Genomic DNA, 144,179 nt, shown 5'->3' with positions numbered 1-144,179 from the left:
TGCTTTATATACTTAATCTTATTATGTCTTCCCAGTCTGCAAGGAAGGTGGTGGATGCTTATTTTACGAGTAAGGAAATTTGCTCAGAAAGGCTAATGACATGCCCAAGGTCATTCTGATAGGAACTGACTGAAGTAGGATTTGAACCCAAATCTATGATTCCAAACACACACTGCTATATTTAAAATGGATAACCAACAAGGACCTACTGGATAGCACAGGGAACTCTGCTCAATATTATGTAACCGTCTAAATGGGAAAAGAATTTGAAAAAGAATACATACATGTATATGTATAACTGAATCGTTTTGCTGTACACCTGAAACTATCACAACATTGTTAATCAACTATCCTCCAATATAAAATGAAAAAGTTTTTTAAAAATGTCCTTTTTTTAAAAAAAAAAAAGTCCTTTACTATTATTAAAAGCAACAGCAGAGACTTGCTGCTCTGCTGCCCGGCCCTTGTATTCTGGCGACCAGCACTCTTTTCACAAGGAGTTAGAGAGAAATTATTGAAAAGAGAGCCTAAAACTCTACTTTTCAAAGTCCGGAGACCTATTTTCAGCACTCGGATTGTATTAATAGATACTGGTTTCCAGCTAAGCTCATTTAAGATGGAGGAGATTCTGTGATTTTCCTTCCACCCCAGTTGTCAACAGACTGTGCTGTTCCACAGGGTTCTGCTGAAGGAGCCCTGCAGTGACCCGGGCCCCTCCCACGAGGGCACGTTCCCCCACCCCACCCCAGACACGCCCCCTCGGCCTGAGTGATGTCAGCTGCTGCTCCAGCCAGAGCCCCAAAGCCCGGAAACCGACCATCCCCTTAGGAAGCGCCAGCCCCGAATATGGGGGACACGGGGCCCAAGACTCAATTTAAGAAGCTCTGAGGTCCCCAAAGTCGACTGCAAGGAAAGGAAATCAGAGCAGGAAAGTGCAAATAAGAGGAAGTTGGCAGCAAGGTAAAACCGATGCCTCACGGCTACTAAATTCGTTATGACTTTAAGGGAAAAAAAAGAAGGAAGGGCTTAAATTGGAAGGGTGGTGCCACGTGGACCCAAGACAAATACTGCTAAAGAAGGGAAGCCTCTGTTTTCATTTTGCCAGAGGTTCCAAATGTGATTATATGTAAACGAATGCAAACCCTTCCCACCTTCAGCAAGGGTGAGGGGTGGATTTCTACGAGAAATGCCTTTGTTGCCTTTGTTGGGTCAGGGAGGAGCCTGAGGGGGAGGGAGGCTCAGGTTCGCAGGGTCGATGTATTGCAGGAAAGAGAGCGGAGCGGAGCGCGAAAGGATGGTCACATCCCATGTCTCAGGTGAGTCCCTGGGACAGCTGCCGAGTGTGGGTTCTTGGCTTCACGCAGGAAAGAATTCAAGAGCGAGCCATAGTAAAGTGAAAGAAGGTTTATGCAGGGAGATACACACTCCATAGACAGAGTGTGGGCCACCTCAGAAGGCGAGAGGCCCGGGGATAATGGGGTTGTCAGTTTTTATAGGGGTGGGTAATTTCATAGGCTAATGAGCGGGAGAATTATTCCAACTATTTTGGGGAAGGGGTGGGGATTTCCAGGAATTGGGCCAACACCCACTTTTTGACCTTTATGGTCAGCCTTGGAACTGTCATGGCACCCGTGGTGTGTCATTTAGCATGTTAATGTGCTACAGTGAAGCGTATACTGAGGCTCAAGGTCTAGTGGAAGTCAGCTCGTCCGCCATCTTGGACCTAGTTGGGTCTAACTAGTTTATGTCATGTCCTCAATGGCTGTCATTCTTTTAAAGTTTGTGCTCTGCCCCCTCTTGTCTCATATTGACCCCCTCCTCTCCTCCAGGGAAGATGAGGGAATTCTACCCCGAGCATCCCGGGGCATTCAGAGCTTATGGCTTCGTCCCCAGATGGCTATCGTCCTGGATGAGAGGCACTGAAAACCCAGGCCTGGGGGTGAACACAAGGGCTCCTTAGGGGGACACAGAACCAGAAAAGAGAAATGTTTCTCCTTGAAGCGTGAGTCTGACCCACTCAGTCCTTTCATCTGTTAGTTTATCTGTTGGTCTTCTCAGCTTCCTTTTTAATCCTAGGCCACCCTTATGACCATGAAATCAAGCAACTTAGGTATACGTCATCCTCAAGAACCAGCTTTCCGTGTCTGCCGGAAGTGTGCGTAAAGCAGCTTGGCCTGGGAAAGGCCCAGGCTGGGGGACGGAGCCGGCTCCATGAGTCCTGGCCCGTGGCCCCTGGGTGGTCCCAGGTAGAATGCTAACCTTTGGGGCCTGTCTCCTCATCTGTAGCACAAGATTTGTAGACCAGTCTATTTCTCTTACAGAACTTTTATAGTGAAAACAGAATGAGGGCAATGAATATCTGCAAGCTTTGAAGAGGACTAACAGCACAGCGTGAACTGACAACAGTCTCACCTGGTTATGGAGATTCCGCTGGGTGGCGGGCACTCCCCTAGACTCAGGAGGAGATGAGGAAACACAAGTTTGTCCTCCAGAAACTTGGGGAGACGGCTCAGTCCTCACGGAGCTCGTCTGCATTTCTTCAGTAGTAGAGTAGTTCCTGGTAGGTGTTTATAAACCATGTCAGGCTTAAACAGGATGAAGCGTGCTGTGTTCTTAAATCTTTTTAAAGGTTTTACTAAAAATTATTGTATGACATTTTTAGCGTAGCACAGGTGAAATGGACTCTGTGTTCAGTGGCTCATGGAGCAAATCTCTCAGGTTTACTTTTGTGTTATATGTGTCTTTCTGCACCCGCATGATGCACCATCTGTATTTTAGCATTTCTTCAATAATCTTCCAAAGGGACGCCTGGCAGATGCACTCGATGGCGCCCAGGCCCCTTAAGATGCAAAGCAAGATGGACGAGCCTCCTTTTCTTATATCCTTAGGAGCCCTGTCCACACTGCAGGTGTCATGACTCAGCATAATGAGAATGAAGGTAATGACATATAATAAAATGTACAGCCGACTCAGACCAGGATTTTTAATAAGGCGGGAGCTTGGTTTCACACGTTTCTTCTTTTGCTCTAGTATCTGGCCCAGAGCCTACAAAATAATCTCTCCTCACAAAGTGCCATGTGGTAATTAGTGACTTAGCATGCTGTCTTTTCCTTTACTAAAAATGCCCAAAACTCTTTTGTTTTCTCTCTTGCCTGGGTATTCTTAATGATCGTTCCTATGTGTGCCTCCGTTTCTCATCTGTTATGTCTCCCCAAGTGTCCCAAGGAAGTGGGCTTAACAATAGGCATGTTAGAGCTTCCCTGGTGGCGCAGTGGTTGAGAGTCCGCCTGCCGATGCAGGGGACACGGGTTCGTGCCCCGGTCCGGGAAGATCCCACGTGCTGCGGAGCGGCTGGGCCCGTGGGTCATGGCCGCTGAGCCTGCGCGTCCGGAGCCCGTGCTCCGCAACGGGAGAGGCCACAGCAGTGAGAAGCCTGCGTACCGCAAAAAAAAAAAAAAAAAAAGAAAAAAAAAGAAGCATGTTAGGATGAGCCCGAGGAGGTTAGTACTGTTTCCACAGCTCTGCAGCCACTGTATTGTCCTTATAAAGCATCAAGGTGGAGTAGAACGACTCACCTGGAAGACCTGAGTTGGGCCAGCTGTACCACTATCTCATGCAACTCGAATTATATTTATAGGATAGATACACACACACACATATGGGGAATTGAATTAATTTCCATGGTTTTTTACATTCACCTATTTTTTATCTAATGGATTATTTTTTTTAAGTCTTTATTGGATTTGTTACAATGTTGCTTCTGTTTTGGGGTTTTTGGTTTTTTTTTTTTTTTGGTTTTTTGGGCATGAGGCACGTGGGATCTTAGCTCCCCGACCAGAAATTGAACCCATACCCTTTGCATTGGAAGGCGAAGTCTTAACCACTGGACCGCTAGGGAAGTCCCTCAAATGGGCTATTAATATGGTATCTTCCCTCTTCTATCAGCTTAAAAGTTTGTTTTCATAAGTACTGTTTTAGAAGGAGGAAGCGGTTCCCTTTTTTTCTTTCGTAAACTGCTTACTCTTTAGAGGAGAGCATGATAGCAAGAAGAAGGTGAGGCCACGGATACGTAAGGCATGTCTGTCTCTATTTCTTTGGTGTTGACATTTCACCAAGGGACGTGGCTCTGAAGGATGGCTGTCTCTTCTCATGACCAGGACTTTGCAGCTGCAGCAGCCAGGAGCATAAAGACGTGTAAAGAGGATTTTTCGCTACCTCGAACACTGAATGTCTCGCTGTGCAGCTTCTTTGATTGATATTCTGTGGGCTGCTTCCCAACCGCGTCCCTTAAAGGGTGGTCGGGAATAGTAATTTCCAGAAAGACTCTGTGTGAGGGTCTGTTGCTGGGTGGTGGGTGTGAGCTGGGAGGATCTCGCTGTCAGTGGCTAAGCGTCTCCATTTAGATGCCAACATTTTCCCCCAGATGGTTTTCCTTAGGATGACCGGGCCGTTCCAGGACATGTGGACCTGGTGGGGGTCGGGAGGGGTGGGTGGCAGCCAGCAGCTGCCTCCTGTGCCACGGGTACAAGGTTTACTTAGCAGCTGCTTGTAGGAGGGGTGGAGGGGTAGAGATGAGAAGATTTCTTCTGGCTGCTCACAATGTCTAGTCCAAAGGGAGTTTGCTTGGCACCGTTAATGTGTTCCTGAGAAAGTCATCATAAATCAGTTTCCCCAATCAAATGTTCATTTCTTCCTGACATAATTTCAGAGTTTATTCACACTTGTTTTCCCACTGAGGCTCCATTGATGGCAGTCACTTTCTGCTTCTCCTCCTCACATCCTGTTCACCTCTGAAAACTGTAAATGATCGGTGAGCAACCCTGGGACACCACGCTTCCTAAAATCGGCCACAGCTGTTAGAGGAAAAGGGGCTACTTGGCTGTGAGCTGCGTGCCGAGTTGAGTGCTGTGGGAATTAGAAACGCGTCCCCGCTGATCCTTGCATCTCTGCCGGCGAAATTAAAAAACGGTGTTCATCTCTGCCAAATCCAGGCGTGCCGTATCATCAAGAGGCTTCTTGTCAGGTCCAATTTGGGATCATCAAATTAACTGTTACATGTGACAAGCTGACATGTAAAGAAAGTGATAAATGCCTTGGTGCAGCCTACCTGTGAAAATTCCACGGTGAGGTTTCATGGCCCCGGGGCCCAGATGATGGATGAGGCAGGAGAGCTCCCCTTGCTCCAGTGGCTACTCACCCCTCTCCACGGCATCAGGAAAATGCCCCCGTGGGCCTAAAAACCCTCATTAACCCACTCCTTTCCCAAACTGTGTTAATTCTTTGCCTTCGTCTTATGCTTCCTCCCCAGATAAACCCTTGTGAATCCCTTTGCTGGGGGGCTCTTCACTCCCTAGAAGTGACCCAGCAACTATTTTATGAGACCCCTAGCGGGGTCCTCAGGAACTGCCTGTTAAGTGGCCCAAAGGACAGGCAGATGACTGCCACTCGCCTGGGTTTCTCCAGGTTGGAGGATGCTGCTGTGAGAACCCTCAGGGGCAGGCTGCTACTGAAGTCCCTCGGGGAGGGGGCGGGGCACAGCCCTTAGACTCAGCTGCCTGAGTGACACCTGCAGGTGGGCGGGAGCATCAGCAGCCTGTGGGCTGGGAAGTTACTCCCCAAGTTCTTTAGAGCGATTCCCATCATGTCGCGAATAATCTATAGTATCAGATGCAGCAACACCCCTCCAAGGAGCAAACCCAGGACATCAGGCTACAATATCTAAAGCTTTGCAGCATTCCACCCGTGGGTGGGTCCTCCCTTCTCTTGCCTCTAAAAGTAGCAGCTCAGCAACTGTACTTCCCTCCACGGTGGGTGCTGGGAAGTTTACAGCCACATTTGAGGCTCAAACTATAGGAAGGACCTACATAGGGAATCCCTTCTCTCCTAACAGGAGAGCCTACACTCTGCCCATCTGTGTTTCCTCGTTCTTCAAATGCTTTTGAATTTTTTCCTGTATATTTTTCCTGATTTTGTTTTTGTTTACTCCTTGTAACACAGGTTTTCTCACCATAAGAGGTATGAAATGCAGTTATCAAAAGAGTACTTTAAACTATGCTATACTTATTTAGAGATTTCATCACAAGATTTCATGATCACTGCTATCACTTTGTAGTGGTGATGAATGTAAACAGTACTCTGAGGTATCTGCAACAGCAGGAGCGTGACATAAGAGTTACAGGTTCCGCTGATACTACCGCAGCTTGTTGCCTGAGTTCATAACAAAAGAGAATGAAAATAAAGATACAGGGTTTGGGTTTTGATTTCCCCTAGCCCTAGTTCATGGGGGCCCTGATTTTTAGTTCTGGGCCCCTTGGGTTAAGAGCCCTTGTCCTCTTCGAGCCATATTGTATCAAAACATATATATTTAGGGCTTCCCTGGTGGCACAGTGGTTGAGAGTCCGCCTGCCGATGCAGGGGACACGGGTTCGTGCCCCGGTCTGGGAGGATCCCACATGCCGCGGAGCAGCTGGGCCCGTGAGCCATGGCCGCTGAGCCTGCGCGTCCGGAGCCTGTGCTTCGCAACAGGAGAGGCCACAACAGTGAGAGGCCCACATACTGAAAAAAAAAAAATATATATATATATATATATATATATATATATATATATATATGTCTAAACTTGTATGACAGGTTTCCTCTAATTTTCCATCACATCAGACAGCTTTTCAAAGGTCTAGATTCCGGCATGATTTTCAGGATTCTACACCCCACATGTACCTTCATTCAGTGTGGGAAGGGCCCCCAGCTTAGTGTAAGTGACTGGACAGCAAGTCTGCATCCCTGCCGGCCCTAAGCACCTTCTCCATTTTCAAATATCACAAAAACACCCCCAGGCAGACTGTCGAGACTTCCTCTCACACCGTGCCTGTTCCCTCAGCTCAGCCCTCAGACGCCTCTGTGCTGTTTGCCCTTCAGCGTCCAATCCAGAGCCTGCGTGTCTTCCTGCTCTTAGTCCTCACCTCGGGTGTGCGGTGGGTGCCAACTGCTTGCCCAGCTCTGTGGTTCCTCAGGGCACAACAAGCTTGCCCGCGGTTGCAGGGATAGCATCCTGGGGTGGGGGGGTCTGGCCTCCTCTCGACCTCTGCAGTGGAAAGGAGTTAGGGGCAGAAAACTTGGGTGTCAGTCTCAGCTTTGTGACCTGCTGCCTGTGTGTTGGTAGGAATATATCGTAATTCTTAGAGCCTGGGCTTTGGGGGGTATAAAATGGGGGTAAAATAATAACCCCTCAGAGTGAAAAGACACCAGCTTTGTACAAGATACTGCTCATTGGGAAGCCAAGGACTTGCTCAGCCAGGGCTTCAGGGCTTCTTTACAGACCGCACACTCGCCCGGCGCTGGACCACAATTTCCCACTGTGCCACGTCGGTCTCTGGAGCCCCTGCTCTTTGTAACCTGTCATTGAAGGCCCTACCCAGCGTCACTCCATCCAACCTTTGCTGCAGACCTGAGGTCCCACGCTTTTCCACGAATCCAGGCCTGAGCAGAGAGCACGCAGCGCCCAGCCCTCCTCAACACGTGCGCACTGCCTCTCCTCCCATCTGGAAGGTTCTCTCAGCTCACCTCAGGGCCCCCCATAAGCTGCTCCCGTACTCCTGCAGCCCCCGGGGACTTCTCCCCTCTGAATTCCTTCTACACGTGCAGCTGCACGTGCCCCTGTATCACTTTGCTGGGGCTGCTGGAGCAAAGTGCCACGGACTGGGCGGCGTAGACCATGGAAATGTGTTTTCTCACAATTCTGGGAGCCGGAAGTCCAAGGTCAAGGTGTCGTCAGGGTGGATTTCTGAGGCCTCTTTCCTGGCCTTGTAGACGGCCATCTTCTCCTGTGTCTTCACATGATCTTCCCTCTGTGTGCATCTGTGTTCGAATTCTCTCTCCTTGTGGACACACCAGCCATATTGGATTAGGGCCCACCCTAATCACCTCATTTTAATGTAATGACTTCTTTAGGACCCTGTCTCCAAATAAGGTCACATTCTGAGGTGCTGGGGGTTAGGACTTCAACATAGGAACTTGGAGGACACCATTCAGCCCGTAACAGCCCCTCACTTAGCACAGGGTCACCACCTGCTGGAGTCCTTCCCGGGCTGCCCGTGAGCTGTGTTTGCACCGAGATTGTCTCCGTTTGGGGGGAAGCACCGTCTGCTGTCCCTCCGAACCCCTGCGGTGCTTGAGGACTCACTCGGAGGGCAGTGTGATTTAAGGACCTCTGCCTGAATCAGCTGGTCATGGTCTAGTCAGGGACACAGGGTGAATACACCTGTGCACAGGACAGTGAGAAACACCAACTGAGTGAAACAAGAGACAAAGCACTGTAGGAGCTCAGAGGATTTTAAAGCCACAAGAGTGACACTCAAGGGGCCCGTGTGTCCCCAGAGCACCAGTGGGGAGGATCCCAGGAGGATGCTTTTCTCAAACCATGGTAATCATGTCCCCAGCCCCACCCCGTCTGGGGCTGGCCCTCGCTAGAGCTTTGGCTTGTCAGGTGAAACGCTAATGGTTTCTGATGAAGGGAAAGGGTCAGGCCCACACCCGTGGAGGCCGGCCGTGCAGCCAGCTGGGAGCTGCCAGTCTCTGCTGGCCATGCTGATCCCCCGGTCCTGCTTGCCCTTACCTTCCCCTTGCGCTGTCTCCCCTGGCACCCAAACCGGGAAGCAGGTGCCCCAGGGCAGGATTTGTGTCACGTTTGACAATTTCAAATATTTCAGGAGCTCAGGTTTTACATTCACTCGGGTTTCAGATAAAGCCCTCAGCTGTCATTGTTTAGCTACATTACGGGTTTTCTCCATCCCTTCTTCTCCCACTGAGTGTCCTCCCGGGGTAATCTCAGTTCCACTACAGTTTTCACACCATGCACGTGCAGATAGCCCCTTAGCCATGGTCTGCGGGTGTAGATAACCCCAGGGCCATGTCGCCAGCCCTCACCACTTCTCCAGTTCAGGCTGGAACGGCTGACCGCCTGCCAGGCCTCTCCGTCTGCGTGTCCAAGGCGAGCTGAGTCCCACTTGCCCCGCCCTTTGTGCCCGCATCTCTTTCACCCCACCCCCTCATACCTTACAGCCCTAACAGGAACATCTATAGCCCCACCATCACCACAGACACACACACACCACCCTCCAGGCCCGGGCCCCAGGACTCTGCCGGGCTGGACTCTGACTCTCAGGGCGGGACTCTGGGCCGTTCGCGCTCCGCTTCCAGAGATGACTGCCCATCTCAACTCCTCTCTACCCTGCACTCTCTCTCTGAGGCCCAGGAGGGTGAGGGCTCCCTGAGGACGTCCAGGCCTTGCTCGCCTGTGCGTTCTCCCATCCTGGGCCCTGTGGCTCTGTGGACCAGATGATAGAGGCCAGGAGCCGCCCCTTCACCTGGCTGACTCCTACTCATCCTCAGGCTCCACCTGGGGCTCAGCTGGCCCATCTGGGCTCCGTGGAACTCTGCTTAAATGCCGTAAGGGCACCGTGGGTTAAAGTTGTATTTTAAAAAACTTTCTCCTGCCTCCTTGGAACTCTCGCCGCATGCCGGGCTCTGGAGTAGGCATGGCATGACACCTTGGGCACAGGCCAGCCCGAGAGCACTGGAGCCACCTTGTAGGCAGCCCATCAGCAGCCCCGAGTGCCAGCCCCCGGGAGGGACAGGTTGAGCGGCTGTACAGAGGCGGCCCGAGGGAGGCCCATGGGAGGGCACAGTCGCCCGGCTCTCACCAGCCAGGCGCAGAGCTCTCAGCTGCCGGGGCTGGAGGACATTCCCAGGGAGATTTCTCCCCATCACCTACAGGAGGCACCTAGCAGTGCACCTTCCTCAGCCCAGGTGTGCCTCCTCCGCCCACATCCCTACATGATGCCCTTTCCACTGCGCCCACCGCTGGGTCTGGTCCTTGCTTCCCTTTCCCCTTCCGAGCATCCCCGCCCCTCCTAGGCTTCAAGACCCGTTGCACCTGACTTCCCCTCTGACCGCTTTGCGGACCTCCGTGACTCTCCGTGCTGTGTCTGTGCTGTGGCGACGTTTCCTGCAGGCATCTTGGTGCCATGGGCGCAGGATGGGAGGGTGCTAGTTAAACCCGGTTCTGCCGCAGCTGCTGTGTGCTTTGGCCACGTGCCTGCCTGCAGTGCCCTGAGCCTCAGTTTACTCCTTCACCTAAGGCCTGAGGATGGAATTACTCTGGATGGGCAAGGGGGGGGATAGTTTTTACATTTTGTTTGTGTGTTTGTTGTGTGCGTGTGCGTGTGTGTGTGTGTGTGTGTTAATACAGATTAAAAGCTGTTCCTGGTCTGTATCATTGCTGGGACACGCGGTAGCGAAGTTTACCCTAGTTGTTTGTGAAGGTGGAGGTAACTGGACCTCCAGGACCTCCCCTCTCCCCGCGAGCACGGTGACCTTGGGGACAGCTTGGTTCTCAGCCTGAGTCATGGCAGCATCTCCTAGGAGTGGATGAAGCACAGATCGCCAGCCCAGCCCCCAAGTTTCTGGTTGAGCATGTCTCGGGGGGCCGGGGCCAAGGATGTGCTCTTCCAACCGGTTCCCGATGAATTGATGCTGCCGTGCGGGGACCACATTTTGAGCCACTGCCCTGAAGAACATGAGAGAAAGGTGATAAATCTGGTTGAGTACTAACAACCATCCTTTCCTTTTGAGGACCTGCCCTGGGACATGTTACAAGGAGCTAAATGTCAGCTAATTGTACAATAGTCACATTTTTCGATGACATCGTGAGATGTGGGTGCCTTCCTTCTGTAGCATTTTTCAAAGCCTGCTTCCCAGCAGTTCAGCCCTGTAAAATACCCTGATAAAAAAGAGTCCTGTGGCCCCAATTCCCCACCCCCTTTGTCTTGCTGTGGCCTCGGGGTTCCTGTGCGGCCCCTCCCAAGAGGCCGCCGGCTGGGAACCAGGTAGCCGCTGTGTGGCCTCAGGTTCCACATCCACGGATCGCCCACCAGCCAGTGGGCACCGCACAGGGCAAGGCAGGCCCGGGAAATGACCTTCAGGCAGCACAACTCAGGGCCTACAATCAGGACAGCATTTTTTTTAAGTATTTTTAAAATATTAAAAAAATATATTTGTTAAAGCTCCGAGTATTCTTTTACTGCTTCAAACAAACCAAGGGAAAAAGGATTTAATTTTCAGTCAACGAGGAAAATTGAACACATGATTAATTATGTGATATTTTTTAAAATGACTGTTAATTGTACTGGGTGTGCTAAAATGGTATTATTTTGTTCTGTCAAAGGTCCTTATCTGTTAGAGATACCTGCTCACATGTTTATGGATGAAATGATGTGACATCAGGAATTTGCTTTAAAAGCCACCAACAAAACAAAGTAGAGGTGGGAGGAACAGATGAAAGAGGAATGTCAGTATGTTAGTTGCTGGAGCTGGGTGCCAGCATACACTACGCTTTCTACTCTTGCTTGTGTTTGCAAATTTTAAATAAAAAGTTAAAATTTAAAAGAAAAATGTTAAGAGTCCCATAGTTGGAGAAGTCTCGCCAACATCTCTGGTGATCCCCTCTTGGGAATTCCCAGCACACCTGAGCCTATGACCTAGCTGGGGAGGCCCAGCCACAGAGAAACCCACAAATCCCATGCAACCCAGCATTTGCCAGACCCGTCTGCAGCCCTCCGCAAAGCGCAGCGGGGAGTTCACAGTGAGGTGGGATAGGAAACCTTCTCCGACGGTGGAATGTCTTTAGCATTGGACCTGTTGAGCTCATTCCTCTCGGGCCCGTTCTGTTTGGCTCTGGTACCCTGGGCAACAGCTACGCTGCCTCAAGTAGACTGATGGGGGATCGCATGGAATTAATTGGACTTTCATTTGTTATCCGCCATCCCGAGTAATTTGCCCGACTCTTTATATATGTGTGTATATATTCTGAATAGCAAACTTGACAGCTCTTGTAAAGTATAACCTCATGCGGTAGAACTTTACTAATTCGTGTTAATTCTCCTCAATAACAGTGTGATGTACTTTCTGGAATTCCAAGTTAGAAAATATAAAGAAATGTGGTATTGTCGCTTTTGTGATCCTACCGTAACTCAGACTTGTCTAATTAGAATGTTGCCAGTAAAATTCCTCACAGAGGAGATGTGATTTCATGCATGAGTAAGAATTCTTTGTAATAAACATATCAACTATTTGTGTCTACAGATAATACACAAATAATATTTTCACCATAGGGTTTTGGGGTTTCTTCCCCAAACCTTATTTTCTTAAGGGGTTTTAATATTCTTCCTGTTCTTCTATTTATGTTGCCTACTTGTCCAACCTTTCTCCTGAGGGATATAAACTTCATAGTAAAATCTGACTAAATGAGGTTTTACTCTAATGGAAAAATCATTCACCTGATAACACACTCAAGCCGCCCGCCAGTGCCTTGCCATCTGGGCCAAGGACGTTGTGTCTTGATCAGAGCCTTAGCTGTTAGTCTCCACATCCGTTCCTGTAATCGCCCTGTGGTGCAGGAGTTTACCTGCAAAACCCTACAGTAACTTTCATGCATTATTATCATTACGGAGAAAAATGGAGGCTCAGGAAAGTTTATCATTTTATGCGTTTCCTCAGAGTAGACCGTAGGCTGTGGTCCGTTGGTAGATCCTGAAGTCCGTTCAGCTGGAGACAGACCAGCATTTTTTTTTTTTCTTAAATGGAATAAGATCAAGCAGAAAATATGAGAGTGTATCCCAGGCTGTAAGAGTCAGAATTGCTTGTTTTAGGTGTGTCCGTGTGCGCACACTGGGTCACAAGTGTTAATGACCCAAGTTTTTATTGTGGGTCATGATCAGAGCCATCTGATAGAGAATCGTTAAAGCAGTTCCAGACTAGAGAAGAAGTAACTGAAGATTAAACTTTTTCTCCTTACAGTTATAATTTGGTCGTATGTGCCCCCAAGTCATTTCCGTGCTCTGGCAGCCTACACCTTCTAGAAGCTGCCTGCTAAATGGAGTTGCAGCGAAGCGCAAGTTTGTATCGCTGGTGGGTCCTTTGCGTTGTTGAAGGACGATTCAGCTCCTTGGGGTACCGTCCAGCTCTTAGCGCTGACTAAGGGTTGGAGCCCCTCGGAAGAAGGGATGACACCACGGTGAGGCACCAAACTGGTGTGATCATGGAGAATTAAAGCGAGAACGGGACTGTTAGCAGCCCTCGTGCCACCACTGTCCCCCACCCCTGGATCAGTGCCGGCTGCTATGTTGTGAAGGACGGTGAATATGAAACTTTATTCAGGGATAACCAGCGTCCTGCGGTTGAGAAACTATGGGAACCGCCCCTGGTCCTTTCTCCCCGGTCCCCCGCCCCATCGCGGGGCAGGCGCTTGTCTGTTTCAGAGCCTCTGCTGGACAGGTGTCATCCGTGCTCAGCACCGCTCACCTTCAGGGCGCAGCTGAAACCTCACGGGTCCTGCAAACCAAATCCCCTGCTGCATGCGCTCCCATCACGCCTTGGCTCCTCCATAACCGCTCTTTGCCTAAATATACACCCTCGATGAATTTCTCATTACTCATTTTACCGGCCTCAGACTCGTGCAGCCTGGCCGACTGCCTCGGAGGCAGATCACCGGCTTCCCTTTAAAGCCGCTCCCCTCTGACTTCTCCGTGTGGGTTTTGGAACTAGCTGTCCACCTGGTGTCTCACAGTCGTGGGAATCCAGATCCAGAAAGGAGAACTCACTTGCCCGAGGTTAGGGAGAGACAGGCGTGGTTTGCGTTGTTCCTGAAGCAGGAACAGAATAGTCCACGTGCACCGGGCATGCTGACCTCTGAGCAGTCAGAGCCTTACCTGCTTTCTCCACGGCCATTCTCTGACCTACAGTGTAGGTTTACATAAACCCGTCGGACGACCTAAGTGTAATTTAATGTATTAAATTTGGATAAGCATCTTCTGACCTCAGGTCCTGTTTTGAAGTTAGGAAAATGTGCATCCTTGATCAAATCCCATGATAATTTTTCTCTCAGAAACTGTTGCAAGAAATTCCTCCTATTAAAATATTTGTCAGCTGCCTGGTCATTGATTAGTAAAGTGAGTTAGTCTTAACTAGTCTGTCACTGTCTGATTTTCTTGTAAAATAAGGGACATTTGGGTAAATTCACAAAATTGCGCCGCAGCTACAGAAGACCTTAAAGTATTTTGAGGTTTGGACTTTGAAAAGCACTGGCTACCGTTAGGGACTCAGGCTTGTGGGTTTGGATCCTGGCTCCTCCTCTTACTAGCTGTGTAGCCTTGGGCAGCTTACTAAACCTCTCTGTGCCTCAATGTCCTCGTCTGTAAATAAGTTGTGGTTGATGACAGATCTTACCTGATCAGGCCCTTGTGAAGATTACATGAGTTAATGCATCTCCAGCACCTGGATTAGTTCCTGGCACAGAGCAAGAGAAATATTAGCTCTTATTAGCAGTATGTCCATAACGGACTCTTCACCGCCATCATTTTACAGTCAAAATCCTAATGAGCTGAAAGCAACCCTCATACTCTAAGTGGATCACTCACTCTGGTTGTTCTTGACCATTGAAGCCACAGGGCACTCAGGAGGCCACCTGCCTCTCAGGTTTGGGGGCATCTTTTCAGTGTCCCACTGTTTGATACAAGTGTCGATGCTGAGTGAAGCTCAAATTTCCCCGTCCAGAGTTTGGACCTGGACCTAATAACACATGTTTGAAAAATGCTTTGTTTCTAGGGATCTCACATGATTTCGAGGGCAATTTTACTATTACCCAAAGGAAGGCAAAATTCTTATTGCCCAAATGAATGTCACTTTGTTATGGCCCCAGGAACAAATGTTCCACCAACGATACTTGGTCCAGCTTTCCCACCTGACTGCATAATTTCTAAAATTTCCCAACATGTGGATATATCGAATAAGTTCCAAGGGAGAAATCAAAGCTCAAAGGTATGACTTCACTTTACTTTTAAATCTGCTGCCGTCCCCTCGTCACCTTGCTCAGGAAAGGGTATGCTGGCATGGAAAGGAAGACCGGAGGAGGGCAGAGTCTTAGACCGAAGATGGTTTCCCCTTCCTCCATTAAAAATGCCCATTGTCCACCAGGTTTTGCACGGACGGCATGTGCCGGTGAGGGCATTCAGCCCTCGATGGGGGCGCTTTGTTTCACCACAGGTGACAAGGTGCCCCTGCGTCTGTGAGCCACGTTCACAGCCTTGCTCACCGTCAGCAGTGCGACGGGCCAGGCTTGTCCATCCAGCGACCCCAGCAGCACATGACTGGAGGTAACTGGCCATGGGGAGGAAAAGGCAGAGGATGGAAAAATGGATGCCCTAGACTTGGGTCTCCAGGTAAATCGCTGTAGTTTCTCTTCCAGCCTTGGAGGTAAAAGACTTTCCAAGTGGATCAGCCACTTTCAACTCTATGCACAGTCAGGAACACAACTGAAACTGCCTTTAATCAGAGTCTGAGCGTGTCAGTGCTCACAGGAGTTCTGCCCCAAAGGGTTCCACGTTCAAATGCACGTAGGAAACATGGGTTAAATGAAGTTTACCTGGTTTCCTTAGGACGTCTCAGGGCCCTCATGTGCCAGGGGCATTTAAATCTCTGAGAGGAGGAGACAGTCAGCGGTGTTTCCGAAAATGAGTCGAGCAAGGTTACTCAAATCACGCCGCAGGACTGCAGTTGGTTGGAACGTATTTGGGGCCACAGTCCTGAGGGCTATGCATGTGACCGGTATAAGGGGGACAGTTTGCCAGAGAATCTGAGGACCCAGGTTCTTGTCGGGGCTCCACTCCCTCCCAGATCAGTGACCACAGGCGACATGGCCTCCTCTGTCACAAGTGGCTTCCTCATCTGTACAAAAGGAGGCCGAGCTCCCCGTGTGCCAGCCGCCCTGCACACCTCACAGTGAGGTGACTGGAACGTGAGAAAGTGGGCTCAGAGCACAGCTGCACATGTGAGACAGGGTTATGAGTACAAGTTCTCTGAACCCAGAAAAGGCTGAAGCAGGCTGCCGATTTGGGAGGAATTCCCTGGTTGCAGTCGTTTTATCCTGCCTTGCCAGAGGTTTTACTTAAATGCATGAATCCAATTTTACTCTCTATAGATATATGTACAGAACTGACCGCAGCTTCTCTGTGTAATCCCAGACTAATACCAACGATTCTTTTTACCCCTTGACAGCTATACTGTCTTCTTTATTCCAAATCCATTTCTCTTGCTCGGTGGTGGAGGGAGTGATGTAGCCAGGGCCTCGTAGGAGGTAGTGAGCAGAAAGTGCTGCAGCATCCCCAGAGCAAGCAAAACGCACAGTCCGGAGGGTTCAGAAAACTGCAAAGGTTTTCGTATTTTCACACTAAAACTCATATGGTGGCAGAAACTGAACCGATGTGCAGCTATTTATACACTTTATTTATCCTACTTAGTGTAATCTCTATACGTTTTGCTGTAGAAAATAGTAATGGTTTTGACTGTGGGGTGCTGCCCTGGACCCCTTCAGGAATATTCATTGTATGTGATTTATGCAACGTGGCGCCTTTATAATATTTGCAAAAAATATGAATTCTGAAACCTATCTGGCCCCAAGGATTTGGGGTACGAGATCAGGGACCATAATGGAAACTGAGGCACAGAGGCACACGTGGAGATGAATATCATCCACGTGGCTCCAGGGCGGGCGGAGCAGGCTGCCCAGGTACGGGTTCAGGAGAGAGGTTGCCGCCCCCTTGTGGCTGCTCTTCACCGTCATGCACCTGGGCACCTGGCGGGGAGAAGCCTCATCAGTGCTTTGGAAGCCCCTCCCTCTCTCCTTCCTCCCTTCCCCCCTCTGAAAGCCACAGAAGGGGAGGCACACCACGCCGAAGGCCCCTGCTCTCTGCTCCACCAGGGCGCCTTGGGAGACCAGCCAAGGAGGAGGCTCCCGGGTACCCCCGCACCCGGGCGGCCAGGTAAAGAAGCAGTTAACATGCACCCCAGGTGCCAGCTACCGCCACAAGCCAGCAGTACTTTATGAGCCTTGGAAATCTTGTTGTACCAGTCCGTTCTGAATTATCAAATGAACACTGCCTATTTATAGCAACTTCTTAATAGTTTAATGATTTACTCATCCCTTATGGGTCCTTTGGTATATTTGTTGTAGTTGTTAGAGGAAGGAGTCCTTTTAGAGCTACTTTATGGGGTGACTCCCTTGCTGATGCTTCCAGAATTCCAAAATAGAAGCCCGGTCAACTCTTCCTGACACACATATTGAGAATCCAGCTGAAGAGGCAAAGCGAGCTTAAAAACTGTCCATGTCGAGGGTCGGAATAGCAGCTGCCCGTTTTTATCTTCTCCAAGCTCCGGAGAAAATGCGTTGGATATTCTGGTCCCTCTTGCATTAAGTGAAGTCACACTTTATAAAAAAGACTCCGGTTTCTTTATAAGGTTGGCTGCCTTTAAGCCTGGGCCTTAGTCTGGTCACCTGTATTTTTTGAGACTTTTAGGGAAATATGGCAAGAGTCCTGCAAAGAAACCCAGCCCTTGTTGGCATCTGCCAGGAATTGCCATATAGAAAGCTGATGGACTTTTCTCCTGTTAAATTTAATTCAGACTCTTGAAAGTGGTCTCAGTAAGGCACTCCCCCTTCTCTCTCTTCCATCTGCCCCTGTTCTTATCATCCAGGACTCGACGCATGGTTCCATCAGCACTCTCTCGGTTTGACTTGAGATGATTCAAAAACGTACCTCTTAGCCTGAGCCCTCTCTTAATAGGGAGAGAGACTCTTTACTATTCTTCAAGATCATTCTGGCAAAAGCTGGAGGAAGAGCCCATTTGCTTGGGAACACACTCCAGGTTAGGCCCCCATCGCCAGCGGATCTGGCCCAGCCAGACTGGTAGGTAACAAAAACATCCACATTTTGAATCGCTCCTTTGCAAGCCTTTGAGGCTCTGGTGCAAGAGGAGTTTCATGTGTTCCTAAGACGTGAGCCACAAACAGCCCCCAGGGAGTCACCCTGGTTCATTCTCTCCCTGCAGCTGCTACAGGACCTGCCGCTCATTTGGTGCTGACGGCATACGGCATACGTTGAGCCTCTGTGTGCACCAAGCACTGTCAGGTGCTGGGGACACAATAAATGGAACCGTTGACCTTGACCTTGAAGCAGTGTTAGGCGTGCAAGAGCCTCCACTACATCGTGATATATGGGAAGTCCTCGTGGGAACACAGCTGGGCAAGGGTCAGCTCAGGGAAAGCAATGGAAAGATAACATGTGAGCCGCCTTTGAAGCTGGCTCAGGTTTCCAGGTCATACAGTCAGGAGTTCCAGCATTTCTTTTTTTTTTTTTTTGTGGTACTCGGGCCTCTCACTGTTGTGGCCTCTCCCACTGCGGAGCACAGGCTCCGGACGCGCAGACTCAGCGGCCATGGCTCACGGGCCCAGCCGCTCCGCGGCATGTGGGATCTTCCCGGACCGGGGCACGAACCCATGTCCCCTGCATCGGCAGGCGGACTCTCAACCACTGCGCCACCAGGGAAGCCCAGGAGTTCCAGCATTTCTAACACGCGTGATGAAACTCCTAAGAGCCCCAGATCTTTTTAGAATTCTCTGTCTCGGCTTGGAGTGGCTGTGCAACATGTTTAGACTGGTATGTTTTGGGGAGTGAAAAGAGGCACGATGAGTAATGACACCGTGACCGAGGCCTAAAGCCGCCGGACTGTCCCAGAGAGTCAGGGACACCTGGGCCAATTCCGTCTTACCTCTATCGGGCAGGAGGGGGTTGGCTGCTTTTTTTTTTCTTCCAGAAAAGGATAGGAAGACAAATATAATGCCATCTGCCCTTACGATCGTTTTTGAAGACTGCAATGCAGAAAATGTTTGTACTTATGTCACCAATAATTGTTTTAGGATCTCACAGCCCTGTTACTGAACCATAAAGATGTTGCTTTTTTCTCTATATTCAGAGCAGCACCTTTTTGAAGCAAATGCTGAGGAAAAGCAACACATGGCATCTTGAGCTTCAGAATTCTACTTTGACTGGGGTTCTCTGAAGGGGATAGAAATTACTTCTTTTAAAACAGTGTTTCAAGTTGGTACTCCCATTCCATCCTCACCTGCCTGCATGAAACAAGCAGCACAGATAGATGCAGGTGATTTTCATCCGGGTGCTTGGTCACGTGTCTCACGTGGAACACTGCCCTCTGATTCCCCGGGCAAGCCTCCGGGCCAGTCTCAGGCAGGCACCCACTGCCCAGCAGACTCCGCGCTCCACGCCTTTCCAGGTTGTCTCTTGGGTGTCACCGTTCCTTAGGGTCCTCCCCTCTGGTTTCCAAGGTGACAGCTCCGCCATCGGATGTATCAACCGAGGCTGTGCAAACCCAGGCGACTTATACCCTCTACTCCAGAGACCACGTGGCCCAGATTCCCTGGAAGGGCTCTTGTTTCAAATACCATCTTCCATTGTCCACATAAGGGCTTCTACTTGTCAGGCAGTGTGTTCTAATTTGTGATAACAAAATGCAAAACAATGGGGTTCTATTACCTGTGGCATGTGACCCAGAGAAACCCAGAGGAAGCAGGGCCCTGGGTCCACTTGCACGTAGTCTGTCTTGAGCCCCAGTCCATCCTGAGGGGCTCAGAGCCTGGCACAGTTAGGCTGTGCTGGTGCCACTGGGTCTCCAGCACCCAGCCCTGTGGCTGCACGGGCAGTTGCTCAGTGTTTACTTAGCGCACGGGCCCAGGCACAGGTGGTGGTGAACAGACACATCCGTGGACCCGCCGTGCCTTGGGCATCCGTGCCGCCCTGGATCCCAGCAGTGCCGGGTGGAGCTCCCCAGCCAGAACCTGCTCTTCGGCGGAAACATCCTCCTCTCCCGGCCCTAATAAAACGCCCCTTCTTGCAGGGCCCGTGGGTGTTAGAAAGGAGAAAAGTGAAAAAGGCTGCCAGCTCTTCCTCTCCCCCCACCTTAGTTTGCATCTCAAATCCTTTACCTTCGTGGCAGTGATCCATCACTCCTTGACTGAGGGTGTCCTTAGGCACCTCTGAAATGTGGCCCTGCTGTTATCACGCTTTCCCTCACTCCCTCGGAATAGGTGGGCCTTCGGTGTGGATTTACTTGCCCAACGATGATGGCAGGCGGGCTGTGGGGTAGGGTGTGTTCATGCCGCCATCTCAGTGTAACATACAGGTTCTCCTCTGATCTCTTATTAAACACTGAGTTTACATTTAGCCCTAATACCCTTAGGAGCTCATCATGACCGGCCTCCTAAGAGGTTAGCCCGGGGTGCCTCATCCCAGCTGCCCTCGTTGTGGCCGTGGGACCGACTCTCCAGGTGTGACTGGGCTCTCTAGGAAACTCCAGATTACGGCTTGTTCAGTTCTTCCCCCAAAGCCCCGGCACGATCCACGTTGTGGTCCCCGAGTGTTGCCTCGGGTTTCGGATTGGCGCTGTCCTCCAGACACGAGGGTGTGCTTCTCTGCTTTAATTTTTCCAAGCACGATGACCATCCTCCAGTCCCCCCTCCCCACTGTAACGTGGGGATAAACCTGCTTCTGTTTACATGCTAAGCTCACGACAGCTCTCTCCTGGAGTCACGCCTTGCGTGCAACGTGCCTAACGCATGGTGCTCCCCTGAGCTTCCCCAAACCCCCGTGACATCCAGGGGTAATTAGCCCCTCACCTCGGATGAGGAAGCTGAGGCTCAGGTGCCCCTGGCCACCTGGCCATCACTGAGAATGTTTTCTGTCTGCCGGCCCATCTCTCCCAGCCCCACGCATCCGCCTGGATTGTTAATGCTTCATTTGGCAGGGAGGGTGCTGATGAGAGGTTCGGGGTGGGGCGCCGCGCAGCACGCCTGCTTCTGCCCTTCATCTCCACTTGGAGCCCGTATTTGCCGAGTTCGGAGAGAGTCTCTGCTTCCCCACACGTACTCGGGAGCGGCCCTGGGGAATGCGCCTCCACCCCCATCCGAGGGAGGATCCGCCATGCAAGTTCTTCCTGTCGATAAGCACAAGCTTGGTTTTCTTGTGGTTGTCATGGAGACTGGCCACACTGAGATAAGGAAAACCCATTTCTGGAAAATCACGACGACCTGTTTTCCAGTGTAGCATCTGGTAAACCTCACAGGTGTGCTGCGTCGGCCTCCTGATGGCATTCGGGGGGCCTCTAGGACCAGCTCTCTGAGGACTTCCGCCTTCACCTGGCCCCTAACTCAGAGCCCCGCCATGCAGCAGGAAGAGGAGGGCCGCCACGAGAGCAGGGGCAGGTCCTCCAGCTACTACACAGGCAGGAGGCGGGAGGCAGGCCTGAAGCAGCGTCCGCGCCTCCTAATTCTGAGGCACGTTGGGTACTCAGCGTGTATACGTATGTATATTTCTGTTGAGTGGATAAATAAATGACACCGATGAATCAACAAATAACCCAACAAATGAAACGGATGGATCAAAAACAAACCTTAGGGCCCTGAGCAGTGATTTCCCAGGGGGGAACCTGGGCAGGGGAGGCGATCAGAGCTTCCCAGACTATTCGCCGTCAGGCAGAGAAGGAAGACCGATCAGCGCCCCGCGTGCGCGCCCCACACATTTAGTGACCTTGACAAGGTCTGTCCGGCTGCGCTCTGGGCTGTTAGAATATTCTCACGCACTTGCTCTAAACCCGGGGGCGAGGGTGGGAGCTACTGGATTGAATGGAAGTTGTCCTCACTCACTAGCTGGCTTTTTTTAAAGTAAGCAGAATTGGCGGTGGGTTTACTTTTCTGCGTACCTGCTCTTTTTCTGTTAGTTGTGGATAAAGGCACGAGGGCGTGGTATGATCTGAAGAGGGTCCACAGAGGCAGCATTTTCATCAGGCCGCAGCTGAATGTGCGAAGCCAGAGACCACTGAGGACCGCAGCTTGTCACTTACCAGGTGTACCCGGATGCCCAGGGAGGGAGTGACGGCCGCTAGCAGCTCACCAAATCCCTCCGCGCCATGAGTTTGGAGGGTGGATTAAGGATGTAATTACTGGTGAATCCAGCAGCCGAGAAATCTAAATGCTCTTGTCCATCATTCCAGGTACTTGCCTTTAACCTGAGCTGTGTTCCGTCCGCCCAGGCCATGTCTTGACTTTTGCAAGAGGCGAAGCTCCCACGGCCAAGAGGGACCTGCTTGGCAGTCTCCTGAGAGCAAGTTAATCTGGGTCTCCTCTTTCCTTGCTAGGGTCTTCCAGAACCAGCCTAGTGAGAGCTGGTCCCACGTAAAGCCAGCCCCCTTCACCTCCCAAGATGGGAGTAGACCCAGACCAGACGAGTCTCTCGGTGTCTGTATTTTATTTAATATCAGCGTGTACTTCTTTCTAACAGGAATTCTATTAACAGTCATTTTACTGTTACACATCTTACTTACATGATCATTTTCCTTTTTAAAGCCATAATAGCTGTCCTCTAGAAAATACATGCTTTGTACTTTGAACCATGGATACTGTCCTCCCCCAAATCGTACCATTATAAAACATGACCTTGACCCTGAAGACAGCCGACAAGATCTCATTTTAAGCTATAGACAATAAATACCCTGGTTCTTAGCACCTGTCTAGTCAGCATTAACTATTCACTGGTACTTCCCTATATTGGAATTCAGAAGAATGACACTGAAACAGATGTATTCAGAATCAAAGATGGGATGGTTTTAAGTGTAAGTGCTACTTACTGAAATGACATCACATTAGAACATTTAATACATATGTGTGATAGTTACACAGATTATCTGATAGTTATACAAAGTATTCTCCGGTTATGCCCAGAGCATGTCCCTGTTGTAATGAGCTGATTTTGCCAGTGGAGGCAGTATGCTATTCTAAGCACAGTTTATCTACATTATTTCATTTGAATTCACAACTGTTCCATAACATAGGGATTGTTCCCATTTCACAGATGGACATTGAGGCCCAAGGAGCCTACTCATCTGTAGTAAGATATGAACCGGGAGCCATCTGTCTCCAAAGCCCAGTCCTCAAACGCTGCATATCACAGCTTTCCTCTGTGATGCTGAGTCCCCTCTGAGCTCTGTAGAGACAGGGGCAGCATGCGGTGAATTTCCAAGCAGATGCTCAGCTTACCCCCGCACTGTCGGGAGGCCTGGCCGGGTTTCTCTCATCAGATATGGTGACCACTCTGTATTGTGATGAATGCAGACACACCTACTGGTCCAGAAAGGCCCCCCTGTATGAAATCCATAAGATGCAAGCTAACGATGAGAATCATGACTGTATTTACCTTATCTTCTTTGCATCCAGCACAGGAGAGAGAATAAGGTAAGAGCAGAGGGAAGACAGAGGAGGGAAAGCCATAGGTCACACGATGAGACGGTCTTGTGTGTAAAGGGCATTGGTACGAAACTGAGAGTGCCTTTCTGGAAATACGTGTCTAGAGGGAAGGTGGGGCTTCCCAGGCCCTGGTAAGGTAGCTGTCACTGTACCCTTGTGTCTGTGGGACACAGCGTTCACACGTAGGCCATCCTCGCCCTACACACTCAGTACTTGGGGTGGCAGCCTTCTTGAAACAAGCAGGTGGTGAAGTGTTGGCATCTGGATTGACAATCAGCCAAGCATCTGTGGGTGGAGTGTCATGTGCAGAGCAGTCTTTGTAGAATCCCAAGGAAGAGCATCCTCCAGCCTGGAGACCGGACCCCATGCATCTCTAGGACAGACTCAGAGGCACAGGCTGGGTTGGGCTTTGTCCCAGAGTCATGGCATCCTGGGATCAGCAGGCCTGAGTCAGGGAACTAGAGGCACCGCAGCCAAGGCTGAACCTTGGCCTTCTCGTTGAAACAAAGATCAAACACGAGCTCAGACATTGTCCCCCAGAAGAGCACCTTTGCTCATGCGCTTTAAAAAGATATTACAAACTCTGCATGCCAAATCCTACAAGGAATTGGGTCCTTGATTATTTTCTCTAGATTTAGAATTTCGCCTAAAGCCCTTGAGTCGTGTTTCATTTCCCTTTAGTGAGGCTTCCTGGACAGTGACCTAACCCATAGGGAGAAGGGAACACACTTGTCCTAAGGTGCCCGTAGCCCCTGCCCACCGCGGTCCCCCGGCTCCCTGTTACCCTGGTCCTGGCTGAGCCGGCCAAGGCCTTGCTGGCCCAAGAGCCACCAGCTCAGAGGACCAGCAGTGCCATCTTGTGGCAGTTCTCGAAGCTCCTAAAATCAGGTGGAAGGCGGGAGACGACCTTGACTGTCACGCTTTGAAGAATGACACACGAAGAAATGTATGGGTGCAGTCAAGTGAGATGGTCCCCTCTGGTCACCAGCCATGCTAATTATTATTTTGGTGTCCATAAAATTAATAACCCAAATAAATGAACACCAAGGCAGAAAGATATTTCAAGAACTACAGTGGCTAGGAAGGATTTTGTTTTCCTTCTATTTACTAGGAAATGTATTTAAAATCACCCCTGGTGGGAATATATTTTTCCGTAAACTCTATGAAAACACAAAGCCATAGGTATTAAAGTCCAAATATAGCCGCGGAATCTGCTTCTAGATCACCTCAAGGCTCTGTCCTTTCATGAGGAGGGTCACCAAGGAGGTGCCTTTTCCCAGGAATCTGTCATGGGAGCAGGACCCAGACCAGCCCACCTCCACCACTAAGAGGGGCCTTAGACCCCATTCGCTCTGCTGACAGCAGCAGATTAAACTGTGCCCCTTCCTTCAGCTCACTGTGCTGTGGCATCGTGTCCTTCCCGTTACACATGCGCATGCACACTCACACACACGGATCTCAGCCTAAACTCCGCCTTTTCAGGCTCCGCCCAGACTCCCCTCTCCGACGTACCTCCCCCGCCCCGCCCCACCCCGCCCCCAGTGTGTTAGCTGCTTGTCAGAAAATGAAATTGAAGCCCTGACGCAGTTTTCTGGGCTTGAGTGTTCATGAGAACAGTGCTTCTGACTCACCAGGGGGCTTTGACTTTTAGGGAGATTCTCAGGGGAAAATCCCTTTCTGAGCGCCCATGTGCTTTCTCACCAGGAAGGGAGGGAGCGTCACGTGATGACCGCTCCCAGGTCCTGATGTAGCCTGGATGGCGCGGTGCTCCCACCACCACTGACAGTGTCCCCGCCAGCTTCCTTCCGTGCTTGCTTCCTGTGCTGAGACCAGGAGCTGTGGGTGGAGGAGGACTAGTGGTCTGGATGGAGCCTGTCGCCGCAGGGCAGCAGCCTCGCTGTGAGCTCGAGTGGCCTCATCACTTTAAGTCTTTCTTCCTGTCTTCAGTGGGCTGGGAAACTAACAACCAAGCCCAGGGCGTTCCCATCAGGTCAAAATAGGACTCAAATAGATCGAGGGCCCGGAGAGTTTTTCTTCCAGTCCATGGTTTGGTGACATCTGTTTTGGGTATCCCAGACCCTCCTTTTGCTTACTTGGGAGTTTTTCTGTCCCAGACAAGCAGGGTTATTCTGCGCAGAGCTGATCCAGTGGTGAATTAGCAGCGGAGACATAAGCAGGGGCTGGAGGTGTGTCATCCTCATCCCAACACCTACCATTTGCTGAGTGCTTGCGACGTGCCTAGGAGCATGTGTACATAGAGTCACCTGGCGAGGGAGGGTCCCTGCCTCCCGTTTCACAGATGAGGAGACTGAGCCTCAGAAGGTCAAATGCCAGCCTACCAGCCAATCACTGGCAGAGCCAGGATGGTCTGACATCAGAACCCACACTCAGCTGACGTCCACCTGCCACCTTTCCTCTGGGCCTCCTTCTTAGACTGTGTTGACTGCATCTTGACTTGGATAGTTTGAAGCCTTCACTGGGCTTTGGTCCTGAAGCTCGGGAGCTGAGATGTGGGTGATGGTGGGACCCATGACGCAACAAAGAACACGAAGCTGAGAGCTCCAGACCCGCTTCCTCCAGGCTGTGCCTCTGGGACCACGAACAAGGTTCAGCCTCCTCCAGCCACCCATAAAATTGGGAGAACACCTGCTGAAGAGAATCAGTTGCATTAATAATTTATGTGGAAGCAGTCTGTACCCTAGTTAAGTGCTACAGGCATAAATGATAGTGTTCAAGAAAAAAAATCCATTATCAAGTCAGAAAGTAAATGCTTAGGCAGATTTGAATACCTTGTACTGTCTGGTTGAATAAGGGATCCTCTGATTGCATTTAGATTACTTACTTTAAAAATCTGCATCTCTAAATCATGTATAGAAGCCAGAACCTAAAAAGAGAGGCTGCTCCATGACCCAGTTCTCAGCCCTAAAATGAGGGCATCAGGCTAATGCCCTGGGCTGCCCTTGCTCCAAGTCTGGCCTGGAGCACTTATCTACTGTGCAGCTGTCCGGCAAGTTACTGGATCTCTCTGATTTACTGTTCCCTCACCTGTAAAACGCAGATCATAGTTTCTACTTTGTACGGTTGAAAGGTTAGATATCACAATTCTGTGTAAAGCCCTTAACTCAGTGCCTGGCCCACGGTAAGTAATCAATAAGTAGTAGCTGTTACCAGCTAAGATCATTCCCATCCTGTAGAGAAAATAGAGAACAAACAACTCTTTCAAAGCTATGTGTCCCCGGGCTTCCCTGGTGGCGCAGTGGTTGAGAGTCTCCCTGCCGATGCAGGGGACACGGGTTCGTGACCCGGTCCGGGAAGATCCCACATGCCGTGGAGCAAGCTGGGCCCGTGAGCCATGGCCGCTGAGCCTGCGCGTCCGGAGCCTGTGCTCCGCAACGGGAGAGGCCACGACAGTGAGAGGCCTGCGTACCGCAAAAAAAAAAAAAAAAAAAAAAGCTATGTGTCCCCATCTCCTGTAAACAATGCCCACTGATTCTTTCAGAGCGTATTTACATGAAGAGGCGAAAGCATTTGCAGAGGATGACTTGGTGGACTGCCTTGAACCCAGATCAAAACTGCTAACATGAAAAGGATTCTGTGAAATAGAACTCTTGGCAATGCTTTTGCTGCCCTTTTGACTATTTGCAATGGGATTAGTGACTTGCCTGGGTTCTCAGTCTTACTGATTACTCTGTGTGTGTGTGTGTGTGTGTGTGTGCACGTCCCCATCCCAAAACACTCCTGCATGGCAACTCGGTGACCCCAGTCTTTGTCAGGATGCTTGGGAAGACATAGGCTGACCAGCCAGGCAGGAATCCTACCCACACCCGACCGTCCCACTTCATGGAAGCCTATTTTTAGATGAAGAAGAGGGCCTGCACTTTTCTGAGGGTGGAATCCCCCTGTAAAAAGGATTTCTAAGGGCTTAACCCCCTGGGGTTCCAGGGAGGAAGGGAAATGACTCCATATCACTAGCTGGGAAAGTGGGCCCGTGGAGGGGAGTGGGCACTAGTCACTCTGACCACATTGCTTATCAACAGCAATCCAGGGAAGACGGTCAGCATTGTGATTCTCATCAGGTGCCCAGAATTGCTTCCCCAGGCTGAACTCCTCTCCGTCATCCCCGAGAAGGGTAGCCTCAATGTGCCTGGACCAGGCACACGGGTGTCCTGCAGAAGGCTGGGCTGCCAGAGGAGCTTATCTTCAGTGTCCGCTGCAGTCTCGGGCAAAACCCTAGAAGCCGCAGCAGAATGGAGGTGGGGAGGGGCCTGAGGTTGTGAAGGAGTTTGCAGTCATGCCTGTGAGTCTGGGAAAGAGCCCTGCTAACCTTCCTCAAACATGCAGGGCCTGTCCCACGGAGGAGGTCATGGACTTGGTTGGGGCCACTAGGCGAAGGGCAGGGAGCCAGAGACCGTGTCCCCATGAGGCCACCCCGAGGGCCACAAGTTCCTCATCTGCAGAGGCATGAAGGCCTCAGCTGTGGCCGCGCTCCTCTTGGGCGGGAAGCTGGACAAGGTCACCATTAGGCCCCTTCCAGCCCCACCTCACCAGCCAGTGGATTCACACCTCTCAGGGCTGTACAGAAAACGTCCACATCGCCCGGGTCTGCGCTGACAGTCCAGGTTGTGAAGTCTTAGGACAGAAAAAAGAATGTGATCTCAATTATTTTTCTACGTGGTGTTTTGGATATGAGTGAAATAAAATATATTGAAATTTATTTCTGTATTCTCTCTTTCAGAGTTCAGCAGAGTTTTTAAGATATGAACTCAGGTTTCTGAGCCCTGGGGACTTTCATTTAAAGATGAGACCATGAAAACTCAGTCCTGAAGGCGTCTGCTTTCCACAGGGTCATGAATTCACTAAACATTTCTGGCATTTTTGTCCTGCCTTCTGCCTTTTCTGAGAATGTCAATAAGGCATAAACCTTATTCATCAAGGAAATTTATAAAATAAAGAATAGGAAACTTTTGTTAAGGACAAACGACCCCGTTAAGAATTTGATGTGGTCCTTGACAGGTGAATACTGGAAACCTACGTGCATCAAACATTTGTAGTGTGCACAGGCCAGGTGTGGTGAAGTTGCAGTTTCTGTTGATGTGTAGGAGGGTTACCGGCGCTCTAATCCCCGCTAATTGCGTCAGGTTCGCAGTTTCTCTAAATTTAAATAAATATGGGTTTCAAAAAGTGGAAAAGCCTGAGGATGTGGGGAGGACAGGACTGATATTTTTCACTGTCTCTGTTTCCTGGGAGAAAGTACTGTTGCTGCTTCAAAACAACATCTGTCAGAATGATTTTCATCAGATTAAATAAATCCTCAAAGCCGCTATCACAGTTTATAGAATCTTGGAAGCGTAGGTTATGCTTTGCGTGGAAGCCTAATGGAATTTAAAATATGTGTGTTTTTGCAAACACAGCTTCGAGAGCAGACTCTTTACTGGGGTTTGTGAATTTAAGCTACCATGTCTCAAAGAGTTTAGAAAGTGTTTTTACTGCATAAATGTAATAGACAATCATTTACCAATTTGAGATGCTATTAATTGTAGATGGAAAAAGCATTGAGGTTGGGGCTCTTTGGCCAAGCCTGATGAAAACCAGCATTGCACACTCTGACAAAGAGCTGTGTGAAAACAGATACCGCTCTTAAGTATGGCACGAGAGGCCAGGCTTCTGTCATCTTTTCACAGGCAGCTGCCATATGTCCTTATGGTCAATTATGGCCTTTTCAGTTTTTTAGTGGAGAGAGAACTTTGTTGCCGCGGGGTGGTGGTGGTGGGGGTTATGTCCTAAAGACCTTGAATGATCAATACAGATTGATATTTATTATTCCTTGCTGCAAAAAGCTTACCCTTAAAATTAGTTGCTAAATTTAATCCCAGTGAGATACCACTTCACACCCATTAGGATGGCTACTATCCCCCGGCCAAAAAAAAACCCAGAAAATAATAAGTGGTGAGGATGTGGAGAAATTGAACCCTTATGCATTGCTGGTGGGAATATAAATTGGTGGAAATGCTATGGAATGCCGTTTCTTGGTTCCTTTACAATATTAGAATCTAGAGCATGGTTCTCAAGCTTCAGATGCAAAACCCTTGGTCGTGAAATCCCTGGAGACAGAGCCTGTGGGTGATTTGGACCAGTCAAAGCAGGATTCCTTGGATTCCAAACAAATCCAAACATACTACATCAGGGACTTAACACTTGAGCCAAACTTACTCATCCCTGGCTTACTATTGATCCCATAGCCAAATCATATTTGTAATAAGAGAAAAAAAAACCCAACCCAGTTAACCACACAACGAAAGCTAAATAAAACAAAACCAACGTCATATAGGGAACATTTCTGTGCTGCTTAGTAAGACTTGAAGTTTCTTAGTCTCATGGAGTAACAGAAATTACTTGGGGGAATTTAGGGTATTTTTGTTAAACTCTTTGGGATGTAAACAGTGAACTTTCTGAATCCTGAGACTTTTGCCTGCAGCAAAAGAAAGCTAAAACAAGGACCCCTGTGGCAGGGTGGAACAACAGAGCTGGTGGAAGGCGAGCTGGGCACATCAGGGATGGATTCCGCTCTGCCTGCCCACAAGACCAGCCTTAAGCAAAACGGGCCACTTCTGGGAGCATCTCACTTTCCCCACTGGCTGGCCTTGCATTCATCTGCGGCTCCCGGGTCCCCTTACCTCTGACTGAGGCATTTCAGAGGTGTGCACACCTATGTACTACCTGGAACTGTGTTCTGATGCTTTTAAACTACGACACATGCAGTTATTTTTTTAAAGGCATAGAAGAGTCTATAATACCATAGAAGTAAGCTCGCCAGATACTAAGTGCAGAAAGCAGACTACAAAACAAGGTGATTCTTTTGGTAAGAAAAATGGAAATTTAAGAAGAAAACAAGTGCATCTGACTATCCGTGGAAAGAAAGGCTGGAAGCACATCCCACGTGTTAACAGTGGTTATCTCCAGGTGGTCGAACTACAAGTGGTTTTAACGTGCTTGGCTTGTTGCTTTTCAATGATAAACATGTACTGCTTTGGTCCTATGTTCCGTCCCCTGAGTATTGGTGACAGGGTGGGCCAGCTTAGTACCATGAAAGAGGTTAAGAAATGGCAAGAGAGCTTCACAAGGACCTTACTTTTTTAAAAATTTATATTGGATTATAGTTGATTTACAATGTTGTGTTTGTTTCAGGTACACAGCAAGGTGAATCAATTTTACAAATACATATACCCACTCTTTTTTAGATTCTTTTCCCATGTAGGTCATTACAGAGTATTGAGTAGAGTTCCCTGTGCTCTACAGTAGGTCCTTATTAGTTATCTATTTTATATTTTATATATAGTAGTGTGTATATGTCAATCCCAGTCTCCCAATTTATCCCTAGCTCCCCTTACCTGCTTCTAACCATAAGTTTGTTTTCTACATCTGTGACTCTATTTCTATTTTGTAGATAAGTTCATTTGTACCCTTTTTTTAGATTCCACATATAAGTGATATCACATGATATTTGTCTTTCTCTGACTTCACTCAGGATGACAATCTCCAAGTCCCTCTATGCTGCTGCAAATGGCATTATTTCATTCTTTTTTATGGCTGAGTAATATTCCATTGTATATATACCTGGAGAAAACCATAATTCAAAAAGACACATGCACCGCAATGTTCACTGCAGTACTATTTACAATAGCCAGGACATAGAGGCAACCTAAATGTCCATCAGTGGAGGATTGGATAAAGAAAATGTGGTACATATATACAAAGGACCAAATGTTTTTAACACTTGGGGTCCTGTAGGGGCCAGGAGCTTTGCATCGGCTCTGTGATCTCACCCGTTAGAAGCTTCCGGAAGCCGTGGACTCTGCGAGGACTCTGAAAGGGTAGCCCCTCAGCCCATAGGACAGGAAGCTCCGTGGTTGGAGTCTCCCATTTATCCAGCATGACCCTGCTCCTGCCCTGCTCCGGGGAGCGCCCAGGTCCATATCTCCTGAGACCAAAACTACTGCACTTGCCCACGGTTACAGTTTAAGGATTAACCAAAACCCGAAAGAGGGCTCTTTGGTGAGGTGCCCGCTGTCTGCTACGATCGTTCTCTGCTCTCTGCCTGAGCTCAGCCTCCGGAGGGGGAGGACCCGCAAGTGTCCTGAGTACAGCAGCCAGCGGGTCCATGTGGTGAAATAACAGGAAGAGGTGTGCCTCCCGCTTCCCGCGCCCTCCCGAGGGTCCTTGTTTGTCCCACGGCCCTGAAACCAGTCTCCACATTCGCATCACCTGAGTGTCCCTCTTTTGTGAGTCGTGATGGTCCATGTGTTTTCCTTCTTGTCTTCCAGTCCACCCAAACCGACCGTGTTCATCTCCGGTGTTATCGCCCGGGTAAGAGCCCTTTTTTCATCAGATCAGGGCCTCGGCCCGCGATGTCCTGATTCCTCCTGTCCTTACTCAACCCCGCTTGTCCACCCAGGTCCGGAGGTCACTTAATCCATCGCCCCCTGTCCATGGAGCGTGCTTCTGTGCACCCGCCCGTCAGGGGCGGATGGGACGGTGGTGACGCGGAGCCCACAGCCTGAGCGGGTGCAGCTGCCCCTCCTCTATCCTCGCCCGTCTCCCTTCTCTTTAGACTCAACCAGGGTCGGCAAAGGGTTTCAGGGTGATCTGTGAGCTGAGACTGTTTTTACATTTTAAATGGTTGAAAATTTGAAATAAGAACTATATGGCGTGATGTGAAAGTTACATGGGCTTTAAATTTCTGTGTCCATGGATAAAGTTTTAGTGGCACACAGCCTTGCTGTTCATGGATGTATATCATCTACGGCCTTTTCATGCTGCACTGGAAGAGTTCAGAGAGTATGACCTGAAAAGCCTAAAATATTTACTATCTGGCCCATTACAGAAGATAGTTGCTGCCCTCTGAACCAAGCTGATGGGTTTTGGTCACTTGCTTTGCCTTTCAAGAGCCCCCTCTTCTCGTGAGGCCTAACGTTTTTGTAACTGCAGACCTCCCCCCAGCAAAACCCCATTTGGGGGACAGTGCACCAATTCCATCCATCGATCTGCGGCTCACAGCCCATTCGAGCCCTTAGCGTAAGATGTGTAAAGAAAATGCCACTGTTGGGGACAGCTCAGCACAGCCCTCCACGGACCCTGGGACAGACGGATGGCACATCTACTACATGCGAGGAAATTAAATGCCCACACAAATCTGAGGTCACCCCACAGCTCAGCCAAGAGCTCACTATGGCTCTATCCTGCCCGGGGTGGGCTGGACCCCAGCCCCTGTCACAAATGCACAAGAAGGGAATTCCTCCCTGAAAAACAGCCGGGTACCTTCTCTGAGACCCGGCTGGTTGAATCTGACTTATCCCACAGCTTCCAGCCCTGCCCTATGTGTTTCCTTCCCAACAAGTGCTCCGGGCCCAGCTCGCAGCTGTGGCAGCAAATCTGAACGTAAGACCCTGGATTTGGTTCTGTCTTGCCTCTCAATTCAAAAAAATCACAAGAACTGTTCCAGCAGAAGAAAGCCATCCAACACCCAGCTTAGTTCTGAGTGGGTCATATGGTACCCGATCCCATGGTGTGGCGGCAGAGACAGCGAGCTTTCTCACCTTCTGGAAGGGACACGGGCCTTGGTGCCTGCTTGGGCTCTCCAGAGAGCTTCAGGACCCCCAGCAGTCCCAGGAGACAGGCTTCTACCTGCCGACAGGTTCCCCACTCCATCACCCACCCGCCCCGTCCCCAGAGGGAAGCCAGAAGATGCTGGGTTTGGGTCTTGCTCACGTACTCACTCAGCTATTCACAGTTGATGAGCCAGTGCTTTCCGTGTCTCCCGCCAGGGTGACAAGGACTTCCCCCCGGCAGCCGCCCAGGTGGCCCACCAGAAGCCCCACGCCTCCATGGACAAGCACTCTTCCCCGAGGACACAGCACATCCAGCAGCCTCGCAAGTGACTGGCGAGGACCCGGCGCCCTCACCAGCTGTGCCGCAGTTCCCCGACACTTGGTATTTCCCCAGAAAGAGAACTGGCATTTTCTTCAAGACACTGCTCCATTGGGAAATTTAAGACAGAGCAAAGTGCCCCTTCCTTTGCCTTGAATTTCCATATCGAAAGCTAGAATCAGACCCCAAAACTTGTTTCCAGAGTGTCCTGGCAGGTGCTGTCTGCGAATCACTGTGGCACTACAAGTGCCATTAGCAGAACTTGCTAAGACTTGAGGGAAGTGGAATTGTTCAGAGTTTCGCTTCAGTTCCGGTTCCTTAATTGCCCTGGTCTTAAAAACAAGTGGGCACAAATTTGGGAGGGTTAGATCAGGTCAGGGGAAAACTCAATCATTTCATGCTTTTCCGTAAGAGGACAATAAAGTCTTAATACCTAGTGGGGAGAGAAATAGATGAGAGCGTTAATTACAGAAACACTGAGCAGGGGAGACTTGTGAAACAGGCAACAGCATCACTGCATTGCTCTCCTTTGTGTGATGGGGGATCCCAGCACAGGGCGACACCAAGCACTCCCAGGAAAACCAGGGAAAAGCTTACAGCTTTGAAATGGCTGTTTCATTCCAGGAGTCATCTTGCCGAAAAACTTGCCCAAAGGGAATACTTCCAGAATGAGGTTTCTCAGTGTGGGTCCCAAGTCCTGCATTGCCCCACCATCCAGACAGGCTTGCCACGAAATCAAGGCAAACCTTCAATTTTTCAGTCATCACCTCTAGAGCTGCTCTTGAGTTCTGGGAGTGATCACTGACCAGGTGGAGGAATAGATGCATAGCTATTTCTGGAACATGAGCAAAAGCATTGACCACGTGGGAAGACCAGATGAGAACCTGCCCTTTGTCTCCCTAGGGAAAAGTAGAACTACCACGTGCCATTTGAGCTAGAAAAGCCTGTTTGTCCAACAGTCGAAGTGTCAGGAACTCCCTCTGCCCAAGGGCACATGTACCTGGGCCCATGTTCACTTGGGCCTCCCAAATTATCCTACGCTTTCTGCCCGGGTTTCCTACCCAGAGCTGCCTTAGACTGCTCGCTGGCTGATGGCTATTGGGTGCCCTGCTTTTCTGAAAAGCCAATGGGCTCGTTTACTCAGATGTTCAAATCTCCCGGAGCAGATGCTTTGGGAGAGGGTGCAGCCCAACTGGCACGCTTGCCAGCATGGTGTTTGCCATGGGGTCGGCAGTGGGCACACCACAGCCTTTCTGATGCCCTTTTCAGCTCCACATCCACGACTGGTAAAGGTGACACAGACCGAGCAGACCCAGCTCTCACCCTTCCCTAAGGAAAAAGCCAGCCCTGCTTCACATCCTAAAGGCAACATTTGGTTTCCCATCTCACTGACTTGCGGCAGCCGGGGTCTCACCCTCAAGGCACCGTGTAGTCACCTCTCATATTCCTTAATCGCTGAGATGTTGCTAAAAACTGAGGCTGGCTTTTAGAGATGCAGGTGAGCAGCCTCCTTCCGGCCGTCTCCTGGAGCCGGCATCTCAGAAGGCTGCTGAGAGCAGGCAGCACTAGGTCAGTCTGTGGACCACTGCACCCCCCGCTGCAGAAATGCAGACACATCCTTGATACTTTTTAGTGTGGCAGCCAGGACTGCCGTGCTGTTTCCCAAGGTGCATTTTTCTTGTCTTTTTAGCTACATCTGGCATGTATCTGTAGATCACTGAAAACAAAATGTTCTTCTGAGTGAGTTTATCAATGGTTAACCTCAAGAATAATAATGATTACAATAAAGCTCCTGCATTTCTTCTCATGGTTTGTTTTTTCTTACATCTCAGAGACTTTTCATTTTACTGGAGTTGCAAGATGGTTTCAATAGAAATACGAACATGCAAAAATGAGGGGTATTTTCACAAATTGTTTCCCAGACACAAAGCCAAACTATTGGACAGTAGGCACCTTGAGTCTAATCATCTACTTTGAAATGTCATAAAATGGAAAAGCTTAACGCAGTTGATTAAAACGCATTCCTCGGGTTCAGCAGCTGGCCCGGTGCTGGGAAGGCCCTTTGGGAACAGACTTAGAAGGAATGATTAGTACTAAGCCTGGGGATGGCTGTGAGCAGCTTTTGATAAATAAGCTAATTTATCCAAAGGCCTTCTGGAACCTTTATGAGCAGGATGAGAAAATAATCACAATCACTAAACCTCAAGATCCAGAATTAGACTACAGATTTGAGTTGGGAGAGACTTTGAGGTGTTTTTCACCTGATGAGGACCTGGGGTTGGGGGCAGCCTGGCAACCCTGAGCCTGGGGATGGCAGGTATGGCCAGAGTCCGCATCTCCCAACAACGCTCACCTCTCCTTAGCCCTTAGGGTCACCCCTGGGCCCTGCAGTTTGTATTCACGTGTCCATCTCCCTTACTGTTGGCTTGGCCAAGAAGTTCGTTCAGGTTTTGTCCTGTAACATCTTACAGGCGAACCCGAACGAACTTTTTGGCCAATCCACTAACTTGAGGATGGAATACAAGGGTCTTACGCATTTAGTGCCACTGGGTACAGAGTGGTTCTCGGTACATACATATGAATAGAAATTCCAAACACACACTCACCGTGGAGCAGAATCCCCCCTCCACCCCAGGGCTTTTGCACATTGTTACTAACGCCATTGTCACCTGTGTTAGTTCCCCATTGCCGCCATAACAAGGTACCACACACTGGGTGGCTTAAAACAATGGAAATGTGTTACTTCACAGCTCTGGATGCTAGAAGTTTGCAATCAAGGTGTGGGCGGGGCCATATTCCCCCAGATCTCGGCCCTTTCCGCTTCTGGCAGCTGCTGGCGATGCTTGGCGATCATCGACTTGTCGGAGCATAAATCCAATCTCTGCTTCTGTTGTCACATGGACGTCTTCTTGTGTATCTGTCTCCAAATTTCCTTCCTCTTCTAAGGACAACGGTCACTGGACCAGTGCCCACCCTGATCCAGTGTGACCTCATCTTAACAAATTAGATCTGCAAGGACCCTGTTTCCAAATAAGGCCGTATTCACAGACACTGGGGATTAAGACCCGAAATGTCTTCTGGGAGAGACACTGTTCAACTCAGGATGCCAACCATATGCTGAAAAGCCAGAAACCTAGCTCGCAGCTCACACCATTTGAACAGCTGTTCATTTGGTAAATTGCTTTCCTGAATGAGCTTTACCATGAGAAGGCTTCACCCGCCACAGATTTTGTTACAGTGTTGCTGGCCACGGAGCAGTCAAAGCCTGTGTGCAGGGGTAAGGGGAGGAGAGCAGGGCACAGGTGCCAAGGGATGGGTGCCCCCAGGTTACGGGGGGCTGTCTAACCCCGGTTTCAGTAGCTCCTGAGACTGCAGCTCTCAACTGCACGTGTCCTCAGATCAGAGTCACAGTGTTTCTACAGCCTACATCTTGTCTTTTGTAACAGTGCTGCATGGGCATTGGTCATCCCATTTTACAGATGGGAAGACTGAAGCTCGGTGCCCAGGGTCCAGAGTCATTGTTAGCCAACATTTGTCCAGGGAAGATACACAGATGGCCAATAAATACCTGAAAGATGCTCGATATCATGAGTCACCAGCGAGATGCAAATCGAAATCACAGTGAGATACCACTTCACACCCACGAAGATAGCTAGGATCAAAAATCCAAATAGTAACAAGCGTTGATGAAGGTGTGAAGAAATCAGAACCCTCATACCGTGCCTCATACAGAGAATGTAAAATGGTGCAGCCCTTGGGAAAACAGTCTGGCAGTTCTGCAAACGATTAAACATAGAGTTACCATGTGACCCAGAATATCTATTCCTAGGTATATAGCTGAAAGAAATGAAAACAAATGTCTACGCAGAAACTTGTACACAGATGTTTAGGACAGCATTATATATAACAGCCAAAAGGTAGAAACAACCCAAATAGGTCCATCAACTGAGAAATGAATAAACAAAATGCTATATATATACATACATACATACATACACACACACACACACAAATGGAATATTATTCCACTGTAAAATATTATTCCATTATTTGGCCATACAAAGGAATGCAGTACTGATATACAGTGCAATACGAGTGAACCTTGAAAACATTATGCTCGGTGAAAGAAGCCAGCCGCAGAAGACCACGTATTATGTGATTCCATTTATGTGAAATGTCCAGAATAGGGAAATATCTAGAGACAGCGGCTGCTCAGACCTGGTGAGGGGACAGGGAGGATACAGGGGGTGAGAGCTAAAGGAAACAGGGTTTCTTTTCCAGGTCATGGAAATGTTCTAAAATCAGCTGAGAGGATGCTCGCACACATCTGTTAATATGCTAGACCCGTGGAATCGTACACCTCCTTATGCGAGCCGTAAGGAAGGCACCGGTAACTGTAAAGTGATGAGAGAGGGCTTGAGGAAGGGTGTGGGGTGGTGGGCTTTGCACTGCGGCAGCCTCACACCTGCCTGGTTCACACCTGGCCCCTGCTGGAGCGAGAAGTTCCTCAGTGAGCATCTCTGGACCTCAGTTCTCTGCCTGTCCAAATGGGCCATTTTGTACGCAGCGTCTTGTAAACATGAAAATAAAATTGGGGACATTAACCTCCTGGTTGACATGGAAACCAGTATCAGTAGAACAGGGCTTCCAACATGGACAACATGCTGGGATGGTGCAGAGACTGTGGGTTAGCATAGAGAGAAGATTCCAGAAGGGGATGGTTGGATCAGTGCCAGTCTAGACTGTGTGCAGGAACAGCAGCAAGGGAGCACAGAGGAGGCCAGAGGCCCAGTTAGTGGTCAGTGGAGCGGGGACGGGCATCCTGAGGACCAAAGGACCCTCTGCGGACCCCGTGTGACCCAGAGGTCGACAAGGCTGGATTTTGCCCCGGCTCCTACATGCTGTGACCCTCATATCTGGGCTCATGTCACCCCGGTACAAAGCTCAGTCCTTGAATGGTTTCAGCAAGAAGTCCCCTCACGGCTTACAAGCGTTACCGGATCAAGTCCAGCCTTGAGAAGTTATTGAGCAGAGCACGTCGTCTTCCCCGTGCCACCGCCTCACCTGGCCGCCACCCCTGGGTCCCAGAGCCCCGTGCCCACCCACGGTCACCCGGGAAGCAGACACCCCCTTGCCAAGCCCCCGGTGGGCTGTGTGTGAGGCCCACTGCTCCCTTCTTGGCATGTGCCCTGCTGGGGGCCTGAGAAGCCCTGGGACATTTCCTCCCCGGGTCCAGGGAGAAGGAACATGTGCTGGTCTTCAGGTCCACGCCTGTGGCATTGATGCCTGCTGGCTACAGAGGACCCCTCAGCTGCATCCTCAAACTGGAGTCAGCCCCTGATGGAGCTGCGCTAGCCGGCGGCACAGCCTGGGAGCAAGCATGCGCCCTCAGAGTCCATGTCCCACGTCCCCACTCGGTACCTGCAGGACCTGGGCAGCTGGGTGTCTTCTCGACACTCAGCTTCGTCACCAGCAAGAGGAACCCTCCAGAGCCTCCCTGATGGGGCTGCACGAGCATTCAGTTGATGTTAACTTACCATCATTATTGTGGTTGTTGTTCGTTTATGATGTAGCACCAGAGACACCATGAGACTCCACCCGATTAAAGCACACGCCAGGAGGCTGAGGGGCAGGTGCAAAGGAAACGTGGCCCTGAGATGAGCGTTTTGCACACACCAACAGGTTATGCTGACTCAAGCATGCACCAGCGCATGCCAGCCGAAACGAGCCTGCTCCCGGACCTGGTCCTGGCTCTTCCACAAGCCGGGTGTGGATACAGTGAGCCCGTGTGTGCTCAGGAGCAAGGCTGCAGGTGTGACAGGCCCACGTGACGTAGAGGGACTGCCCGACCCCAATGGGCAGAGGGCTTGGGCGCCCCGAGAAAGGGCAGGGCAGTGGGGAGGGCCTGGGGTTGGGGGGGGAGATACTGCCAGACCCAGAGGGTTTTTAATCAATGAATTCTTTTGAAACTGCCTGTTGCCTCTGCGGTCTGTGGGGTTCTTCTGTGGTCCTGCAGCTTTTTCTAACTTCACAGCTGCCATGCTGGTTAAATGCTTCCCTCTACAAACCCCAAAGTAAACTTTTCTTCCCCAAGACTTGGCATCCTGCTGCCTCTGCGGTATAAAAACAAAAACAAAACAAAAAACCAAGCATTTCATAACCCTCCCAGGAGGCGTCTACAGCCTTATGCTCCTGAAGAACAGAGAGAAGGTGAGGGGATGGTGGCGGTTAACAGGAAATGCTTGGCACTGGAAATAGCCTCAGCAGTTGTATTAGCCGGGGTTCTCCAGAGAGACAGAGCAACAGGGGATGGGTGATAGATGGATGGATAGATGGATAGATGGATAGATGATAGGTAGATAGGTGAAGGATGGATAGATGGATGGATAGATAGATAGATGGATAGATGGATGGATGGATAGATGGATAGACAGATGGATAGATGATAGGTAGATAGATAGATGGATAGATGATAGATGGATAGATGGATGGATAGATGATAGGTAGATAGGTGAAGGATGGATAGATAGATGGATAGATGATAGATGGACAGATAGATAGATGATAGGTAGATAGATGGATAGATGATAGGTAGATAGAGAGGTGATAGATGGATAGATAGATGGATAGATGATAGGTAGATAGGTGAAGGATGGATAGATAGATGGATAGATGATAGATGGACAGATAGATAGATAGATGGATAGATAGATGGATAGACAGATGGATAGATGATAGGTAGATAGATAGATGGATAGATGATAGGTAGATAGGTGATAGATGGATAGATAGATGGATAGATGATAGATGGATAATAGATAGATGGATAGATAAATGGATAGATGGATAGATAGATGATAGATAGAGAGGTGATAGATGAGAGATAGATACATAGATAGATGATAGATAGATATAGATAGATGATAGATGGATAGATGGACAGATGATAGATGATAGATATAGATAGATATAAAATACTAGGTAGATGATAGATAGATGGATAGATAGAATAGATATAAAGAAACAGGTAGATGATAGATGGATAGATAGAATAGATATAAAGAAACAGGTAGATAATAGATAGATGGATAGATAGATAAAGAGATTAAAGAATTGGTTCATGTGATTATGGAGGCTCACAAGTCCAAAATCTTCAGGGTGGACCAGCGGGGAGAAGAGCCAGTGCAGCTCAAATCCAAAGACATTCTGCTGGCAGCATTCACTCTTCTCTGAGGAAGACAGTCTTGTGTTCTCTTCAGGCCTTCAAGTGATTGGATGAGGCCCACCTACATTATGGAAGGTAAACTGCTTCACTCAGAGTTCACTGATTTAAATGTGAATCTCAACCAAAAACACCCTCACAGAAACATCCAGAATAGTGTTTGACCAAATATCTAGGCATCATGGCCCAGCCAAGTTGACACATAAAATGAACCATCACAGGAGTTCACTGTAGCTCATTTTTCTTGGGATCCTTGAGCATCTTGGATCTGTTTTTACTTTGACCATGTGGAAGCATCTGCACATGTTCACTACACTCTTTTTTAATTTTTTTTTAAATCTTTTTAAATTTTTGGCTGTGTTGGGTCTTCGTTGCTGCAAGTGGGCTTTCTCTAGTTGTGGTGAGCGGGGGCTACTCTTCATTGCAGTGCACAGGCTTCTCATTGTGGTGGCTTCTCTTGTTGTGAAGCACGGGCTCTAGGTGCACGGGCTTCAGTAGTTGTGGCGCACAGGCTCTAGAGTGCAGGCTCAGTAGTTGTGGCGCACAGGCTTGGTTGCTCTGCGGCATGTGGAATCTTCCCAGACCAGGGCTCAAACCCATGTCCCCAGCATTGGCAGGTGGGTTCTTAACCACTGCACCACTGGGGAAGTCCTCATCTTTACTACATTCTGTCTGAGCAACATTTAACTTGCTCTTCCAAACAGACATTCTAAAATTCGATTAAGGGCATTCATGACAAGAGAAAATAATTTTTCCCTCATCCTCCCTTTTAATCCTAAATATTATTATAAGTCCAACTGCCATGCTTTAAAAAAAATCCAATTTGACCACTAGAAAAGACCCAACATGATCTAATATAATGAACTCATATAATCTGGAGGATTTGGGACTCTACACAGGAGCCTTGAACGAGCTTTTTGATTACATTTCAGCTTTGTCATTCTGTGCTGCTGAGGATCACCTAAAAAAGAGAGTTCAACATTTTATAACACAAGGGCTCAGCTTCTGTGCAAATTAACCAGAAACCCATTTGTGTCATTCTTTAAATAGAGATGCATTGAGAGCATATGATGTGCTTGTAGTAATAGTAAGAATCTTCATTATCTCGAGGGCAGTGATTTCCACCAGAAGGGTGGGGTGCGTGGGCAATGTTAGCCCCAGAGAACACTGGGTGATGTCTGAAGACATCTTTGATTGTCACAACTGGGGATTAGAGAGGAAGGGGATGCTAGCAGGTAGCATCTAGTGAGTGGAGGCCAGGGATGCTCATAAAAATCCTACCATGTGCATGTTGCCCCCGCAACAAAGAAGTGTCCAGACCAAAACGTCAGCAGTACCGAAGTTGAGGAACTCTATTGGTCCTGTTCTTATAGTAATGCAATTAAACAATTAAGCACAAATTCCCCTCATCCTTGAATCTTGAAAAAAGTTTTACATGTGTGTCAGTGACAAGGGCACATTTCGTGGAAGCAGCTAAAGTAGCTCAAGCTTGTGTATGATTTTCAGTCCCTGGAGCAGAAAACAACAAATTGCTATGATGCAGGTTTGCTCCTGGATGCAATGGAAAATTCTAGATAAAGCAAGCCTTTTCCTCCAGGGAGAGCGTGCAACAGCTCTACAGCATAATGATTGTTTTCTCAGACACCGATACAAAGAGGAGCAGAGATGAGTTTCCCTGGGTGGCTTCACTCACCCAGGACAGGCGGGACAGACACTCAGCCTTTTGGCTCAGCTACTTTAATGTTCTCCAGAGAAGATTTATATAGAAACTCCACTCCAAACAATTGCAGCCTATTTTCCAAAATGGACCGAGTGTGTCTCAAGCTGATTAACCTCAGAGCTATCAGTAAGCGTGGCAGAGCAGGAAGCAGAAGAGGAAAATGAGTCTCTGCAGAGCGAGCAGCTAAGCCTGACTGGGAGGAGGGGAACCTTGCGTGGGTGAAGCTTGCCTTCAGCCCGGGTCTGTGTCCTCATCCTGTATCCCTGTCTCCTAGCATAGCTCCCACTCCCACCCCTCCGCTGCCCCTCCTCAAATCCTTGTTTCTATCTCAGAAGGACTGAGGCTAGCTGTGAACTCTTGGGAATGTGGCCATTTCTTACCCCTGGAACTTACCCATAACTCCACACTATCTAGATTGTAGACCTGGGAGGCTGACATCCCTCGGTACTGAAAATGTTCAATGACTTGGTTCTACTTTTAGCTGCACCATGTACCACTAGATTACATCACAAGGCATATAAAAAACAAATTTCATGGAACAAAAGTTTGCAAAAGTCACATGCTTTGTCACAAAATTCTCTACCTTGGGTGCCAAGGATGCTGACGCCTCTGTACATCAGTTGGCTAGCAACTGTCAGGTTCAGTCACTTCCCAAAAGCATGATTTGTCAGGGTGCCATTACTAGTGGGGGAAGCCGTGTGGAACTACCCAAGTCATTTAGTGTAAATGAGCAGGACTGTCAGTTAGGGGAAGACTCATCTCAATCCCGGTCACCAAAGTTAACAAGTATCAGATGTATCATTTCAGAACCAGAAAGGCTATTAAAGTGTTTGTGGTTCCCGGACCTTCTCAGTCTATCTGAAAACTGGAAACCAGAGTGCTGTGGGTGAACATCCATCCTCACCTAATGGAACCAGTGTGAGAAACCCACATCCTGACAAGTGCCACCTCTCAGCCAAATACACACTAGACCTAAGAAGGGAGAGTTTAAGAGTAGAAAGGATCTCTGAACAAAAACAACAATAACCAAAAAAAAACCCTCCAAAACCATAAACAAAACCTAAGAAACAGTGTTTGGGGTAACCATAGTGAGGTTTCCATACAGCATAATAAGGAAACCCCCTCAAATGACATATAGTGTCACATCATGTGTACTTAACAGCCCTTAGCCCACCATGCCAGTTAAAATAAGTAATAAAGTCCCTCATATATTTATTGTTTGGGTTTCACAGCTAAAGCTTTTTCTGACTTAATACTAATTTTTTTCAACTTAATAGGGTAAGTCATTTAACTATCCTCATAAAGGCTCTTCACATATCAAAAGGATCTCCCAAAAAGTGTTTTCCTATGAAACAATAACAAAACCAAAGATTATTAATTTGCAGGCATAAAACTGCAACATCTAAGAATGAGAACTGGCATTAGTTTGATAAACAGGTAGCTTTCAAGGACAATTAAATAACCTGAACATAAGAAGACATGATAAATGGGCATTTACTAATTAACACTTTGTTTAAACTATATAAACTTAACCAGAGTGACTATTTTCATGAATCACAGAAGCATCCAAGTAGACAGATTACCCACAGGAAGAGATTCTGAGCCTAAATCACCATCATCACCACCACCATCACCATCATCCTCATCCTCATCACCTTCACTACCCCCCCCCACCATCATCATGACCACCGTCATCATCACTATCACCACCATCATCATCATCATCACCGTCATCATCATAATCCTCATCGCTTTCACCACCTCCACCGTCATCACCACCACCACTATCACCATCATCATGACCACCAACATCATCATATCACCACCATCATCATCATCACCACCACTGCCATCCTTCTCACCTTATTGAGCATTTACTAGGTACCAGGAACTCATAGCAACTCTACTTAGTAGACATTGTTATTATCGCTATTATACAGATGAGGAAACTAAGGCCTAGTGTGGTAAAAATAATTTATATAAGTAGTAGATGGCAAAGCTAAGATCAATCTGACACCAACTCCTATGCTTTCCACCACCAGTCTTTAAAGACCAGAACACTCCACTGTCATTTCCACACTTAATCCACCCCCCACCCATCTGATTTCCATCGCCACCCTCTGGCCACCAGGCCATCTCTGGTGTTCCCTGTCTCCTTACAGAAGAGTTCAGATGTCCCTCTGCTTACACAGTTCCCATCGACCAGCAAATGTCACCCCAGGTGACTGTAGGGCCCCCGAGTTGGAGGAACAGTAAGGCGCTCTGGTTGTCAAGCCCTGATTGGCACCTCAGAGACGTCTAGGGGTTGCTCTCAGGATGGGTAACCCTAGGAGAAATGTGAAACCCATTCCTTTTGAAGGTCTTCACTGGGCCAGATTAGGAAAGGGTAAATAGCTTGCAAGACTAGCTTTCACTTTCACTGCATGGAAATCCAGCTCTAAGTTCTCCTGCTGAGGATGGACCTCTTAGCCAGGCTTCACTTATGCTCTGGGGAGAAATCCACTATATATCCTTGGGGCTACCCTTCATCCTTCTCACCGTGGTTGGAAAGATCTTGACCCAGACAGTCTGGGACACTGTTCTGGGCACTGAGGACACCACAGCACCAAAGTCAAGCACAAGCCATAGCGTCCACTAGACCACGATTGCAGTCTGAGCTGAGATCACCTCTCCACCTGCTTGGAGACCATGTGTGGTCTGAGGCACCTCAGCAGGACTGGGGCTTACACAGGGCCTGGGGCTGAGGGGCTCTGGCCTGATTCTCCCTGGGGAGGATACTAGCGCTCAGAAGGCCTTTCAAACAGGCATCTCACCTCATCCCCACTGCAGGCCATATTATGCAGATCTACCTTCCATAGGGAGTCACTGGGGTTCTTGAGAGACATTCCTGATCACCTGCTGGGCATGGAGACAGAGAAGAGATGGAGAACCCTTGAGCACTGTCAATCAAGGTCGTGAGCACAGAGTCTGTGCTCAGAATGGCCCCCAGCATCCCTCTGCCCAGGATGGGCACCAGGCAGGGTGTGTAGCATTCACATAGAGAACCATTCTTCTGTAAGGAAATGACTACCCTGCCAGGATCGCAAAGAAAACATGTAGCAAAGCCAGGACCAGACCTTTGTCTGTCTGTCTCCAGAGACACTTCCCCACACTGCTTTGAATATGCCTCCTGTCATTTGGTTTAATTAAGCAAGCCGAGCATCTTCTTCCCCGTATGCTTTTCTGGCAGGAGAGACAGGCTGAGTCTGATAAAGCAGAGTATTTTCCACATTGCTGCTTCTACCGAGCCGAGTTAGCTTGTTTCCGCTGTCATTTAACGTTCTCCTAGTTAAACACCAGTGCCCTCATCAACAGGATCTAAGCAGCAATGTCCCAAGAGGCATCTGGTAGCAGAACAGCCACCATCGCCCCCCGCAGCCAGTGGGAAGCAGCTGATGGCCGGTCAGTTCCGTGACTCCCCGGCAGATGAAGTGAGGGCCGGACAGATGCCCCAGGTGTGTTTCAAGCTTCCTCCAGCCCCTGCTCATCTCCCAGGAACAGAGCTCGGGCCTGGGAATGACCTCCAGAGACACACAGAGAGCAGCTCAGAAGGCAGCACAGCCCCAATGGGGAGGCCCTTGATACCCTGGATGACCCATGGATGGAGGCTCATCTTCAGCCCTCAAGGCTGTTCCGGGGCAGAAACGGAGAGTGAAGGGAGGCTCTTCTCTCTCTGGTCCTGCCTCCATGGGGTGTAGGAGCTTTGGTCTGGAGGACACTAAGTACAGTTGGTGCAGGAACCAGCTGTAACCATACTTTCAGTCTCAGGATGAAAAGGTCTGGCAGGTCATGAGTGTGGCCTCTGTAAAGTTAAGGAGATTTCAGAGCTGACGGGAAGCAACTGGGTGGGTGCGGAGATGGGGCGGGGAAAGGGGCAGTGTTCAGAGCTCCACTCGCTTACTTGGGAATTCCACCCATTACGCTAAATGAAGTAAGTCAGAGAAAAACCAATACTGTATCATCTCACTTGTATGAGGAATCTAAGAAAACCAATGAAGAGCAAAAAACCCAGCTCACAGGTACAGAGAACAGCCTGGTGGTTACCAGAGGCAAGACGTGGAGCGGGCTGTGAAACAGGTGAAGGGGTCCAAAGCCACAAACTTCCCGTTATAAAATAATAAGTCATGGGGTGTAATGGACAGCATGGGGACTTAATAATCCTGTGCTGCGTATTTGAAAGTTGCTAAGGAGAGTAGATCTTAAAAATTCTCATCACAAGAGAAAACATTATAACTATGTGTAGTGATGGATGTGAACTAGACATTGTGGACATTGTTTTGCAATACCTACAAACAGCAAATCATTATGTTGTACACCTGAAACCAATATAATGTTTTATGTCTATTATATCTCAATTATTAAAAAAGAAAAAAAAAAGAGCTGTCTGGGCACATTAGGTCTTCAGTGCCTATTCCACACCAGATTGAAACATCCACCACCTGTGGGACTGTCTGGACAGGTGTCAGTAAGCTTTCTCTGTAAAGGTTCAGACAGTCAGTACTTGAGGCTTTGTGAGCATACAGCCTCTGTTACAGCTACTCCACTGTGCCCTGGAGAGTGAAAACCACCATAGACAGTATGTCATTGAGTGAGCAGGGCTGTGTTTCAATACAATTGCATTGACAGAAAGAGGCAGTGGCTGGATTTGAACTGTGGGCTGTGGGCCCCTGGTCTAGAGGTGGTGGTCAAGGGCACAGCTGAAGGTCGGCAGCCTCTAGCTGGCATTTAAAGCCGTGAGCTGTAGAGATGGCCCAGGCAGGGGGGCAGAGAAGGGTCCCCAGGATGGAACCAGCTTCTGGCCTTCAGGGGTAGGGTGGGGCCTGGGTGAGGGGGAGGGATGGTCATGACATGACCCCCATGGTCAGCAAGGTGGGAGCCCGGCGGGCATGCAGAGTTAGGGAGGGCGCACTCCCAGACTCGCAGCGTCTCTGGCTCAGTAGCTTGGCGTGGTGTTGTAGGTGGAATTGTGTCCCCCAAAAGGTTTTACTCTAAGTCCCTGTGAATGTGACCTGATTTGGAAACAGGGTCTTTGCAGATGTAATTAAGTTAAAACAAGGCCAGACTCGGTTAGGGTGGGCGGGTGCTGATCCAGTGACGGGTGGGCACTAATCCAATGACCGGTGGCCTTTTAAAAAGTGGGAAGTGTGGACACAGACACACAGAAGGAAGCCGGCCATGTGGTGACAGAGGCAGACGGAGGGAGGCTGCCACAAGCCAAGGAACGCCAAGGATTGCTGGCAACCACCAGGAGCTGGGAGAGGTGAGGAAGCACCCTCCCCTGGAGGCTTCAGAGGGGGCGTGGCCCTGCACCCTCCCCCGGAGGCTTCGGAGGGGGCGTGGCCTTGCTGACACAGCGATTTCAAAGGTCTGGCCACCGGAACTGCCAGGGAATACATGTCAGTTGCTTGAAGCCATCCGGGCAATTTGTTACAGCAGTCACACGAAACTAATACAGGTTCGGCCTGAGAAGGTGTATTTCTGAAAATGTTCCAAGTGCTGCTGATGCTGCCTGTCCCGGGAACCCAGGCCCTTCAAGCACCATTGCTTTATGCAACCGCAGAGGGCCATCTGCCAGCTCAGGGAGGACACGAGGGTTGCCCAAATCTCTCTCGAGTCACCTGGCCGGAGTCCAGGACTAGGAATGTATAGAGTTAGAGAACCACGGGCTGGGGCTCAGGACGGGCCCAGCGCCTGCACAGCAGTGGGAGGGAAGGCAGGCAGGGGTGGCTTTTTCGACCCCCAACCTATGACCTTTCACCCTACAGAGGGCATCAGGCACTTCAACCAGAGGAGGCCCATTCCAATGGAGTTTGGTCAGGAAGGACATCGAGTCTGCACCTTTCAATGATCACTCAGGTTAGAAGGTAAAAACTGGTGCCCCAACCCCCAGGGGCAGGGCGTGAAAGGGCCATGGGATGGCTAAGGGACTCTTTTGCTGGGGAACGGGGACATTCTGCAACCTTTCTCACTGTAGGGTGACAGCTTCCCCATCACAACCCATGTGCCCGAACCCTCTTGTCTCTGATGGCCCAGAGAGGGGCCTTCCTGGTCCAGCTTCTCCACTCAGCTCTTGGCCCTAATAAAGCTTCTAAGAGCTCATGAAAAATTGATGTCATGCCCTTGCAGCTACCTGACTTCTTGATTTTGTGTCATGCTTTTGAAATAGCAAGGTGGATTTGAGTTTCATTTATATACTTACAATTTCTTTTATCCAGGAAAATGTATTAACATCTTGTTAGGTTTGGGGGTTGAGAGAGAGCAGTAATGAGCTTGGGCAGGATGACCAGGCAGATGACGTCGAGTGGGCAGGGGGGCTGCCCCACACTTGTGATCGGCTGCCCCTGGCACTGGGAGCTGCGGTTGAGCTAACAATTTACCTGAGCGATCTGCACATCAAAGTTGGTTTTGCCGGCAGACTGGGGGTTTTCGGACCACCTTTCACGTCCCTGGCTGGAAACCAGCTAGGTTATCATCAAGGGAGACAGCCGGAGTGACCTGTTGCGAGCCAGTGACCACGTGAAGGGCTGCTTGCAGAAGCCCTCGAGGTCCTCAAGGGCAACGCTCTTGACCACACGACTGCCCAGTGCAGATGCACTGCTCTTGGGGCTGGGCCGCCGGACGGGAAGAGCATCCATCCATCTGCGCTCCTCAGAGTCTCAGGGCTCTCCATGCAGGTCCAGTCGGGGGAATAAAGACCACCTCCCTCACTTTTCATGTCAATGCTCAGATTTTCTTTCTTTTTTTTTGGCCGTGCCTCTTGGACTGCAGGATCTTAGCTCCCCAACCAGGGATCGAACCTGGGCCTACTGCTGTGGAAGCGCAGAGTCCTAACCACTGGACCGACAGGGACGTCCCTAGTTCTCCGATTTTCTAATAAGGACAGTTCCTTGTATATTACCTTCACATCATTTGTCTTTCACAACAATAAATACAAATAATCTCCAATCTTGGCCTAGAACAAAACTTTATTTAAAATTTGACATCCTATGTAGGTCCTTAATAATTATGATTCTAGATGAGTAGAGTTTAATGACTAAAATTATGGTTTTTAACGTGTCAGACTTCAGATTTTTCAAATGCTGAACAAAACTTCCCAAATAAATAGGAGCTGTTTGTCTTCAGTCCCATCAAAAATTACTGAAAAGATGAATTGTGTATGAATGTCTTTTTAAAAAGTAGCTACAAATCATTACATAAAACTATAGAAGAAAAACGTTGATTTGGGGTAGGAAAGGCCTTCTTAAATAAGAAATGCAAATATAAACTAAAGTTTGGCAAGTTTGACTAAATCAAAATTTAAGACTTTTACACATGATACCTTAAAGATAAGTGATAAAATGGGAGAAAAAAATGCAGTATGTGTCAAAGAACTGACTCAAAATTTATAGCAAACTCCTGTAAATCAGCAAAAATGACACCAAAGGGTAATTTTTTAAAATGAGAAACAGATATATATAGCAAATTTTTAAAACAGGAAATAAAAATGGTCACTTCACCAGTAACTCAGGCAATTAAAACGAGATACAATTTCTTAACCATCAGACTGGCAAACAGCAAGTGCTGCTGCAGGCGGAAAGGGGCCTCTTTTGTCCATTGCCGACAGGTGAATATTCAGCAGGTTTGAAAAGGGCAACACAGCAGTGACTACTGAAATAAAATTCGTCTTCCCTTCTAGCGGCAAGTCCCACTTCTACACGCTTGTCTTAGAGAAACATTCACTTGTGTATACAAATAGGTAAGTCAGATGAAGGCTCTTCATTACGTACAAGTGGTGAGAACTGAAAATACTGTCATAGTCCGTCATGAGGTCATGGTTAAATGTACCACAGTGCAGCTCTCCTGAGGAACACTACACAGCAATCAACAAGAACACTGGGTGAGACTGTATATACCACACTGTACCTCACACGAAGAGGAGAGAACATTAACAATATATTTCATCACACAAAGGGAGAAAACATTAACAATATATTTCTATGTCAAACAGAGAAAAGACAAATATCATGATATCACTTATATATGGAGCCTAAAATAAATGATACAAATGAACTTATTTACAGAACAGAAATGGACCCACAGACATGGAAGACAAACGTATGGTTACTAAAGGGGAAGGAGGCAGAGGGAGAAGTTAGGAGCTTGGGATTAACGGATACAAACTGCTACATATAAAACAGATGAACAACCAGGACCTACTGTAGAGCCCAGGGAACTGTACTCAGTTATCTTGTAATAACCTATAAGGGAAAAGAATCTGAAAAAGTATATGTATACATATATATACTTTATACTGAAAAAGTATATCTATATCTGAATCACTTTGCTGTACACCTGAAACTAATACAACATTGTAAATCAACTAATAAAAGATAAACTAAATGAACAAAAAAATTATATTATATTATATAATGTATATTATATTATAGATTATATAACATTATATATTATATAGCATATTATATAATATATATAATAATAATAAATAAATAACAAAACTAAATTTGTTTCTATGTACACACGTAAATAAATCCACAAAAACACAGCTGAAGGATGCCTCCCTACCAGTGGGTACTTCTGAGAAGAGGCCGAATGTAAAGAGATTATTTTAACACGTGCAGAGGTATTCACAGATAGCTCATGAGTTTAAAAGTCTTACTTCTGAAATGTGAAAAATAAAAGTGTGTCAGACGAAGGAAGTGCACACCTATTTTGATCAAAATAAGTAACATTAAAAACACTGGTATCATTGTATCATTTTCTAATTTACACACACTTAGGTTTATCCAAGTATCACACCGTTGTACCATAAGACTTTATTGCACAAGTGATTTTAAATTCCGTAGCCACAACTTCCCCACATTTTTACATGACCCACATCCTTTTTGCTATGTTTTAAACTTTAGATACAGAGTTTGTTAAAAGAGAAGCTAAGAGGGAAAGACACATTCTTTCTGCTGAATAATAAATCCTATTCAACTTAAAGATGATTATTAGCCTTTTGGATATCAAGAATTGAAACTTCTGGGGTCACATTTATTTGTAGGTCCCCAAATAGCCCTGAGGTCTAAATAGAAAAATATCTTTTATAAACTGTAACAAAACTCTCACCTCAAAATAAAACACTATGAAATTTACACAACTATATCCTTATTCAATATTTTTGCAATATCCGGAAATCTATGGGATTTTTAGAAATGACAGTGAAAATAGTTTTACATTCAGAAAACAAAGCTTATACCAACATGACATAACCTAAAACCTGGCACCTGTGCAGAGTCCATACAGTTCTTAAGTCACCCTTGTTAAAAACACACATTCGCAGACACCCAATACATGTGAGTCAGAACAAGGATTTGAATGAAGAGAATTCCAATGAGATTAGCTTTGCCTGTTTGTCTGAATGGGGTCTATTATGCAAATTCCTTAGGATGGCGGAGAGGCTCACAGGGCTGCTGGTTACATGGCCAGGTTTATAGCATCCTTTTCTGGTTTTCATCCCGTTTGACAGAGCTGTAAGGTTCCAAACCAGCTTCTAGAACTTCTGCTCAAAAACTGGTGTTAAAGTGCTTCAATGCGACCTCCCAACATTTCACAAAGCATCAAATCTACACAGGCCACTGCCGTGCCTGCAACCGCTGGCTTCATTTTGTTTCTCGTCTTCATTTTCTTCAAAAACAATATAAAGGTGTCCCATTATGATGAAATGATTCTCTCAAAAACCAAACCATGTTAGCGTTGATTAATTAGAGCACTGATGCTTGGGCAGACTTGGGAACATCTCAGTGCCTCCGCAGGGTAAGATGCTGATTCTGTGGTTAGCCTGGTGCCATGGGGTGAATGCCTGGTGGAGCTCCCCAAGCATCCCCTCTGGATTCTGCCCTTCCATGCCAAGGATGCAGCCAACAGCAGAGCGACGGCCCAGGCCCAGCTACACAGCCTCGCCCAGGAGCTCCTATATGAGCCGCCCAGGCCAACACCACCTTTCGACAAGAAGACCTGCTTTATGACACACTGGCTGTGTTCTGTGCCACAGTGGACACACTGGAGTGCTCCCAGTGAGGGTCTTGGGCTGTCCCATCCTCCGCTACATGCCATCAAATCAGGTCACACCAGACATTACCTGGGAGCCACAAGGGCAGTCCCCTTTGTGAACACAAAACCCGGACCCTTCCTGTGTGTGTGTGCGCGCACTCACATCACATCACATCACATCACACACCTCCACTTGCAGCTGAGGGCCATCAGAGCACTGCAGGGCTGTGCCTTTCACATGAGCCTTATATCAGGCTGGGTCAGGGCTAAAGAGAGATTTTGCACGCAGCCCTGGCATTCAACTGAGTCCCTAAAAAATGAGCTAAGTCAAACCAGGCAGCAGTGGTTTTTTGTTTTTTTCTATTTCTTTAAAAGAAAACAAAAAAAAACCTCCAGAGGAATTGTTTTAGCCGCTTATTTTAAATGTTAATGAAGTAACATGTGAATTCAAGGGCACAGCATGAGTAGCTGATTCAAGAGTTACACGGACGTTTGAAACAAAGTCTAAATGCATGGAGAGGACAAAAACCAGCGTTTTCAGGAAGGGCTGTTTTGTTGTAAGTTCTCCATGGCAACAGCCCTCCCTCCCGCTGCCATGATTATGTACCCAATGCCAGTTGTTGTCGCAAAAGGGACTTTGTTTTATAAGGATCAGTCGTGATGGGTCTTCTGCCATTCCTTCCCTAGAAGACCACTGTCCACCAGGCCCAGCTAAAAGGGACCCCACGTGAGCCTGCTGCCAAGGAGACCGAGGACCAGACACAGACCAGGGCCCTGAGGGATCCTGCAAGCCGGGCACCCACAGCCAAATGCAGAATCCAAACAGTTACCCACGTGGAACGAAAAGGCTCACAAGGGAATACTTGGGTAGTGCGTTAGGATTTCGCCAAATACTGTGAAAAAGAAAAAGTGTCAGCACTTCATCCTATAAAAAAGATGGATTGTGACTAGCAGCTTACAATAGTTCCTGATAAATCTTAGCACTGCAGGGAATCCCTGCATTGTATCAGGATGGGAAATGACTGAGCACAGGTCTCCAAGTGAACCTGGGGGTAAGCACTGCACCTGACATCCGTTAGGGCTAGAACTCATTTCGCGGAGCAAGCTCAAGTGAATGATGAAAAGACAGTCTTCCGCCTTAATGCAGCATGGATAAGGGGGGAATACAGTGGTCCTGCCAGAGGCTGCAAGAGCCAAATCGTCCCTACTTCTTAGCCTTAGCTCATTTATTGACCCCTCAGGGGTGCTTTTCTTCATAATAACTCGGTACCCATGATTCTTCCCTGGACACAGCAGGCTTTGCATCCACTTCAGGACTGGGGTGTGGCCCACCTCACGGGATTGTTTCCCAGCCTCATCTCCACTCAGTGGACTTCCAGAGACCTGGTCGCCCACAGCACGGAAGGAAGCAGGCAGAAGCAGCCTGGACTGGCCACCCTGCATCCACGAATCCCACTTTCCAACTGACATCACGAACTCTATCCTCCAGTGCAGGATGAGTGAGTAGCAGTGGTGCCCGAAGTTGAGATGCAATTTCCGATCCTATTTCTGAGGCATCTAGTGCCACCAGGAGCTCGTGGGGAGGTGCTGCAGAAAAAGTCACGAAGGTCCATAATGTCACGTGTTGCAGTTCTCAAAGGTAGCCAAAGACATGCAAAGTCTCTGAACGCCGTGGTCATTCCAGCTTTTCCCTCCCCACTCCCAGCGATGAGCCTGGCGCTCGGCTGACTGTAGAACACGAATTCACATAAGCAGAGAGAAAACACTGTCACTGTCACATCACACACCCCTGGGTCAGATGGGGAGGAAACAGTTGTAGAGGTAAAAGCGATGAATGGTCCATCTGTGTTGTTACAGCCATCTCTGCGTACATAAAGGCTGATTTTTTTTTTTTTTTTTTTTTTTTTTTTTTTTTTTTTTTTGCTGTACGCGGGCCTCTCACTGCTGTGGCCTCTCCCGTTGCGGAGCACAGGCTCCGGACACACAGGCCCCGCGGCCATGGCTCGCGGGCCCAGCCGCTCCGCGGCATGTGGGATCCTCCGGGATCGGGGCACGAACCCGTGTCCCCTGCATCGGCAGGCGGACTCTCAACCACTGCGCCACCAGGGAGGCCCTGATTTTTTTTTTTAATACAAGGGTTCACATCCACAAGAGGCACGTGAGAGGCACTGAAGTGACCTCACATCCACTCCAAAGCCATTTCAGCTGCCAGAGTCCCGAGTTTCTAATAATCAAGAAATCTCAACACGAGGGGTGATTCCCAGGCATCTCCCCAGAAAACAGCAGCACTGACATTGTCTTAGGAATATTTCTTCTACTAGTTTAATCATAACTCACTCAAATATTAAAAAGTATTAAAATATACTTCAACTTTTCCCCTAACTGTATTTATATATAAATCCCTGAGAGGGTACCTGTCAACTTGAAATTCACTATTTACAGTTAATAGACATGAGGAGTGCGAGCAGACAGCGGACCTACGGCAGGGCGGTGCTATCACCTGCCAGGAGAGCAAACCAAGTCTCTCTCCTTAAAGAAAAAAAAAAGGGGGAAGGTGCGGGGTGGAGGTGGGAGAATTGTGCCAACATTCTGCACAGAAGCAGCTGGCGGAATGTGCCGTTCATTCACACTCGGGTGTTTGGAGGGCACGACATGATAATTCCACAGGGACACTGTTGATCTCTCAGCATTGCCTTGCTTTTCCGCCCTTTTTAGATCTCAGAGTAGTGGTGCCAGGGATGATCAAGGCATTTAGCTAAATCTGGAGCAGAAAACAGGCAAAACAAAGAAAAAGGAAAAAAGGAGGCAAAGGGGTCAGCAGGGAATGTATGTGGTGACAGAGCTGGGGGGGGGACACTGCTCATCAGTGCCCCATCCCTGACCGACACTGGAAGGGAGGGAGGAGGGCTGACCCCTTGGTGAGAAAAATGCAGCCAACCATTCAAAGCAACAAAAATACGTAAACACGAAAATGATCTCAAAGGATATGGACTGGACTGTCAGGGAAACGGGTGTTTCTCTCCACGTCGGGGACCAGCCTCCATCTCATCCAAGGGGACTTGGCCAACCTCAGCTCTTAGGTACAAAAGTGACCCAACAGCCAACTATATCAGTGATGCTCAAAGTGGGTCCAGACCTCTGTGCCATTCTTCTTGTGCCCTTCTGGGATGAGGGAGGAACTCACTAAAATCTGACTTTAAGAGCTGGATTATCATCACGCCTGTCTCCCACCAGTCTGGGTGCAGCCTGATGGTCTGTTTATTGAGATTTTGGGGAAGGTGAGTGTGAGATGCTCAACTCTGAAGGATGGGGGAGAAGAGGGGGAGCTGGCGCTACCCCACCCGCATAATGAGACAGACAGGTGCTCATTACCGCACAGCCAGGGAGCACGATTTCCCCTGCGAATCTAGAGTTATAATAAAGAGCTTCCAAACTGGTCTGTAATAGTTTAAATCTATGGCTTCTGAGCAGAATAATATGTAAATAAAGTGCTGTTGGTCGTGCATATGTGACAGAGACTCTGCAACCCAGATGGCCAGAGATTCATTAGAATTTCTCAGTGCTTTGGAGATAACTCCCTCGGAGAGCTCAGGGCCCGGGGCAAATCACATACATGCTCTGCCAAAGTCCCAACATCTTGGAAATTCTACAAAGTCGGCATAAGGGTAAACTGAAGATCAGGCGCAGTCATCAAAGAAAAAATGAAAGTAATTCCACACCAGGGATTCCTTGGGATTGAGTCAGGAGGAGGAAGCAACCCAGCTCACTCCAGGCAAATTTGCCTAAAACACGTTTGCCTAAGTATTCAATTGTAATCCCTATTTCTCTAAAAATTTACGCCTGCCCCCATTTCAGCAGTCTGCAGAACTCTGGGTGCCTTAGGCTTTTTGCATCTTTTTTACATTTTAAGGAGAACTGAATTCAATGTATCTAAGAGCACATAACTTACTTTTGTATTTCTAGTAATAATTTATTAGATTTGCCCCTATTTTCTTAAATACTTTTTTTCTTATGTCAATATCTATTTTTGAATATGTTCAAGACCTTGTATACATTTTATCTAAAATTCCTTGCTTAAAATGAGTTTAGTTCTAGCAATAAATACGTGCTTCTCTACGCAGTCTCATACTTTGACAACTGGGTTTTCATCATTTTTTAGCACTGGATGGACAAGAGAGCTTAAAAAGTACGATACAAGGAAATCTGATTCCTCTGTCTTACTTGATCATTTTGCTGTAAAGTAAATGCCTCCATCAAATGGAAAGAAATATTCTGCATCACTTAATCCAATTAAGAACATGCAGTGCTCATGGGCACCCACATGAGATGGAAAGGCAAAGACCCAAACAAACAGCAAAAGGGGGGAGAATGCCATAAATTCTGTGTGGAATCATAGAGATATCACAAGTAATCATTGCTAGAAACGGTACTTTAAACAAAGGGTCTTCAGACAAATGCATTAAAAACATTCTAACTACAAAGAGCCCCATCTTTGTATGGGGCTGGTAAAGTGCTGCACATTTGATTGTGATTAAAAAGACAGAATTATACAGAAAACGCCCTTCTGATAAATTGGTCTTAAAAATTTCCTAACTGAGGTTCTAAAGATAAACTTTTAGGTAAAACTCCCACTAATCGATTAGTGCTATGCCCAGTTCACTCTTGGGTGCAGCCTGAACAAACACAAACGTTTTCTAGGGCCAAGGAGCCTGCGGGCACGGGGACGTGTGGTGCGTAAAAGGCAAGGGCCAGGCGGAGGCGCCTCCTTCCCAGGGAGGAGCCGCCCCCCGACCAAGCCTCCCCGCCACGCCCCCTCACGTCCTTTTCCTCCAGGACGGCGCCCGCTTCTCCTTGCGCGCCCGAGCCAGCCGCTGCTTCTCCGCCTCTTCCGCCTTCCTTCTTTCCTCCTTGGCCTCCTTGTACCGCCACTTGGGGAGCTGCAGGTGGGTGCTGTCCTTGGTGCTACCCTTCGCCACCCGCTCGGGCTGGAAGGTGGGCGCGGGCGCCTTGCTGATGCGCACCTTGGGGATGACCACGCCCGGCCGCACGCTGCTCCGCCGCAGCAGCTGCAGGGACAGGAGGCTGGCCTTCCGCGGGGCGGCTGGCAGCTGGGAAGAAGACGTGCAGTTGGCTCTGGGGGCCCCCTCTCTGGAGACCCCCGCGGCCTGGCAGGTCCAGAATCGCCGCTCGGTGCCCTCCGCTTTGTCCCTCTCTTGGGCTTGCGTGTCCGGGTGCCCCCGTGCCGCCAGGATTTCCTGCACCGCTAGCCGCCTCTTCCCCACACAGGGGGGGTTCTCGGGGCACATGGTCTGGCAGACGACGGCCACGGCAGGGCTGTAGAGGCTCGTGGTCATCCTGACCATGTGGTCCAGGACGCCCCCATCCTCCAGGCCTTGGCGCAAGCGGGAGGCCAGCATGGACCGCACAAACTCGGTGAGCCTCTGCAAGCAGTTCTTGGAGCCCGCAGTCTTCGGACCCCCCTCGGGGGCCAGCGGCAACTCTGGCTTGTACTTTTCCCCAAACTGCTCTGGGCAGGGTCGCTCCAGCAGCCTCTGGATGGCGTGGACCGCTTCAAACCGTCCCGTGTAAGTAGCCCACTCCTGAGACGACATCCCGCGGTGAGGGTCCCTGGCGTGGACATCTGCCCCTGAAAACCGCAAAGTAGAAACAGGAATGGGTGGATGCCATAAGACCTCCCTTCCACAGGCAGAAAACGGAAAGACAGTGAAATGGATCAAAGGCGAAACTTCCAAAACCTTCTAACAGACTCTACCCTGGAGCTGGGCCACCGGGATGAACCCACACCTGACCGTCACCTCTTGCGTTTACTATTGTAACACAACCGACCTTTAAGTGCTCCACTTAATGGTTTATCTTTCCTAAATAAAACCCCCTAAACTCAGCACCTAAATCGTGGAATTTTTTTATAGAAATAAGATTTCATGGCTTTCCAGCAATGGACACACAATCAGACCACAAAGGTGCTTTGTAACACTTGGCAGATGATACTAGAATGTTCTAAAAATACTAACAGTAACTCACGGGCAAAGCATTCAGTGTCCTATTTATTTATCATCTCCCTTTTTCCTCCAAGATCTTTTGTGGGGACGATTATGGTTCTTATCTTACAGGAAACGTGTGGTCCTTCACTTTTTGTGCCGGTGGTTAGCTGGTTGTGGGTCGTGGGCTTCTCCAGGACAGAGGCAGTTTAAGCAAAAGCGTAGTCATTTTTGCTTCCTTAACACATATAGTTCTGGCTGGTAGGAGGCATGCATTTAATAAACGTTTCTTACAGAATGGATGGTGGTCCCAGTGGCTGAGGGCACTGCTGGTGACCTCGAAGCTGGTAAGAGAGAAGTGCTCAGACCTGGGTCCTGACCCTCAGCTGCCTGCACTTCCCACCACCCTGCTGGGGGGCTCTTCCTCGGTGACACTTTTCTGTGTCAACAGGGCCAGGGTCTAGTACTCAGGGACTTAATCCAACACTAATCTAGGTGCGCTGTGAAGGTGTTTTGTAGGTGCGGTTAGCATCCACAACTGGTTGACTTTAAGTCCAGATTACCACCCAAAATGTGGGTGAGCCTCGTCCAAGGTCTTAGGAGCAAAAGCTGAAGTTTCCTGGAGAAGAAAGAATTCAGCCTGAAGACTGCAGCATCCACTCCTGCCCAAGTCTCCAGCCCGCTGGCCTGTCCTACAGATTCCAGGCTTACCAACCCCCCAGATCGCGTGAGCCAATTCCCTGAAATAAATCTCTTAATATATATCTCCCATCGGTTCTGTCTTTCTGCAGGACAGAGGCTGCATCTCCTACATCCTCACGGTCTCCCTCACACTGGTCACTTCCTTAATAAGTCTCCTCCATACCAGCCACTGCCCCCTCAATATTGCAAAGTTAAACTTCAGCTCAACTTGATAAAATGTTCATAAGTTTCAGCTTGGTAGTAAAATAGAAATTAATCAGGGATTGCTGTTCAATTAATCTTGGTCCAATCTCAGCCAAACATACAGTTAAAAATCATTCAGGATTTCAAGTCCCATTAGTCATATTTCCACTGGCAAAGCAATGTGGGAATAGGGCAATTATCTAGTCTACCCAGGGACCAGGCCCGGCAGAGCCTTCTGCATTTACATCCCACAGAGACCGGGGTGTCCGACATGCGATGGCTGGTGAATACGAACGAGAGCAGCAGGGGGTCTCAGCGACTTCCCCGCCCCCGTAGCCCTCAGTGGCCCCATGGCTGAGGCAGACCCAACTCACCTGAGCTCGCCCGGTAATGCTCTTAATTCTGTGACACGTTAAAGAACATATCAGAAGAGTGGTAATTACTGGGAACTGGAAATCAGGATGGAACTCATTAGCTACAGTACAATTTATAAACGGACTCAAATGAAAAGAGGGCAGTAAAAATGTCATTGCAAAAAACAGATGACATATTAAACCTTAATTCGTTGCACGTTACTTAAAAAAGGAGCAAACTGAAAAATTAAAATCTTAATGAACGCTGCTTGAAAGAGACATTTTTCAAATGCTAATGGAAAACGAAAGGAACAGCTGTCAAAAGTTGAGTGCACCTCTTCCTTTTCAAAATCATCTTGGAAAATACAAACACTGTAAAGAACAGAGGCCATTCTGACTGTAATGCAGCTCAAGAATCTGCGTCATGCTATAAATGAGGGATTCACTTCCTTAAGAAAGTACTATTAAGGGTAATATTAAAGGCCTGGGCATAGTCATTAAATCATGAAAGGCAAGTACTGACGATTAGCACGTTATATCTTTCAGAGAATACAGAGCACCTCTGAAAGGCCTAAGTACCCATCGCCTGCCCAAGAGGCGATCGGCATCCTCATCCCCCACCCCATGTTGTTTCGCCCAGGGCTCCAGCCGTGCAAAGGCTGGCCTCCTGCCAATGAGTCCATTTGCTGCCACGTTGAGTGCTGTGAGCTGTCTATACAGAATCCTCTATTTCATTAAAGGCAGCAACTACTCAGTTCTAGACAATGCATCATGACTGGTCTATCTCTGAGTTCCAAAATTTGGCAATACTGACATTTGGGGCCAGATGACTATTTGTTTTGGGGACTGTAGGGCTTTTAACAGCATCCCTGTTCTCTGTGCACTAGATGCCAGTAGCACTCCACCAGTTGTGACAACCAAAAATGTCCCCTGGGGGATCACACACATCCCCACCCCACTGAGGATTATAGTTCTAACCTCGATGACCTGCCATCTTGTTCCCCATTCTCCCAGTCTCCCTTACAGCTGGTCAGTGAGCCCCAAAGAGAAGGCTGTTGCACCCTGATCGAAGGGACCGATGAATCTGAGGCCTGGAGCTCTGGTGACCCTCGTGCAATCATGAGGTGACCAGTCGACACACTGGCAGGTGGCTGGGGGGCCGTGTGGAGCTGAGTGGACAAGAGGAAGAAACCTGGGTCTGTGATGCCCTCACGAAGTCCAGGGCCATGCTCTGCATGGTGACTTCCAGTAGGTGAGACAGACAGACACTTGCTTTCTTTAAGCCACTGTCAAGTCAGGATTTCTGTTACTGGAAGCAGAAAGCATTGTAAAAGGGACTAAAGGAAAACAATCTACCTTCCGTTGCTCATTCTTAGGATGCTTTCCCCCAACAGTCAAGGCCAGGTACATGGGACCAGCAGGAGGCAGGCAGAGCCCAGGGTGCGTCACTTCCTTTCCTATTTATCTATAAGCCCCCATCCCCATGTTTTCTTATCTATAAGCCCCTATCCCCATGTTTTCTTATCTATAAGCCCCCATCCCCATGTTTTCTTATCTATAAGCCCCCATCCCCATGTTATCTACCCTTCAGAGCCCCAATCTGGTCCCCCTCCTGCAGAGAGACCCTTCTGGTCATGTTAGATAGTTAGAGGTGAGCAGGTCCCTGCCCCATCCTGGACAGGGTCATCTTTCCCTCCCCCACCTGGACACCGGTGATTAGAACATGCCCAGAGAGCCTCCCTTTTGTGGTCAAGGACCGTTAAAGTCTCCAGCCTTATCAAGACCAAACAAGATAAAACCGCCAGCACAGGTTGGTGCAGGCATACCAAGACCTACAAGGTGACTCAGAGTACCCCGGGGTTCATTACGCTGTGTTTGTAATAAATTAGCATTGCTGTTTCTGCACCCGTCACCCTTCTGTGGGTTTTGCTCGGGTGCCTGTGGGTAAGCACCTGCGCAGAAGGAAGAAGTTATATTACCTAAAGCTGTCAATCAGCTCAGCGGTCAAATGATCCAGGACCTGAGGGGCTTTCCACCGCTCTGAAAAACCAACCCCAGCCCTACCACGGGGCTGCTTCCAGTTTCCAAACAACCCCGCGTCCCTTCTCTCTCTCCGGAGTGTACTTTTGCTTTGCTTAATAAAAAACTCTTGCTACTTAAAACTGCTCTATGTCTCTGGACTGAATTCTTTCTCTTCGAGAGGACGAGGACCGACGGAATCGCCATTTTCCGCCGGTGACAGCCACACAAGACCACTGTGGACCGGTCCTTACAGGCCTCCTCCTGTGCTATCTGTGGCCTGTATCTTGGGCACTTGGGGTATACTCAGGATGCAGGGTCACAGGGAAGAGCCCTTGAAGGGGGTGGGGCGGGTGATCCCACCCTACCCTCCGGCATTTCAGTCTTTCAGAGGGTCTCAGCAGGGCTCAAGCCCACAGCCTGCAGGGTAGCCAGCTAACGAGCTCACACTGGTACGTTTTCCAGTCTTCCCAATCTGGCTTCCGTAAGCCTGACCGGCTTCCAGAACAACCACTTGCCCCCTTGTCTCACGGTTGGCTCTCGTGGGTGCCCAGGCTAAGACAGCGCCCTTGGTGACATGAAATGCCCGATTTTTAGCCCTGTCTCTGCCTAAGAACTTGACACTACTCCAACTTAGTCACAGAAAATGCATGTTTTCCTCTATAAACAGAAAGACACCTCTCTGGTGATGTCATATCCTTCGGCTTTCCAGACACACATCGTCAGGTCTTGCCTCAGACAAGGGTGAGCACACGAGGTACAGCGGGAGTGCCTCTGCTCTCTGTTCATTAAACGAGCCTCCTCCACCTTCCTTTCCGTCTGCTTTGCTGCCCGGAATCCCAGGGAGATCCAAGGCTTCTGTTTGCTTGTTTTTGCTACCCAAGTGCTGCATCAATGACACCAACACCTCAGGTATGAAAGCCAGCTCTCTTAAGCCAGTCTGGAACCTGCCCACCCCCACCGGCTTCTGCTTCTCTTCAGAGACAATCAGGGCTTCCCTCATATGGCTTCTAAGAGCCATTTATTCAATACACCTGTCTCTTGGGGGCATTAATATTCCACTGAATTAACAAGGTTCTGCAGCCCTATCCCCAACCCCTGGGATCTCAGCAGCAGAGCTGATGTTACTCCTTGGGACGCCAAAAACCAAAGAGCCAATATATCAGCTGTTCAGAACTTGGTTATATATATATTTTTTAATTTATTTATTTTATTTATTTATTCTTGGCTGCATTGGGTCTTCATTGCTGCGCGCGGGCTTTCTCTAGTTGCGGCTAGTGGGGGCTACTCTTCCTTGCGGTGTGCGGGCTGCTCGTTGCAATGGCTTCTCTTGTTGAGGAGCACGGGCTCTAGGCGCGTGGTCTTCAGTAGTTGTGGCACGTGGGCTCAGTAGTTGTGGCTCGTGGGCTCTAGAGCACAGGCTCAGTAGTTGTGGCCCACAGGCTTAGTTGCTCCGCAGCATGTGGGATCCTCCAGGACCAGGGCTCGAACCCGGGTCCCCTGCATTGGCAGGTGGATTCTTAACCACTGCGCCACCAGGGAAGCCCGAGAACTTGGTTATATTTTTATCAAAAGCCTGAGTTCTGGTAATTCTGACACTATTTCGTTCGGCCCAACGAGGTAAGATAAGAGCTGATATGCACCTATAGTTTATGAACTATTGGAAAATCTAAACAGTCTAGGGGGGCACTCAATTCAATAATTCATTATTTCCAAAAGGAAATAGTTCTTATTGAATATTATGAAACTGCAACTCGGAAATTCAACCCAGGTGCAGAAAGACACTCAGGTTCAGAAGAACACGGCACTTGAAAAAATGAGAATGAGATACACAGTTTTATCCTAACTATTAACATGTAGTAATGCTCATGGCCTTTCGCTTTTAAAATGATCACAGGATGACCTGATTCTGTAAACATCAATCCAAAAGAAATACCCAGATTTTAGGATCTTTACAGGCTTAGTTTTTCTTAGTATTGATGAATTCAAACGGAAGTAAGAAGACTTTAAAATACTGTTGCAAAGTGTTTAAACATTTCAACAAGTATTCTATCGCTATGTACCAAACCCAGGAAAGGCATTCAATCACGTATTGTTTTTTCTTTTAAAACATACACACTCATCTGTAAGAAGAAAATGTGACCCACTTTCCTGGGAAAAAGTATAAGGTAACTTAGTGGCAATAGTAAAAAATGAAAATATTCTGTAAGTTAAACAATAAAAGCCTTAGAGGGCAGCTCAAAAGCTCCCTGAAAAAGGTGTCAGATTTTCTTTTCACTTTTCCCTTCATTTCCCATTTACATTAGTTATATCAGTGGTTTTCAACAAGAGGCCACTTTCCCACTAGGGGACGTTTGGCAATGTCTAGAGATATTTTTGGTCATCAAAACTGGGGGGTGCTACAGTCACCTAGTGGGCACAGGCCAGGGATGCTGCTAAACATCCTACAACCCACAGGACAGCCCGACCACGAAGAATTATCTGGCCCCAAACATCAACAGTGCCAAGATTAAGAAACCTGAGTTACCCTCCATAAGAAAGTTTAAGTGTCTGATCACAAGGATATTTTCAAAGGGAAAAATATACCATAGTTTTTCATTCATTTAACACATAATAGTGAACACATAAAGTCACCAATAACCATGACAGCCAACAATAACGGACAGCTTCCTCCATGCCAGGTGAGCCCCCGAGAGCTGTCAAGTGTGAACTCACTCAATCCACACCATGACCTCCTGCAGTAACTACTGACATTCACTGAAATTTATAGACGAAACAGGCCCATAGCAGGAGGTGACTGGCCCTGGGTATAGAGGGGCTGAATGGTGGGGCTGGAATTTGAAACCAGGGGTCCTGATTTCCAAGTTGGTTCTATTGGCCCTTCTGCTCTGACCAGGTACAGTTCAGGAACAGAGGCACTAGAGGTCTGCACTCGTGTGGATTATTCTAGACTTTGATGGGGTTGTGCTCACGTTGACAGGAACAGAAAAGGTAGGGTATATAAAACTCAATGCCAAATGTATTATCCAAATAACTAAGGGAAAAGAAAAAAACACATTAGCATTGAACACACTGCCCTTAAGCAGGCCCATCTCTCGCGAGATCTGAAAGGTTCTGTGATCTGTAAATGCCTGAAACCTCTACCAGACTCAGGGGAAAAAATGACAGCAAATTCCATGCACGGTCCAGACTGATTAGAAGGCAATTAATCTGAAAACAAGAGGGTTTGTAATTCAAATTAATTCATTGGGGAAAATGCCTGGATTGACATCGAAAGTTTTTGGTTGTAAAAGTGAATTGCTAATTTACACTCAATTATAACTAGATCCAGAAGCAGTAAAAGCAGATGAAGCTCCCCCCAAAACACAAAAGTATCCTAATCACCATTAAATTAGGAGGAACCATCCCTCCCTGATGTCATTGATAAACCCTGTGGAAACGGCTATCTCACTTTAAAAAAATGAAACTGTCACTGAGTCAAAAGCACAACCAATGAGATTAATTTTAATTAGGATATTTTTTAATTCCAAGAAGGTTTTCATCTTCGAAGCCTCTGTCTTTGCTTACTGAATTTATTTTTCTTACAGCATCCCCTAAAACACTTCAGTCAAAGCAGGAGAAAAAAACAATCCAAAGTAGGTTTGTAACAAATCCTGTAACCCCAATCTAATCACAAGGAAAAAGACAGATGGGCTCAGGTTGGGGGACCAGTGTTCATTGGCCAGTGTCAAGACCAAGTCATGGACAAGGCATGAAGACTGAGCAACTTCCGGGGACCAGAACAGACTGGGGACATGTGACAACTCAGTGTGGGAGCCTGGCTGGGATGCTGGAACAGACAGGGGCCATCTGTGGAAGAACTGGTGACATCTGGATAAAGTCTGCACTTTAGTGACTTGTATTGTGCAGTTTCTGCCTCTCGGGAAGAGGCTAACATGGTCGGGGGGGGGCGGTGCTGAGTCGAGGCTCTGTGGGTGCTCTCTCTACTATCTCTGTCGCTTTTCCATACACCTAAAATTATCCCCAAATGAAGGTTTATTTACAAAAAGAAGCAAGTTGTCTAAACAGAGCTACTAGCCCAGGCTGATGCCTGGAAGAATTTTAACGTGGTCCTCAAGATACTGAGACTGGAGGGGATGCCACCTCTCTGGGAGCTCGTAGGGCCAAGCAAGACCGGCTGAACCCAGTGCCAAGAACAAAAACAAAATAAACTAAGATAATGAAATTAAATAACGGTGACAACAGCATCTTCCACTGTTTGAGATGCTCCCTCTGCGCCTGACCCTGGGTGTGTGCTTCACATACATTTTCTCATTTTATTGTCAGAATAACCCAATGAGGTTGTGCCCTAACAATGATCATTAATTCCATTTTAGAGTGAGGGGGAAAACAACTAGAGATTAGTCACAAGGAACTCAGCTCAGTAGTTCCTTAAATATGTATAGCCCCAGAGAATTTACAAAGTGATGTATTTCATCCTCAGGGAGGTGGGGAAGAAGTCATTACTCCCATTTCACAGATGAGGACAGAGAGGCTCAGAGGAGGGGCTTCCCTCAAGATGATGAGGCCAAAAGGGCAAAGGGGGGCCTGCCGTGCTGGCCCAGCCTGAGAACATTCCAGTGTGATGCCAGGTAGAAAGAAACTGCCCCACACGGAGACCAAGACCCCTAAAACCAACTCCCACTCCCGCAATGTATGATGAACCTCTCTACCCAAAACTTTAATCCCTTTCTTGTCCCACTCCTATTCTTCTCAGGATCGATGCACATCAAAGAAAAGGGGGGATTGAAACCGAGCAGGACCCTGTGAGGCCTTCCCGGGTGCAAAAGCCCATCCATGTCCCCTGTTTCTTGTTTGTAGAAAAAAAGCTTTAGTCTCCTAGGCCTTCCTCAAGTTCCAGAGAGCAGACTTAAGCAGTTAATGACCAGGACAACAGAGTCACAGGACTCCTAGTTCCTCCTGAAGGGATATAGGTGACAATCTGGTGCATATCTTTGAGTTGTTCTGCAGAAACTAAGACCCCCTCCCAGCGGAGGACAGTGACTCTATGCTGACCACAAGCACTAGATCCCAGACCGGCTGGAACCCTAAGGTTGATGATTGAGACTCCTGAAGCGTCACCCTGTTACCTCACCACCAGCTGATCAGAAGGTCAACAAGCTGGTCAGGCAACCTACAACCCTCTCCCCTAACACTGTCTTTAAAAACCATTGCCTAAAAGCCATCAGGAGGTTCAGGTCTTCTGAGCATAAGCTGCCAGTACTCCTTGCTTGGTGCCCTGCAAATAAACCCTAACTTTGCTGTGAACACCCACCATCAGAGTATGGCTTTCTGCACTGCAGGAACACAAGCCCTTGCTCAGTTACAACATCATATGACCACGTGACTCCACCCACCAGCAAGCAGACACCCGGGAAGGCTGCTGGGTAGACCCTGCCATCCCTTTGCCCACCTTCAATAGGACCATCTTGCCGGTGTCAAGACCAGAGCACACATTTGTGAAGAAAAATGCAGGCAGGAGGAGGCTAGGGGGTGAGGAAACAGGAGGGCTGGCCTACGGGGTGACCAGTGCTGTGACCTCCCACCCACCCTGAAAGCAGGAGCTTATTTTTTTTCTTTCTTTTAAAAATTAAGACTGGGGTGATTTATTAATCTTGTTAGGAACTCTGATACAAAGCACAGTAAAAGGCCACAGACCAGTAAATAAACAATGTGGCTTTTGGCTACTTTACAACTGCTTCTACAGCACTAAGAGGAAAACACGCTTTTTCATCACTTAGAATGAAGGAATACAAATGGGAAATAAATGTTTTAATCACATCTCTGATTAAAAAGTTTAATAAAGCTTTAAGTGTCTGCTGGTTTAAATATTACCAACCTAAAAAAATACTTTAAAAATTTTTAGTTAACATGAGATTTATAGAGAAAGTTACTTGGTTTTGAAGGCAATGCAGTTGGTTCCTATGTCATAAGAAACGTATCCTCTGGCTTTATGAATTAGTAAAGTAGCAGACTGTACTACAGGCCTTGAGTCACATAAATTTATATAGGTTATTAGCATTATCTTTAAATGTACAATATAAACAAAACTGTACATGTTTGGCATATCAACTTTGTTTTCCAAAACAATAGGCAACTCATTAGCTAAAGACACCATAGTCTGCAAAAACAAAAAGGCACGTGTGTATAAGATATATGCCCTTTTTTCCTCTATGATTGGGTTAGGTAGTCTGTTTACACTTCGACAAAACAATAAACATAGTGCATTCTATTATTTTCGTTCTATTTTTCACTTTTTTCTTCAGCAGCAAATTCTGGCTTTTAAGACATGGCATTAAGGAGTTTAAGAACAGTGGGTGTTATTCACGATCTTCCTAAATGTAAAAACTAGACGTAAAAACTAGAAGATAGTCAAAGAGGCTTAAAAATCAGTATCACCACACACCCCCTATATGTGTATAAATTCACTGCCTTAAAAAGTCATGTTACTCAAATTTGAAAAATTCCACAAATGCACTATCCACTTTCAATGCAATCAATGTCACTTTAAACCATATTTTAGCAGAGTCTACAGTGCAATATAAATTCTTTATACTGGCCTTTGGGCAGCACTGAGGATCCAAGACAAGGCAATGTTACTGATCACCTGAGGATAAAGGACTTCTGTATTTTTATTTTTCCAATTTTTAAAAGCTTATTTGATCAGTAGCATTTTTGTAAGAACATTATTTTTAAAAAGTACTAAAATACTATGACTTTTTTGAATAAAATTTAAAAAAACTGTACAAATACCATTCCAGTGTCAATGACTACTACATATGGCTAGGGTCACTGAGGAGTTTCTGCATTTTCTAGCAAAGGTCTCTACAATGGGGGGTACGAAAGCTCCCGTTTGTAAGTGTTTGGTGGCAGTTTTGGTAGGTGAGGGCTTGAATTCTGCCTTGGTGGAACAGGGGGAGCTTGAGGATGAGCAAGATTATTTTGACTAGAACTGAGCACGTAGCATCGACGTGGTACCCTTGGAGGTGGTGTGCTAGGAGGAGTGTTTGGAGAATTTGGACACGTACTAACGTCTCTGAACCAGTCTGGATCTCTGTGAAGATGTCCCAGTGGAGGTGGCTGAAGAATAAATGGACAGCTTATAAAGTGTTCTGGAGGCCAAAGGGGAACTGGTAGAGGGGTATCGGGAAGAGGAGCTCTCAGCGGCGGCGGCGGTGGACTATGCAGAGGCCTGTCAAATGCACCAGTAGGAGCAGGAACTCTGGGTTTTACCTTTGGAGGAGGAGGCTGTCTTGGCCGAATAGCAGGGGGTCATCATCAGATTTCATAGTTCCCTTGGAATTTGAAGCACCATGATCAAATTTTTTTCGAGGAGGAATCAGTGGCTCTTCACTTAGCTTATGTAAACTACCACACGAACTAAAGAAAGACTTAGAAGGAGGCAAGAAGACTGGAGCAAAGATGCTATTGCTTCCACAGGCACCGTTGAGATCCACATCTAAAAACACACTAAGGTCTGAAGAAGCAGATACTGGTGGAGTAGATGCTGTATTTGGAGAGGTTAGTGCTGACACTGTTGATTCAAGCTCTGTTTCAGCAACCCGACTAAAGCTTGTTTTACATGGTTCTCTTTCTAACGGTGCTGGATGACCTCATAAAGTCCCTGAGGTAGAGCCATGTCGGCCTGTATTAGGCCTTATTCCAGGAGAATTTAAAGAGAAAGTTGATTTCCTAGGAAATCGAGGTGGCTGTTTGCAGTTTCAGGGTTCAATTTCTAGTGACCTGTTGAACAAATAATCTGTGAACTCTTTTTCAGAAGCATTTCCCGTGGGGTTAAGGTTTTCAAAGAACCTCCTCATTTCCGGTTCTATCCATAAACAGTAAGGTTGATTCTGATATTGCTGAATTTCTCCAGTAATTTCAGCTATTTTCCTCCTCTTACTGAAATTGATTAAATCTTTCCCTTTCTTTTTTAAAACATTATTCCCTTCTTCAGTCTTCAGAATATTTGTTAAATATATTCCCAAAAAAGGCACACAAGGTGGATTGATTGACTTAAGTTTCACTAGATATGTTTTTAATGATCTTGACTTAATTCCGTAGCTTCATCCAAAATTTTCCTTTTTCTTTCCTCAAAGGTATGATCTAGTCTATAGACTGATACTGAATTTACTGCACTGACGATCTCTAATACACCACTGAAATTAATCAAATCTTGAAAAACTTGCAGAATTTCTATAATTCTACTTAGTACTGCCACCCGTTCCTCAAAATTTTCTGCTCCCACAATGCACTTTTCAAACCAGAGAGTGAGATTTGTGGTGTGGCGAATCATTTTTAATAAATTTGGAGAATTTATTTCTTTATCTTCTTTGGTCCATACACTCCCTACAAGTTCAGAAGGTTGAACTTTCCTGTAGAGATCAGATTCCAAAAGTGTCAGCTGATGTGCAGTTTCTATTGGATGAAGGGTCATGAGATCAAACGTTTCAAACTGTCCTGGTCTGCTGACATGCCATTCAATTGGTGGAGGTGGACTTTCAAAGGTAATATTATGGCTTATTCCATTTGCCTGAGCTTGTTTCTTCCTCTTGATTATCTTAGCAATTGACTCTACCCATTTCTTCATAGCTTTCCCTCTTACGCTAGAAATGAAGGATTCTAGTCTTTCAAGCAACTCCAAGTCTCTTTCAAAGTCATAAAAATGGTGTTCAACCCAGTGCCGAAACACATTTAAGATCCTAAATTGTACTGGCTAGACGTATTCCTTGCGAAACATTTTAAGGTCTGCACTGATTGGCTGCTTGCCTTTCTCTACTGCCAATTTATCTGCTTCAGTAGGTTCTGGCTCTGGAATTTCAAATCGTTCAATCAGTAAGCTTAGCAATTCTTGTGGTTTACAAAATGAATGATATGTAGTAAGAAAGTGTGAACAAAACTGGGATCTGCATACATGTGACATGTTAACCTTTCAATTAATTTCACCACAGCTCCTCCTTTAATAATGGGGATTCCACTTCTACTTTGCAAGTTGTCTTCAAAAACAATGTTTTCCTCAGAGTCTTTTACCACAAAACGATACACTTCAGGACTCGGTAATCTAAGTGGTTGCTCATTTTCTTCCTTCAATAATACTGAATCTAGCATTCGATCTAGAGTACTATGATAATGAAGAGAAATAAGTGCTGCCGCCCAATTATTTTTCTCTTCATCAGACTTAGCAGCAAATATTATGCTGTTTTCATCTTTGGATACTAATTCAAAAGCATGTTTGCACTCACAAGTATCTTCTTTATCACAGATTTGTATTTTCCTCATGACAAATTTTTCTTTTAATCTGTATTCTGTACTACTGTATCCAGGAAGGTGTGACTGGCTATGATTGGGTTTGCAGCTAATCACTAAGCCATCAAAGAGAAAAATATGCCATTCGTGTTTAGCACCAATTCTTGTCAATGGGCCCTCCATAATAAATTCATTACAACACTGTCCAATATTTTTGCCTTCCCATTCATCTATGTTTTTCTGAATTTCATTCATTTTTTTTAATAGCCAGGTGCTTGCTTCTTAATTGACGATTATAAAAAGGGCAAACAGGATCCCCAGGTCAGCATCTAGGTGAATACTGCTTGTAAATTCAGTCCACACTACCTTGGAGATTCATGAGAGCAGTAATAGCTTGGTTCAAACATTCTCTGTCTTCATGCTCTTCACTACATGCTTTCAATTGCTTTAATAATTCAAATTAGTGCCAACAATGATATACTGGCACCAGCATAAGGCGTGGAAGGACATAACAAACTGCCTCTTTAAAACCATCAGCAATGGACTGAAAGTGTAGAGCCACTGCAGGTCTGGCCATCAACTTACTGAAACGTTCATTAAATTTTGGTGAAAGAATATCCTGTGATAATGTTTCATAAGGATCAAATGCTTGTTCCTCTGCCAAATCTTCAAAACAGCTTCCAGCTAACGGATGAGGGCTGCTTTCATCAGTCATTTCAATTGTGTCTTCAATTAAACCTAAAAGTTTCACGGTCAATTCATGTACATTTAAAATGTTACTGAAAATCTTTTCAATATCAGAAGGTTTAAACAGCTTTCTGTCAGAAAGAAAAGCTTCTCAAAACACTTTTATGATCATATTTAGTTCCTGTAGATACTGGTCTTTCTTCTGCAATTTCAGTTCTGACAAGGTCATAGTAGTTTAATTCACCTGAAGAACTAGGTTCATCTTCACAAAGAGAAACCAAGCCTATAGCATCCTGATCAAACATGTCCATCAAAACCTTATCTGCAGGGCTTCCCTGGTGGCGCAGTGGTTGAGAGTCCGCCTGCCGATGCAGGGGACACGGGTTCGTGCCCCAGTCCGGGAAGATCCCACATGCCGCGGAGCAGCTGGGCCCGTGAGCCATGTCCTCTGAGCCTGCGCGTCCGGAGCCTGTGCTCCGCAACGGGAGAGGCCACAACAGTGAGAGGCCCGTGTACCGCAAAAAACAACAACAACAACAAAAAAACCTTATCTGCATACATTGACACTTTAATGTCCTGTTGGGATATTTCATAATGTCGGATATTAAATACATAATTACCAGCCAATTTCAAAATATCAGCTGAGATATACTCTAGTACAGCCACAATATATAGGGACACATGGTAGTCCACTTTGTACCCTAAAACTTCCTTCAATGAAGGATGGATTTTGTCCACAGGCAGTAAGAGAGGATTTCTTCGTTTTCGTTTCTCTACGGCAGACTGTGCATCAGCAACAGCCCATTTATCCATTGGATGAGGAAAGGTCTTTTGAACTCGTTCCTCCACATCTTGAACAGCCCTTGGTTGGGCCATGCATAATTTATTAAGCAGCTGAAAAATCAGCTCTTCAGCATAATAGACTCTTCATTGGCTGAGAGATTGGGATGTACTTGCTCCTGAACCTTCCGCACAGCCGAGACCAACAGTCCCCGCCATTTCGGACTGTTCTCTTCGCTGACGAACTCGTAGGGCTGCGGCGCCTGCGGCATGGCCCCGGCGGCAGCGCCTCCGCATCGGGGGCGGCCCGCGGGCCGAAAAGGGCCGGGCCGGTGGCCTGACAGGCAGGGCGCGGGCCGCCTCGCCTCGCCGGCCGCCGCCGCCTCCTGCCCGGGCCGCGGCTACGGCCGAGGCGGCTCGGAGGCGGCGCCGGCGGGCGGGGGCTCCGGGGGCGGCTTCCTCGGCCCCGCGGCCTCGCCTAGTGCAGCGTCCGCAGAGGAAGCGCGGCGGCCCGTGAACCCGGACGGCCCCCGGCTGCGACCGAAGCTGCGGCCTCCTTTCCCCGCGGCGCTGGCCTGCTTCTCGGGCGGCTCCTCCTCCTCTGTCTGGGTTCGCAACCCGGCGGGGGTACAGCTGGCCTCTCCCCTGCTCGGACTCCCGCTACGGCCGGGGCAGGAAGGGAGCGGAGGCGGCGGCGGCGGCGGCCTGTCTCCTCATCGCCTCATCTCCGCCCTCCCAACCGGCAACGCCGCCCTGCCCGGCCCACCCGAGTCACCTCCAGAGGGCCCTGGAGACAGGCCGGGAGCGCGCGTCGGGCGAGAGAGCCACACTGGCGTGCACAGTGCTCGCCGCCGCCGCCGCCGCCCCTTCAGCAGCCGCGCACAGCGCCCCCGGGCCGCCGCCAAGCGCCGGGCCCCAGCCAGCGCGGCTCGCCCAGCCCCCCCGCCCCGCGCTCATATCCCGTGTAGCTGGAGCAGCCCCGCACGGAGCATGCGCGCCGCGGAGCGGGCCGGAGCTTTTGTTTTTGTTTCAACTCGGATGATGACAGCCATACCTCTCAACAAAGAAACGTTACTTTGCTGCATCCACTAGGCTTGGTTTCTATGGGGAGGGGGGAATTCATCCCTTCAACACATATTCTTTAAAGGAGCCAACTCAGCATTTCCCGGGACCCTGGGACTGCATGGGCACAGGTGGGGACGTACCTGCTAGCATCAGGGCTCGGATGCACTCCGTTCGGCCCTGCATGGCGGCTTTCATCAGGGCCGTGAACCCAAACACGTTCCTCCTTTCAAGGTCAAGACCAGGGAAATAGTTCAACAAGTAGTTGGTGATGGTGACGTGTCCTGCAAAGAGAAATGCACACATGTATGGACCACAATCCACAAAGAGCGGGCATTCCAGCGGCCTTCCTACACAGACAGAGGGAAACGTGGAATGGTCCACCGCTCTGGGTGTGTGTGTGTGTGGGTGTGTGTGTGTTTGTGTGTGGGTGGGTGTGTTTGCTTCTCAGGCCGCAAAAAGTAATTCTCAGGAGTCCAGGAAACGAGAAGACAGTGGGCCCTGCCCTGGCCATGCCGTTGCTGCTCTGGTTCATTACGCCCTCCTGCCACGCCACTTGGAAGCCCAGCTGTCCCATCAACCTATTGAGGAGGGAATGTGGGGAGCAGGGACACTGCGGGGGTGGCGTGGGCAAACCCGAGCTGGCCTGACGCAGACGCCGGCTGGTCAGCGGGGAGGCCCTGCACGCTGTCGGCGCCCGGCAGGAGACGCCGAGGTAAAACAGAAGATGAACCTCGGAGCCATTTCCCAGAACTCCAGAGCCTCAGGGAGGAGAAAGTCTTCATCTCATCATCAGAACAACAGGATATGCCAGTGCACACTGCCACCCTATCACCGCTCAGGGGGCTGTCTCTCTCTCTCTCTCTCTCTCTCACACACACACACACTCTCTCTCTCTCACACACACACATACACACAGAGGCAGGGAACCCAGGGAGTATTGCTAACCAGACCCTTATCCATAAACCCAAGCAGGTAAAAATATTCATTTCAGAATATAGATTTCTCCCCTTTATCGTCTCGCACTTCCAAAAAAGGGCCTGATTTTCTGCTCACTCCCAGAGGGTTTTCAAAAAGCCCACGCACTCTTGGATAGCGGTGAATAAGGAGAACATCACGTAACAAGCAGTGTTCCCAGGATGCTCCTGGCTCACCCAGAGAAAGATCCTCAAACGACTCTTGTGCCACATAAAGAGGCTCTGGAGTCAAATGCCCATGCTGCCCGAAGCCCACTGACCACATTTATTAAGTCCTCGAGTGAAATGACACGCCACTCTCCCCCCCGGAAGACTCTTTAGTCCCTTAGAGCAGGGTGTCAACCTTGGCACTATTGACCCCTGGGGCCGGATTATTCTTTGTTGTAAGGCTGTTCTGTGCAGTGTGGGATGGGTAGCAGCATCCCTGGGCTCCACCCACTAGACGCCAGTAGCTACCATACCCCTCCTCCCTCCCAGGTAGGACAACCAAAAATGTGTCCAGACGTTGTCAGATATCCCCTATGGGGGCAAAATCACCCCTGTTGAGGGCCACTGTCCTAGAGGCTCAGATTTCAGGACCAAGGTGAGAGATGGCTTCCTCTCCTGTTCACCTTCTCCCTGACCCCTGACCCGCCAGCCTGCCCCTTGGTTGCCATTTCCATCCTGGCCCTAATCGTGACGGCTAACACACCTCGGGAGGGTGGGCAGTCTGCAGAAGCTCTCACCTGAGCCTGGATGGAGGGCCTGGGGACCCAGCCTCCATCCTTACACGCCGAGGACTGGCTCAGAAATCCCGCCATCATCCCCACCCCACACATGCCCCCCGGAAGCCCCACTGTCGGGGCTGCAGGTGTGACGCCTGGTGGACACTGCACTGCGACTTCTGCTGCTAACTGGGCACCACTAGCTCCTCGCAGGGAGGCCTCTGCACCACGGAGAAGCCAGGACCCCTGAGGCTCCGCCCCGGGCTGCTATCAGGAAGCGCAACGGGTGAGACTGGACACATGGCAGAGGAGGTGAGGCCTCCTCCGGAGGGCGGGCAGCCATGGGACACAAGGTGCTCCTGAGATGCAGCCCCCCTTGCCCTGCAGACTGGGAGGCCGAGGGAGCGGAGGAGGCCCCCAGCACAGCAGCATGGAGACCCCACCCCTCGCCTGCCACAGCGACTGTCTCCTGTGTCTCCTGGGCCTCCATCCGGGTCCTGCCAGTGCTGTGCACGCCCACCAGTAACTCCTCCCACGGCGGGAGCTCCGTCACCCCATCGCACGCCGACTGAGACAGACAGAGTGCGGGCGGGGACCCAGTTACCCTCCTTGAATGGCACCCAGACACTGCAGGCTGCTGGCCAAGCAACAGTACATCCTTCTCCTCAACTTCCAAGTTAAAAACGAAACAAGCAACAGAAACTAGAGTGTGGGCTCCTCCAGAAGTAGTGTTGTCCCCTCACCATGGACCTCAGCCCACCTCCTGAACTCATCGCAAAAATCATGTAGCTTTCTGACTTTCTGAGATAAGCACTGACTAATATGATCGCGTCAGGGGGTTAACAAGCCAGAAGCAAATGGGTGGGACCTTCCCGCTCTGTGATTCACAGGTTCCAACCAGCAGCTGACACTTTTTGAGTCATTCACACCACTTTGCTTTCTGCTCTCCTTCACAGAGCACACCCCCGCCAGGGGACGATGCTGGCTGTCAGGTGCCCAGAGCAGCTTAACTGCTCTCAACTGTTGGAGCAGGGGCGGGGGAGGGGAGTCCTTTGATCTCAGTTGGGTTTGTCGTCCAGCTAAACACTTTGCAGCACCTGTCAGTTAGATTTAGCCAGGGTCATAGCGAAACGAATTGCAATTCGTTTGGAAACGTTTCTTTAAAAACGTGAAAGAGCGTGGCCACCGTATTTTCAGCACGATGTCCTTTGCACCGATATATCCTAAACACTCTGAACAGGTGGGGAGAGAAAAAACTGACAATCCACAAAACAAACGACCCATTATACAGGTCTGTTCTGCATGTTATGTAGAGATCAGAAAAACCAACGTGCAGTCCACTCGTTCTGACTACTGACTACAGGCTCGAGCTGTCAGTGAAATCACTCTCAGCTCCCCACTGGCTTTCCCAGGATGCCAGAACAATACCTGTTATCACGAGACAACCTCGCTCAACTGAAATCAAGGATGGACCCAGTGCTGCTAAGAATGAATAGATATTAACCTGAATAGATATTAACCTTTCTTCTTTAAATCATGACAATTAACCAAAAGGAGCTTTTTTCTTTGTCTTCAGTAAGATAGATAGATAGATGATAGATAGATAGATGATAGGAAGAACACAGCCTTCCTTGCATAACAGAATGTGCCCCATATGGAAATCTAGTTTGAGCCTAGTCCAACTTTGACCGTATGGAATAGGATTTGGTTCCTGAAGTCCTCAGAGTGGACTTAACGAGTGGGCTGACCACACAGAGCTAAAGAACATCCTCCACTGACCCCATGAGCCTTACCCTGCCTAAGAGAAGGGCTTAAGCGGCCCAGGGAATAAATTAATTCTTGATGACATAGCTTCAGTGGAGTAACTAAATGGCCATGCAGACAGAGAACGGAGTACTTAAGAGAGCTGGCTCTGAGAACATTCCAATTCAAGCTCCCAGCCTGCCACTTAAAATCTGGGTGAGTGAGCCTGAGGAGGTAGGTCAACTTCACTGAGTCTCTGTTTCCACATCTGGAAAATGCGAGATAATATCAACCTCACAATTGTGAAAATGACAGGAGATAAGGTGTTGTATAAGAAGGGCCTAACAGACAAATTTCTGGGCAGAAAACTCCAAAAAACTTATGCATTTGCTCCACTCCCAAGGAGGTGATACATAAGCACCCACTCGTTCTCTTGTGGGCTGTGCACAGAGACTCCCCTCCAAAGAGTAGACTATGTTGGGGATGGCGGTGGAGCGGTAATCTCACAAGAGAGAAGTGTGGCCAACATGACCTCAGCCCGGTGATCAGGGTCAACGGTCACGTCCAGAGCCTGTGCCGACAAAGATTCTTTGCCAGATCAAACTTCACTCAGGCCCCTGAAACTTCTCCCCAGGCCCATCTGTGCCCTTCCTTGTAAAATCTCATTTTAGCAATAACCCTGCTAATAAGTCAGTTTAACGAGAACCACCCTCATCCCCACCATGCTATCTGGTCATTCCTCATCCTCCACCAGCCCCCAGGTGATATCCGATCACCCTGGCCTGTCTTCAGCAAGGATCTTGTTAGGTAGGTTTGGCCGGAATCTCCCTGATGTTTCCTGTTAGTCATTTCCCGTCCCCAAACCCCGACCCCTGCTCCTTGGCTATAAACACCCACATATCCATGCTGCAATCGGAGTTGAGCCTACCCTCTCCCCTGGTGCAAAATGCCATTGTGATGGTCCTCATACCTATTGAGATGATTTTTGAATAAAGTCTGCCTGACCATCTCTAACAGGTGTCATTGAACATTTCTTTTTCTTTAACAAACCCCTTCATATGATGTCATGCAAATGGCACTTTCCTCTGTAGTCCTCCTTTGAAAAACCCGCAACTCCACTCTAATCACGCAGAAAACACCAGACACTTGGGGCTTCCCTGGTGGAGCAGTGGTTGAGAGTCCGCCTGCCGATGCAGGGGACACGGGTTCGTGCCCTGGTCTGGGAGGATCCCACATGCCGCAGAGCAGCTAGGCCCATGAGCCGTGGCTGCTGGGCCTGCGCATCTGGAGCCTGTGCTCCGCAACGGGAGAGGCCACAACAGTGAGAGGCCTGCCTACCGCAAAACAAACAAACAAACAAACAAAAAAACACTAGACACATACAAACTGAGGGACACTCTACCTGACAAGTACCTGACAAGCACTCCCCAGACTGTCAAAGTCATAAAGTCTGAGAAACTGTCACAACCAAAAGGAGCACGAGGGGACATGACAAAAAAATGTCACATGCGATCCTAGCTGGGATCTTGGAACAGAAAAAGGACATTAGGGGGAAACTGAGGAAGTCTGAATAAAAAAATGGACTTGAGTTAATAACAAAAATGCATTGAGGAGATTGGTTCAAGATGGCAGAGTACAAGGACATGCACTCACTCCCTCTTGCGAGAGCACTGGAGTCACAACTGCTCAACAATCATCGACAGGGAGACACTGGAACTCACCAAAAAAGATAACCCACATCCAAAGACAAAGGAGAAGCCACAATGAGATGGCAGGAGGGGCACAATCACAATAAAATCAAATCCCATAACCACTGGGTGGGTGACTCACAGACCGGAGAACACTTATACCACAGAAGCCCACCCACTGGAGTGAAGGTTCTGAGCCCCACAGCAGGCTTCCCAACCTGGGGGTCCAGCAACGGGAGGAGGAATACCTAGAGAATCAGACTTTGAAGACTAGTGGGATTTGATTGCAGGACTTCGACAGGACTGGGGGAAACAGAGACTCCACTCTTGGAGGGCACACACAAAGTAGTGTGCGCATCACGATGCAGGGGAAGGAGAGTGACCCCATAGGAGACTGAACCAGACCTACCTGCTAGTGTTGGAGGGTCTCCTGAAGAGGCAAGGGGTGGCTGTGGCTCACCATGGGGACAAGGACACTGGCAGCAGAAGTTCTGGGAATTACTCCTTGGTGTGAGCTCTCCCAAAGTCCACGATTAGCCCCACCAAAGAGCCAGGTAGGCTCCAGTGCTGGATCACCTCAGGCCAAACAACCAACAGGGAGGGAACTCAGCCCCACGAATCAGCAGACAAGCAGATTAAAGTTTTACTGAGCCCTGCCCACCAGAGCAACACTCAGCTCTACCCACCACCAGTCCCTCCCATCAGGAAGCTTGCACAAGCCTCTTAGATAGCCTCATCCACCAGAGGGCAGACAGCAGAAGCAAGAAGAACTACAATCCTGCAGCCTGTGGAATGAAAACCACATTCACAGAAAGACAGACAAAATAAAAAGGCAGAGGGCTATGTACCAGATGAAGGAACAAGATAAAACCCCAGAAAAACAACTAAATGAAGTGGAGATAGGCAACCTTCCAGAAAAAGAAGTCAGAATAATGATAGTGAAAATGATCCAGGACCTCAGAAAAAAAATGGAGACAAAGATTGAGAAGATGCAAGAAATGTTGAACAAAGACTTACAAGAATTAAAGGACAAACACCTAGAAGAATTAAAGGACAAACAAACACAGATGAACAATACAGTAACTGAAATCAAAAATACACTAGAAGGAATCAATAGCAGAATAACTGAGGCAGAAGAACGGATAAGTGACCTGGAAGACAGAATGGTGGAATTCACTGCCACAAAACAGAATAAAGAAAAAAGAAAGAAAAGAAATGAAGACAGCCTAAGAGACCTCTAGGATAACATTAAACACAGCGACATTCGCATTATAGGGGTCCCAGAAGGAGAAGAGACAGAGAAAGGCCCCAAGAAAATATTTAGAGATTATAGTCGAAAATTTCCCTAGCATGGGAAAAGACATAGCCACTCAAGTACAGGAAGCACAGAGTCACAGGCAGGATAAACCCAAGGAGAAACATGCCAAGACACATAGTAGCCAAATTGACAAAAATTAAAGACAAAGAAAAATTATTAAAAGCAACAAGGGAAAAACAACAAATAACATGCAAGGGAACTCCCATAAGGTTAACAGCTGATTGATTTCTCAACAGAAACTCTACAAGCCAGAAGGGACTGGCACAATATATTTAAAGTAATGAAAGGGAAGAACCTACAACCAAGATCACTCTACCCAGCAAGGATCTCATTCAGATTTGACGGAGAAATCAAAAGCTTTACAGATGAGCAAAAGCTAATAGAATTCAGCACCACCAAACCAGCTCTACAACAAATGCTAAAGGAACTTCTCTAGGCAGGAAACACAAGAAAAGAAGAAGACCTACAAAAACAAACCCAAAATAATTAAGAAAATGGTAATAGGAACATACATATCGATAATTACCTTAAACGTGAACAGATTAAATGCTTCAGCCAAAAGACACAGGCTTGCTGAATGGATACAAAAACAAGACCCATATATATGCTGTCTACAAGACACCCACTTCAAACCTAGGTACACATACAGACTGAAAGTGAGGGGATGGAAAAACATATTCCATGCAAATGGAAATCAAAAGAAAGCTGGAGTAGCAATTCGCATATCAGATAAAATAGACATTAAAATAAAGAATGTTACAAGAGACAAGGAAGGACACTACGTCATGATCAAGGGATCAGTCCAAGAAGAAGATATAACAGTAATAAATACATATGCACCCAACATAGGAGCACCTCAGTACATAAGGCAAATGCTAACAGCTATGAAGGAGGAAATGGACAGTAACACAATAGTGGGGAACTTTAATACCTCACTTGCACCAATGCACAGATCATCCAGACAGAAAATTAATAAGGAAACACAGGCTTTAAATGACACAATAGACCAGACAGATTTTATTGATATTTATAGGACATTCCATCCGAAAACAACAGATTACATTTTCTTCTCAAGTGCACATGGAACATTCTCCAGAATAGATCACATCTTGGGTCACAAATCAAGCCTCAGTAAATTTAAGAAAATTGAAATCATATCAAGCATCTTTTCCGACCACAACGCTATGAGATTAGAAATCAATTACAGGGGGGAAAAAAGTAAAAAAAAAAAAAAAAAAAAAAAACACGAACACATGGAGGCTAAACAACACATTACTAAATAACCAAGAGATCACTGAAGAAATCAAAGAGGAAATCAAAAAATACCTAGAGACAAATGACAATGAAAACACGACAATCCAAAACCTATGGGATGCATCAAAAGCCGTTCTAAGAAGGAAGTTTATAGCAATACAATCCTATCTCAAGAAACAAGAAAAATTTCAAATAAACAATCTAACATTACACCTAATGGAACTAGAGAAGGTAGAACAAACAAAACCCAAAGTTAGTAGAAGGAAAGAAATCATAAAGGGCCTCCCTGGTGGCGCAAGTGGTTGAGAGTCCGCCTGCCGATGCAGGGGATACAGGTTCGTGCCCCGGTCTGGGAGGATCCCATATGCCGCGGAGCGGCTGGGCCCGTGAGCCATGGCCGCTGAGCCTGCGCATCCGGAGCCTGTGCGTCCGGAGCCTGTGCTCCGCAATGGGGGAGGCCACAACAGTGAGAGGCCCGCATACCGCAAAAAAAAAAAAAAAAAAAAAAAAGAAATCATAAAGATCAGAGAAGAAATAAATGAAATAGAAACAAAGAAAATAGCAAAGATCAATAAAACTAAAACCTGGTTCCTTGAGAAGATAAACAAAATTGATAAACCATTAGCCACACTCATCAAGAAAAAGAGGGAGAAGACTCAAGTCAATAAAATTAGAAATGAAACAGGAGAAGTTACAACACACACCGCACAAATACAAAGCATCCTAAGAGACTACTAAAAGCAACTCTATGCCAATAAAGTGGACAACCTGGAAGAAATGGACAAATTCTTAGAAAGCTATAACCTGCCAAGACTGAACCGGGATGAAATAGAAAACATGAACAGACCAATCACAACTAATAAGATTGAACCTGTGGTTAAAAACCTTCCAGCAAACAAAAGTCCAGGACCAGATGGCTTCACAGGAGTATTCTATGAAACATTTAGAGAAGAGCTAACACCCATCCTTCTCAAACTCTTCCAAAAAATTGCAGAGGAAGGAACACTCCCAAACTCATTCTACAAGGCCACCATCACCCTGATACCAAAACCAGACAAAGATACTACAAAAGAAGAAAATTACAGACCAATATCACTGATGAATATAGACGCAAAAATCCTCAACAAAATACTAGCAAGCAGAATCCAACAACACATTAAAAGGATCATACACCATGATCAAGTGGGATTTATCCCAGGGATGCAAGGATTCTTCAATATATGCAAATCAATCAATGTGATACACCATATTAACAAATTGAAGAAGAAAAACCATATGATCATCTCAGTAGATGGAGAAAAAGCTTTTGACAAAATTCAACACCCATTTATAATCAAAACTCTCCAGAAAGTGGGCATAGAGGGAACCTAACTCAGCATAATAAAGGCTATATATGACAAACCCACAGCAAACATCATTCTCAAGGGTGAAAAACTGAAAGCATTTCCTCTAAGATCAGGAACAAGACAAGGATGTCCACTATCACCACTATTATTCAACATAGTTTTGGAAGTCCTAGCCATGGCAATCAGAGAAGAAAACGAAATAAAAGGAATACAAATTGGAAAAGAAGAATTAAAGCTGTCACTGTTTGACATGGTACTATACATAGAGAATCCTAAAGATGCCACCAGAAAGCTACTAGAGCTAATCAATGAATTTGGTAAAGTTGCAGGATACAAAATTAATGCACAGAAATCTCTGGCATTCCTATACACTAACAACAAAAGATCAGAAAGAGAAATTAGGGAAAGAATCCCATTCACCATTGCAACAAAAAGAATAAAATATCTAGGAATAAACCTACCTAAGGAGGTAAAAGACCTGCTCTCAGAAAACTATAAGACACTGATGAAAGAAATCAAAGATGACACAAACAGATGGAGAGATATACCACATTCTTGGATTGGAATAATCAATATTGTGAAAATGACTATACTACCCAAAGCAATCTACAGATTCAATGCAATCACTATCAAATTACCAATGGCATTTTTCACAGAACTAGAACAAAAAATTTTACAATTTGTGTAGAAACACAAAAGACCCCGAATAGCCAAAGCAGTCTTGAGAACGAAAGACGGAGCTGGAGGAGTCAGGCTCCCTGACTTCAGACTATACTACAAAGCTACAGTAATCAACACAGTATGGTACTGGCACCAAAACAGAAATATAGATCAATGGAACAGGATAGAAAGCCCAGAGATAAACCCACACACCTATGGTCAACTTATCTTTGATAAAGGAGGCAAGAATATACAATGGAGAAAAGACAGCCTCTTCAATAAGTGATGCTGGGAAAACTGGAGAGCTACATGTAAAAGAATGAAATTAGAACACTCCCTAACACCATACAAAAAAAAAAAACTCAAAATGGACTAGAGACCTAAATTTAAGACCGGACACTATAAAACTCTTAGAGGAAAACATAGGAAGAACACTCTTTGACATAAATCACAGCAAGATCTTTTTTGATCCACCTCCTAGAATAATGGAAATAAAAACAAAAATAAACAAATAGGACCTAATGAAACTTAAAAGCTTTTGCACAGCAAAGGAAACTATAAACAAGATGAAAAGACAACCTTCAGAATGGGAGAAAATATTTGCAAACCAATCAATGGATAAAGGATTAATCTCCAAAAAATATAAACAGCTCATGCAGCTCAATATTAAAAAAACAAACAGCCCAATCCAAAAATGGGCAGAGGACCTAAATAGACATTTCTCCAAAGAAGACCTACAGATGGCCAAGAGGCACATGAAAAGCTGCTCAACATCACTAATTATTAGAAAAATTCAAATCAAAACTACAATGAGGTATCACCTCACACCAGTTAGAATGGGCATCACCAGAAAATCTACAAACAACAGATGTTGGAGAAGGTGTGGAGAAAAGGGAACCCTCTTGCACTGTTGGTGGGAATGTAAATTGATACAGCCACTATGGAGAACAGTATGGAGGTTCCTTAAAAATCTAAAAACAGAACTACCATATGACCCAGCAATCCCACTACTAGGCATAGACCCAGAGAAAACCATAATTCCAGATGACACATGCACCCCAATGTTTGTTGCAGCATTATTTACAATAGCCAGGTCATGGAAGCCACCTTAATGCCCATCAACAGATGAATGAGCAAAGAAGATGTGGTACACATATACAATGGAATATTACTCAGCCATAAAAGGGAACGAAATTGGGTCATTTGTAGAGACGTGGATGGACCTAGAGACTGTCATACAGAATGAAGTCAGTCAGAAAGAGAAAAACAAATATCGTATATTAACACATATATGTGGAATCTAGAAAAAAGGTACAGATGAACCAGTTTGCAAGGCAGAAATAGAGACACAGATGTAGAGAACAAATGTATGGACACCAAGGGGGGAAGCAGGGGTTGGGGTGGGGGTGTGATGAATTGGGAGATTGAGATTGACATGTATACGCTAATATGTATAAAACAGATAACTAATTAGAACCTGCTGTATAAATAAAATAAAATTCAAATAAATGCATCGATATGGGTTTATTTGTTTTGTGCAAGGTATCATCCTAGTGTAAGAGCCTAACAACAGGGGAAACCAGATGTGGGGTATACGGGAATTCTCTGCACAATCTTTACAGTTTTTCTGTAAGTCTGAACTATTCTAAAATCAAAAGTTCATCTTATGAAAGGGAGATCTAGACTAGGGCCACTCGGTAAGACTGCAAGGTAGAGACGATGGTTCTTGACTGGCTGCCGGGTGTGGATCCCATCCACACTGTCCACAAGCGTCACCAGTGGTGGGGGAGGCGGGGTGGTCACTGAGTGGGTGTGCAATGGACAGAGGAGATGGTGGCCAGCCCCCGGGGAGAGCCGGAGGGTAGAGAGGAGTTGTTGACTCAGAGCGAAGTGAATGGACAGGTCTTGGTGATTATTGGGCTGAGCCAAGTAACAGAAAGAGAAAAGTCAAAGATGATTCCTGGTACCACCCCAGCCCCAGGGTTCTGGCTTCGCTTTGGATGGCCAATGGCATTTTCTCTGAAAGTGTACGGGGGATAGAAGTCCATGGTAGCCAAGCTGGACTATCTTTCAAGCTATCTATGTTACCAAAGAAAAGGAAAGCTCCCTTTGGTTCATTGTCATGGTTTTAAAGAAAAAAGGTTAATATTTACGTGTTCTTAGAAGCGTCATATCCACTTTTGATTTCCACTGAGCAACAATCCCCCAAACCCCAAAGGGGGAATTTTAAACTTTCCCACTCTTAAGTCACCTACCTCACAGAAAACCCCTCTCCCAGGAGATGACACACCTACTTCATAGAGGGAACGGAAACCACAAGGGAACCCCCTCAACTTTCCCCCACCACCCCCAGAACTTCCCCACATCCCTCTTAGTGGAAAGGAGGGTGTTTCTTCTCCTATTTAAAGATGCCAATCTCTCCTCCCCTTGCAGTGCTTTAAAGATTCCCCATCTACTTCTGGGGAATATATTTGTGCTACAAACTACTTCCTCTTTCTCTTCAACCCCTCCCGCCTTGCAAATTCATTCCCACCAGATTGTATTAATGGCCTAAATTCCTCACCTTGCCTTCTGCCACGTGGCTTCAAAGTTCTTCTGTCAAGAAGAACGTTGGCTCACAGGACATCTACAGGCATGATGCCCACAGAAGCTTGACACACACTCACTGATGGGACTCCTTCTACACTTGTGCCTCAGCTATCTCCCTAAGAAGAACGTGCCAGGCTGATACAATGGTCCCAGGCAGAGGATGAGAAATGCACGGAGCAGAGTGGACCCGGCTGAATGGTCCAGCTCACCCACAGACACACAGCAAAGGCTAGATCAGCTGATCCCCAGCCCATCTGCAGATGCATCAACTCTAAACATATTTTAAACTAGAGTCTGGGGGTTGTCACGCAGCAGTAAGCTGGTATACATGCTCAAGGATCTCCTATCTTAAAATATATATGACTGTCTTAGTCCATTCAAGCTGCTGTAAGAAACTGCCATTGGCTGAGTGGCTTAAACAACAAACATTTATTTCTCACAGTTCTGGAGGCTGGGAAGTTCAAGGTCAAGATGCCAGCAGATGCAGTGTCTGGTGAGAGCCCGCTTCCTGGTTCATAGGGTGTCTTCTCGCTGTGTCCTCACATGGAAGGAGGGTGAGGGAGCTCTCTGGAGTCTCTTGTATTAAAGCACTAACTCTATTCATGAGGGCTCCACCCTCAGGACCTAATTACCTCCCCAAAGCCCCACCTCCTATTACCATCACTTGGGGATTAGGATTCAACATATTAATTTGGAGGGAAGACATAAACATCCAGTTCATTGCCGTGACCAACAATAATCCCCATGGACCTGTCTTTGTATTTCCGCCACCCACCACCAATCATCTGACTCCTTTTCAGTCTAACTTCCAGAGACCTCTACTCTCACTCTTGCTACTTATACCCCCCACCAATTCTCCTGAAACCGTCTTCCATCATTCCCCAATGACTGTCTTGTAGCAATATCCAATGGTTACTAGTCAGTTCCCATCTTACTAGGCATCTCTGTAGCATTTACCACTTGCTGGTTCCATCCTTTTGAAACACTTTCTGCAAATATCCTGATAGTTCACCCTTCTGCTTTTCTTCCTGTCTCTCCAGCCACTCAATTTTCTTTGTGAATTCTTCTGCTCTCTGCTTTCTGAAATGCCACTGTTCCTCAGATGTATGACTAAGCCCTTTTCTCATCCCCTACACTCTCCCTTGGTGATCCTATCCCCTCCCATGGATCAAGTTATCATCCTAAAACTTCCGGATCACTTATTGCTAGCTAATCTTTCTTTCTGAGTTTCTTACCTAAATATCTGTCTACTGGATATTTCAGCTTGGGCATCCCACCAACAAAGCAAACTCGACACATCAAACCCAAAACATGTTCCTTCCAAACCCGCTCCTCCCACCCACATTCCTTAGTCAATGATGAATACCACCAGTAACTGGCAGAGGTGCCCAAGACAGAAACCTGGGCTTTCTCTTCAGCCCTCCCCTACCCCTTCCCCATCCAAGTATCATGGAATCTTGCCAATGCCACCTCTTAAACATCTTCCAAACCTGTCCGTGTTTCTCCATCCCCACTTCTAACCTGGATGAGGGCCACCACATCCTTCCTGGGGTCCACCCCTCTCCTACCTGGACCTCCTGGTCCGATTTCTGCCCCATTCTCCACACTATCAGCAAGAAACTCTTCTGACCAACACAACTACTACTTAAAACCCTTCATGGTTTCTACTCTTTAGATGAAGTCTCAACTCTTTAACCAGCTAGCTCCTTTTTTATCTGACCCTGCTCTCTGAAGGGCAGCAGAATATGCCACCTCAAAACATGCAACTTTGACATTTATTTTGAGCTGGAGGCAACAGAGAAGAAGCAATTACAAGAAAAGTTCCCTGCCCTCCCCCATTTGCCTAAAAGCAGGACATAACTTTTCTTATTTTATTCCTTTATGTTTCCCCAGTTTTACTGAGATATAATTAACATATATCACTGTGTTAAATAAGGTGTACAGCATAATGATTTGATTTACATATATTGTGAAACATTACCATAGTAAGTTTAGTTAACATCCATCATCTCATATAGGTACCAAAAAGGGGGGATGGTTTTTCTTCTTTGTGATGAGAACTCTTCAAAAACTGCTTTCCCTTGTCCTGTCATTTCTCCACAAACGTATTGCTCTTTATGGGAGATGATATATAAGCCAGAGTTCTAAGCCACTTCCTTGAGTCATTCATTTTTCCCTGGGTGTCCCCCATTTATACATGTGTGTTTATAGATGTCTGGTCCTCTCTTGTTAGTCTTTTATTACAGGGGTCTCAGGTGGGAACCCAGAAGGGTAAAGAGAAGGTTATTTTTCCTCCCCTATATCCCCTCTTCATCCTCAGCTCTTGCACCAATGCCCTTCTCCTTGACACTTTAATCATAACTCTCTTTTTAATTCAGCCGTGTACCACACTTTCTCTAATCTGGTGGCCTTTGCACCAGGCTAGCTCCCCCACCCCGCCGGTATACTCTTTCTTTGCTTTCTACCCAATTACCTGATGAGCCTTCCCTTCCACTGGAAGCTCTGCCCTGGTCCCCCAAGCCTGGATTAGGCACCTGAACCATGATGCCTCATGGTCCACATTTCCATGTGGCCGTGGATTCCCACAGCCACCGCTCTTGCTCATAAGTTCAAAACTTCCAACTGACTGCAAGCTCCATCAATACTTAGTACGTAAAAAGGCGAAAGGATTCCTACTTCTCCCTTGAAAAAATTCACTTATCAAAAAGGTTGCTAATTTTCAAGCCATAACCCACATTAACTAAGATTACATGGCCATCACAATTATTAATTCAACATGCAATTGGGTACCAATGATGGGCTAAACGTCTTGTTTATTCCTTTATTCAAGGAAAGGAAACAGACAATAAACCTGTGCAGACCTAAAAATGGAATTAGGGTTGTCTAGATATTGATTGGTCTGACACCAGGTACTCAAAATATACTTTTCCAAACCGGGCCAGTAGAGGGAACTGTTGATTGGAAATATCAGGTCCCAGCAGCACTGAGGAAGAGAACAGATTTCTCGTCCCCATCCAGAGGAGGGGAAAATGCACAAGGGGAGCAGGGGGGCGGGCAGCACAGACAGGCTTTCCTCTTGTCTGACTGAGGAGCAGGGCCAGCTGCTGCGAAGGAGGTGGCGTTGCTGTGCTCAATCAGAAAGGCTCCAAAAAATGGAGTTTATGGGAAAAGGCGAGGCGATGCTAGGAAACCTCAGAGACGTGCCAAGTTCTAATGTACTTAAAACAGTAGAAACCGAGTAAAAGGAAAACATTTCAAAAATCCATAAAAATCACAATGAAGTCAGACTAGACATCGTGATCATCTATAGTGATAATAAGATAAATACAATGAAGAGGCGTTGGCCTGCCTCAGTCCAAGTCATACATTCTCCTCTGAAGTGGGACACTCCCCAAATCCAGTTCACAAGTCAGAACACACACAGGCAGCCTGAGCCTGCCAGCCTGTCCTCAGCAAACAAGTGACATGAATAATGCCAGGCTGGCTCTCAGTGCCTTTCCTCCAAAATCTTAAAGATAAGTTCAAGGAATAACAAGTTTTAAGGATGCACCAGAGGTTACTTGTACTGAACCAGCTTGATATCACCAGTTCAGAAGGACCCCTGCAGTTTTCTCACTTCATCTTACTTCTGCTCTTCTGTTCAAGAAAGGAAGAAGAAAGGGAGAAAGTAAACACCTAACGCCACCCCCCCCCCCGGCGTGTAATTCATTTCTTTGGTTATATGCTACTTTATACTTTTGTTAGGGGAAGTAAGGTAGAAGTTGAAATTACTGGCTGAATGAGATTTAGGGATTATTTGAGGCTTTATTTTCATATATATATTAGGTAAAGGCCTAATTTAGATTCAGCTGTATCTTTATTCTGCATAAGGACCTGAGGAGGCGAGACTTCGCAGAGAACACGGCCAGGCAGACCCAGGCATTCGCGCCCTCATTTACACTCCAGACTCTCAGACGAGCTACACAGCTGCAATATCAAATAATAGAAACATGTGGTCGCTTTACAGTTTTCCTTAACCACACAGATTCTGCGGTGGCCAAAGTTGACTGAGGTCACTCCACCGCCCTGGCCAGCGATTTGTTCTGCCTGGGGCAGGGTGTGTGATGCAACCCTGGCAGATGTAACTGAAGCTGTGCTGGCGGCTTCTGGAGATGTTTTCCTGTCTTAGAGAACAGAACATGGACAGGGATTTGTTCCTCCTTCCTGAAGCCTCCTGTGTTGTAACGTGAAGCCACGCTGCTTGGAGCTGCCAGGCCATCTTGGGACCACGAGACAAAACGTCAAGAGCATTTCTGAGAAGGTCCTGATATCAGGAAGCCATGCAATGAAGCAACCCCCCAACTGTTGACTTCAAACACATCATGTTGCAAGAGAAGACTGTTTCCTCATCGTTGAAGTTTGTTTTGTTGATTATTCAGTAGATTGCACCCAAAAGCACCATAGCAGATCCTAGGCTCCAATAGGAATCAAGGAAACACAAACAGCAAGCGAAGTCCATTTTGAGTTGACAAACTCTCGATCCTTGGGAACGTGGTGGGAAATATAAATTGGTACAGCTTTTCCTAAAGGCCACTCGGCAGGGGCAACATAAATGTGCACATTTAAAAGGTGTGCGTCCTTTGATGAAGAGGTTGGGTTCTAAGAATCTATCCGTGCATTTCTCTTTCCTTCTCTGCCCTGCTCTGACCGCCACAGACCACAACTGCCGGGTTTCTTAACCCTGAAGTCTCAGTGACTGAGCAGGGGCCCGGTGGAAGGAGGGCGGGTATGAGCCCCTGTCCCCTGCCCACCTCCCTCCTCTAGGGGCTCAGGTGTCCCAGGTCCCAGCTCCTGGGGGCAGCCCGCCCGGGCTCTGTCTGCCTCTGCCCCTGAGCTCTGCCGCCACCTCTACTCACAGTTCCCTTACCCATTCCTCAGCTTAGACTCTGAGCACACCTGCCGCTCCACCTGTTTCCGGCCGGGATGCTGACAGGTACGCCCTCCTCAGAGATGCGCCCCTCCTCCCCACCCCGTCAACACAAAGGGCTCCATTCCAGCGTGGTCTGAAACAGCCTCATTCAGAAACCCGTGCACACTAGACTTTAAATTTGGGAGATGGGGTTACGTGTGCCCTTGCCCGCCCTGTAGACCCAGCACTTAGCACAGCCCTTGGACATGAAGTGACTGCTGAATAAATATTTGTTTTAAAAGAGGATCTTGTATAGAATGGATGACCCATGGCTTACTGAACTGTCTCAGTTACTGGACTCGGGGGACACGGCCCCGAACACACCATCACTCGGGTGTGCTGCTGTAAGAGGCAGGGAAATCTCGTGTGCACAAGTCTACACGGAAAGATCTCCTAGATAGACTGAGTGAAAAAAATTAAAATCACAGTCTCTACAGAATTACCCCATTCACGTAAATAAAAGGTGCGTGCACACCCTTTGTGTTTAAAGGGAGAGAGAGTGAGTTCTGGAAATGTAACCAGCTGGAACGTGGTCAGTCAATGAGAGAATTGGGGAGAGTGAAAATGGACTTCTTTTTTTTATATAATAATACTTCTGTGGTGATTTTTCACTGTAAGCATGTATTACTAGACATCTTTTGGAATTAAGACATCATCAAATAAATAAAGCTGGTTATGGAATTGGATTAAAACGGGACATCATTTGATTCTATCAGCTGAAAGCCCAAACAGCCTCTCTTTGGTCAAACAGTACATGAAAGTCATGAGCAGATGCTCAGTTGCTTTCCTTTATTCTCCCTTTGATTTAGTGACAGCTCTGTGTCCCTCCGACATCTCACCCGGGTCCATGAACTACCCCACCCCACCCCACCCCTGGCTCTTATACCCACTGACAGGCACCCTGGGTCACCATTTGGTATAGGAACATTTAAAGCCCCAGTTCTCAGAGTGAGGTCCCCAGACCAGCGGCATCAGCATCACCGGGGAACTCACTGAAAGGCACAGTCTCGAGCCCCACCCCAGACCTACACAATCCAGAACTCCAGAAGCGGGGCCCAGAAATCTGTGTTTTAACCAGATCTGGGTTAAAACATAGATTACCCACCTGTGGGTGACAGCGATCCCGCTTGTAACCGAGCAGGACCCTATGAGGCCTTCACAGGACAGGACCACCACCCCCCGTGTCCTCTGCCTGCCTCTTGTTGGTAGAAAAACTTTAGCCTCGTAGGCTTCCCCCAAGTTCCAAAGAACAAATTTAATCAGAGAAGTGAGAAAATGCAGAAACAAAGCAAACAGGCAAGCAAGACAAATTAATAATGGTTTAGCCATTAAACAAACTCAAGGCCCTTGAGTTCCTCCTCAAGGGCTATAGACGACAGAATCTGAGCCATGTCCTTTAAGCTGTTTTGCAGATACCGAAGTCCCCCACCAGGTGGGAGAAGTTAACTGTATGCTGCCCACAGGCATGTAGACCCCCAGACGGGTCGGAACCAGAAGGTTGATGATGCTCACTCCCAGTTACTTCCCACCAGCCAATCAGAAGAGCGTCCACGAGCTGATCACACACCCCACAGCCCCTTCCCTCACCCTGCCTTTAAAAACCTCTCCCTGAAGGCCTCTGGGGAGTTCGGGCCTTTTAAACACTAGCTGCCCGGACTCCTTGCTTGGTGCCTGCAATAAACACTGCCCGCTCCTCCACCACACCTGGTGTCAGGACACTGGCTTTACTGCCTGCGGGCGAGTGGACCCATGTTTGGTTCAGTAACAAGCTCAAGGCTGAGGACCAGGCTGTGTTCTAAGGTCATGGTGCTCTCAGAGAGGGAAGCAGCCCTGTGCGGTCATGACCTCCACCTGCGGCAATAAATTAGGGAAAAATCGCTTCCTTACATGGAAGCAATTAAGAGAAAGAAGGAAATGCTTTTTAATTGGACTTCTTTTAAAGTAGCACAAGAACCATACTCTCCCTCCTTCCCCACCCCTAAACAATTCAATCCTAAAGCTTTGGTGGGCAGAACCAGGAAGCCTCCCCCACCACCGAAGGCCTGGGTGGGTGTCCCAGGGCTCAGAGGCCCCGTGGGGGGAGCGGAGGCCACGCAGAGGTGAGAGTGGTTAAGAAACAGACACTACAGACAGAACTTGGACAAATCAGTCAATAGGCCGAGGATCATGGAAGCCAGGAAAAAGAGAAAATACGTTACAATATTTTGTTTCTATAAAAGAAGATGGAAAAGAACTTATCTACGAATCCAGTCGTTAACAATGGTTACTATGTCTAGAAAGTAAAATGGGAACGAACTAAGAGCGTGGAGCTAAGAGATCTTCACCCTTAAGTTTAATTGCTTTATGTGTTTAATTGCTTATGTGTTGTTTTTCTCCAAACATTGTGTATCGTTTTTTACAATCAGCTTATAAGAACATCAGCAGGGCTGAGTGGAGAAAGCACCCAGGACGGCCACCACGTTGCCAGCCTCCTGCACGACCCGGTCTGGGTCACCTCCCCGCCCCCCTGCCACACCCTCACCTCTGGTACCATATACTTAAACACACCCCAGCCATGTGAGTCCTGCCAACTGCCCTCCAGTCTAACTCTGTCTGGAGGGGAGGCTCCACCGGGGACCACCAGCGCTCTTGAGGTCACAGCAGGAGGGCCATGAACACAGGAGTCTTGTCCCCGTCCCAGTTTCCTGCCCATGACCAAAGCAATAGGGAGAAGCCTTATCGGTACTAGAAACCACAGAAGGACACCATCTACTGGCCAGAATTCCAGAAAGGAATTTCTGTTGGAGGCAGTGGAGACAGGAGCCAGCTGTAGGGAAGGATGGGGCATTACAAGGTTTTGTTTTTGTTTTTAACTTTTAATTTTATATTAGGGTATAGCTGATTAACAATGTTGTGAGAGTTTCAGGTGACTCAGCCATACATATACATGTATCCATTCTCTCCCAAACTCCCCTCCCACCCAAGCTACCACATAGCATTGAGCAGAGCTCCCTGTGCTGTACAGTAGGTCCTTGTTGGTTATCCATCTTAAATATAGCAGTGTGTACGTGTCAATCCCAAACTCCCTAACTATCCCTTCTCCCCACCCTTCCCCCCTGGTAGCTGTAAATTCGTTCTCTAAGTCTATGAGTCTGTGCATTACATGTGTTTGAGTAGACCTGGGGCAACTCCAGTGGTGCCCCAGGGAAAAAGGGGGGCTGCGGGGATGCACGGCGACCCACTGATGCCATATCCAACGCCCAGGCACACAAGCCAAGCAGGAGACCTGAGGTGCTCCCATGCCCAGCTCCTGCGGCCAGCAGAAACGACACCAGGTAGGGGTGTGTGGTGCTCAACTTGGCCGGCACAGACCACTGCCCCACCGCACGCCTGCAGCCCAGGGACGGGAGCCGCTGCTGTGACTGCCCTCAGCCCCGCCTGGATTTCTCCCTCTGCACCCGAGGCCTCAGACCCGGAGCCTGGAAAGCACATGGAGCCCTTTCCTTCTCCCTTTGCTGGGCCTCTCTCTAACCTTGAAAGGACCTGTGTCATCCTTGACTTAAATAAACCAGTTCAGGGAAGCACAGGCTCTGCTTAAAGATAAGCATTATGGACTAACCGTTGTATTCCTCCAAATTCCTATGTTGAAGCCCCGAGCCCCCAACGTGACTATACTTGGAGATGGAGCCTTTGTGCGGGTAACTTAAGGTTAAATGAGGTCAGAAGAGTGGTGCCTGATCCAACAGGACTGGTGTCCTTATAAGAGGAGACACGAGAGACCTGGATCTTGCTCTCTCCACCGTACAAGGACACAGCAGGAAGATGCCACATGCATGCCAGGAACCAAATGGCCCAGCACCTTGACCTTGGACTTCCAGCCTCCAAAACTGTAAGAAATAAATTTCTGTTGTTTAAGCTCCCAATTTATGGTATTTTGGTAATAGCAGCCCAAACGGGCTAAGACGTTAGTATGCTCATGAAGAAAAAAATAAATGTAACCCAATGAATAGCATAAAAACAAACTAATGAAGAAATATGAAGCATTTCCACAGATCCTGGAGTAAAAGATAGAAAAGAAAAAAACAATGATGAGAGAAAGCTGTGACGTGAGGACCTAACTTACACCTAAGAGGGAACCCCAGAAAGCAAAAACAAAGCAAGGTAGATGCAGTGTTCAAAGAGATAACAGAAAAGTGTTGCCTAAAGTAAAAATATGCCTAATATAAGTCAAACACAGAGAGCAGGAATGGAAATATATGATAGTGACAGTTGGGGGGGTTTTTTGTGGGTGGTGGTTGGTTGGGTTCTTCTCAAGGATGGGGGGCAGGAGATCTTTATAGGCTGAGAAACAGGGTATGAACAAAGACAAAAATCAGGCTGGATTTAGACTATTCCTCTGCAACACAAAAAAAAATTTTTTTAAAAGCAAAAGACAAGTTGTTATTTTCTGAGTGAAAACAAAATAAAAACATTTTCAAATAGGCAAGAATTCAGAAAGTGCCTCATGGGTATTAAACCACCACTAATACCCCTACACACATAAAGAGCTCTCGCAAATCAATAAGTAACCTTGCCTTCCTGTACTTTCTCATACTCTGGGATGAGACTCGTGCTCTCGTCCATGCCTTGGCCCTACTGCTCAGGAATGCCTGGCCACCCTTCTGTGTTCCGGCAGGGACTGGAGTCTGGCGCTCCACACTTTCCTCCTGCCATGAAGACCTCTTACTTAGATGGCTCAGCATTTCAAAGGCCTGGGGACCGAGTGGAGGCAACGTTTCTCCAACCACCACTCCTTTCATGTACACCCCTCTGAGTTGGCGTTTCGAAGGCTGAAAGCCAGCCCAGACCCACCTCTCCCCTATGGCCCACCGTCACAACCACCAGGGCCTGAGCCTTCTGCCACTCGGCTGTGCTCCTTCTCTGCTCTCTGAAACAGCCTCTGTGCCCACCAGGATCATCTTGCCCCGTCACCACACACCCAGCCTCACGCCACTCAAATGCATTCCCTTGCATTGTATCTAGACCCTAGATAACCTGGTCCCCTGCCTCCTCATGGGGCCACCCCTCCCCCATCCTAGACGCACATGGTCCTTGGCTATTCCTAAGACATGCCTGGCTCCCTATTGGTCCTGAGGCTCTGTGGTGCATTGGCTGGCATGGCCTCCCTCTGACCTCTGCAATGCCCAGCTCAATGCCCACCCCCTCCACGACCCCTGTCCCAAACCACCAGGCTAGACAGGGTGTTCTCACGCCAAGGCTCTCAGCGCACCCGTTCATCAGAGCCCCATCAGATGGCTATTTAGCTGGACAATTACTCAAGGGCAGAAGTGCCCTTCACTTCACCACCCCTGGTCCCTGCCCAGGTTCTTGGCCAGTGGGGGTAATGAGTGATAAGGTCATGGTCACTGACCGCCTCTCACAATATCCTTTTACTCTTTTGCTGTTCAGGACGTTGTGTACCTGGGCTTTCAAAGTCTGGAGAGCCTCTGTGGAGGGAAAGCTTCACGCCCTGACACCTGATGAGGTGGACGTGTGTGAGCACAGCCCTGACACCTGGCTAAGTTTAGGGGGTTTTCTGCCTTAGGCTTCTCGATTGAAAAGCAGGTGAGCACAGACTACTTCCCGTTATGGGGACAAAACTGCAAGATGCTGAGTCTCTGCTTCCCCTGGGCTCCGCAATCAGTCACCCACGCTGGATCAGACACAGGGACCTGTGATGCAAGACAGGACAGGGAAGTCCCCCTTGGGTGGTAACGGCAGAAATTCCCCTTCCAGAATCAACGTGCTGTGTGGTCTGGGGCATTTTCTACAGCGCCCCAGCCCTGAGTCCAGTTCTCAACAACTCTCAGCAACGGTGACCCACATTCTTTAATAAACAAACGCCTTTTCTTCCTAACTCAGCCAGAAGTAGCTTCTCTGCTGGAAACTGAGAACCTGAGGGATGCAATAGACGTAATCCTGATGGCCAAGAATTTTGAAAGTGGTCTATCACAAACCCGGTTAGTACCACGGTTACAAAGGAAGTGCAGTTCTGAAGGGACAAGTACAGTTTCATGTTTGTCCCCAAAATGTCCGAGTACAATTCCAGAAGGGGTGAGCTGTGCACAGGGCACTAGTCAATGCTGGTGTAAAGACCCCCTCTGGAGATGAACATCCCAGGACGAAGTTCACTTACCCTTTACAAGGCGCTCTCACCACCAGCCCCACCTTGTTACACTGATACACTCTCCGCCAGAAGCCCCTGGTTTCCTTTACATCCCCAGGCCGAGTGCAAGGTTACCACGTAAACGTGTCCACGTGTATACATTCACTGTCACTAGTGCTTCTCCTACTCATGAGTTCACCAGCATCTCCCGGATCCCGGGAGCACAGGGTGGGGTGCAGTGCTCTGGGGTAGGGGACGTGGAGCTGGCTTTCTGGTGCAGCTTCATGTTCAAAGACTTCGGGCAGTTTCAGAGCTAGCTCTGCGCCACACTGAGTCCTGCACTAGGGTGTAAACTGCACTTGGAACAGACAGCAGACCTGACGCCCTACTTAGGTCTGTTCCTTTTGTTCTCACCTTTGTGCTCTGTCGCCTGTGCTGAGTCATGCTGGCTGTGCACCTCTTGTCAAAGAAGGTTGCCTACAGCCTGAAATATACGGGACAGCTCATTCTCCAGACCCTGACCTTTACAGGTGTAACACCTTTCCATCCACATAGAGATAAAAAGTTGCAAAACAGAAAACAACAACTGTCTGGTTGGAGGTTTATAGGAACATTGTGACCAGACCTGCTCAGACAGCTACAAGAACAAAGGATTCTGGCAGGAAGAAGTTTCCAACAACCAGCCACACTCTCTCCCCTTTTAGTATAAAAGAAGCCTGAATTCTTACTCGCGGTTCTTTGGGACGGGAGTCCACCTCCACCATCCTCTTGGTTTGCTGGGTTTCTGAATAAAGTCACTGTTCCTCACCCTAACACCTCACCTCTGGGTTGACTGGCCTGTCATGCAGAGGGCAGTAGGAGCTTGGACTCAGCAACACACTGTCCCAAACACACAAAGAGAATGTCACCCACCTTCAGCCCTTTCCTTGTCCCTCTTAGCAGTAAAGCACAACCTCTGATCAACGACATCCATCTGCCGTCAATCTCGGGAGCGAGGTCAAGTGCAGCCCCCAGCACCACTGCCTGGGAGGGGAGGGAAGCTGGGTCTTACCCGCCTGTGCAGCCGTGATGAGGGCCGTGTTGCCTTCGCTGTCCTGCCAGTTGACGTCCACGTGGGGGCAGTCTGCTAGGACCACCACAGTATCCACAAAGCCGTGGTAGCAGGCGACGATGAGGCCGGTCTAGAAATGAAGAGGGAAGCAGGTCAGAGGGCAAGAGCGCGCAGCACCACCCCACACCAGTGTGCGTCCCCTGCCCTGCTGGGCACGACGGGCAGGAGGGAGGTGAGGACCCAGTGCCGGTTCTCAGCACCAGGTTAGAGCAGCTGGCCATGGTCCATTCACAGGTGTATGCTGAGCGCTGAGAAGGGCGAGAGGTGCTGTGCTTGGAAACTTCAGGGACAAAGACCCCGCCCTCGGGGTGTTCGCATTCCACTCTAAGGAGGGGAAGAGGCATCAACTACAGACCTAAGATGTAAATGTGTTATGAAGTAGACTGGGTCAGGGCAGTTGTGAGCCCCGTGGCCACACGGCTCAGTCTGGAACAGGTGCTGGGGCGGGTTCACTGAGATGGGGCGCTGGGCACAGACCGAGGAGCTGGGGGAAGACGTCAAGGGGACCTGGAGGGGGAGGGGCGGGCAGAAGGCCAAGGGCTCGCTGCCCAGGGACCAGCCTGGAGGCTGGTGCCCACAGGCGGCCTCAGTGGCCAGGGCAGGACTGGAGTTTGCTCTGAGCGAGATGGGGAACATGTGGGGCGGTCCACTGTCAACAGTCTGCATCAACTCTGGCTGCTGCGTGGAAAACAGACTCTAAGAGTGAGTGGGAGCAGGGAGACCAGGTGGGGCTGTGGTGACCCTCTTTCCTGGCACACAGCCCCTAAAACCCTCAGGAGTTTGCATTTTGGGTGCTAACGAGATGACTCTTGGTGAGGGCGGGTGCTGGGTGGCTTCAGGATGGGGGCTGGTCTCTAGGAGAGCTTATTAGAAGGTTAGATCTTTCAGCTCCACTGCCCCTCCCACCCCTACTCCTACCTCTGGGGTGGGGAGGAGAGGGTGAAAAACTGAGTCCAAGGACTAATGGCCAATGATTTAATAGCTGAGCAAATCATGCCTACTTAACGAAACCCCATAACATCCTAAACAATGGGGTTCAGAAAGCTGCTGGGCTGGTGAACACACAGAAGTGCCGGGAGAGAGCATGGAAGCCCTGCACCCCTCCCCCATGCCTGGTCCCGTGCTTCTCTTCCATCTGGCTGTTCCTGAGTTACAGACTTTATAATAAAGCGGCAGCAGGATGTAAAGCACCTTCCCAAGTTCTGTGAGTCGTTCTAGCAAATTACTGAACCCGAGGAGGGGCTGTGGGAAACCACAAATTTATAGCCAGTCAGGCAGAAGGTGGTCCGTGGGTCCTGCGACTGGCATCTGAGCTGGGGGCAGTCTTGGGGGACTGAGCCCTTAACCCATGGGGTCCTTGCTGACTCTAGATAGTGTCAGAATTGAACTGAATTGTTAGACACCCTGCTGGTGTCAGAGAACTGGAGAACTGGTGTGGAAAAATGACATGGATTTGGTGTCAGAGAAAACCCCAACGCTTGACATCAGGAAAAAAAAACACCACAGGGTGTTTTTTTCTGCAGATGCTGGACAGGTGATGACAGTGGTCATCATGCACCAGGAAGCAGGACGAGAACCCGACGTGCTGGCACCCTGACCACAGATTTCTAGCCTCCAGAACTGTGAGAAATAAATTTCTGTTGTTAAGCTACCCATTTTACGGTATTTTCTTATAGCATCCCAAGCTGATTAAATCACCTTGTAACAAAGGATTCAGTGAGATCCTAAAATTCAACCCAGAGTAAGAATTCAAGATCCAGAGTTAATCAAGTGACTCTGAGCCCTGCCAGCTGCACCCAACAGCGCTTGGGGACGCAAACCTTAAGTTTAGGGCAATCCCACAGTGGCCCAGCTCTATTTTTACCAGATTTTTAATAAGAATGTAATTGTTCATGGAACGAGGAGAGGGCATGGGCAACCCCTCACGTTTATCTCAGTAAGGCTCCTAGTTGCCCGCCCTATATATTAAATGTCAAATATTAGAATTTTTAAAGTTTTAGAGAATACCATTCATTTTTTAACACTGACATGCATACTTCAGCAAAATGAACTCTATAATTCTGTGACTATAGTAAAGGCTATCTAATACCTTCCTGCTTGTGCATTCTTTGAAATAGGTCATTCTATCTACAGAATGAAATGTTTCACAATAATTTAATTTTAAGGAGAAACAAGCATGGAGTCAGCCCAGGCAGGCTCTACTTCTAAGCTTTCAGTGTCTCTGGTAACCAGAGGTCACTGCCACCGACACCTGCATCCTCCCAGCTAACTTGTCAGCTCACTGTTTCATAAATGGTCCAGAAAACTTGGGATTCCCCACATCGTAAATGCTGCAAACTCACTTTGAGTTTCTTTGGATGACAGTATTTCTCAAATATTCTACAACCATCTCCTGACTTATAAACGAGGCATGTTGTACAAAATATAGCCACTTCCTTTTTATATAATTCCACAAGGAGCTCATATTTACTACAGAAAAAAACTCCAGAAACATAGATTAGAAAAAAATTTTTCAGTCCAGACACACAATCTCACACACACACACACACACACACACGCTCACACTTTAAAAAAAATTTTTAAACCAAAACACAGGATTATTTCCTATATGTTTGTCAGGAATATACAGCAACATCTACCAATAAAAGTAATTCTGTGTCAACATTTCCAGCGGCTGGGGGGTATCATACATATTGCAGAATCTTAGTTATTTAATGGATCCCTATTCTTGGACTCTGAGATTTTTTTCCTGTTTTTCTCTATTATGAGTCAAACCTGCAATGAAAATTCCTAGAGCTGAGGCTGTGTGCATATCATTTCTTATTTTCTCAGAGGACATTCTTAGAAGCTGTATTTCTGGATTAAAGGAAAGAGTTATTCTGAAAGTTTTTTAACACATATTTCAAACCCACCCTTCAGAAACGTCTCAAAGGAAAACCATAATTCAAAAAGAGTCATGTACCAAAATGTTCATTGCAGCTCTATTTACAATAGCCAGGACATGGAAACAACCTAAGTGTCCATCATCGGATGAATGGATAAAGAAGATGTGGCACATATATACAATGGAATATTACTCAGCCATAAAAAGAAACGAAATTGAGCTATTTGTAATGAGGTGGATAGACTTAGAGTCTGTCATACAGAGTGAAGTAAGTCAGAAAGAGAAAGACAAATACCGTATGCTAACACATATATATGGAATTTAAGAAAAAAATGTCATGAAGAACCTAGGGGTAAGAGAGGAATAAAGACACAGACCTACTAGAGAATGGACTTGAGGATATGGGGAGGGGGAAGGGTAAGCTGTGACAAAGCGAGAGAGAGGCATGGACATATATACAGTACCAAACGTAAGGTAGATAGATAGTGGGAAGCAGCCGCATAGCACAGGGAGAGCAGCTCCGTGCTTTGTGACCACCTGGAGGGGTGGAATAGGGAGGGTGGGAGGGAGGGAGACGCAAGAGGGAAGAGATATGGGAACATATGTATATGTATAACTGATTCACTTCCTTATAAAGCAGAAACTAACACACCATTGTAAAGCAATTATACTCCAATAAAGATATAAAAAATAAAGAAACATCTCAAAGGACATCTACTTTCACCAATCCTGCCAACCCAACCATTAGTTACGGATTCCAGGGAATTCTCTGGCAGTCCAGTGGTTAGGACTCTGCACTTTCACTGCTGAGGGCCCAGGTTCAATGCCTGGTCAGAGAACTAAGGTTCTGCAAGCTACGTGGTGTAGCCAAAAAAAAAAAAAAAGGATTCTGGTTGAAAGGAAGACTTCCCTTTGGCAGGTAATAAATAAAGGGATGCTCTCCAGGGCTCCTGAAGTTCCTGGTTCTTTTGGAATCAGCTTCTCATCCACTTCTTCCTACCCCAATCAAAAGGGGGTCTGTTCTAGAACCACAGCCCCTTCCAGCCCCTAAGGTAAGCCTTCCCTAAATGTGAAGTAAGCCCCTTCTGATGGTGGCCTTGGAAATCTTAGCATAACCTTAGGTCAGAAATGAAGATTATCAGGAAAAAAAATAGATAATGCAATTTAAGGGCTCAGGATAAAATGGTAGTGAACACAGAAGGAGTAGCTCTAGTCTCCACAGAGACTTCCATTACTACTAAAAATCATTACCTTTATCACCTATTTTCTGGGAATCTATTCCAAACGGCTGACATTTCCATTTTTAAAACTAGTGTTTAGCTATAACTTAAACTCTGTTTTGCTGGGTCATCTTGGTGCCCCCGACAGGAAGCTGGGAGGGGAACTACAATCTTTAGCAACCCCTGACCATGGCCTCCCAAGACCATTCAACAAAGGACCTGTCACAAAGGAAAGTACTGTCCACCGCCGAATCATCAGAAGGCCACTGGCACGTGGTTCCCTGAAGCCACAGACAGCTTATTTTTTAAATTACAAACAAAGCATTCATGAGAATAAAATATTATTATTAAGGGGGAAAAAAGTCAGCTACCTACAAGAGGAAGCCCCCATTTAGAGGTCAGCTAGAAACTCTAAGCCCTCGAAATACAGCCTTAATTTTCAAAGCCTACATACAGTGGAAAAGTCAGAGCAATGATAACAGAATAAAGTTGAGATGTTTCTGCTTAAAAATTGTAAGCATTTGTACATGAAAAGCCAAAGATAAACAAACCGAAACCCCATTCCTTGTAGGAAGAAAGGATGATATAACAATAGGATTCTAACAACATCATTTATTACATTAACAGATTAAAGGGGAGGGGGAAGAAGGAAGATCATCCTCTAAGTGTGTTAAACCTCTCAATACACACTCACACAGACACACACACTAGCAAATGCACAGAAAACATCTGGAAGGATTGCACCAAAATACTGAATTAGCATCTTCTGTAGAAGAAAGGGGAATAGAGGTCTGTTAGTTTTATGTGTACCCAGATATTTGGTCAAACGTTACTCTAGGTGTTTCTGTGACACTATTTTTTGGATGATATTAACATTTATATCAGTCGATGCTGACTAAAGCAGATTACCCTCCATGACGTGGGTGGGCCTCATCCACTCAGTTGAAGGTCTGAACTGAAAAAGAATGACCCCCCCCCCCCGCGCCCGCAAGCAGGAAGGAATTCTCCTGGCAGACTGCCCTTGGACTCAAGGGTCTCCAGCCTGCCAGCCACCCTGCCGATTTTGGACTCACCCAAGCTTCCACAATTGTGTGAACCAATTCCTTAAAATAAATGTCTCTATCCCCCCATATACAGAGATACAGATATAAATGGACAACCATGGATAAATCTAACTATATAGCTGTGTCTCTCTAAAAATCAATATATGTATATATGTATCTATCTAACCATGTATCTCTCTATATGTCTATAGATACACACACACCACACACACACTCTCTACTGGTTCTAGCTCTCTGGAGAACCTTGATTAATACAGGGTAGTTGGGGAAGGAACACTTCAGAGAACTAATTTCACTTTTCACTCCATTTCAGTACCATTAGAATTCTTTACGGTACGCGGGCCTCTCACTGCTGTGGCCTCTCCCGTCGCAGAGCACAGGCTCCGGACGCGCAGGCTCGGTGGCCACAGCTCATGGGCCCAGCCGCTCCGCGGCATGTGGGATCCTCCCGGACCGGGGCACGAACCCGTGTCCCCTGCATCGGCAGGTGGACTCTCAACCACTGCGCCACCAGGGAAGCCCTGTTATTGTGTTTTTAACTTGCATTCTCCTGACTGGCAGTCAGATTGCAGATCTAATCAATATGTGTATTGGCCATCCTCACTTCCTCTTCAGTGAATAATTTATGTCCTCTGCCCAGTTCCTATTGGCTTCTTTTCCTTATTGATCAGCCTGAGTTCTTTATATATTCGCAGTCAGCACTATCCAACAGAAATATAACGGGAGCCACAAATGTAAGCCACGTATTTAAAATTTTCTGGTGGCCATGTTAAGAAAAGCAAAAAGAAATGGGTGAAATTTATTTTAATAATGTAATATTTTATTTAACCCAACATGGCCAAAATATTATGATTTTAACATGTAATCGACATTAAAATTTTTCATGAGACATTAATGAAACAATAGGTCCTAAGAAGATGCCCTAAGACGTGCTTAAATTGCCAGGAATAGGCTTTTGTCGCCTAGAAAGGGGCAAAGGGAACTGCTGTGGAGAGTTGTGGCCTCAATAATGTCAAGCTATAAATAATAAATGAACTCAGAGTCTAGCAGAAAAATAAATAGTTGGAAGCTCACCACCTAGTGTGTTTTGCTGTCCTGAGTAAGCCTTAGGATTCTTCCAAAATGTCGTTATGGACATTCTCCATTCTCTTTCACTTATGCTATCGTTGGCATGTAGAGGGTGCATACTCACCCAAGTATGTGCTGGGCCAGGATGGAGCTGGTGAAGGCACACAACAAAAACACAAGGACAATTGGTTGTGGTCGTCGCTAACTGTTCCCACGTTATCTACTCCTCCCGCCACCTGGTAGAATTGCGTTTATCACTCATTTTTAACCTCCGACTGGACTCTCTGATTGGCTGGTGAAATGCAAGCAAAATGGCATGTGTCAGTTCCAGGCAGAAGTTTTAAGGGACAGTGCAGGACCTGCCACATTCCCTTTTCTTTTTCTGCCTTGACTCTCCCTGAAGCTGAGAGCCGGAATGTCTCTCTCTGAGCCTGGGTGTGTGCAGGCACGGAGCCCAGAGCCTCACCATCACCTCCAGCCAACCCGCAAGAGCGTGAATGAACAAGAAGCAGGACTTGGTTATTTTAAACGCCAGAGATTTGGGGCTGTATGTTATCACAGTAAACATACCCTATCCAAACATAACTTATTATATCATATGCATAGTAGTGTATATTTATAAATGCGTCAATAGTTACTCTTTATTTTTTCCTTGGAAAGAACTGTTCTTTAAGATTATGTCTTTGCTACTTGATTGGGCATAAAACTTACTTTCCTTTATAAAAATGACAGGGATAGGAAGTTTAGGGTTATCTTTTTAATTTCTTTGTTAGCTTGAAAAATAAAAATTTGGTAACCATGTCATGCCACATATTCCAAAAACATCTTACATGAGGCCAGTCTACCAACCGGGGAACCACTGTTCCGTGGGTACCATTTAGTGCCTGAGCGTGGTGCCACCCAGGGCTTCTGAACTAAGTCCCCATGGTTGGGTTCTCCCCAGAGCCATCCCTTGTCCCTACCCCTACCTCAGTTTCCTTGCCTCCGAGCCTCTGCAGGTGGTGCAGGCACCTCTGCCTGGGGTGCCCTTCCTCCCGCCCTCCAGCCCCCATCCCCCAGCCTGCCTGTTGCACGTCCGATTCTCCTCCACATCTTGGTTCAGCCCTTTTCTACCCATCTTCTGATGCTCTCATTGGGCTGCCATGCACATTCCACTCCTCACTGGGAGGTAAGCTCCAAGTGGAGAAAGACCGCATCCTTTTAACTTTTCCCCAGCGCCCCATGTCTGCAAGACACTCAATAAGCATTTACTGAATGAATGAAATGCCCCTGAGGTGTGTAAGAACCTCCCACCTCGAGCAAGTATTCAACTTACTCTGAACCAAGGTGCTGACACATGATGACATGAGCTCCGGGCTTTTTATCTTACTTCCACCTTCAAGTAAGGAAATGATCTGAGGTCCCAAGAAAACCTCAAAGAAGACACTTGCCTTTAGTGTGGTAAGTATCGCTCTAAGCTGGTGCTTTTGATTCGGGACTGAATAATATAGGCATGAAAACAACAGCCACATTCAAAGAAAATGAAAGCGGTCGGAAGGATTCATTGTAGGGACATCAAAAGTACGTCAGGGGATCTGTACCTGCAAAAGCCTGAAAACAACCCAAATATATTATACATGGAGGTGACGGGCTAATGAAACACACACTCTATGTGGCACTATGTCACCCCCAATAGAAATGAGGCTAAAATGAATGAGCTGATGTGGAAAGATCTTCACAGGGTAGCATTAAGTAAAAATAATAATAACCACAGGTCAGAACAGTGTACATTCAGCCCTTCATATCCACGGGTTCCACATCCTTGGATTCAACCAACTGCAGATGGAAAATATTTGGGGAAAAAATTCCAGAAAGTTCCAAAAGGAAAACTTGAATTGCTGTGTTCTGGCAACTATTTACATAGCATTTATGTTGAATTAGATATTATACATAATCTAGAGATGACTTAAAGTATATAGGAGGGGGACTTCCCTGGTGGGACAGTGGTTAAGAATCCGCCTGCCAAGGCAGGGGACACAGGTTCGAGCCCTGGTCCAGGAAGATCCCACATGCCGTGGAGCAACTAAGCCCGTGCACCACAATTACTGAGCCTGTGCTCTAGAGCCCGCGAGCCACAACTACAGAGCCCGCATACCACAACTACTGAAGCCCACGTGCCTAGAGCCCGTGCTCCACAAGAGAAGCCACCACAATGAGAAGCCCGAGCACCGCAATGAAGAGTAGCCCCCGCTTGCCGCAACTAGAGAAAGCCCGCGCTCAGCAACGATGACCCGACGCAGCCATAAGTAAATTAATTAATTAATTAATTTAAAAAAATAATAAAGTATATAGGAGGATTGTGTAGGTTCTATGCAAATACTACATGATTTCATATAAGGGACTTGAGCATCCATGGATTTTGGTATGGCAGGGCAGCCCTGGAACCAATACCCCTCGGATACCAAGGGACAACTGTGTATGATATGACCTCTTTTTGTGTGAACTTCTAAAATGTGTGCATGGCTCCTGCAATGGCACTGTTCATAAAAGATCTTTTATTTTTCTGAAAGAGGATATAAGAAATATAACTGGCCACCTTCAATCCACAAAGTGTGAGACAGGAGCCTTCAAAGCTGTATTATGTATTTGGGATCTGTTTCAATGTCCTTTCGAGGCACTCACTTTTTTCCATTATATAAATAAAGTAATATTGGCAGTGAGGTTACAGGGGATATTTAATTTTTATTCATGCTTTCCTGCTTTAAATAAAGAGATGCCTAATAAACTGTTTTAAGTAAAGAAAGAACAAACGTTACTAAAGATAAAACATATACAATTATATCAGCAGAATTCTTTCAGAAGCAGGGCTTACCTTTAGATTAGAAGTGGATAAATTCAAGGTTGTCATAATTCAAAATAATTTCCCTATGGATTAAATTTTTCATAAAATATGAATTTTACTATCACTGGATTTATAATCTTAGATTGTTAGTGATTTTAGGAAACTACTTTGTTCAACTATAGTCTCTTTTCAAATCCAGTTTTTTATATATATATACACACACACACACATATCTCCAAATACATCTAATTATAATTCATTTATATACTTCTAATGCAAAGGGTATATATCTCAGAAGATTGTCTAATTTTCCCAATAATGACTGTGAGTTTCAGATAGTCCCCTTACAAGTATTCACTGCTGGAAAACCATACCTGTTGACTAACAGCTGACCTGAAGGCAGGTCAACTGTCATCAATAATAACATGTTCCTCTCACCATTTATTTACTTAATTTTTTTGAAGTTAGCCTTGGAATTTTTACAATGGATACACAAAGCTCAACAGAGACCTTTAAAGAGAGAGAACAGTTGGAAGAGCAAAATATAGAAAACCAGATGGAGCAGAAACCGCCCTCCCCAATGAGAACGAGCTCCCACGGGGTGTGCTGCCCTAGCACCTATCCACACACCAGGGGCCTGGTCTTCCAACCCTAGTCAAGCCTTCAGCACATACAGCCCCAGCCAACATCTGACAGCAACCTCACATAGAGACCTTGGGTCAAAACTGCCCAACCAAGCTGCCCCTGAATTCCTGAGCCTCGGGAACTGTGAGTGAAAATAAATGCTAACTGTTCTTTTAAGCCACTATATTTTGGGGTGATGCCATGCTGCATTAGATAAGTTAATACAAACACCAGCAAGTCCTAAGGATAGACTATCCAAAATCCAATCACAGTCTTCTGAAGCCCACAGGTTCTAAGACAATTTATTTATTTATTTATTTAACATCTTTATTGGAGTATACTTGCTTTACAATGGTGTGTTAGTTTCTGCTTTATAACAAAGTGTATCAGTTATACATATAAGTATGTCCCCATATCTCTTCCCTCTTGCATCTCCCTCCCTCCCTCCCTCCCTACCCCACCCCTCCAGGTGGTCACAAAGCACCGAGCTGATCTCCCTGTGCTATGTGGCTACTTCCCACTAGCTATCTACCTTACGTTTGGTAGTGTATACATGTCCATGCCACTCCCTCACTTTGTCCCAGCTTACCCTTCCCCCTCCCCATATCCTCAAGTCCATTCTCTAGTAGGTCTGCGACAATTTATGTTAATAAATTCATCCTGAGAACTGGATCCTTGGATTCAGGTTGAATATATGCTTATATAAAGAAATACATAATTAAATAAAATGTACTAGTATTTCATTAATAATCAGCCATTGAAGAGCTACTACTAGATATTATTCTAGTTACAAGAGAGATATAATTAGTGCTACAAACCAGCTAAGAAAATTTTCCTTTTGGGCTTAAATCAAGACTCATTACATTCTCAGAAGACATGAGAACAATGCTATTTTTTCCTTCTTTCAAAAATGTTCTCCTTTTGAAATTTAAAAAAGTTAAAGAACATGTTTTTATTATATAATCTTATGTTATCAAACATTAGTAAAAATGAGGTATATAAAGAATTTCAGTCATGAGGAAAAGCTTAACTTAAAAAATGAAAAATATATATACTTAAATAAACTAGGCTGCAAAATTCTGCATCAACAATGCATGAAAAAAAAAAAAAACCTAGTAAGAAATGCACCAAGATTTCAGTAGTGATTGATTCTGGCTGATGACATATAGGTGACATCTTTTTCTTTATACTTTTCTGTAGTAAAAAGTCCCATTTTTCCTATCATGAACTTACTTCTATTTAAAAATCAGAAAATTTTAAATTTTTAAGGAAGGAAAGTTCTGATAAAGCTTCCCAATCTCCTGCTTGCAGTAAATGGCAAGTTCGTAGGCTGGGAGGAAACAGTACAAACAAGAGAAAGCTGCTGCTTAATCTCCTCCGGAAAGAACTGGGGAGGGTTTAAATAAATTGACCGTCCAGCAAGCAATCAATAAATGAAAAACAAATTGGACCTTTCAGGATCTGTAGGTTATGATCCGCTTTATGAATTTCTTACAAAAACCCTCCATAAAGTTTCAAGAAAGAAATCCAAGTTGTCTATTATGTTGGCCTCAAAGAATTGAAACCCTTGTTGATGTTTAACTTACTCCAAGTGCTTCTCAGACAACGGTACATTCTACTCATGATAATAAAACTCTACAACTGTTTTTCAAGGCCATTTCTTCCTCAAATATTAGGTCTGTAATGCACAGATACTGGGTTGGGTCACATAGAAGGTGGCATCACTTAGTACAATCCAATACAATCAATGGAGGATAAACAACCTGGGTAATTATTCCCCCAAACAATCTACCTACTGTGTTCTGATTGGTTCAGGGTCGACCCTGGCCACTCAAAGTGGGGGTCGCTGGACCAGCAGTAGCAGCATCGCCTGGGAGCTTGTTAGGAATGCAGACCTTTGGGCCCCAGCCCAGACCTAGTGAATCAGAGCCTACATTTTCACAAGCCCACGGCTGGTCTATAGGACATAAAGTAGGAGGGCCCCTGGGGCCCAGGCTGGGGCTCTCAGATGGACAGTGATGGTTGCTATCACTACACCGGGAAGCCTAGGGTACAGACTTCTCGGTCACATCTTTCGGGATCTCAGAAACAGAGCTCAGCTTGTTTTTCCTGTTAATTTTAATTTTGATTGGTTTTTCTTTTCACAGGGAGGTGTGTCCACTTTCTTGTCATGCCCAGTCCCTGTCATACATGTATCAAATGCTCACCTGGTCCTGGCCCAGGTGCCAACAGTACCCTTTCAGATGCCCCCTGAGTGGTCCTGTCTGCCACCTGCTCCCTGATCCCTCACCCTGAGTCACCCCTGGTCTCACCAGGGCGAATCACATCCTCTTGTCTGGGTTGGGATGGAGAAGTCACAGAGAGAATGTGAGAGAGCAAGATTTTGTGGTTTGTAACTTGCCTTATAGATTGACTCTTAGCCCTACAATGTATGTAATAGAACGAACGCAATGGAAAGCAGGTTCCCAGGGGAGGGGGGTGGCACTGCTTCCGGAACTCCCTCTCCCCCAACCAGGAGCATTTGGTCCCCATCCAACAAGCTAGTACTGATGGTCCACAGGTACCTGGGCTGGGTGTTGAGAAGACAAAGATGAACTTTGGAATCAGACAGTCCTACCCCTTAGGAAATTCAGCTTGAGGAGACAGGAAAGTCAACAGTGATGACAAGCCTTGCCCCAGGGGACAGAGGACAGCGAACTGGAAACAGTTCCAGGCTGGGGGAAGGCACCCACCCAGCTGGGCCTGGTTAGCCAAACAAAGGCAGGAATCCCAGGGTGCCAGGGAGGATGGCGACGGTGGTTCAAGTGTCAGACAAGCAAAGGCTGGGAGCTGACAGCTCGTGGGGAATTGGGGAAGTTACAAGTAGATTCACCTGGCTGCCCCCACAGGAGGGAAAGGTAGCTCATGAAGTCCTAAGGGTTGACACGGGCTAAGGAGTCTGAATTGCACCTGAAGCTAATGGAGAACCACTCAAGGTCTTAAGCAAGATGTGTCATGAGCAGACTTTCCTTCTAAAATCCTGCTTCTCAGGTAAGAGGAGAGGTGGAAGGGGGAGCCTCCCCATTTTCTTCTTTCTATTTCCAAAAGAGTCATTAAATATGTGCCCCCCCCACTCGCCTTTTTAAACTGATTTGGCAACTCCTTTGTGATTTAAGATGTAATTGAAACTGACATCTGTCTGTCTGACTCATGGCTGTCAGGGTGGACAGCTTCAACAGAACATTCTGGGCTTAGGGATGTCTGTGCTCCAGGTGTTCCTTAATGTCTTGCAACTTGATTTTCTTTTTAATGTAAAAATTTAACTTATAACCTTTCCAAATGTGAAGGTTCTTGATATCATTAGTCATCAGGGAGATGCAAGTTAAACCCACACTGAGATACACCCACCAAAATGACTAGAATTAAAAAGACTGACAATACCCAATGCTGGTGATGGTTCGGGGCTCCCCGCAGGTGGGAGTGTAAAATGGAACAACCATATTGGAAAACTGGCAGTTTCTAATAAAACGTACCACACACCTACCTTACAATCCAGCAATTCCACTCACAGGTATATTCCCAAGACAGATAAAGTCTATATCCACATAAAGGTGTGTACAAGAATGTTTAGGGAAGCTTTGAATTGCAAACAACCCAAATATTCGTCATCAAGAGACCGGATAAGCAAACTCTGCTATATTCAAACTTAGAAATACCACTCAGCAACCAAAAAGAACAAAATCCTGATACAAGCAACAATACAAACAGATCTCAAACTCATTACATGGGACAAAATAAGCCAGACACAAAAAAGTACATGCTATTTGATTCCATTTAATGAAATCCAATGACGGACAAAATTGATCTATGGCAATAAAAAAAAAAAAAAAGCCAGTGAGGGGGATTACTATAGGTGAGAAATTTCTAGGGTAATGGAAACATCATATATATTGATCTGGGTAATATTTATATGTTTATATTCACCTGTCAAAATTCATTGAGCCGTACCCTTAAGAGTTATGCATTTCTCCATGTGTAAACTGTATCTCATAAAACACTACTTAGCCAAAGATATACAAATGGCCAAAACCACCATGAGATACCACTTTACATCCTAGAAGCCTACTAGGATGGCTACAATTAAAAATAAAACAACAACAAACAGAAAATAGCAAGTGTTATTTATCCAAAGGGAAAGCCGTGGAGAAATTGGAACCCTTGGGCACTGCTGATAGGAATGTAAAACAGTGCAGTCACTGTGGAAAACAGTTTGGTCAATACTCAGAAAGCTAAACATAGAATTATCATATGATCCAGCAATTCCACTCCTAGGTGTACACCCAAAGGAATTTAAAGCAGGGGCTCAAACAGATATTTGTACACCTGTGTTCATGGCAACATTATTCACAATAGCCAAAAGTCAGAAACAACCCAAGTGTCCACTAACAGATGAATGGATAAACAACATGTGGCACATCCATATAATGGACTATTATTCCTTTAAATTAAGTAATGAAATTCTGAAACATGCTACAACACAGATGAACCTTGAAGACATTATGCTAAGCGAAAGAAGCCAGATATGAAAGGACGAATATTGTATAAGTCCATTTGTGTGAAATATCTAGATTAGGCAAATTCATAAAGACAGAAAGTAGATTAGAGGCTACCAAAACTAGAGGGAGGAGGGCATGGGGAGTTCCTGCTTAATGGTTATACAGTTTCTGCTTGGGGTGATGACCAAGCTTTAGAAATAGATAGCAGTGACGATTGCACAAGATCATGGATATAATTCATGCCACTGACTAGTAAGCGGGTTACAATGGTTAAAACAGGGATTTTACGTTGTATACTTTACACATTAAACTAGTTCATGGTGATAGAAATCTGAAGGGTGGGGCCTGGGGAGAAAGGACTAAGAGGAAATTTAACCATGGTGATACAGATGCTTTTTATCTTGAGCTGGGGGATGATTGCACAAGTGCATGAATTTGTCAAAAATCATCCAGGGGTCCATTTAGAATCTATTATGCACTTTACTGTACGCAAACTGTACCTCACTAAACAGCTATGACCACAAAATATGGTTAAAAAGCAATAAGGCATTGGTAGCGCTGGGAAGGGTGTAGCAAAGGAAAAGCAGGGCCAGAGGTGGGAAACCAATTACAAACATCCTCTCAGTCCCCCAGGTAGACATGGCTCCACTGAGTAAGGTGAGGGCCTCGGGAGGCTGAGAGGGAAGCCAACCCCGAACTCATGAGGCAGAACAGACGCGTGGATGTGGGAGGGGACGAAAGGACAGGGGAAGGGCTTCTGACTTGGGGCCCTAAGAAAAGGTCAGTCATCTGCCAAGAAAAGAAACACAGCAAGAAAATCCAGGACTGTTGGTAAACAAATGAAGGCCCAGAAATCTGCAGCCAACTAAAAGAAGCATCACAGGGACACACAAGATACATTGAACTTGAATCAGAGGTTCCTAGTAGAAAGTATAATTTCCAAGGGTACTGGTGCCTATGAAGTCGTTTTGTTGGCTGTTTCAATTTGTTTTTTTCTGCCCAGGAACAAGTGGCCTGACTTATGCTACAATGTGTTCCCCAGGTACATGTGAAATAGGATCACCGCAAACTCTCCCATGAGTCAGTGAACACAGTTTCTTCTATACCAAGGAACAGATCTCGGGACCCTCGTCCCTGCCCTGTTATCCTCCACCACCTCTGTCCTTGTTCCATACCTCATACCTGCGCGTCCAGTAAGAAGGGGAAAAAATGAACAATGGGCAGATTTCCAGCGTCCTAATCATCCGGATGGTGGCAGCTCGAAAAAACGGGACAAAATATCCACTGGGGGTACAGGGATGAGCCCAGAAGGACGGCATCGCAGACAATGATGAAGCTCTGAGGATCCCTTTCACCTGCAGAGGGGCCCGTCAGGACGCCCCCGCCCTTGGTGCATCCTGCCTCCCAGAGCCCTCTTCTGAGGCACCTCCCTCCCCTCAGGCGTCTGAGCCATGACCTCTCTCCTTCACCTACTCACTAACCGCCTGCCCTGGGTTGAATTGTGTCCCCCTGGAAAAGATATACCCAAGTATACCCAAGATATACCAAGTATATCACAGGTCCCAAGTATATCCCCTGGGACCTGTGAATGCGACCTCATTTGGAAATAGAGTCTTTGCAGATGGAATTAGATTAAGAATCTTGAGATGAGATCATTCTGGAGATTTGAGACACAGACACACAGAAGAGAGAGGCCATGTGAAGATGGCCAGAGATAGGAGTGATGCAGCTACAGGCCAAGAATGCCTGGGGCCATCAGAGGCTGGAAGAGGTGAGGAAGGATCCTCCCCTGGAGCCTTCGGAGGGAGCACAGACCTGCTGGCACCTTGATTCTGGATTTCTAGCCTTCGGATCTGGGAGAGGATGAATTTCTGTTGTTTAAAGCACCCAATTTGTGGTAAGTTGTTACGACAGCCCTAGGAAACTGACACATCGATGCTCCAGCACCACAATCACCCTGCATCCTCGGAGCATCTCTTCCACCTGATCTTCCCCCTCCTCTCCCGCTCAGGATGACACCCGTGGGTACAGCCTCACCCACCTGCAATGGCAGCAAGAAGCCCCCATCAGATCACCTGCCTCACTCTCCTCCACCCTCTACACTCCTGTGTTTTCCCAGCTCAAAAAAGTCAATTCCTGGGCTTCCCTGGTGGCACAGTGGTTGAGAGTCCACCTGCCAATGCAGGGGACATGGGTTCGTGCCCCGGTCTGGGAAGATCCCACATGCTGCGGAGTAGCTGGGCCCGTGAGCCATGGCCGCTGAGCCTGCGCGTCCAGAGCCTGTGCTCCGCAACGGGAGAGGCCACAGCAGTGAGAGGCCTGTGTACCGCAAAAAAAAAAAAAAAAAAAAAAAAAAAGTCAATTCCTGCAAATCCCTGGTTACCCTCAGGAAGAAAAGCCCAGGTTGGCCCCTGCCCCCGTCCCCAGCCTGAACGGGCACCATGAATGTGGGAGACACCTTTGTGGTAGAGGCAAGTATTGTTTGGTGCATTTGCAAAAAATAAGATCCAACCATGCTGTGCAGTAAAATACTCAAAATGCCTGATAATTTGCTCAGTTTTTTTATTCCTCCAGCCACTGGTAACCTCAACTTTTAATAAACGGAAAAATATGGCTGATTAGGGAAATGAACGAACGAATACTCTGTAAATAGAGCCCTGTGATATGAATGCTGTTCCTTCAAAGTGGCTGAATGCAAAGAAAACAAACCACCTGGGCCACTGGCACCATCAAAGCGCATCATCCCACATCGACAGCAGGGAGACCCCAGGCCTCGCCTGAGCTTACGGTTCTCTGGAACACGAGTTGTGAGCAGAGCCCGTCAGCTTTCAGCCCACTTACTACACCAAGTTCCTAATTCCCAAGTAAGGAGAATTTTACATTCACAAGAATTATTTACCCACGGGAAGATGGTGCCCTGGCATGGAACACACCTGTAAGTCACAGACTAATGAACAGCTAACACTGATGCTCCCCTGCCGCCTCTAATTCATTCTGGTTTCCGGTCTCCTACTTAGAGTGACATGTGCCTTGGGTCCTTCCAAAATCAGCATGTAAGTTGATCAAATGCTCCAAACACACACCCTCAACATTTTGTCGCTGATGTTGCAACAGACTTTATTTTTTAGAGCAGTTTTAGGGAATTCCCTGGCGGTCAAATGGTTAGGACTCCATCATCTCACTGCCAAGGGACTGGGTTCCATCTCTGGTCAGAGAACTAAAATCCCACAGGCCATGCCGCATGGCCAAAGAAATAAAAATAGAGCAGTTTTAGGTTCACAGCAAAACTGGATGGAAGGTGCAAAGATTTCCCTGTCTATAATGTTTGTTTTTTGTTTGGTTGGTTTTTTAAATAAATTTATTTATCTTATTATTCATTCTTAAATGCATTGGGTCTTCACTGCTGCACGCGGGCTCCCTCCAGTTGCAGAGAGCAGGGGCTACTCTTCATTGTGGTGCGTGGGCCTCCTGTTGCGGTAGCTTCTCCTGCTGCAGAGCATGGGCTTTAGGTGTGCAGGCTCAGTAGTTGTGGCTCACGGGCCCAGCTGCTCCAAGGCATGTGGGATCCTCCCAGACCAGGGCTCGAACCCGTGTCCCCTGCATTGGCAGGCAGACTCTCAACCACTGCGCCACCAGGGAAGCCCTCCCTGACTATAAAGTTTTGATACCTGAAATGATGTTCAGAGCAAAGGAAGTCCTATGCTACATTCAAATTTCAACAGTGCAGCTATAAAAGCTAAGACTGGCCTTTTATTTATATTATTATTATTTTTCTAAGAGCGTAACAGGTTAACACTAAAGCTTTACAAAAAAAGAAATGAAAAAGAAATATAGAGTAAATACATGCCGTAGTTTAAAATGGGTGATTGCATAGACAAGGAAAGGTGGTCTGAGCACACTCAATTCTTCAATTAACACGAGTTTCATTGTTATAATAGTAATATAAAAGTTACTTGTTTCCAACTGTTAGAATCAATCAACAGATAAAATCGAGGTGTACATAGCTTAATTACAGATTAAAGGAAAAAAATGTTATTAATCTCGTCAGTAGAAAGATAAGGAGGGCACAACAAGAGGTGATGGGAACAGAGGAGGTAGGGAAAGGCCAGGAATGTCCTTCCCTAAAGGAGAAATCCAGAAATACTGACTAGAGCTGATGGAAAGGAAATCAAGGGTGAAATAAAATACATGTGTAGGTGCCTGCCGATTAGCTTTTGTGATGTGTAATGTAAGTGCCCGACATTAAGCTTTTGATTGCTGAGGCATCCACTTCACAGGCACCCATCTCCACTAGCTATCTACCTTACGTTTGGTAGTGTACATACGTCCATGCCTCTCTCTCGCTTTATCACAGCGGGAAGCAGCCACATAGCACAGGGAGATCAGATCGGTGCTTTGTGACCACCTAGAGGGGTGGGATAGGGAGAGTTGGAGGGAGGGAGACGCAAGAGGGAAGGGATATGGGAACAGATGTATATGTATAACTGATTCACTTTGTCATAAAGCAGAAACTAACACACCGTTGTGAAGCAATTATACTCCAATAAAGTTGTAAAAAAATAATAAATAAAATAAAGGCGACTCCAATCTACCTCTTAAAAAAAAAAAAAAGACACCCATCTCGAACAAACACATCGCCAGCTATTAGACTACAAAGAGGCAGGTGGCCCCGCACATAATGTTCCTCTTTTTAGAAACCTCCAGGTGATCTAGATAGCTGTGGACAGACAGCTTCCCTTCCTGCCCTTTAACTCCCACTCTTTTGTTTTAAATTCACCCATAAAGAGTGAACCCTAGGCCCTCACCAGGCAGAACCCCAGGTGTTCGTTTTCCCTCTCTCTCTCTCTGCCCCCCCGGAAGACCCTCACCCCCTCTACTGTGTGGTCCCAAGCACGCCATGTGCCCTATAGGTCCTGGAAGTAATAAAACTTGTTCTTTCCAAGTTTGCTGCTGGTTGTGGCTGACGTGTGTGTCTTGCAGTCCTATTAAGAACCACAAGGGCTGGTCCAGGCATGACCCTGGCTCTGGTGGGGAAATGTCTGTGGAGGATGCCACAGGTAGAGTGGGCCCAGGCGAGTGCCCCAGGCGCGCCTAGCCTACAGCAACACTGTCAATAGGCTGAGAACACACAAAACAACAAGGCATTAGAACCATAAATATGAAGAATTCTGGGTGGGTGTGTCTGATTAGAGAGAGGGGGAGGTAGGAGTGCAGTTCAGCAAAAACTCCATCTGTCACTGCAGGGAGTCAGTGGTATTCTCCCAAATGGATAAGTCAATATGCCCATTATGAGCAAGCTGTACATCAGCAGGGAGTGGCTGCCAAAAGAAATGGAAGTGGGGATGGTTATCAGTTCTGGGAAGCAGACAGGAGAGGGAACGGTCTGGGGTGAGTAGCTGCGGCTGTTCATACGAGCCCATCTGTAAGAGCCTCTTTTCTACCATGTATGTGCGTGACTTTAACTGAAAAGGAGGAAGATGTTCAAAGGTACAAACGTCCAGTTATGAAATAAATGAGCTGCGAGGATGTAATGTACAGCACGGTTACTATAGTTAACAATACTGTATTTTATATTTGAAAGTTGCTAAGAGAGAAGATCTTAAACATTATCATCAGAAGGAAAAAAAATGTGCTAATGTGTGGTGATGGATGTTAACTGGACTTGTTGTGGTGGTCATTTCACAAGACAGTCGGCCCTTGGTATCCCCAGGGAATCGGTTCCAAGACACCCACGGATACTAAAATCAGCAGACTCTCAAGTCCCTTATATAAAATGGCATGGTATTTGCACATAACCCACACACGTTGTCCTATATACTTTAAATCATCTCTAGATTCCTTATAATATCTAATACAACGTAAATGCTATGTTAATAGCTATAAATACAATGTAAATGCTATGGAAATAGCTATAAATACAGTGTAAATGCTATGGAAATAGTTGCCAGCTGGCAACAAGTTCAAGTTTTGCTTTTGGGAACTTTCCAGAATTTTTTTTTCCAAATATTTTTGATCTATGGATGCAGATCTGCAGGTGCTGAACCCGTGGATACAGAAGGGTGACTGTATATACAAATATTTAATCATTATCTTGTACACCTGAAACTAATAAAATATGTCAATTATACCTCAGTTTTTTAAAAATGGGAAGAGGAGAGCAAAATACTAAGAAGGATAAAAAAGTATATTAAATGGGAAAAAATTAAGCAAATGGCCCAAAATAAGACCCTTGTCATTAAAGGTCAAGGTGTGTTTAAGGAAGAATCTGGAAAACGGATGGGTTACTTAACCAACCTTGTTGAAAAGTTGACAATTATGCAGGAAAAATACACACACACACACACATTCCATGTATCAAAATACAGATCAAAGAAAATTAAGAGCAAAAATAAATATATACATACATATTTACATCCTAAAACAGTTAACTGATCATGAGACAAGGAAGGGTTTCAATAGTGTAATAACAATGAATAAAATAACAAATAAAAATTTCACTGTACATGAAAACATAATTTCCATTTATATAAAAAATCATAAGAAAAATTAAAAGGAAATTTAAAAGCAGCAACCAAAATTAATGACATATACAGGATCATTTAAGTAATCACAGAAATATATTAAATATCAGCATAAATATACTAAGAGTACAATATTTTAAATGGATAAATAACAGAAAAATCACTAGTAAACAAATTAAAATAGTAATGAGACACCACATACTTAACAAAAAAGATTGTATTTCAGATATTCACAGAAGATGGATTACTCAGTTAACGGTGTTGGACAAATGCTCTAGCCATTTGGGAAGCAATAAGGTTGGATCTTTACCTCACGTGTTATGCCAAAATGAATAATTAAGTAACATACAACAATAAAAATGCTGCAAGAAAATTTAGATAACTATTAAATTTGCTTTAAAAAAGCATTTCGAAGCATGATGGCAAAGCCAGAAACCATAAAGAAAAAGACAGATAAATCTGACTAAACAAAAATCTATTCCTTCTCAGCAAAATAGTATAAAGAAAGTAAAATGGGAAATGATAGGAACTTCCACGTTCATCCATGAAAAACCAGCTTTGATTGATCCATTCTCCCACTGAGAACAGTGAGTAAGACTGAACCATTTGTTTTTAAAACTATTTGGAGGCATCAGACTTCCCAGACAACCAGAACTTGAGGGCCCAATGTCCAAGAAAGAAGGTGAACGCCCTGAGATAAGCTTCCACTCTCATCTCTTTTCCCATCATGGTATTTGCTGATTCATAAAGGCTGAGACTGAGAAACCAAGCAGAGAGCAGCAGCAATGATCAGAGGCCTCAGGCAGAGTCTACCACCGTCTCAAGGGTTAAGGAGACAGCATGGGAGTTCATGCCCTGCCAAGGATGACAGGCCTGTCGAACACCCCACGTTTTCTGTGGGAAGCCCAAAGGGCTAGGCCCACAAGTAAGGCAAGCCAGAGACAGGACAGACCTTACAAAGACCTATGTAGTCTATCTACTATCATCTGCCCCACTCTGGCTGCCAAAAGCAAATTAAATCTTCTCTGGCGAAAGATAACACTATCTAGAACTACTTCAATTTTTCACATACAGTGTCTATCATTAAAAAGAAAAACAAATTATCAGGAGAAAGGACCAAGAGAAAAACAGACAGACAATAGAAAACATCTCCAAGAGACACAGATACTGAAGGTATGAGACTATAATTCACACGTAATGACAAAAGGAGAATTTTAGCAGAGAACTGAAATCTAAAGAAGAATCAAATAAAAGTTTTAGAAATAAAGTATATAATAACTAAAACTAAGAATTTTAAAAGGAATTAAGAAGCAGATTAAACTAAAGAGAGAATTAGTAAACTGAAAGATGAGTTAACCAAAAATGCCCAGACAGGGAAAAAAAGGATGGAAAAGATAGGGGGGAAAAAAACCCGTAAGAGATACATGGAGCATGGTTAGAAAGGTCTAATGTATGGGAATGTGGTGTCATAGAATGGGGGTGGGGGGCGGAAAGAATGAGACAAAACAATATTTGACAACATTATAGCAAAGAATCTTCCCAAACTGACAAAAGATATCAAGCCAAAAATTCAAGAAATTCTCCAAACCCCAAATAAGATTTAAAAAATACATGCCAACTGGAAAAACAATGTGGAACATGTGCTAGACAAAGAATAATATCTTAAGCATATTTTTTTAAGTTCTTAGAACTCAGGAAGAAAAGACAGATTAACCCCCCCCATATAAAGAGAGCAAGGGATATGAAGAAGTAAATCAAAGAAAGAAGAAAGCTAAACGGCTAGTAAACATGTTATAGGAAACATGTTTTAACCTCACTAGTCATCAAAGACACACATGTTAAAGTGAGTTATCATTTTTTGACCATGAGTTAGAAAAGATTAAAAAGAGTTAAAATAACTAGCTTTGGCAAAGTGGAAGGAAAGGCACTCTCTTTTCTTGCTGGTGGTGAGCACAAGCAGGTTCACTCTTCCTAAAGGGCAATTTGTTACCATGTATTATAGTCAGTCAGGATAAGCAGGTCATGTGGCAGTAACAAGCAACCCCCAAATTTCAATGGCTTATGACAAAAGTCTACTTTCCCCACATGACATGTCCACTATAAGTGGGCTGCAGCTCTTTCCCATGTTGTTTTCCCTCCACCTGGAATATCACGAGTTTCATCATTGAGGGAAAAGAGGGTATGGCAGATCATATGCTGGGTCTTAAAAATCATGAGCAAAGTTACTCAAGTCACTTCTCACACTGAATCTGCCAGAGCAAGAGGCCCAGCCAAACATGACGCTACAGAGAGAGAAGTCTACTGCTCCAGGGAGAGGCAGAAGTCTTTGTGAAAATAATAGGACCCACCACATGGATCCACACTCAAGACCCAACAATTCCTTAAAAATAATTAGATCAATGTGCAAAGGTATATGCAAATTGCTGTAGTGCTCATAAGTGACAAACTCGAAATAACCTCAGTGTCCATCAGGAAGTCAAAAGTTTAAAAAATGAAACTATCCAAAATACAGAATGTATTGCAGTAATTAAAAATAATGATGTGTATGTGCAGAAATGGAAACATTGCCTCAATAAGTTGCTAAGGAAAAAAGTAGATTACATGTAGCATAAGAAATGACTCAACTTTTATCGAAAAAATTTAATTATCTCTAGATCAGTGATTTTCATATTTGGCATTTTACCTATCTATGTTATCTGAATATTTAAAATAAGCATGCATGAACTTTAATGTTGCAAAGACCAATAAGCCATTTCAACATTTTTAATAATTAATGTGCTACATGATGAGGATACAGCAAAACAGGCAGTTTTATTGCCTGCTGGTGGAAGGAGAAATTAGTACAATCTTCCTAGAAAGTAAAATGGCCTTTAAAAGGCTCATACTCGTAAAGCTAATAATATACGTTCTAAGAATTGATCTGAAAAGGAATGCTCCAAGTGCCAGCAAAAGATATACTAAGACAGCCATTCATCAGAGCATTATTCACAGAGCAAAATCTCAGAAGCAACCAAAATGCCCAAAAATGATTAACTAAACTATGATGTGTACAGAAATGGGTTTTGAAAAAATCAAGATTCTAAAGCACTTTTAATATAGAAATGAGCTCAGAGTATGCTTATAAGTGAAAAAAGCAGGATCCAAAATTATATTTATAAGATAAACTTTAGAGACAGATAAAGAGATGAACAGATCATATCAAATGTTAACTTCATTATCTCCAGGTACTGGTCACTTGTTTTTATTGTCTCCTTTGTACTTTTTTTTTTCCATTTTCCATACCTAAATATTTCTATTGGAAGCAGAAATATCTAATAAATATTACTGTTAAATGTCAGAGTAAAGGAGCAAGGATCAGAGGGTGGTGTGATCATTCATTCACAGCAAAAAATCAAGCTCTAACCAGAAGAGTTTCACAAATCACTAACATCAGAAATGTCTGCCCAATGAAACCTTCATGTACCCCAACTTCATTGCCCCTTGAAATTCAGCAAGCAAGAGAGTCTCCCAACCTCTTAGCCAAGAACATACTGCTGTTGAGAGCCATAAAACACATGATAATGACCAGAGAAATGTAAATGTAGTGGAAACGGCTCACATTTGCACTTGAAAAATCTTTTTCCGTTTGAATCAGCTCTGACTACAGGAGACCAACAGTAATTTCCTCAATTACGCATTAAGAGAGCACAGACACACACGCACACAAAAGAGAGCACACCAAAAAATTAAGCATGAAAAGACCAGACAAGAACCATTCTGTTGGTCTAATGTTGTAATGAACTAGATGGAAAATAGAGATAAGAAAACATTATACACATATGTAAACACACAAACACAGTGAATTACAGGAACCCATACACATGGTGTTTTCACAGTGTATCAGATTCAAACAATGACTTCCACCCAGGTAAAGACCCTCTGGCTCTTTCTCCTTCCTGTAGAGTTGCATGATTTCCTATTATCACATAACGGAAAAAAGAAATACAGCCGACCCTCTAACACCATGGGTCTGAACTGTACAGGTCCACTTACACATGTACTTTTTTCAATAAATATAGTATGTATTTTCATTTTACAGATCTTGAAATCAACTAAGTGTGAGGGAAAGTTTCTGTCCGATTAGAGATCACAACATATGAAAGCAAAACAACTAGGGTTTGAGTCCGGACTGTCCAAACTGTTTCCGCTTCCTGCCCCTGGGTGAGTCACTTATCAATTCCTTTGTTTTTCAGGCAGAGATGGCAGTTGTGTGGGTTTTCCACTGCACAGGAGGGTGGAGCCCCTAATCCCCCATTGTTCAACGGTCAGCTGTACTACTCAGCGTGGCACTGAGCTCATGGAGAAACTCTCAAGACCATGTTGCCGTTTGTCGGCTCCTTGCGGACGGGGCCCCAGGACTTGTAGCTCTCTGGGCCTCCAGGCTCCTGCCCAGGGCCTGGCATGCTGAAGGCATCATCCCTGGGCACTGAGAAGGCATCAGGGAAGACCTGGAAAGGGTGGAGGATGGATGGGTGCCTCCATGCAGGTGAGGAAGGAGGTGGGAGGGGCCTAGCAGATGAGCAGATCATATCAAATGTTAACTTCATTATCTCCAGGTACAGGTCACTTGTTTTTATTTTCTCCTTTGTACTTTTTTTTTTCCATTTTCCACACCTAAATATTTCTATTGGAAGCAGAAAGAAATATCTAATAAATATTACTGTTAAATATCAGAGTAAAGGAGCAAGGGTCAGAGGGTGGTGTGATCATTCAGAGGTGCCGTCCTGAATCTCTGACCCCAGAACCTCGCATCTCTCTGTTTGATGCATGCCCCATGTGGTGTTCTCAAACCGGGGTGGAAACCCGACAAACCTCACGGCCCAACACCTCCTCTTCCGACTGGGCACCCAGCACACCTCTCAGACAGACAGGCCTCTGGGAAGCCAGGCCAGAGACCAACAGGGGAAGCCACAAGCCCCCAGGAAGTGTTTTTTAGTTTTAGGGGTTTTTCTCGGGGTTTCCTTTCGTAAGAGGGAAGCCTCGTGCTCCACAGACTCACATAATCACATTCTTACATTTCCTGTTCAAGAAATGATCCCCCAGGGCTTCCCTGGTGGCGCAGTGGTTGAGAGTCCGCCTGCCGATGCAGGGGACACGGGTTCGTGCCCCAGTCTGCACAACGGGAGAGGCCACAACAGTGAGAGGTCCGGCATACCGAAAAAAAAAAAAAAGAAAGAAAGAAATGATCCCCCAGACTTGAAGTCAGATCTAAAAAGCCAAAGCTTGGGACTTTGCTGGCAGTCCAGTGGTTAAGACACTGCACTTCCACTGTAAGGAACACAGGTTCAATCTCTGGTCTGGGAACTAAGATCCTGCATGCTGCGCGGTACGGCCAAAAAATATAAATAAATAAACAAACAAACAAATAATTAAAAGCAAAGCTTAAGGACACCGGATGACAAGCCCAAAAACAGATCTGTCCATCTAAGGACAGTGTTTGGGGAGCTCAGTTTCAAATGCCATGTGCATCCGTGAAATAGTTGATGATCTAATTACATGAATATTGAAAAGGCATCAGTCCAGTTAGCTATGAGGCAAGAGGCAAGCTCACCACACAGTCCTAAAAAACCTCTGGCCTGGAACACTCTGTCCTACTGAAAGAGCACCAAATCTCAGTGAGACATTACTAAAACGTTCACGTCTGAGTGGAAGTGGGTCTTTTTTCTTCTGCTCTAACTAGTTGCCCAAGTCTGTCTCTGAGTAGTATCACTAGACCACTGCTCCTGCCGGCTCCCCCACTTCATTCTACACTAGTCCCTCTGGCCTCCTGGCTGCTCCAGAACATTCCACCTCACAGCCTTTGTTCTTGCTGCTCCATCTGCCTGGACCAATCTTCCTCTACAACCATGCAGGGAGACTCTCCCCTCCACAGTGTCTTTACTCGAAGGTTCTCTCCTCAGGGAGAATTTCAGCATCCACCCAACACTGCATAACCCGTGCCCTGCCTGGTCTACCTCTCCTCCTCCCCAAAAGCATGTGAGTCCCATTTGAATGAGAATTTCCCCCTTTGCTCAGAGCTCTCTTCCCTAGAACAGTGCCTGGTGCAGGGTACACACTTTTTTGTGATATTTCTTTTTAAAGGAGGAACTGCTGCACAGTGTTTGATAGTTTTCCTGGTAGAATGCACCGCACACCATCTTGCTAGGCATGAAATGGTCACCTCTGGCTCCTCATAAGCTTCATTATCAATTAAATGTCCACTGAGCATGTGGTGGCCGCCTCCAAGGTCCTCCTGGGTCTGGATAAAGATGGAGTGATCATCGTGAAAGGCGGACTCAATGAAATTTGGAGTGGATGTGTCATGCCTCCTGGGGCTAATCTCCTCGTATTACATTTTTAAAAGCACAACTTGTCCAATTATGAGTATTTTTCAAAAGGAAAAAACAGTCAAATGTTAAGATTCTAACCAGAAATACTCCAAATAAGAAACTGAGGAGTGTTTACAAGTGCTGGCAATTCTAATCATAGGTTTCTCTCATTTTGTGGACTCGGAGGAGCTGGTGGATATAATTTTTCCGCTAAAGCCATGTAAATTCTTTCACTTTAAACAACACCTGACCAAACTTTCACTGAGAAGAGGGAGGAGAGAGCAACCAGGCTTGACAAATACTCTAGATCCTTCTACAAACTCGGGAATTTCTCCATGTAAAAGGCACTCTTGTCCACAACTCAAACAGTTTTACTGCCTTTATTCTCTATTTCAGTAATTTTCAAGCAGGGAGTGGTTTTGCTCCCCCCACCCACTCAGGGACATTTGGCAATGTCTGGGGACATTTTTGGTTGTCACACTGGGGCAGGGCGGGTGTGCTACTGGCATGTAGTGGGTGGAGGCCAGGGCAGCTGCTCAACGTCCTACAATGCATGGGACAGCTCCCACAACAAAGAATTATTCAGCCCCAAATGTCAGCAGTGCCAAGGTTGAGAAGTCTCAACACAATAAAGGCCAGTTATAGCAAGCCCACCGCTAACATCATAATCAATGAGGTAAAACTGAAAGTCTTTCCTCTAACTTCTGATACAAGGCAAGGGTGACCACTCTCACATCTATTCAACACAGTACTGGAAGTACTAGCCAGAGCTATCAGACAAGAAAAAGAAATAAAAGGCATCCAAATAAGAAAGGAAGAAGTTAAATTACCTGTTTGCAAATGGTATGATGCTATATAGAGAAAACCCTAAAGACACCACCAAAAAAAAACTGTTAGAATAAACAAGTCCAGTAAAGTTGCAGGATACAAAATCTACACGCAAAAATCAATTGCATTTCTTTACACCAACCAAGATCTATCCAAAAAAGGACATCAAGAAAACAACCCCATTTACAATGGCATCAAAAAGAATACCTAGGAATAAATTTAACCAAGGGGGTGAAGATCTTTACACTGAAAACTATAAAACATTGGTGAAAGAAATTGAAGAAGACACAAATAAATGGAAAGATATAGAAGAATTAATATTATTAAAATGTCCATGCTATCCAAAGAGGTATACAGATTCAACACAATCCCCATCAAAATTCTAATGGCATTTTTCACAGAAATAGGAAAAAGAATCCTAAAATCCATATGGAACCACAAAAGACCCCAACTAGCCAAAGCAATCTTGAGAAAGAAGAACAAAGTTGAAAGCATCACACTTCCTGATTTCAAATTATATTACAAAGCTATAGTAATCAAAACAGTATAGTATTGGCACAAAAACAAACACATAGATGAATGGAACAGAAGACAGAGCCCAGAAATAAACCCAACCATGTATGGTCAACTAATTTTAGACAAAGACACCAAGAACACACAATGGAAAAAGGATAATCTCTTCAGTAAATGGTGTTGGAAAAACTGTATCCATTTGCAAAAGAATGAAATTGGACCCTTATCTTACACCAACCAAAAAAATCGACTCAAAATGATTAATGGCTTAAATGTAAGACCTGAAACTATCTTTTTAAGTATTTTCAAATCAAGGTTATATAACTGGCAGCAAGACACAGTAGCCCAATTTTATCCAATAAGCAGATACAAATCACCTACTATGTGCAACAAACTCTGTTTGACTGAAGAGAACACAAGCTGAATGAATGATGCTGAGGACTTTCCCTCATGGAGTTCATCAAGCTCAGAGACAGCAATTATCAACAAACAGTCATAAAACAAAGCAGAAAGAAAGGAGTTTCATAAACAAATTGCAAATTGTGATGAGATTCCCAAGTCAGAGAGAAACCATCCAGCAAGGGGCACGGGAGTTCACGGGGAAGGTGACACTGCCTTGCAGTAGAGAGAAGGGAACGATGTGTGTCCCAGAGAGAATAAGGATCTACCATGGCTGTGGGGACAGAAAGTCACCCACTTCTGTGACACAAAAGGAAACCGTGGAAAATCAGGCAGGCATTTGAAACACTATTGTCAGGGGCCTTCAAGGAAGGGCTTCTGAAGAGGATGCTGTTGTAACACGAGCCATACAAATGAAAATAAAACCAGTAGTCGCAGAACAGACCAGAAAGTGGTGAGATGCAGTGGGGAGACTGGAGAGGAAGTCCCACATTTGTTAAAGTGAGATGTCTCAAAGCCTCAAGTTAGAGAGGTGGTGAGACTCCAGTGAAAAGTGGGGACCATCACTGGAAACTGTGCAGTGCTTAGAACATGACTGGAAATGGGAGCAGGGCAAGGCTGGGTCACCTCCAGGGTTGCAAATAGAAGCAGCCAGCAGCATGGGGCAATCAGAGTCAGCTACGTAATTTGTAGCCCCAGTGCAAAGTGAAAACAGGGGACCCCAGGTTCAAAATCATTAAGAATTTCAAGACAGCAACAGCAGAGCAGCACACCAAACACAGGCCCTCTCAAACACAGAGTGCTGGAGCTGCACAGGTCACATCCCCACAAAGTCTTGGCAACAGAAATGGTGCCTAAAAGTTGGGGCTGGGGCGTTGGGATGAGTTCACAGAAAAGTACAAGATGCTGGGAGGTTGGCGGGAGAAACCCTGCAGTTGACCTTGAATGCAAGTGTGGCTCTTGGGAGAGCAGTCGAGGGCTGAGAGCTGGCATCAGCTGTACAAGCCCGGGGGGCTCTGCCAAGCAGGTGAGATTCCCAAGGAATACGCAAGTCAGCGTTCTGCAGACACAGAGCCGACAGCGGATACAGACACTTAAGGAACTGGCTCACACGATGGTGGGGTTGGCAGGCTGGAAACTCAGGCAGGAGCTGACGCCGCTGTCTGGAGGCAGAATTCCTTCTTCCCAAGAAACCTGCTTTTGCTCTTAAGGCCTTCAACTGATTGGATGAGGCCCACCCAGGCTGTCTGTGGTCATCTTAAGTTCAAGTCAACTGATTATGGCTGTTAACCACATGCACAGAATACTTTCATGGCACTAGTCTGGTTGAATAACTAGGTGTTATAGCTTAACCAAGCTGACACTTAAAAATAACCACCACAGGGAGTAAAGAGAGAAGCGGGTTAAGAGAGCCTCAGGGCAAAGAAGTGGCAACCAGAAGGCCCAGGGGAAACCGGAAGTGGGCAATGTGTGGAAGACCTAAGGAGTCCCAGCAAGTGGCTTCTGGAGGCGTGATCCCAGCTGCGGGGAACGGATGCTTTCACCCCCAGTCAGGCCACGGTCAAGATCATGCAGACAACAGTGCCCAAAATGCTGGGGGGCAGGGAAGGCAGGCAGCCCTGCCATGGCCATGAGCAGTTCCAGGGGGTGGGTTGGGAGGGAAGAAATCAGAGCTCAAGAGGGTGAGGCTGGGACCCAGGAAGGGACACTTGCACAACACCCAACAATGAAGCTGAAGACTGAGCTGCAGGGGCTGCCAGAGGAGGTGTCGGAACAGAGCAAGCTGGGGCAGGAGAGCCCCCCCAGCCCCCGGGTCCAGGCTGGGCACCGGGCAGGCACCCGCCAGCCCCGCACACCCTTGGCCTTGGGAAGCACAGGACTTCAGGAGCCTGCAGGCAAGTGAGGCTTGGGCTTGTTTGATGTGGAGTTTGTGCGTGTGTGTTCTTTTTTATGACACAAGAGATCCGAAGATGTAAGAAGGGAAAGAGATGGAAGAGGCCATGAGAGGCGGCGGTGGACAGTGGCCGGGTCAGGGGCAAGTGGGGACCAAGCCCACTGGGGGAGGGGTTTGCACACAGAGGGGCAGGGATGGCGGTGACAGTCCATCCACGGCCTTCACTGGGCACTTCCCCAGTCCCCTGCCCCGGAAACCCCATCAAGGGCAAAGCCAGGCTGGCCCTCCATCCTCTCATCAAACTAGATAGACAGCCAGGCCATGCCCAGGTGGAGAGAGAGCCTCCTAGGCAGCGCTGGCAGACACATTAAACAGAAGATGGTAACGCAGTCGACCAGTGGTACCCAAAGTGCACATCAGAATCCCCTGGGAGGTTGCTGAACAGAGTGCTGACGCCACCCCAGTTCCTGAGTCACGAGGCCCCAGCTGCTACCGACACTGCTGAACGGAGGCCACACTGAGGACCTCAGCGACAGGTCAGCAAGCCCAAGTAGAGGTGAACAAAAGGACAGCTCGGCCCAAGGCTCACCGTGAAATGGTTCAAGTTTGCGGCTTTGCATACTTTGTAAAAAACGTAATTTTTTATCATACACTGTAATTTATAGGAAACTTACAGTTAAGACCCTGAAGGCAGAACCCACACACGTCACCCTGTCTGGCAGGCACCTCTTGTGGTGAAGTGCGTTGTATTCCTTTGCTGAGAAAACTGTCAAGATACGTTGGCATATAGTTCATCTTTCATAAAAACCCTTTTAGAAGTAATGTAAACAAAGAAAGGAGCTAGTGGTTGCTTAGGGCTGCAGGGAATTTGGAATAGAGGAGTGACTGCCGAAGGGTACAAGGTTTCTTTTTGAAGTGATGAAAATGTCCTAAAATGGACTGCAGTGATACCTGCCCGTATCTGTGAATATACTAAAAAAATCACTGAATTGTACGGTTTTAAATGGGTGAATTGTATAGTATGTGAATTATATATCAATACTGCTTTTTTAAAAAACAATCCATTTTCTTCACTTTCCTTTTTAGATTACTTCCTTTTATTTTGCATTTTGGGGATTTCCCATCACTTAGAACTTCAAAGGCTCTGTCTTCTTTGCGAATTTTTTTTCTATTTCTAAGCATCTTGTGACTACTTAATTTTCAATGATTTCATTTTATTCATCTGAACTCTTGTTTTAAATCACAGAATAGCAGGATTCCCTATTTTTAGATATGGAGATTCTCTATATGTAAAGCCATCCAATTTTCCACAGAGAGTCTGGCATTTTCTGAACAAAAGTCATACGCATAGCAAATTTTGAAAAATTATGTACCTCTTCTGCAAGTGGAAAGACACTTTAAATGCTTTTTTTTTTTTTTTACTGATTCCTTCAGAATTTGATGTGTTTTGCTATCGACTGAATGTTTGTGTCCCCCCAAAATTCATATGCTGAAATCCTAACCCCCAGGTGTGATGGTCCTAGGAGATGGGGCCTTTGGGAGGTGATTAGGTCAGGAGGGTGGATGACTGTCCCTCCAGAGACCCCCCAGACCTCCTTCCCCTGCTCTGTCAGGTGAGGACACAGAGAGAAGATGGCCGTCTACGAATCAGGAATCGGGCCCTCACCAGACACCGAATCCGCAGGGCCCTGATCTTTGACTTCGGCCTCCAGAACTGTGAGAAATAAATGTCTGATTTTCCTAAGCCCCCTTGTCTGTGGTATTCTGTCACAGCAGCCCAAATGGACTAAAACCTGTTTTAATACTCAACATTCAGGAATATCCACTTCTTTGAAAAACAAGTCTTTTTTCTTCTTACTTTGACTTTTTTCTAAAGTATGCATGCTATTGATAAGGAAAGACAGACTCCACGCATTTGCTAAAACACTTATGCTGAAATCAAGCCATTTTCAGATGGATAGATGGAACTTGCCAGATGCAAACAGAATGTGGATGAGTTTTCAGTTATTTTCAAAGGCCCCTCAACCAAATTAACCTTAGGTTATTTAAAAAAAAACAATGTAACAGTATCTTAAGTATTCTTGGACCCAATGGTATTATTAGCAGAATCACTGTAAGTCACTGCCTTTCACAAATGAAATGAGTTAACTCCATACACTTGTACCTCATTCTAAACAAACCCAAAGGATTTAGATTTGCTTACACCAAACTTTTTATTTATTTTATTTTATTTTTGTTTGCGGTACGCGGGCCTCTCACTGCTGTGGCCTCTCCTGTTGCGGAGCACAGGCTCAGGACACACAGGCTCAGCGGCCATGGGTCATGGGCCTCATGTGGGATCTTCCCGGACTGGGGCACGAACCCGTGTCCCCTGCATCGGCAGGCGGACTCTCAACCACTGCGCCACCAGGGAAGCCCTACACCAAACATTTTAAAATAATTATTTCTATTAAAAACAAATTCACCAGAGATTCCCTGGTGCATTTTAAGTAGCTGAATTTCTTAGGAAAATGTATTTATTCTACTTTTCATGTATGGCAGTGGAGACTTAACCCCGCTCCAGGCCCTCCCGCCATGGGCCTCCCCCCGCCATGGGCCCCCCCGCCATGGGCCCCCCCCGCCATGGGCCCCCCCGCCATGGGCCCCCCCCGCCATGGCCCCCCCGCCATGGGCCCCCCCCGCCATGGGCCCCCCCGCCATGGGCCCTCCCGCCATGGGCCCCCCCGCCATGGGCCCCCCCGATCAAGGGTTGTGCTCTCTCCCAAAAGCCTCCCAAGATAATGTCCCCGTTGGGAGACAGGTCTAGCCTGTGATCAAAGAACCCAGTCTAAGCGACTGCACTTACACAAAAGCTTCCCTCCCAGTGGGCGTGCCCCAGACACCATAACTTAATGTAGCAGCTTTCCTCCAAAGTAGGGTTTGCAGATTCCGCTAAAGGAGGAATTCTGCAGTCGGTGGGCCTTTCAGCTTCTCTGAGGTAACACTGTGTGTGGCCCCAACACGGGAGTGGCTTTCCTAGGTAGGGTGACCAACCACCCCAGCTAGCCAGGGGCACAGGGGTTTCCCAGGATGTGGGACTTTCTGTGCCAACATGAGAAAATCCTGGGCAAGTTGATCAGAGCAAGTTGATCCCTCTGTAGGGCCAGTGGATGCCTCCCACCAGCCACAGCACATGGAGGGTGAGCCTGCGGGCCTCAAAAGAGGAGGTCGTGTAGGTGACAAGACACACCTGAGTCACTCTCTCCCCTGCTCCGCAGTGTCTCCTGTGTCCCTTTTCACTGCGGATGAACTGGCTCCCCAAAGAACTGGAGCATCTGAAGCATGACGGTCAGCAGGGAGAAGCGTCGCCAGGTGACACAAGGACTCCTCACCCCCAGCTGGCCATCGGGCCATCCCAGCGCCACTGTACATGGAATTCATTTCCTAGAAACCCACCCATTTCCTATGACCAAGGAAAGAAGGCCTGACTCACAGCTCCGCAAAACCTTCCCGGCAGCTCTGTCACCACAGCTATTTTTAGCGCACAACTACTGTGTCTCCAGATACAAGAGCTGGAAGGTCTAGAAGGCAGCGATGCAGCCTGGCCCTCCGGATCGGAGTGGGCAGGGCCAGCCCCTTGGGGATGCCTGGCTTGACAAAGTGGAGGAGAAGCAGAAATGGAAGGACACTTTGGGGACCCACAGCAGCTGCTTGCTCACGGCAGGACATCACGACGGAATCAGGCCCTGAAAGTCCCGGGATGCACGAGGGCTCCCATCCGGGGCTCTGCCCTAACTTGAACTCACGGGAAATGCTGAAGAAAGGAAAAGGGCTCGTGACCGTCCCTGGCACAATGGTTATCTCTGCCGTCCTTGGGATGTTCTCCTTCCTCATTGGTCATCAGTCTGCAGCCCGCTCATGCTCCTCCAGGCCTCTGCCTCCACCCACCCGTAATCAAAGGTGCTCCCCAGATGTGCCCAGATGTGGCCCCAGCCCCTGTCCTGCCCCTCCTCCCCCCACCGCCCTGCTTCACCTGCACCCATGGCTCCAATTGCCACTTTCCTTGTGGTACGAACACGTAACAGGAGATCGACCCTCTTAACTAATGCCTACATTTACAAAAGGGTCCTTACCCAGAGGACACACCATTTTCTCGACCACTCCTCTTTGGTTAGACGTTTAATTTGCTCCCATCTCTTCCCTTGGCTGAAATTGAAACAGCAGGACTGGAAACTCATCTTGAGGTTAACTCACCCATAGAAACAACAGCCGCACTCACTAGGCGCCTATGATGTGGTACCCACTGTACGTGTAAGTCACTTTTTTAGGCCCTAGAACCTCTGTGAGGTGTTGTCAGCCTCATAAAAAGCATCCCCGTTTTCTAGATGGGGATCTAGAGGAAACTGAGGATAGAAAGATCATGTGACTTGTCCAGGATCATGTGACCAACCTAAGCCTGCTATCTTTGGCCACCACACTTGTTTTCTACTCTCAGAATAAAGTTCTAGAGCTCTTCCAACAAGTGTACATACCCATCACCAAGACCAGTTTAAAGTGAGTGTCGATTCTGGTTCTGTAAGTCTAGGGAGGGCCTGGGATCCTGCATTTGGGAAAAACGCCCAGAGGAAGCCATGCTGCTAACTTGTTTTACCACACTCGAGTAGCAGTGGTTCAAACACTCAATATTCCCAGTCGGTCCCACTTCCCCTGTACTAACCAGCTCTGATCCTGCTTTAGTTTCCAAAATCCAGTCTATTCATGTGATAGGGCTGCAGATTAAAGGTAATGCATGCCCTCCTTCATTTTTACTAAACTTTTGATTTTGAAATAGTGATAGACAGGCAGGAAGTTGCCCCCTTGGGCATTCTTCCCCAATACCTACATCTTTCATAACTGCAGTACAAGAACATCATGAAATGGCCGTGGCTGCAATCCACAGAGCTTGTTCAGGTGTCCCCAGTCACGTGTGTGTGTGTTGGGGCGGGGGTTCTCTGCCATTTTAACCCTCGTGCAGCTCCCCATAACCACCACGAACACAATCTAGAAGCAGGCCTGTCCCAGTTAGAGTAGCACCCACTCCTCTCCCCAAAGCTTTACCTCAGCAACCTCTCATCCGTTCTCCATTCCTCCAACTGCATTACGTTGCGAAAGTTACATAAATGGAACCCTACAGCATATAATCCTTAGAGATGGACTTTTTTTCACTCAGCCTAATTTCTCCACCTTCCTTTACTTTTAAACTGACTTCATGTGTCTTCCCTTATTCCGGAAAATGTGCTACTGTGAATATAACACCCTTTACTGGGCAGGCACTGCCCCTGAGCAGGGCTCGTGCCTCTTCGGCAGCCTCATCTCCACACCCCGCTCCGCTGGATGTCCCTCACCAGGGGTGGCCTCTAACCCAAGAGTCAATTAAATTTCAGAAACAGAAGCCAGAGGGAAATGCTTGGTTCTCCGCCGTATCACATGCCTACTTTGGATGTGAACTTCCTGGGAGCTGACGTAGATGTGCCTTTGTAAGCATACGTTGCTTTTCCGTTACTTTGAAATTGCTCTCAAATCCCACCACTCCAATCCAATTTTGCCACCAAGCCAACTGTCACTCGGGATTTCACGTCTACCTGAATTTCTGTGTCTCTGACTTAGAAGAAATAAATAAGTAAATGCCACCTTCAACTGTCTTTCAAATTCAGGAACACCATTGAAAACAGTCTCTATTCTTTTGGTACACAGACACTGAGTGACAGAAAGGATTCTTAACTTCCTACTTCATCATAAAATCTGACCTCATAAGAACACACACACACACACACACACACACACACACAGAGCCATATATACACCTTCATTCGACCAGCTGTCTAAAGGAATTACTTCCCAACCATCTGGAATGAAGCATATTTCCTTTGTTCACATATTTTAACAACTTCTCTACATCCTTCTTATTTCCTTTGATTAAAGAGAATTACATATTGTTTTACGTATGGAACTGTTTTGAGTTAATCTGGAGAAATCATAAAATGTCACATGGTTATGATTTAGAATTACTGGCCCAATAGTCTGTAAAGCCAGTCTCAAGAAATTTCAAAATATCATGCAGACCATAGTCTCTGAATCAGGTTTTTAAAATTATTTTAGGGACCTCCCTAGTGGCGCAGTGGTTAAGAATCTGTCTGCCATTGCAGGCGACACGGGTTCGATCCCTGGTCCAGGAAGATCCCACATGCCACGGAGCAACTAAGCCCGTGCGTCACAACTACTGAACCTGCACTCTAGGGCCCAAGAACCAAAACTACTGAGTCCACGCACCACAACTACTGAAGCCAGCATGCCTAGAGCCCGTGCTCCACAACAAGAGAAGCCACCACGATGAGAAGCCCGCACACCACAACAAAGAGTAGCTCCCGCTTGCCACAACTAAAGAAAGCCCACGTACAGCAACAAAGACCCAACACAGCCAAAATAAATAAATATTTTAATAAAGCTTAACAATATGTATTTAAAAACTTTAAACACCATTCTAAATAACTTCTAGGTCAGAAAAAGAGGAAATCATAACATAAATGAGAACACAACAATAATAAAATATTACATATCAAAACTTGTGGGGAAAAAAACAAAAGTGATACTTTGAAAGTTATAATGCAGAAGAAACCTGAAGGAAGGAATAAAAAGAAAAGCAGAAATTGATGAAATAGTGAGGGAGGAAACAGATCCAGAACAAAAGTTGATTCTCTGAAAAGACTAATAAAATATTTTTGATAATATGTCACAAAAGAGAAACAGCATAAATTCAAAAATGTAGAAAAACAGGATATAATAATGTTATAGCAGAGATTAAAAAGAGAACTCTGTAAAAACTTCATACTATTAACCTTTAAAACTTAGGGGAAAAAAAATGGAACAGTTTCCTAGAAAAATAGAGGTTACCATAGTGGATTCAGGAAGAAAGAGAAAATCTGAACAATCCTATAACCATTAGTTACTGACCTAAAGGTCTGATTGGAGGAATTGAATTTTAGTAACTTACAATGAACTAAATAACATTTAAAGCTTTTCCTATACTGTAGCCATATCTACTAGAAGTTGTCATTCAAAATAGCTTTGAATAACAGCTCACATATTATATTGATATGAATGTTAAATGAATAAATGAGATTCCAAAAGAGTCCCTAAGCTCTCTTATTGTTTTAGATTTTTATAATACCTGCATTAGTCTTCCTTTACAAGCATAGGGTGGAAAAGAAATCAAATGTTCAAAATCACCCAAACCACTCCACAGAATTTCTAGGTAGCCCATTCTTCATGGGCAGCCAGGAGGCAAAGGGGGGGAGGTTCAGAAGTCCCTTGGAAAGGCCCATGGCGGGGGTCAAAAGGAGGATCATGAAGAGCTTCCGGGTCATTCTAGAACCCAGCTCTCCTGATACATCTAGCTGCCCTCTTCTCTGAGCCCCACTTTCTTCTACTACAAAATGATGGGGACCACTAGCCTCTAAAATCCATTCCAGCTTCAAAACCCCCTGACAATGGTCCTCCTAGGTTTCTGAAATCTTCCTACACACACAAACACCCCCAAAGCGGCATTAAATCCTATAATCCTTTCCATCAAAATTAAAACTGGCCTTCAGGGGCTGACACTTGTTGATGCTGAATGATTAGGACATGGGAGGGTCTTGATACCCTCTTCTTGGGCACCTATCTGAAATGTTTTTCAATAAAAATAAATTTTAGATAAACAGAAATGCTTAGGGTTAGTGACTAGCATTCATTACAAACAAGAGCAAATTCACACTTAGAGGGTAAATCTGGGCTTGGCTTTGTTAACTTCCTTCAGCAGAACTGAAGCTGAACCTTATTTGCTCTGCTTGCTTCCTGGGAGCCCTGGCCCTGCCATGAAGAACAAGCCTGGGCCAGCCTGCTGGAGAACAAGAAATCACATGGAGCAGAGACCAGCCACCCCAGCCAAGACCTTCCCAGTCCTGCCATCTGCAGCCAACCCCAGCTAAAAGCAAATCCAGCTGAGACTGGCTGAGCTGGGCCACCCTTAGCAAAATGTGACTGGTGTATACACCCATGAGGTTTCACAGTTATTTGTTATGCAGCATTGCTGTGGCCATAGGTAACTGATAACACTTACATGAAGAACACAATGGGGCAATATATGATACTACAGTGATGCATAAGCATCATTACGCATTGGTCCAAACCCACAGAATGTCCAACACCAAAGGTGAACCCTAATGTAAACTGTGGACTTTGGCTGATTAGGATGTGTCAGTGTAGGTTCATCAGTTATAACAAATGTACCACTCTGATGGGGGATGTTGACAATGGGGGCACGGGGCAGAATGTGCCTGGGGGGTTGGGTAGGGGGTATATGGGAAATCTCTGTGCCCTCCCCTCAATTTTGCTGTGAATCTAAAACTGCTCTTTAAAAAACTGTGTCCTTTTTTTTAAAAAAATGAAAAAAAATAAAACAAATGAGCCTCTCAACTGCTTCTGGGCCCAGAGCGGCCCCCATCTTGGTCAGTGGAGAAAGGAAGAGGCCAACACCTGTCAGCCTGCCCGTCCCAAGCCCAGGCTTTCCCAGGCTCTCTTCAGCTTCTCTGGTCTGGCCCCCTGGGCTCCCAGTCTAATCTGCTCCTTCTCCCTTCTCACCCCCTTTCCCACACTTCAAAATGTGCACATAACACACTAACATATTGATACATCCCCAAACAGCAAAGCCTGGCTCCTGCTCTGCTGGATGACCCTCGACAGACATGTGGAGGCCTGAGGCCAGAATTCACTTTCAGTACCAACCAGCCAGTTCTAAGCACATGCAGGCCCATGAATACTGAGGCCTGGTAAATGCAGAAGGGGGTGTGAGTTCAAACTTGATTCTCATTTTAGGGAAAGGTGATTCCAAAGTTTATAAATCTTACTATGGTATTCAAAAAACCAACAAAAACAGAAACAAAACATTTCTCACGTATATGTCAAGATAAAGGTCCCAATCACTGCTACAAATCTATGAAACATTTAAGCCCCCCAGGAGCAAAGGGAGACACCCCCATACTGGGTCTGCAGTGTGGACCTTCCTGAACCATAGAGCAAATGGCTGGAGAGGCCTTCGAAAAACTTCAGCAAGAGACCCTGGAATTTAAACATGCATGAGAAGAATTATATCAAGAAAGGAGTGGGAATTCCCTGGCGGTCCAGTGGTTAGGACTCCGTGCTTCCACTGCCGGGGGCCAAGGTTCAATCCCTGGTCGGGGAAACTAAAATCCTGCAAGCCGCGGGGCATGGCCAAAAACAAATAAATAAAAATAAATAAAAAGTAAAAGAAAGGAGTACAATATTTTAAATTTAGCATAATTGGGCCTAATTTGGTTCAAGAGCTGTCTGACATTCAAACTGCCGCTCTGTAACAGTGAACACAGCACAAACACTTCCTTTGGTTTCAGTACTGTCTGCAGGGCTGTCAGGGCTGTAAGGCTGAACCTTGAGAGAGAAGTGAAGAATTAAGAAGAAGTGTGGTAGCTTCCATTGTCCCAGCGTCAGTGGGAACAAAACACGCATAAATGTACAGGACAGCAGAGCACACTTTGAATGTTGCTGAATAATTGTTTGACAGATATTTATAGGTTGCATATTCAATTACACCATCCTTTTAGAGCAATAACTATTTTAGAAGACTGTGCTGAGCCACACCCGAAATTCTGTGAACCTCAGGAGCCAGGAAAGAACATACCTTAAAACAAACATGATCCTTAGTTACTCCAACCAAATGAAACCTCTGTCAGCTCAGGAAAACTCTCTTCTTAACTGACCAGAGATCAACAGCTCAACAAAAACAACCCCCCCAAAAAAAAACCTTTAGAGACATTTTTCTTTTGCGAAGCTGCTGCAGGCAGCACCTGTAATTCGATAGTTAATGCAATTAGCCCGCTCCTCCAGCAGAAGCTCTTGGGCTCTCTGTAAGCTTTTTTACTGCTACTAATCATAGACCAGTCCCAAAGGGCTCCTGCCTCAGGGCCTTTGCACATGCTGTGCCCTCTGTCTGGAGTGCTCTTCCCGAGTTATCTTCTCTACATCTTTACTTGAATGTCACATGTCCTCTCAGATGACCACCCTACCTATATACAATTTCAGACCTTAGTCTCTGAACACCTGGATTGCCCTCCCCAGCTCCCAGTGCCACTCCACTGGCTTAGCTAGGCATGGGAGGAAAGGTCTCCCTGAGGAGATGCCCTTAAGACCAGAACCTGAAGGCAGTGAGTGAATGAGTTGAATGGCCATCTGGGGAGGCACACCACAGCCCTAAGGCCGGACCCTGGCACGCTGAAACCACATTGTTTCCCGATTTCCTGTTTCTTAGCCGGCTGCTCCAGGCCAGCCTCTCATCAGCTAGCCCTGGGAGGCCTCTCCGGCTTTAGCACCCACATCGTCCCGCACTGCGACCAACCACACGGCACTTGCCACCACCCGCTTCGTTCCATCTGTCTGGCTAGAATGTCTTCCCACCACCATCTCCAAAAGGCTCCCCTTGCTGGGATTCCAGAATGGTCCTCAGCTCCCTGCTTCCAAGATGTTTGCTCTGCATTTTTATAGGGCCCCTTTCACATCCTGCCTTTGGCTATAAGCACTGAGTACTATTACTCTCTAAGCACTGGGTACTATTACTCTGAGTTCTTCCTCAACTAAAAGGCAGAGACTGTTTGATTCACCTTGGAGTCTCCTGCAGTGCCAAACCGTGCTTTGTACACAGTAGGTCTGCAATAACCACTCAACGGTGACTCATTTTCCCATTCGCTACAGGGTCATGTTTTGGACCTTGAGACACTTTATTCTTTCGAAGTGTTCCAGAATAGACAGAGGCTGTTTGATAATAGCATCAAGAAGACACTGGGAAGAACAGAAGCTCTCGCCTCACCCCTTCAAAGCCCAGAACCCAGGACGCTCTCCTTCTGATCAGAAGATAAAAGAACCGGGGGTCTTGCTGTTGGTGGGCCGAGTGCCATTTCTCCATCCTGATTTGGTGGGGAGCAGAGAGGAGACTCAAAGCAGAAAAACAAAGGGAGGCTCTTTAATCAAGGGCAAAAGCAGAGAGAAAAAGAGCTTTGCCTGGCCGAAGGAAAAAAGATAAAAAGCTGGAGGACGGCTCTTCCGAGCAAGGAGAAGGTAGGTGAGTGAAAAACAGGACAAGACAGTAAACACGGCCATGTCAGAGTGCTGTGTGTTAGGGCGTCTCATGCTCACAACCCCGGGAGGTTGGAGCTGCTGTCAGCCCTACATCACAACGGGTAAACTGAGGCAGAGGGGTGCTCAGAGGATGGAGCCAGCCTCCTCTGACTCTGCACTGAGGGAGGGGCTTTGAAAATGGCCCAGAAACTCAGTCCGTCAGACCCAAGCCCCTTGGGGATGGTTTACGCTGTTCTCAGTGGTCTCCAATGAAGCTGTTTTCCAATTTTTATTTTTTGGCCCCAAAGGAAACAACAAAGCCCAGCCCAGTGGAGCCTCAGAGTCGGGGCTGGTGAGCCAGGCCCACCCCTGCCCACTGGAGAACCCAGGCTGCCCGAAACCCGGGAGAGACCTACCCTACCTGTGTTTTTCCTGATGCTTATCGGGCTTCCTTTAAAGCAGCCCTGGTTACCTGCTTCAGGAAAGTGAGGTCTCACATAAGCATCTGTTTGTGAAAAGTCACCTTAGTAAAAGTGAAAGCAGAGCCTGCAGAAACAGCACCCATTGCCTGGCCACCAGAGGGAGGGCTGAGATGCAGTCATTGCCGGGTGTCCCAGCGCCACCAGGGTGATCTGCCCACGAGGACCCCAGGTTAGGTCCCCCAGCCCTAGGGGCCTCAGGGCCGGCACCACCTGACACATTACGCCAAGTGTAGAACCTTCCCCAAGTTCAAATGCTGTGTCAAGTTAGGCCATACGTGTAGCAGCAGAAAATGACCCTCCCCCGGGCTCCTGTCTGCCTAAGGGCTCCTGTCTGCCTAAGCCGGGCCCAGACCACAGTCAGGGGCGAACCAGCCGGCCCCCTGAGATAAACCAAAGGTACAGGGTCCCACCAGTTCCCAAGGAAATGCACCTCTTTCTTATCAGGCGTGGGCTCCCGAGCAAAAGCACTTTCCCTCCCGATTTGTGTGCCAGGCTGAGGCTGCGGAACCCCCGGGGACCGGGGAATGTGACAATCAGGTGAGATCTCTGCCACTATGCACGCAGCACAGACCACGGGTACTTGGTCACCGTGGTCACCCTGCGGTTTTTCCCTCCAGCTGCTTTGGTGGGTTGTGTTCTGAGAGCCAGTTCCTCTCAAGCCAACTTTTTCTAAGTGTTTCTCATCGTCTCTGGGTCTCGCCCTGACTGATGCGTACCCCGTGCCTCTCCCGACCTCCACGCCCGCCTGCCTTACCTGCTGGGCGTGCGCCCCTCCGCGGCCCTCCCCGGGGCCTGGCTCTCCGCGGTGACCGTGCAGACAGCCAAGTCGGACATCACGCTGGCAGGTCACCGCGTGGGTCACCAGGAGCGGCCGGGCGTGGGAGGGGGGAGGGGTACGGGTAAGCAGGGGGTCCCAGAGGAAACTCCGAACCCGGGGGGCGGGAACAAGCCGATCCGCGCTCGGGCGTGGAAGGGAAAGTGCAGGGGGCAGCGCGCGGGCCGAGGACTGGGGGCAAGTGGGGCTCTGGGCAGAAGAGCTCTCCCCGGCAGGCGAGCAAGGGTGACGGTCAGAGGGGACCGAGGGTGAAGGGAACCGGCGAGGGGCTTCCAAACCGGATCCCGGCGCGGGCCCCAGGCGGGAGTAAGAGGACTCCGGGGGCGGGAAACGAGGGGGCTGCGGCGAGCACGCGGGACTAGCGGCGGCCCCCGCGGCGCTGTGACCTCGGGCAGATCAATCGTGCCGCCCCACCCCAGCCCGGGATGGGCAGGCCACCCAGGGCTCCACACGTGCCCCACGCCCAGAGAGCGAGGAAAAGGGTTCACCGCGGGCGCTGAACAGAGTCAGGATCCGGGTGGCGAGGGCCAATAGGAGGAACGCGGAGGGCACCCGAAACCTGCAGGGACGCCCGCTTACCCGGCCGTTGCGGTCGGTCTCCTGCACCTCCTCGGCGCTGGGCCCCCGCCGCACCAGCGCCCTCAGCAGCCCCACATCGTTGGCGCAGGCGGCGCGCAGGAGGGTCGCCGCCTCCGGGACGGCCTCCGGGACGCTCTCCGCGCTCACGGAGCTGTACTCCTCCTCGCCTCCAAAAGGGTAGAAGGAGTCGTCCGAGGCGATGCTGCGGGTGTCGGGCAGACTCGAGAAGTCCTCGTACTCCTCGAAGTCAGCTGGGTCCTCCCCGGCCTGCGCGTCCCGGGGTGGGGACGGCGACTGCGGGGACACGCGGCGCGCCCCACCGCCCTCCGGCCCGGGCCCGGCCAGCAGCACCATGCTGGCGGCCGGGGCGCGGGCCGGGGGCCGGGGAGCTGGCCGGGAGCCGGGGACGCGGGGCGCGCACCGAGGTCACCGCCTCTTGTCTCTTGCGGCCCCAGAAAAGCAAGGCTCTGCGCGCCCCAGCTCGGCGGAAACGCGCGCCCGGCGGCTGAGCTCCAGGACTCCAGTCGCTGGAGGCTGGAGAAAGCCCCTAGGGGGTGGGCGGAGCCGCGGGGGCTTTCTGAGCGCGGCCGGCTGGCGGGGGGGTGCGGAGGGGCGGGGACCCGGCGGGGTGCGGGCGGGGCGGACCCGGCGGGGTGCGGGCGGGGCGGACCCGGCGGGGTGCGGGCGGGGCGGACCCGGCGGGGGGCGGGCGGGGCGGACCCGGCGGAGGAGGCGCGCGCCCCGTGTCCCGCGCCCGCAGGCCCGATCCTGGCAAAAGTTAAGAGCGAAGCAGCGGCTTCTCGGCCCCGCGGGTACAGCGCACCCGGCTGCTTTGACGGGGTGCGGAGAAATGCACGCGCGGGAGCACCAGAAGCAATAACTACAGAACCCGAACGCCCTTGTGGCGGGCGGCCCCGCCCCTCCACTCCGGCGGCCCCGGGGATGAGGGCGAAGGTAGGAGTCGGAGGACGCCGCGGGCTGAGCCTTCTCTGACGTCGGGAACGCCCAGATCCCCGAGGCCCGGAGCCGCCCAGGGCGTCAGGCCTCCGGGCTGGGGTGGGGGAAGTTTCTCAGCGTCCGAGGCATGGAGCCCGTTTTTGCATCTTCCCAGGAGTCTGGGCTCCGGGGCCAACTTCACTCCCGGCTTCAGACCCGGGCATCCCCGGGGCGCACTGGGCACGGAGGACAAGTGGATGCGTGGGAGGTGGTGTCCACCCTGGTGCCCCTCTGAACTGGGAGCTCCGTGCTGCCACGGGGTTGTCCCAACCCGGGGCGGGGCGTGAGGCGCGGGGGGAGGATTCGCGGAGTCCCCAGGTCACTCAGAACCCGGACCAGCTGTGGCTTTCAGGTTACTCCTAAAAGAGCGTCCCTGGGCAGGTGTCCAGGATCCTCAGGGGGTAACATTTGGGTGCGAAAGGGCGGCTCCAGGCCAGAAGGGTTCCCTCCTCCTTCACCCCTGGCCAATGTCACCGTGCCCTGGATCTGCGGAGTCGAGACGGATTAACTGCGTGAAGCCGAGACGGGGCGCTGACTCCGCGGCTGGCCGCCAAACCCAGAGAGCAGGCCCGCAGGCGACAGCCGTGATCCCATCCCCGGACTCTCCCTGGCTGGCGCTTGGCCTCTCCCCGTCGGTCCCGGTTTAGGGGTTGAGGATTAGCTGCGCGGAGCCCCTGACCTCCTGGAGGAGGATGCACCGTGGGCCAAATCCTCGTGGAAAAGGCTTTGCGTGGAGGCGCGGTGTGAGGGCGCGCCGAGCCTGGGTTGAAGGTGTTGCATCTTTTGACAGAAAGCATCGCAGATCCAGGGGCGGATGCGGAGACCACAAGGCGAACACCACCTCTTTCTCTCTGTCCCCTCTCCCTCCCTTCCTTCTTTTCTTTTCACCGCTCTTGACAGCGTGCCTGCCAGGTGCCAGCGCGTGAGAGGCCCTCGGGGTGCAAAGGTGAACCAAACCGGGCCGCCGCAGGCACTCACTGGGCACAAACTAGAAGACCCCAGGCCCCGGGCGGGCAAGCTGAGGGCCACAGTGAGGAACGCGGTCAGAAATCCCCGGGATGGGCGGTGGAGGCCAGAGTGAGGTTTGAACTGCCCGTCGAAGGCCGATTGATCTTGAGCCCCTGGTGTTACCCTGCGCTGGGCCGGAACTGCGGTGGTGATCACGCCGACCTCCGGTGTCCTCGGGGCCGGCTAACGTGGCTTCCTGAGGCAGGGAGGGCCGCGGCCGGAGGACAGCGACTTCTGGTGAAGACAGTTGGACGCCTGAGCGAGCCCTGAGCCAGAAGTGAACTTGCGTGCACTGGCCTCCTTCTGTAGTCCGGGGCTTTCTCTCCGAAGCCCAAAATACCCCAGATCGTTGTTTGCTTTTTACCTTTTTCTGTAACTAGCCGTATTTACGTACATTCCCACTCGGAATTTCCCCCTTTCAAAGTTGATGGCTGTTTTGGTGTTTCCAGAGGCCTGTTAAATGAAGTCAGGGGATTTACAAATTGAAGTGACCAACACCCCCTCACCCCCAAGGCGGGTTGGGTTTGCTGGCCCTCCTCTCCCCCCAGCCAGTGCAGGGTACCATGTGGTATTAAAGAAAGGACCCCAGTGGCCTGTGACAGGGTCCTGGTGGAGTTGGCGCAGTGGCCTTCCTGGCTGCAGTCCTGGAATGGAGGACCGGGCACCCTCTTCTGGAGTGGGCAGCCCCTAGGTCCTCATCCCTGGTCACTTAGCAACAAAATTCAAGCTCTATCTTTAGAGTTCACCACT

The 144,179-nt window shown here is 47.3% G+C and overlaps 2 protein-coding genes and 1 pseudogene across 2 annotated transcripts in view; 1 reads left to right on the top strand and 2 right to left on the bottom strand.

Annotated features, from left to right (window-relative positions):
• Positions 1-33,229, top strand: part of DAP (death associated protein) — a 59,944-nt gene extending 26,715 nt beyond the window's left edge. Inside the window, exons 3-4 of the mRNA XM_060092728.1 lie at positions 31,522-31,564; positions 33,022-33,229. Coding sequence (XP_059948711.1) covers positions 31,522-31,564; positions 33,022-33,135 — 157 coding nt within the window. The 3' untranslated portion in view covers positions 33,136-33,229. The remainder of the gene's footprint in view (positions 1-31,521; positions 31,565-33,021) is intronic.
• Positions 33,230-56,951: 23,722 nt separating this feature from the next.
• ANKRD33B (ankyrin repeat domain 33B) lies at positions 56,952-141,779 on the bottom strand. Its single transcript, XM_060091587.1, has 4 exons — positions 141,426-141,779; positions 97,610-97,739; positions 73,351-73,491; positions 56,952-57,784 (listed from the first exon to the last, which is right to left on the bottom strand). Exons 1-4 carry the CDS (start codon positions 141,777-141,779, stop codon positions 56,952-56,954), a joined length of 1,458 nt encoding a protein of 485 aa, XP_059947570.1.
• On the bottom strand, positions 68,222-72,417 carry LOC132485107 (son of sevenless homolog 2-like; annotated as a pseudogene).
• Positions 141,780-144,179: the final 2,400 nt, after the last annotated feature.

The sequence above is a fragment of the Mesoplodon densirostris genome, chromosome 3 (assembly GCF_025265405.1).
Source record: "Mesoplodon densirostris isolate mMesDen1 chromosome 3, mMesDen1 primary haplotype, whole genome shotgun sequence".
NCBI lineage: Eukaryota > Metazoa > Chordata > Mammalia > Artiodactyla > Ziphiidae > Mesoplodon > Mesoplodon densirostris.
This window is presented reverse-complemented; position numbering and strand designations above follow the sequence as displayed.

What these genes read in the sequence shown, in the direction of transcription:
- ANKRD33B (XM_060091587.1), bottom strand. Translation starts at nt 141,779, where the DNA reads ATGGTGCTGCTGGCCGGGCCCGGGCCGGAGGGCGGTGGGGCGCGCCGC. An exon ending in AGACCGACCGCAACGGCCGG is followed by an intron (nt 97,740 to 141,425) that starts GTAAGCGGGCGT and finishes CTTCATTTCTAG; the next exon opens with ACCGGCCTCATCGTCGCCTG. An exon ending in CATCACGGCTGCACAGGCGG is followed by an intron (nt 73,492 to 97,609) that starts GTAAGACCCAGC and finishes TTCTCTTTGCAG; the next exon opens with GACACGTCACCATCACCAAC.